Consider the following 144,179-nt stretch of genomic DNA (forward strand, 5'->3'; position numbering starts at 1 on the left):
TAGAATGTAGAGAGGGATAGAAAGGTTACCAGCCTATCTTATCCTTAAAACAAATAATCAAATAGTTTCCTATACTTGGATCGAAGCTTGGATATTGTTTTATGATACCCAATTCGCTAAGATCGATGACTCTGATACCAAGCCTGTCACACCCCCTTCTAGGGCCTAGAGCTGCGACCCATAAGTTGGTATAGTGTTTGTAAACAAATTAGAGTTACGTTAATTTGCGGAAGACTTATAAAACTATAAGGATCAAAAGTGTAACATTTTGATATATTCAAAAGACGGAATTATAAACATCCGTTTAAGTTAACAAAAGATTATTTGTTTTTGTTTACAAACCACCATGTTAAATTTATACAAAAAGAATCCGAGCCATCGGATATTAGTACTTCGTCATTTCCAAGCTCTAACTTTGTTCACTTGCAAAAGGTAGGAAAATACGTCAGCAACGAATGCTGGTGAACACGCTGACGCAAAAATATTTCTTTTACTTTATTACCCCTCGATACTACGCCTGCCTCGGCCCAAAGTAGCTTAGGAATAACAAAGTCAAATAACACATTATAAATATGAGCCTCTACGCTAGGTCACCTCAGCAAACACCGCAGTGTTTGACTTAGTTAAGTACCCGTAAATATACACATAAGGTCGTACTCCCTGCAGGAGAGCATCCTACGACCAAGGGTGGCGCGATCATGCCCATACATCGCATTGTACCACCTATGTAAGGATCAAGACATACGTATACCACAGCCTGAGGGCTAGGTTTATACCCTTTATTTATAACGGTTTTAGGAACACATAGTTCCTTGTAAACAATTTCAAATAACATGTTTGACTCATTTTAAAATAAGTAAAAGTTTGGGGGCGTATTCACCTTGTCTCTTTAGGATCGGCTTCACTCACCGTCCAAGGGTCTTTCCCTTGCTATCTCGCACCTATAGTACGAGTATAGCCTTCTCTTTTGGATCAGCTTCAATACACTGTCTGAGGGTCTTTCCCTCTTCTTTGTTATCTCGCACCTATAGTACGAGTATAACTTTTTGTTAGTCGGATACACGATCCGGCTTAAGACCTTTAGTCTTATATCTCAATCCTCGATGAACCTTTAGTTTATTTTCTTTTACTTGAAAACCTTTAGTTTAAAAGAAAGTTATAAACCTTTAGTTTGTAATAAAAACCCGACGTTTCTTTTTCTCCAAGAAACGTAATCTTTTTCTTTTATTATTTAAGAATACTCTTTATTCAATAAATAATATTTCATAACAAAGAATACTTACATATATACTTACACACATATATATGTTATCACAACATTAAATATTCATTCTTTTATTCATATCTTTGTTATGTTATCATTCTTTTCTTTTATCGAGGTATCGAGTATAACCTCGACTTAAGGCTTAAGCCTTTTAATATAATATTGAATTATATTGAATTCATCCTTACGCCTAACCTTAAGTGGCGTATAGAAACTTCTAAGGACACGAGAAGCCCTCCAACGCCGCTATAATCTTCTCGACACGCAAATCGAGGAACGCCAAATCTTTAATACTCGTTGACACGCTTTACGAGATTCATCGCCATTATAGCAAACACCTTTGCTTGAATGTGGGTGGCGGGTGGCACAAACTCCAAGGAAACGTTGGTACACAAATGAAGGTTCGGGACACGCTTAACGATGGATTATGACACGCTTATCGAGGTAAAGCTAGAGAGAGAGTAAAGAGAGGTGAGAGCTGAGTTTGGATGATGAAATGTGAACACCCCATGGCTACTGTTTATAGGCGATATTTTGGTCCCCATCGCGGTACGCGATGGGTCCCTGACTAGACCTATCGCGTACCGCGATATAGGTCTGCTGACGCAAAGGGTAGGTATGCCACGTGTCGACACGTGGCAGACGCCGCTCCACGTGGCAACACGTGGCGACACGTGGCGGCAGTGTTGCCACATGGTGACACGTGGCGGCAGACACTGCCACCGTGTGCCACGTGGCACACTTGTCACAATGTGTCAGGTACCCCATCGCGATACGCGATGGGGATCTCCTCTGACTCATCGCGTAGCGCGATGGGTCAGGAAATCAGAATTTTTAATTTAAACCCTCAACTTTAGAATTTGGCGATTTTAGTCCCAGACTTTGGAAAGTTGATATTTTGAACTCGAAATTTTCACGTTGTTACACAACCCTAGCCTTGGATCTAATGCGTCTAATTACAAGGTTATCGACTGCCCTAATAAGTTAGTGTTAAACTCCAATACCCATTTTAATCCTTGTAGCCAGTTTGATGGTCCTACATTCGGTTTTAAGTTTTACTCATTCAAGTCAGTTATTGATAAAGAGATCCCGTTGAAAGCTACTATAGGTATTATTTAAGTAGTTTATTTTTTTTATTTATCAACATTTTTTGTATTTCTAATTCTTTAATCCGATGTCTTCTAGATATAATTGGACATGTTATTCATGTTTTTAAAGATAACAATTCTAATCTAAGAGATGTAAAAAGAAATGCAAGATTAATTATGGAGGTTTCTGATATCAGGTACATATTTTTCATTAATTTATATGTCAGTTTGTATTGATATTTCTTAATTGTGGAACACTATAAATTTTTGTTCTAATATTTGTGATTTTTACAGCGGTGACAGTGTTTACGTTACTCTTTGGGGGGATTACGTATCACAGTTCTCTAAGTATGTTGTTGACCATTTTGATGAATCACATATGATTATTCTCATGCAATTTGGTAGAGTTAAATACCATAAAGGTTTGCTTTTTATTTTTAATATGTAATTAATTTTTTTAAGACTTTCTTATTTTAATATCATAACGACTATCTTGTGCTTAATTCCTATGGTTCTGATGTTACTCGTGTGTTCGTCAATGATAGTATTTCTGAGATTGAAGATTATAAGACACAGTAATATTATTAATATATCTCCTGATTTGTTTATTCAATAATTATTTCCTTTGCATTTCTAAATCCTTATAAATTTGTTTTGCAGTTTGTTTGAATTTTTAGACTTCAATATTGATGGTGTTGTTCGTAGGCCGATTCCTGTAAAATTGATGTCTACTCTTGATGAAGAGTTTCTGATGGCTACATCATTTTTCAACATTTGTGAAATTTGCACTATATTGCAGGTATTTTTTTATAATAATATCTAATTATAATTTATAACATTTAACATATGGTTATGTTTTCTTTTTTAATTGATTTATTTCAGCCAAAGAGTATTATAGTACTCGGGACCATAAAGGCGGTTTGTCCGGATTCAGAATGGTACTATTTCGGTTGCAATACTTGTAGTCGTAAGATGATCGTGACTGTGGTGGAAGGCGAAGATGTTTATGAATGCAAGAATCAAAGATGTAACACTTTGGGTGTTACACCTACTCATAGGTATATTGTATATTGTATATGTAAATATGTTTTAATAATAAATGTTGCTATGTTGTTGATTAAAAAAATTATTTCAGGTTTAAGATTAAGCTAAGAGTTCAAGATGGCAGTGGTGTTGTTTCGTTGACCCTTTTTGATCGGGATGCCAAACTTATTATCAACAAAACAACATCTGAATTGCTTGCTACTAAAGATGAGGTTATGTTTTTATGTATTCATATTCTACTGCTTATTTTTTTATTTATATAAAACACTGTTTATGTAACACATGTTTTTATTATAAATTTTTAGGATGATGTTGGGCATAGTGGATTTCCCAGTGAGTTGAACTGTTTGTTAGAAAAGAAGTTTGCTTTTAAAGTTGAGATTGCCGATTTCAATTTTAGGAATAATGTTGAGGTATACGGTATATCAAAGCTAACAGATGATCAACAAATAATTTCTGCTATTGAGAAAAGACTAATGCCTGAGTTTATAGTGGTAAATTCATCTGCCTTTAACTTGTAGCAACTACATTATTTCCTTATGTTTTAATTATTTGTATTATATTTGTAGCTTTCTGATTCTGGATCTCTAATTTTTGGAAATTCTTTAATTGATCTTCAATCTACAAGTTCTGCTTCTTTAAAGATTTTTTCCACTTCTATATACTTTACATTATTTTGTAATTTTGGTTTGTTTTTTATATTGTTTTCAACTTTTTTTTGGACAAATTTCTGAGGATGGGGATAACAAGACTCCAGTTTCTTATCGTTTGGTTGATGATGAAGTGAATGAGATCAAGTTGTCAAGTAGTGATTCAGATGACAAACTGAAGCGTAAGCTTGTGGATGTTTTTAAGGGTGATCAACCATCGGGATTTTCTTCTACTAAGTCGAAGATAAGCGATGTTCAAGATGATTCTGAGTTGGTTAGCGTTGTTGGATCAAGCAAGGATGGTGTTAAATTTCTTACTCCAAATGTCGAGAAGTGACTTGAAGACTTCATTGATGGGTTTTATTTTATTTACATTTTAATAATTAATAATAAATACACCTGAGTGTGTTCGATGTTATTTATATTTTAAGACTTTATTTTGGTGGTGATTTTGAAGACTTTATGGTTCGGTTTTGATTTTATTTACATACATTTCTTATTTATGATGGTGGTTTTTAATTTCTTTTAATTATCCTTTACCTTATTTTGGTTTTTTTGTTTATTGCAACTAATATATTTTAGTTTTAATTTTATTATTTTACGTTTTTAAAACTTTAATTATTTAAATTTGGGATTACATAATTCAATATGACTATAAAAAATGTATTCAATATTGACTTAAAAAAATTTAATTAACTTTTACAAATATTAAAGTTTAAGATAAGATCAATATAAATAGCATAGATATGCTATCTAGGTTATAATATTATATTTCAAGATTAAAATATAATGTTTATATTTTCAAGAAACCCGTTTACCATTTGATGACCCGGGTCAAACCGACTTTTGGTATCATTTATAACCAATTTTAAATTCTTTTTACTCTATTTTAACTATCTGATCAATATCAAAAAAAAATTCTCGATTTTCTTCCGTGTTTTGAAGGTAAGTTGGTTACTTCAACCCTAATTATTGTTTGATTTTATTCCCATACAATCTATATTAATAGATTTTTCTTGATTAGTATATATATTTGTTCATCATTTACTTGAATTTCATATATATGTTTTTATTACTGTATAGCTAATTACCAATAATATTGACTAATCAGATGAATTATCCTGCATTAGCCGTGTTTAATCAACCATTCGTTGAACATATGGTCAGTATCTACAAGTTAAAAGTTTTCGTTATTATAATGTACTTCAAATTTTTAGGTTAATCTATGCTAATTTAGTTTCTGTTGTATTTTATAGAAAATTCCCAAAGATTATTTTAAGCTTCTTTTCCCTCATGAGTCTGTCCATGAGACCGTTAAGATTACACATCTAAATCAAGAGTGGAGTGTTGATATTGATCTAAGCTTTGATAAGTATGTATTTGCCAATGGATGGTTCCCATTTGTAAAAGACAACGGTTTCGGATTTGGTGATGTTTTTCTTTTCTTTCCCACTCAGCCACACGAGTGGAGATTGTTATATGTTCCAGAATATCCGGATTGGAAACATAAGGTTTTTGATGTGTATGTCTCTTATCCATCAATGAATAAGTTGGTATGTTAAAGCATATTTTTATTCTTACTTATATATCAGTTTTAAATTTTTATATATTTATATGTTTATTTCTTAAAATTTTACAGTATTCTTAACAATGTTTAATAAATTTGTATGTCAGCAATTAAGAGACGATTAGCTTGTACTTTATCTTTCATATCTGAATCGTGGAAGATCATCTGCCAACTGGGATGTTTCTGCAGATGATGGAAGTAGATGGACTCTTGTGTTTAAAAGTGTCAAAAGCAGTATTCATGGATATGCATTTGTTGGTGAATGGCCCGGTTTAGCAAGGCATGTTAACTTACAAGCTAATGATTATCTTGTGTTTTTACCGGTTGATCCCAATACTCTCAGGTTATATGTGTTTGATAGTCGTGGTGTTGAACGGACACAGTTTGTTCAACGAATTAATATTGTTGGTGGTTCTGACAATGTTGATATAGTTACTGTTTCAGGTTAATTTCTCAATATTCACATAATTTGTGTATCAAAATATAATTATTTGTTAACTTTTTTTATATGTTTTTATTATTAGATGATGATAGCTTTGGTGTTGTTGATATACAAGGTGAGCGTGTTTGGATTCGAGATGAGGATGTCAGTGATAATTTTCTTGAAGTTGTTATCAGGGATCGTTTGGTAAGTTTTTTTCCATGTCATAAATTGGTTATGGTATACTTACTTTTTTTGTATTCAAGTATGTATTATTATAAACACTAAATACTTTTGTTCATATATTTTACAGCGTTTACCTGTTCAATTTGCACGTGACAATGGATTAGATAAAGAGACTAGGTTGGTGTTGATAAACCCAAATGGTGAAGATGTGGTGACTAGAATCCACATTGAATACAACCATGGTAATTACAAGTTTAGAGTTCATGACTAGCCAGAATTTGTTCGTCTTAATTCGCTCGATTTGGGGAAAAAATGTCTACTCGAGTACAACCGTCCAACTCATTATCTGATCATGTCACAAGTATTTGAATAGGTTTTAAACAAGCTTTTGTGGTATCCATGTTTGGGTTCTTGAATATTATGTTTTGGTTGTTTAAGTTATGATACAATTGATACTTTAACTTTTTTCTGTTTAATATCTTTTGTTAATTATTATGTTTTAGTATAAACTTAACAGATTTTATAAAATCTATGTTTATCATATGTTTAGATTCGTCATACATGTTGATGTGGTTGAATACGTATCATAAATGTTATAGTATCTCTTGTTAGTAGTATATATTAATTCTATATTAAATTTACCTATTTACTAGATTTTTTACATATTCATATTTTATGTTTACCATATTTGATTATAACTAACAAATAAATGTGTTTTAATTCTTAATTTGTTATGATTCTTCTAGAATGTAGTTTTCAAATTCAATAACCACCACTCTTATATTCCTTTAATGTTAATATGTTAATTGCATTCTAACAAAATTGCCGAGTGTTACCTAAGTTAGAATATTATTTTAAAAAGTGTTATAAATCCCTATTAATCTTTTAGGTTTAACATCTTCTTTGTCATTCTCCCTGCCGTCATTGAAGTATGTATCCGTCCCTTAATTTCTAATAATTTACTACTTATAATGTTTAATTTAATTTTAACTATTTTTATATAAGTTGTATTTCTTACATTAATACGTTAATATATTTTAAATTTATATTATTTTGTTTCATGTAGAAAGATTATTTTTGTAATAACAACTTCTTTTCTTATGCTTGTCGAAGATCCGAAATTTCCTATTCGGGTATTCTTAAAATTCTATGATAATATTTTTGTCTAAACTTTCAATATCTAATTTTGTAAATCTGAATTTTGTTATTAGGAAATTCCAAAAGAATTTATCTTGCAAAATTCTTTAATGTTTAACCTGTTGCCTAAAACATTTGAAATTGTTCATTACAAAGGATCATCCATAGTGGAGTTAAAAAAGCATGAAAAAACAGTTTGTTTGGGTGATGGAGTTACTGATCTAATGTGTTATTTGAAGATTCGTCCTTATGAGAGGGTTATTCTTATTTTAATTGAAGATGAAACTAAATGATTACTTAGAACTCCTTCCAAGAAAGCAATTTCTACATTGCATCGACAGGCATTTGTTTTATACGATCATAATAGAATGAATGCTAAATTGGTAAAATTCACTTTCTTTTTTTTTAATTAATAGTCAGTGTTAGAAACATGTATATTAAAAGGGTTTTAACATATAGTATGTTTTCCTATTTTGCTAACAGGTTGTGTCAAAGAACAATATTGAATCCCAGTTTCAAGACGCGCTTCAAATCGGAGTAATTAAGTTCATATTTGATGGGAGATAAATTTTAAATTTTATAAAAAACACTATTTATTTGGTGACGGTTGGAAACAGTTGGTTCAAGATTTGGCTTTAAGAGATGGTGACGTTCTTTGGTTAAAGTATGTCAACACGTTTACTGTTGATTTTATAGTGTATGACAAGAACGGTATTCCTTTATTGTTTCCACATTTACCACCAATTATTTTTCATCGATTATTAAATTTCAATACACATTGTGAACATACCGTGGAGTCTCCATATTGTCAATCAGTAGTTGGTTATTCTCACAATCCCGTTATACATCATGGTGATAATAATAAGGCTGAAAACTCTAATTGTTATTTAGAGTTTCATAAGAAGATTGAATATCGTATGGTAATAAATTTTATATGTTTGTAATATATTTTGTTCTAAGTTTCTTCATTTAAATTTAAATTAACCATATTAACTTTCTAATTTATTTTGTTTTTAATATTTTAGCGACTACCTGCTGAATTTGGTAGACTGACGAATCTAAAAAGAACCCGCTTAATTAAGTTCAAAAGTTTGTTAGGCAATGAAACCATCTTTAAAGTTAAAAACGGAGGAGAAAACGAGAAGGGTCGCTTTACGTTAATTGGATGGAAGGATTACGTGATCAACAATCAATTATGTTTTGGCAAAACTTTAGTTATTTGTTATTATAAGAATGATGTTGCTTTGGTTGTTCTTAAAGTTATTTAGTTGTGATCTTTTGTTTTCGTATTTAATTTTATTAATTTCTACTTTAATGTAAGAACCATTATCTTTATTTATTTTGTTTGATTTAGAAATAATGTGTTTATGTATTGTTTTTATTTCATTCATTCATGTTTATAACACATATTTGTCAACATAACCATAATTACGATAAAAAAAATCTTTGTATAACCATAACCTATGTAAATGTAAAATTTATGTTATTCATACTTTTTTTTAATCTGGTCAAAATATATTAATATTAAACGATTGACTTACATTAAGCTTAATACGATTTCCTAAATATATTCATTATTAAAATTTATATCATATTCCCTAATTTAAGATTCTTTCCATTTTGTTACACTAATGACATTTTAATTCAGTTTTAATTAATATTATACATTACTTAAATATTGTTTTCTAATTTTTTTTCGCCTATTAACCATTTTCTATGATTTGTCAAGATATCTTCCACCATTTTTTTCCATTATTGGTATAATCATGTCTTCATCTTCTAAAAAACGTAAAACTGTTCTCTCCACTTCAAAGAGCAAGAACAACGATCCAACTGGTATTTCAGTCTTTGTTCATATTTGTTTCAACTCAGTCGATTATTTCTTCAATCATACGTTATTCTTTATGTTTTATGTAGGTAATATTCCAAGAGACCCATTGTCTGATGTTTCCAACACAACCCAGTCAAATAATGTTCAATATGTTCATTTGAATCCACCTACCACGAGTTTTTTTAACGGATACTCATATCCAGTATATCATTCCAATCAATACGGTAAAATCTCGAGGCGTCAACCTTTTAATATTAATTTTAACAATCTTTAATTTGATTGTTTTGTATATTAATGTTTTCATTTACTTTGAATTAATCTATTTTCGTATCCTATGTTTGTTGAAATAAAGGTCAACTTCAAATCGGCCATTTAGGTAACGTTTTAAGCAATACACCAGTTAGTATATCTCAAAATTACACATCAAATAACTATTCATCAAAACACAGTTCAAGTAAGTTATATATATTATATTTACAATATATTTGTAAATTTATCTATACTACATTATTGGAGTTATTTAAAAATTATAAACGCAGATTCAAACGTTAGAACCCGTACACAGTATGAAGTTCAAAGGAGTTGTGTTACTACAATTCCCAAAGGGAAGGAAAACTTTTCTCCGTCAACTCTACCTAGCGTAAACAATAATTCCCCAAACTACCAACGTTCGTTTCTCTTTTTGTCATTCATAAGTATTCTAATTCTCTAGCTACTGTTATTTTCATTATTCATTTTTCATTATATTTATATTATAAATATATTTCCAGATGATACTTCTACGCAACTTGGTAGTTTTTATTCTTCAAATCGGAAACAAAGAAAGCAAATTGTAGATGCTAAACATGATAAATTAAATCACTCCTTAAACCAAGCTTCTCAAACAATGTCGTCTTCTTCAAATAAAACCTTTTTCCTTTTAGTCATACATTTGTAATATTATTCTATTTTTTGTTTTATTAGTTATAAAATATTGTTTTTAACAGGTTGTGTTATTTCCTCTAACATCATCCCTAATACAACATCAAATTTGAGCGGTTCTGTTTCTAACTACATAAACTCTGGAAGTACGTAATCAAAAAGGCGTGTTGGAAGACCAAGGAAAACAACCAATACTACTCCTATACCTATGCAGCAGTTAAACGATTTTGAGTTTGTTGTTGATGTTTTTAAAGGTATATCAACAAGTTATTATTTAATACATTATATAATTTTACATTAAATATTACAAATATTGGTCTTAAACTTATATGTCTCATTTATTGTATAGATTACGTTGATCATGGTGATCAAAGTTTCAAATGTGAGTCTTGCAACACGTGCTTGTGGGAAGTTGAATCTAGGAGAGGAAAAAAAACTGCCGATACAACGTTCTCTTTATGTTTTCGCAATGGAAATGTTAAACTTCCTGATTTAAAGCAACCTCATGAAAGTTATGTAAAGTTATTTCGTGGCGAAGATCCTATAAGCAAGTATTTTTTGAAAAATATTAGACGATTCAATTCTATCTTCTTCTTTACATCAATGGGTGGAAAAATTGACAATTCCATTAATAGAGGAAACGCTCCTTACACGTTTAGACTTGGCGGAGAAAACTACCATTCTATAGGAAGTCTTCTTCCATTAAATAACAAACCTCAGTTTGCTCAACTATACATTTATGATAATGTTTATTTGTTTGTCTTACAGTGAATCATCTTCAGATGCCAACAATTACAAAAATTATATTATTAACTATCTCAAGGAAATGTTAGAGTCACAAAATCCATTGGTTCAGGCATATCGTATGGTACGTGATACTTTTAAAGAAAATCATCATATTGATTTGAAGCTCCGCATTGTTGGAACAAGGAAATACGATGGTAGGACTTATAACTTACCAACTGCCTCTGAGGTTGCCGCTCTTATTGTTGGAGATTTTGGTGAGGCAATGTACAAAAGAGATATTATACTTAATCCAGGTCCGGTGGTCTTCGATGAATTAGTGAACTTCATCCTTCTTATACTCCTCTACAATTTCCTTTGCTTTATCCTTTTGGTGAGGATGGTTATAAAGTAGACATTCCTCACAGGAATGTCGATCCTTCGTCTACGGCTGCCCGTAAGAAGTGCACGATGCGAGAGTTCTTTGCATATAGGTTACAAGATAGGCCGAACCAATTCTCACTACCCTTAAATGGACGAAGGCTTTTTCAGCAGCTTTTGGTTAACAAATATACCATGGTTGAGAGTCAAAGGTTGCATTTTATACGTGGAAAACATAGTGAACTTAGGTCTGACACCTATGAAAGCCTTCGAAACCTTAAGACGGCAGGAAATTCAGATGTTTCAACATCTGGGCAGCGTGTAATTCTTCCATCATCTTTTACTGGTGGAAGTAGATATATGATGCAAAATTACTTGGATGCTATGTGTCTTTGTAGATGGTACGATTATCCAGATTTGTTCTTAACCATTACGTGCAATCCCGGTTGGCCCGAAGTAAAACGTTTTTTAAAGGATACCAATTTAAACTCTGAAGACAGGCCAGATATACTATGTCGGATTTTCAAAATGAAGCTTGATTAAATGATTAAGTTGTTGAAGGATAAGGCTTTGTTTGGAAAAATTAAAGCAGGTTCGGTTCCCTATTTAATAATTTTTTTATATATTTTGTTTACTGTTTGTTAAAGATATTTATTTTATTTAATTTTTGCTAATTTATTTGTTTGATTCCAAATGCAGCCGTTTACACAATTGAGTTTCAGAAACGTGGTCTGCCTCATGCCCATATTTGCCTATTCATTGCTCCAGAGAATAAAATTCACAATCCGTCCCATATAGATAATTTTATTTCAAGTGAAATTCCTGACAAGGTCACTGAACCAGACCTATACCAGCTTGTGTCAGGTCATATGCTTCATGGTCCTTGTAGTGAGGCTAATCCGAGCTGTAGCTGCATGATTGATAGAGAATGTTCAAAAAATTTCCCAAAACGATTTCAAAATGAGGCAATTATAGATTCCAACGGTTTTCCGCTTTATAAAAGAAGAGACAATGGGCGTTACGTCGTTTAGAAAGGTATAAATCTAGATAATAGAAGTGTTGTGCCTTACAACAAAATTCTTTTACAAAAGTATCAAGCCCATATAAATGTCGAGTGGTGCAATCAAGAAGGATCAATCAAGTATTTGTTTAAATATATAAATAAGGGTCCAGATCGAGCTACAATTTCCCTTGTCCAAAATAACACCGCCGACAATGAAGATCCTCAAGTAGATGAGATTAAAGCTTTTTACGATTGTAGATATCTTTCTGCATGTGAGGCTTCTTGAAGAATATTTGCTTTTGATGTTCATTACAGGGTCCCGGCTGTTACGAGACTTCCTTTTCATCTACCTGGTCAACAACAAGTAATTTATGGCCCTGAGGAAGATATTGACGATGTTCTTACCAAGACTTCCAATTTAGTTTCAATGTTTACTGGTTGGATGGAAGCAAATAGAAACTACGAGCATGCAAGGAGGCTATCATATGCTGAGTTTCCAACACAGTTTGTATGGAAATAAACATCACCACCAAAATGGGTAGAAAGGCAAAGTGGGTTTGCTATTAGTAGAATTCATGCCATTCCCGCATCATTTGACGAGGCATACTACTTAAGAATACTTTTAAACAAGGTTAAAGGACCGAAATGTTTTGAAGATATTCGAACAGTAGATGGTTTTGTTTGTGATTCATTTAGAGATGCATGTTATAGAAGAGGGCTTTTAGACGATGATAAGGAGTACATAGAAGCAATTGAGGAAGCAAGCCATACCGCAAACGGATATTATTTAAGAAATTTGTTTGCAACAATTCTTATAACATCGTCCTTATCAAGACCTGATTACGTTTGGGATAATACATGGCAATTTTTAGTCGACGAGATTCTTTATCATCAACAAAAGAAACACAAGAATCCAGGTTAGTTTTGTTATATGTGTGAACTTGTGTTTTTGTAGTTTAGTTTAAGGTAGATTTTTTTTTCAGGTTTGTCTCTTAGTGACGAGTAATTGAAGAACTTGGCATTACTTCAGATTGAGGATTTTTTGGTATCCAACAATTCATCTCTACGTAGGTTTTCACACATGCCTTTCCCAGATCAGGATTCTGTTTCTACGTCAACGAATCCTCTTATGATGGAAGAATTATCTTATGATAAGGATTCTTTGTCAAATGATTTTAAGCTTTTGTACACATCTCTAACTGATGAACAAAAAAGCGTTTACAACAAAATATTCAACTCCGTGAAACGTAAAAAAGGTGGTGTTTTTTTCATGTATGGTTACGGCGGTACCGGCAAAACATACTTATGGAAAACTTTATCTGCCTCAATTCGGTCAAAGGGAGAAATTGTTCTTAATGTTGCTTCAAGTGGAATAGTATCTTTGTTATTAGAAGGCGGTAGAACGGCTCATTCCAGATTCCTTATTCCAATTAATCTTACCGAGGACTCCCAATGTCAAGTAACTATTATAAATTTCATTAAGTCTAGATTATTTCACATTTAAATGTATGTTTTTAAATTATTTTAATGAATATAATGTTGACATTCAACATTTTCAGGTTAAGGGTAATACAGATGTTTCTGAGTTATTGAAGAAAACATCATTAATAATTTGGGATGAAGCTCCCATGATTCATAAACATGCATTCGAAGCATTGGACAGAACCCTAAAAGATGTTATGAACGTTGATTTGGGCAACACTTCTGGATAATTGTTTGGAGGTAAGGTAGTTGTTCTTGGTGGTGATTTCAGACAGATTTTACCTGTTGTATAGAATGGAACAAGAAACGATTGTGTGAACGCCACAATTAGTTCTTCTTACATATGGTCAAATTGTAAGGTTTTGAAACTAACTAAGAACATGAGGTTAACCGTTGGTTCTCAAATGTCAAATACTTTAGAGATTAAACAATTTGCTGATTGGTTGTTGGATATTGGTCAAGGTAATCTTGGTGGTCCTAATGATGGTGAAGCAACTATAACAATTCCAGAGGATCTTCTAATAAAAGATACCCTTGATCCTATGTCTGATTTGATAGACTTTGTTTATCCTTCTATGTTAGATAGGTTTAATGATCTTACCTACTTTCAAGAACAGGCTTTGCTTGCTCTCTTAAATGATGTGGTTCAAGAGATTAATGATCGTATATTAGCGTATTTTCCTGGTCAAGAAATGGAGTACTTAAGTTCAGATAGCATCGACGAGGATTTTGATCCCACGTTGTACTCTCCTGATTTTCTTAATGGTATAAAGATGTCCGGAATGCCAAACCATCATTTGTTACTTAAGGTTGGAGTTCCTATTATGTTACTACGGAATATTAATCAGAAAAAAGGGTTGTGCAATGGAACTCGACTACAAGTTGTTAGTTTGGGTAAACGCGTCATTGAAGCTAAAGTTGTTTATGGTACTAATATTGGATTTCGTACTTTACTTAGCAGAATAAGTCTTACACCGTTTGATAAGAAGCTTCCATCCAAGTTATAAAGGAGACAGTTTCCTATATCGATTTGTTTTTCAATGACTATTAATAAAAGTCAAGGACAATCTTTATCGCGTGTTGGATTGTATTTAAAAGACCCGATTTTTACCCATAGCAGCGAAGGTATTAAGATTGTTTTATTAGATAAGGAATCCAAATTGATTAGTGAAACCAAAAATGTTGTGTATAAGGAAATATTTGAAAACCTTGTATGAATTTTTTGACAATACTTTTTTGCTTACGTTTGTATCTTTTTAAATATTTGTAAGGTTTTTTAATAAAAGGATTGTATTATTTTAATGTTTTGTTTAACCATAGGTACATGTTTGTATGTTCAATTATGTTTAGTTGTTTATGGTTTTTGTAGTATATCTTTTATGATTTTGAAATTTAATTTTATAGACTTTTATTTATAGGCTAATATTATACTGATTTATATATATATATATCCGAAATATATGTTATATACATTTATATCTTATCAATTTACTACATTAAAAAAATAGGAGAATAGGTTAAATGTTCATCAATAGTTTCTTGAATATAGGGATAATCATGAGTTTTATGGAATCAATAAACCGTCATTGTTATTAATAATTAAAAAAGACTCTTTGGAAGCTAATCACAATAATCATAACTTATACAATAACCAGTTTGTTATAGATTTTCATCTCTTCCATCATCTTCAACAATGACAACAATTGTTTCTTGGAAATTTTCATCCGAAACCAATAATTATCAGTTTATTCTTAGCGATCTGTCTACAATCCATAAGCCCTCTATCGAATCGGTTCTGTCGTTTAGCATTCCGTTTAAGTACCAAATAATAGGATACGGAAACTGCAAACAAGTTATTAACGACGAAGAAAGAGAACTATTGAATGTTCTAAATGAAGAGATTTTACAACATGAACAACAACTGCTTCCTTTTGTCAATGTTAGGGAGTGGTTTTATTATCCTTTGCAAAATAATGTTGTTATCAAATATGTGAATGGGCAACAAAAGTCTGTTAATCCGAAGTCCATATTGCAATCCAATGACATTTTTCTTTTAAGAGATTTAGATTTCTTGAAGCTTTCTAACGTTTTTAAAGCAAGAGCACATTTGGATTTGGAGAATGAGGTGGCTGAGAAGGTTAAATGGTTGTTAGATTGTCAAAATTATGAATCCGATTTTGATGATATTCAAAGCTAATTTGGTTCTGATTCAGATGTTTAAGGTAAATCAGATCACATATGTAGTTAGATTTTTGATAAATATAATTTTTTGACTTTATTGTTGACTTTGCTTTTTTCCTTTATGTTAGTAGTTTACTTCATATACATAGGCTTCTAAAAAAGTACAATACACACCTATAACAGTTTGTTTTTGTTTTGTCAGGTTGTTATGACAGTTTGCGGTTTTTGGTGGGTTGTGATGTAAGTTCGTTTTTGGTAAACTTAAAATACACATGTTTATATATTCTTTTAGAGTATACCTTTTATGTTTATATTTAGTTTGTGTTAGCATGAGGATTGTATTAACGGTATTAGAATTTTAATTATTGGTATTAGTGATTACTTTTAATATGTCTGTCTCTCTAATATTATATTTTCAATATACTTTGATTTGTAATTAACAAATTGATTAATTTTTTTTTGTTTCTGGTTATAAACTTAGATTATAAAATTGTTTTATTTTCTTTTGACCTCAACATAGTAGCTACATATTGTAGATATCATCCATTCATTATAATATACATTAACTTTTTGGTTTAATACTTAATAACATTACATTGTTTGTTTATATTTTTCAGGTGGTTAAGGTGCATGGTTTTGTTTTGGACGGAAGTTTTCAAGGTCATCCTGTTCAAGTAATGTTAATATCTAATGGTTTAATGTGGTTGATAAGACAATCAATCGTTTGTTTCTATTATGTGATTATGTAGACAATGGTTTGGTGTACTTCTTTTTGTTGATGTTTTTGAATCTTTATATATCGTTATATGTTATTACATTTTGAATGTTTATATATCGTTATATATTATGATATTGTATGTTAGTTTATATACATTGTGTTATATATCTAATATCAACTCGTGTGTAACACGGGTACTAACCTAGTATCTATACTATTGTAAACATTAATAACATGATAACATATGCAACAAACCGTGAAGATGATTATGTGTACCCGGATACGATGAACAATTTGATGAATTTGTGTAGAGAGCAATTCGTGCTGATAACGTAAAATGAAACAGAGAATCCAGAGCGTGTTTGTGTAAAATTGAATAAGATTAATCCCAAATATTCAGTACATCATAATATATATATACAAGAATATAACCGTCACATATAGTTATGTAGGGTGTTGTATATGTGGTTTATAACAATAATAATACTAATAATAAATACCTAATTCTTGGAGAACAAGAAAATTCTCACCGTCCCCAAAAGTCTACATAGACTCCAACAATATTGGAGTTAAGGGGTTTTTGACTTTTTCCATCTGATCTCTCGTTACGCAACCAAGTCACCGGCCACTAATTAATAATTTGTTTGCCGCTGCCAAGCTTAACCTCAGCCGTCGTCGCTGCCGATAGTGTATCAACCACCGCCACAGGAAGCCCCGCACCACCGTCGTTGCCGTAGTGCACCGCCGCTGCCCTGGAAGTTCGTCAACTAGCATTTGTTTGTTGAACCTCGGTGTATCAACCGGTTAATTATTAACCGAGGTAAACTTAAATATATTATCGGTTCACAATTATATTTATTTTGTTTGGCTCGTACTCGTATTGTTTGTAACCAGATCCTGTACGGTTCCGTTAATGGTGATTACTCGTTTTGTATTCCGCTGCGTATTCATTATTAATATCATTAATAATTATGAAACCAATTTATTAAAACCGGGTTTAAAAGTTAAACCGTTGACTGATCACCACTGGAACCCGACAAGTTATGCTCTAATATTACTTTCTTGATTATATTTTTTGAAATATAAAGGATCCATTCAGATTGATGAAATAGGTTATGAGAGACGATGTCAATGCTACTAGCAACATTAACACACTTGGTGATGGTTTATACTATTACTCATGAGCCAATACAACAATCTGACGATAAAAACACATCTACTCGAAGGGTTAGTGTAAATGTTGTAACCACGACAGTTAATGATAATCTTGTATCTGGCAGACATCAGGGTGGTCCTTGAGATTTTGGAGGCCATAAGTGAAAGTAAAAATAGGCCCCTTACAATACAAACTTATGTGCATAAATACTTTTAGAACGATGATAATTGTTGTAACAACCAACCAAACAAAATTACTGTAGCAAATTGACTTGTCTTACGTAGTTAAAGAAATGTGAGGCTCTTGTAGCATTTTTGAAAGCAAAGTTGTTGATCAACTCTACATAGTCCGTACTCTCTAATATATCTTTCTCAAAAGTTATCATTATGAACCCATTAAGTATTTCTTGTCACATTGTGAATTGTAAGCAACATTTCAACAACTTGAGTTTTGGAAAAAAATTTTTGCAGATGATGCCACTGTTATTGGAATAATCAACAAGTTGTTTCAAATATTCTATTACATTAGTATGCTATATCAAGCAAATAAATGAATACTCAGGTAATCAAATCACTTGAAATTATGATGATTATATGATGAAAAGGTAAAATTAACATAATCCAATATTAATAATAACTCTAACCCTTATCGTTTAACAATCTTAGCAATGCTTATCGGTTCATTTATAGGAATCCTTATACGCGAATAATGTTTGTAGCTTTCGCGTAGGACGATCCTTTATCGAGCTTAGTAAATGTATTTGGAGTCATCTTTACAACCTGTGAGTATTCATAACCCCTTTTACACTTACAATTTTTGGGGTGTAAATATCTAAAGTAGATAATTAATTGGTTAAATAAATCAAAGTCACTAACCTTAATCTAATAACAAATTAATTAAATACAAAGAAAATCACATGCCTATATTACAAAGCACAGGCTCTCTATGCATGCAATTACATGGCTAAATACTTTATTTACCTTAGACATTCTTGGCATATAGTTTAGTACACAATGTTTTATGTTGTTGTTTGACCTGAACATGAAGCTCCAAGCAGAGACTTGACCGATCAAATGGTTGGGTTGGCATGACAGCTTAAAGAGAGTATTCTTATGATGAATCATTCCATAAAAAATGTAAAAACACTGAAAAGGTAAGTCTTAGAAGTCACATTTCACTCAAACAGTTTATGAACTTTTATTAACAAAGTGGACAGTGGTTAATATTGGGTCAAATTTTAGATTCAACTGAAACAGTTGATCGGAACTTAGCAAACACTGGGTGAGGCAATGACTATATATTCTGCGAGTCCCATGACTTCAATCCTTCATGCCTCACATGGCTTGTGATGCTTCTAATGACACACATGTTTGTTATGGTGGTTATCTTATCAAAGTCACCTAAAAGTATACTTTCTTTTTTAGACTTTGATTTCTTGAAAAGATTTGTAAGGTATAGACTGATTTTTGAAAGCGTGAGATAACATCCCTAGAGTCGAAGACTTGAAGTCTACATACACAATGTTTATATAAAAAGTTTTTCGTCAATAGGCTTTTTAGTGTTCAGTGTGTTCTTGTATAACTCAACTGAGTTCTTTGTTTTGTTGGGAAAAAAACGTTAAAACGTATGCACCAGCCGGGAATCGAACCCGGGTATGTACCGTGGCAGGGTACTATTCTACCACTAGACCACTGGTGCGTTTGCATTAATTCTATCGAATGAATGTATATTTTCAGGGTCGTTTAGGAGACCAAAAAGATTTTTCATTACCCAAGGTTCCTTCTAAGTTCCAAATGTTCTGGCACATACCAATTCATAAAATATTATTATATTGTTTCTATATACGAGAAGAATCTAACGCATCACCGTTACCAAATTCATAATCATTTTGATATTTATGGGTTGGACTCTGATTATGGGTGTGCGATGGATCGTTTACGTACTTCACTTCCATATTTTGATCTTAGCGGGTTCTCTAATAAGGACACCCCCCCCTAAAGCCCAACATGTTGTGGCGAGTGCCTTATTTAGTGGAATCGTCAAGAGTTTAGAAGTGAAGTTGATCTATCCCCTCGCCAAAAGGCGGTGTTTGAATGCCTTCAGGCTCCTCGGGCTCAGGATTTTCTAACGGCCATCCCCATTGAAGGATTAGGCTAACGTATGTCGGGTTTGGAGTATCGGGCTATCCTTAAGTACCGGTAACGATCCCTATGTTCCCGACGGATGAACCTTGCCCAATTTGTCGCAAGGTCTGTTTGGATTCTTTTGGTGACCATGCGGTGCATTGCAAAGAATTGCATGGCTTTAAATACAGACATGATCTGGTTAGGGATGTTCTGTGTGATGTTCTTAAACGGACAGGGATTTCTGCTAAAAAGGAGGCCCCTGTTAACTTTCTCACGGATCCTCTTGAAGGAAGGTCTACTTTACGACCAGCTGATATTCTTGTGTTCGGGTGGGCAGGGAGGAACACGCCTGTGTGGATCTTACAGGAGTGTCTCCTCTTGTTAGGCTTAGGGACCGTGGGTTTGTTGTGGGTCAGGCTGCGTTGAAGGCTGAATCTGGCAAAGTTGTTAAACACGAGAAAGCTTGTTTAGATAATCAACATGTCTTTCTACCATTTGCCTTTGATACATTTGGTTTTCTGGCTCCAGAGGCTGTGAAATTTTTTAGTAGGGTTCAGCGCGTCGTACACGGAACCTCTTCAGCTTCTAGGTCCCAAAGCTTCGTTTTTAGCAGGATTGGCTTTGCTATTCAAAAAGGGGTTGCGGCGCAGCTTGTTGCTCGTTTGCCTGCCACTTTATTATAATCGTTTTATAGTAAATTATATAAAACTTCGTTTTTAAAGCTAACACAATGAATTACTATTTACTAGCAAGGGTGTGTAAATATAAAGTTATCACGTAAAAGCATTCTTTATGAGTGGTTGTGAGTGTAAATTATAGGGTAAAAAGAGAAATGTGGTGATTTTTTTTTTTTTTGTAAATTTGAGAAAACATTGTTTGCCCTTATTTATTTTTTAATATTTGTTGGATTGGTTGTGAGTAGAAGAGAGTGAACACTGTAATGATAAAGGTATAAAAAATATTATTTAATTGAATAGGACAGAGACATTTAGTGTTTTTTAGTGTAATTATAGAGATAAGGATGAAGAACTAGTTGAGAATGTTCTAACTTCTTAAACAAGGACTGTTATATACATAGGAAACAAAAATACGAAATATAGAAGCTTAATTGAACCATTTTCATGTAGTGTCTTCTAAAAAAGTGCATTCGTAGAATCCGCCAATAACAACAATGCATGGATGGATGGAATTTTTTGTTGGAATAGGAAGGTTCAAGGTTATAAAAGTCGTTAGGCGTACCCTAGGCGGCTAACTGGGGGGTTGGGTGTACTCGGAGTATTCAGGAAGTACTCGGACATGATAAATATAAAGAAAATTAGTTTTTGGATATTATATATATGTCGAATATCATAAATTTACTAATATTTATAACAAAATATGTAAAGAGAAATACATTTTTAAATAAAAAATTATTCTAAAAATTGTTAGTCATTAAGTAAAAAAATGATTTATTCTTTAATATTAAAGAAATACGAGTTATGTTTATTTCTTTAAGCCAAAATCGGAGCAAGTTCACCGACTAGTTGCGATTTTGACTAAAGTTGACCACCTTTAGTCAATTCTTAATAACTAGGCGGAATTAAAGAAACTCGCCTCGACGACATACTTTGTAGCGAGTACTTGGCCTTGGAAACCTACTTTTACAACATTTGGTAGGTTTGTAAAAAAATGAAGTGGTTTTAGATAACTAATTTTATTTAAGTTATTTTAGGTAAGTTGTTATCTTAGAAAGAGGATTAAGGTGACACCTTACCGGTAGGACATGTGGGAATCCTCTATCTAAAGTAGAGGGTTATGAATAAGATGGAATAATTTGTAAAATAGTTATAAAAAGCCTACTAAATAATAATAATAGTAATATGATTAAAACTCATAAATTAGTGATAATATATGTAATAACTATAATAACTAAATTAGTAAGTTATAATAATAATAATAATAAGTAATAATAAGAAATTTAAACTTAATATCAATCCCAATCTGTTTATTTAAATATGTGTTATATATTTTATAAACCATTTAATAAGTTACGATTATAAATTATAGAACAATAAAACTATAATATAATACAAAATTATACAATACAATAAAATACATTACAACAAAATACGATATTAGCAAGCGACCAACATCTGTGCTTTAAACACCCCTTGAATTATTTTGAAAATCTTGACTTAAAGGTATAATATATCCCATGTCATGAAAGATTTAAGTAAAAAATTTCAAAATAATTCATGTGGTTTTTTAGGCTATATCTTGGTCACCCACTAATATTGTATTTTGTTGTATAGTTTTATATTGTAATATATTTTTTATTTTCTTGTATTTATAAACTTGAATCATAAATTATTAAATGATTTTAACTTATAACACATATTTACCTAAATAAACTAGGATTCTTATGAAGGTTACTTAGAATATTTATTATTATTATTATTATTATTATTATTATTATTATTAACTTAAGAGTTTTGTTATTATGGTTATTTCGAATATTATTATTATTATTATTATTATTATTATTATTAACTTAAGAGTTTTGTTATTATGGTTATTTCGAATATTATTATTATTATTATTATTATTATTATTATATACTAACATGATTATTTTACAAATTCTTCATGTTATTCATAATCCTTTATTTGAGATAGAGGATTCCACATGCCATGCCACTTCACGGCCGATGACATGGATGTCCATTTTGATTATATGGATGATTATATGGACCGTCACTTGGAAAGGTTGCTTAGGTGTTACCTTATTCCTCTATTTGAGATCACAACTTACCTATAATCACTTAAAATAAAGTCAACCACCTAAAACCACTTTTTATTTTTCTAAACCACCTATTCCATAAAAAAAATCTTAATGTATGTGATCCAATCGTGTATCGACCATGCTTTTATCTCAAAACACAACCTTTTCAAACATGTGATATCACGTTCGAGTTTCATTCTATACTTCATATTATCATCGTTTTGGCCTTACCATGGTCTAAGCATCTAAGAGCCTTATGGTTCTTATATACCATAGTTTGGTGGTCGTTTTTTTCCCATGAAGATGTAGTGTCACACACTCACACTCACACTCGTCCGGCTGGCACCTCAACCCTTCATGTTACCTAATTATTGCCCAACCTTTGAGGGTGAGGACCCATACAAGCTGTGGATCTATGCACATAATTATATCTTACATTTGTTAATATATGATGAAGTGACATTCAACCTTTTTAGACAAGGTGTTATATAATCTTATTTTGACGAACTCAACGTTAACGAATCATTAAAGATTAACCTCTATGCACATGCTATTTCTTCTTATTCTAATGTTAACACAATATATAGCATTTGAGTTATATAAGTTCATGGGATAGCAAACACAAAGGTTATAAAATATCCGTCCCTAATCCTTAGATGCAACAACGTTTAATAACATTCCTAAAAAATCCTGAAAAAAAAAAATTAAAACAGAAATACAAAATCAATTGTCTAAGCCCGGGTTCAAACCGGGGACCTCTAGTGTGTGAGACTAGCGTGATAACCGACTACACCACCCAGACTTGTTTGTCTATTTTTCACCAAAGTATAATTAGAAACTATGACAGAAAAATTCTAATTGCATATTATACTTATTGGAATGATTTCATCTATTTTAGGTATCAGGAATTTGGAACTGATGGAGGACCAGTTGTAAAGGTTCTTGAACCAAAGCTTAATGTGTTCACTAAATTGATTACCTTCAAAGTTGGCATAAAAGTTCCTGAAGTCGATGTAAGGATCTCTCCCATGCATTTATGTATAAACGGTTTTAAGTTTTTAATTTATTTTTGAGTTTTTTCTCTGGCAATCTTCATTTACTTTCATACTATAATAATATAATATGCACTTAATTTATGCAACGAAAATTGAGCCTTGTTTTGAACAGACCAAACATGTTGTTGCAACAATGATTGTTCTTCAAGGCTTAGGTGGCGTTGGTTTCATATTTGGTAGCTACCTCGGTGCCATTTTGCTGGTAAATAACCATAGTTTGTGTTACTAGAAGCTCTTTTTGACAGTTCTTTTCTCTCTTCAGTCTCTTGTAATTTTTTGATCTGCCTGCAGGCTCTGCACCAGCTTATTTTTACACCTATATTGTATGATTTCTATAACTATGATGCTAAAGACATAGAATTCAGCCTACTTTTTTCAAAGTTCACACAGGTTAACATCTTTTTGCTTCATTACTTTTAGTAAAATGCTTTTCTTTAATTATTGTCATTGTAGTTCCATTTTAAACCAAACAACAAAGATATAAGTAGCCTATTTTACAGCAATTTATATATGTTTTTAATATATTTTGTACTGGTTTTGTCCTTTGAATGCAGAATATGGCTTTGCTGGGAGCAGCGTTATTTTTCATAGGGATGAAACACTCGATATCGCTTCGGAAATCAAGGAAGATTCCCAAGGCCAAAACAAGCTAGTCTATCAAGTGTTTAGCTCAAACATTGTACTTAAAACTGTGGTTTATATTTGACTATCCAAACGGTGATTTGTATTAATTAATTACCCCATACAACATTAAAGGACTAGTGAGGGTGATTCATAGTTGTAACAAATGGAATGCTTGATGTTATCGTCGGTTTTGTACTATTTCCTTATTTTGGTAATCGTAGCTGCAATTGTCAAAAACCAAATGTTGCTACGCTGGCATGTAGGTTGTGCATGGAAAGTTGTAAAGCTGCGACTATCTATTATGGCGTCTAAGATATCATCATCAACAAAGATGGTAATTCGTCGGGTTTGTGATGGGTTTTGATATTTGCAGCCCCATATACCATTATAAAAGCTTAAGATATCCTCGTTTATGTCTTGGTGGCTAAACTAATCGTTGGGAATTCAATCATCGAAGCCTGCTCTCAAACTTGTCATATTCACTTTAAAATATCAAATTCTAGCAATTCCGAATTTTAATAGGTCTAAGTTTATAACAAATTTAAAGTACCATGTAAAAATATTTTTAATGCCATATAATATGGGATTTGATTATTAAAGTCGTCCCTAAGATGTCAAGGGCCAAAGAAAAACTCTCTCAACCCGTTATTGACTAAAAATTGAGTGTGGACTATGGACAAAAAGTATAATATACCACAAAACAATCTGTCTGAGCCCGGGTTCGAACTGGGGATCTCTAGTGTGTGAGACTAGCGTGATAACCGACTACACCACCCAGACTTGCTTGTTTAATTTTCACCGATGTCTAATTAGAACCATATGATACAGCAATCATCATGCCGGCTTAAATACATTGAAGTTATTTAGCTCACTTTTTTTAAAATTCTAATGTCATAAAACTTCTTTAGATACTCAAAGATTGTTAAAATACACTTTCAATTTTTTTTCCTTCTTAATTATTCCGCCTACAAAATTTGGTTGTAAATTTGTAATAAAGAAAATGCAAAGTCTAGTAATTCAGTTTTGGAAATATTTACTCGATATTAAAAATTAGTTGGAAATTAAATCTATCTCATTTCATTTACTGTGAAATATTTGAGTCAATACTCAATATATACATTGTCCAATAAGTTTTCATACGCGGATTGTGTTTGGTTAATGTTGATGGGTACATGTTTCTAAACCGGGTAAATAAAAACATGCCAAAGATGGATATGGGTCAGCATCATTTATTTAGTCACATTTTTTGAATGTTCGTTGAATTAGAACACGAGTTAGTTTATTAGTAATGGTTTTGTGGGTAGGTTATTTTCCTTGTCCGCAAGTATTTTGTTCTCTATTTATGTAAGTTTGACGAATTAATGAAAGTGCAAGTGATTGAGAGTTTTACACGAACAAAAAAAATTGTTCAACTATTAACAAACATGAATATGCCACTATTCATGTTTGTTATTGTGAACATGAGCAAATGTGTTTCCCTCTTGTGGAGAGGAGACAGGGACACCCTTTAGTTTTTGTAAACCATGCGATGTGGAATTAACATTTATAGGAAGAAAAGAAAGTTTTAAGTTTTACAAATTGGCAATGTGAATATCAGCAAATAAACAGCACCTCCTAGTTCCGAAACTAGGTCCTCTAGCATTTTAAAAACGTTTCTAGCAACTCTTCTAGGGAGGGTAAGTAGTGTTATACTACAAGCTAACGAGCAAGCTAATGAGCATAAGCCGGCCGAATCTGGGCTACTCAAGCTCGTCTTATTTACAAACCGAGCTATTTCCAACTAGCCTCGAGCCGATAGCAAATTAAACAACTCCTTAAGTATTTCTAGTAATTCATTATACATGAACATGCGGTAAACCCATATCAAATTCATGTTTATTAGTTTATATATGTGACTAATGAAACTGAATGAAAGACATTACTCTTACAACCTTATTTTTGAAATCAAATACTCAGTCAGAATATTTCAAATAGATTATGCTTTCTTTTCAAACCATAAACATATGCCTACATGATATATGAATATGTGCAATACATATGTGCATAGAAATGCATACACAGTTTCAAGATATTACCCTAGACGAAGCTCCAAATCCAGTTCATCGGCTCCTTGAATGCCTTCTTCTTCGTGTGAGCGATCAAACTGTAAGCTTAAACTTAAGCTCAATCTCACTTCATCTCGAGATATTGGACCTGTGAATATGGCTGATCCATAATTAGGGTTTTGGTATTTGCTTAAATTATTACTATCATACAACACTTGGCTCGATGTGAGCATGAACTCCCGAGTTATCCTCTCTTGTTTATGATCATGGCTGCAGCTTGTGATCAACCATGGCTCGGATAGTCTAGTGCTGCTCGTGTTGTTAGTCGAATCAAGCCTGTTCTTGGCTCGTTCTATGCGGTGAACGTTCATATGTCCACCCAATGCTTGAGCATTGGTGAACCCATGCTTGCAGTATGTGCACTCATAGGTCCGCTCGTCTTGCAACTCAGGTTGATCATCATGAACTGGTGTGATTGAATATGATGGCTGATCTTTGTGATTTAACATTATGTACTTAAGAAGAACAATCACAGAGCTCTAAGGGATTGTAGTGGGGAATTTGTGGATTTTGTTTTTCTATTGACATGACTTGTTCTTGATCAGCCGGCCATGTTTAAATATACCTTCAATGGTGACTGATATGTTGTCTTATGCTTCCAAATTTTGCAACGTATAAGCACCGCGCACCTAGATTTATAATATATATTTTGTCTTTCGTGTGTGGAATTTTGTGATAATCAGGTTGTCGTGTTTAGACGACCACGGCCATTAATCGTGTGGACAAATGTAAACGTAATTAGCGCGCTTTGAAAAATAGTTTTGAATCTTTGTCATTACTAGTGTAGTGTAAATATGAACAAAGGTCAATGAAGTCGTTCGCGGGTAGCACATATATGACAAAGGTGGAAACGTTGTAATGAATTAAACGCATCATTATACTTGTAATTGTGAAATTTGTTCACTACCATTAGAAGAACTTGGACGCGCCGATCTAGTTTACAAGCACTGTTGTAATACCAAAACATCAATATTTTTCAAAGATAAATTGTTCAGTTTTTAAACAAAGAATGTAATAATATTAATATAGTTAAGTTAAAGATATAAAAAATTTATTGAATGTATTTTAAATATTTTTTAAGAAAGCACAAAGTTGATTATTAAACTTAATTTTAAGTGTGGATCTGCATTATATACAAAATTAGAGAGATCTAGTGAGACAAACTCACCTAATCTAGTTATTTTATTTTTCTTTTTGGCGAAATTTAGTTGTTTTAGGCGTTTGGGAAGTATTGCTTGACTTGAAGCAGTTGAAAAGTGTTAGGAGACGAGACCAATAGATTTCCTAATAAGCTCCAATATTATTTCTTGTTCAAATTAAGTGATTGATCTTTCATCAAGATTTTAGATTTGGACTAATTCTTACTTGGAATTGGTCAACATTAATGGGAAGTGTCACCAATCTAGTAGTAACTAAGAAGAAGTCATCAGCAAAACTAGTTTATTATTATTTTTATTTGTAAAAGTTACAAAAAGAGTACTTACTACTTAGGCCATGTGTAGTGGAGGGACTATAATTAGGGGCGAATTGTGACACGTGGCGCCCAGTCAGTATGGAGTGAAAATTTGTTTTTGGGATGTAATGATGTAGAGGCTACAAGTTGGGCTCACAGTTTCTTTTTTTATTATTTTCTTTTTATAACTAAACTAAACAAATAAAAACCAATTTATTTAAATAATTAAATAAAAATGCATTAAAATTAAAAAGAAATACAAAAAAATTAAAAAACATAACTAATAATATTAAAAAACATAACTAAATAAAATACTAATATTCATAATATTCGCGCATTTTTTTCATTCGTTGTCGTTGCAATAATGCGGCATCTTCGTGTAACCCGGCCGCTTTGAGGGATTTGTATTCTTCACTTATTTCCCGCAATTCCAACATTTGGGCAATCTTTTCGTGTTGTTTGTCGGTTTCTCTCATGGCCTCGTTGAGTTCCTCGACACACTTTTTTTGTTTTTTGACGATTTCTCTCATGGTAGCGGCGAGTTCCACGAGTGTCGGTTGGCTCGGGTTGTTTGTAGGATTCATTTTGCTAATTTTTTTAAGAATTTGTGTATGAATTGTGTATAAAATGATATGAAATGGAGAAGAAGGTGTATGTTTATATATATATATATATATATATATATATATATATATATATAGTTTAAATTATTATTATTTTTTTTAGATTTGACCGTTGTCAAACGGTCATATTTATTATAATAATATTATTTTCTTCTCCAACGGGCGACAATTAAACCCCGCCCCCGCCCCATTTCGCCTAATTATGGCCGGGGGGCGGTGTTCTAGCCCTTCCTCGCCCCAATTCGCTCCCAACCTTCGCCCATTACACACAACCTTAGAGACACTGAAAATTCTTTTTAATATAAACCTAAACCTAAAAAACAATTCAAAAATTCTCCGACTTTAAACAAATATTACTCAAATTTTAATCTTAAAAATACCACTACCAGCAAATTATTACACTATAATTTAAAATTGCAAAAAAAAAAACTATAAAATATAACATGATAAATAATTTAATGTATTTAATTGTTGTGATAATGGAATTCTCTATATTGATTTTGAGAGATTACATTATATTATATACTGTTTTACAAAGCAATAAAATAGGAAAGTCAATAACAAAAACAACTACTCTTGAATACACGTGACTACATGAACTAATTTAGGAGAGGTTGTTGAAGTTGCCATATCATCTTTTATCCCCCTGCAAGCGAAACAGCGGCAGACAAACTCTAAGCAATTCCCGAAAATGTTCAAACTGAGGTCGTGGTAAGCTTTTAGTAAAGATGTCCGCAAGTTGCAGCTTGGTAGGAACAAACTGAGTATGTAATCTGTCTGACATAACCAATTCACGAACAAAATGATAATCCAAATCAATGTGTTTGGCTCATTTGTGAGACACCGGATTTTGGCTCGTGAATAGTGCACTGCGGTTGTCACACAAAAGAGTCGGACGTGAAGGAGGAAGAGCATGAAGTTCCTTCAAAAGATGAGTGATCCAGACGATCTCAGCTGCTGCATTTGCCATGGCCCGATACTCCGACTAACAACTAGACCGGGCCACAGTTGGTTGTTTCTTGGCGTTCCAAGACACTAAGTTACCTCCTAGAAAAATCGAATAACCATACGTGGACCTTCGAGTCTCAATACATCTCGCCCAGTCCGCATCCGAATACCCCAAAATAGATGAAGTCGTGGGACGACTAAACACGAGACCATAGGATATAGTACTTTTAACATACCTGAGAATCCGTTTAACCAATTGAAAATGCTTTTCTGTGGGAGCATGCAGGTGTTGGCACGCTTGGTTGACGGCATAGGCTAAGTCGGGTCGGGTGATTGTTAAATATTGAAGGGCACCTACAATGGAACGGTAAAAGGTTGGATCAGAATATGGTGTTCCATCCGTAGCGAAGGTGTCCGAGGTTGATAATGGAGTATGAGCAGGTTTAGCATGACACAACCCGGCACGTGTGACAACGTCGTTGGCATATTTGGATTGAGTGAGAAAAAGAGTTGAGTCGGATCGGACAACCTCAAGACCAAGGAAATAGTTTAGGGAACCAAGGTCTTTGATGGCAAACTCGTTATGAAGACGACTCGTGAACATAGACAGAAGGGATGTTTTGTTTCCCGTAAGAATGAGATCGTCTACATAAACAAGCAGATACATAAGAGAGTCTCCTTGATGAAAGACAAAAAGAGATGGATCGGCACGGCTGCAAGAGAAGCCGAAGGATAAGAGAAAGGAGCTTAGACGATGGAACCAAGCCCGAGGGGCTTGTTTGAGACCATAGAGAGCCTTATTAAGTTTGCAAACATGAGATGGAAGTTTCGGGTCAACGAAACCCGGTGATTGCTCCATGTAGACGGTTTCGTAGAGAGACCCGTTGAGGAAGGCGTTGTTCACATCGAGTTGGTGGAGAGACCAACCGTTAATGACGGCTAACGAAAGGACGATGCGAATGGTGGAGGCCTTTACAACGGGGCTAAAAGTATGTGTGAAATCAAGACCTGGGATTTGTGTAAATCCTTGAGCTACCAGTCGAGCCTTGTGACGATCCAACGTCCCATCGGAATGATATTTGGTTCGGTAGACCCATTTTGAGCCGACAACATTGGTGGATGGAGGACGTGGAACAAGAGACCACGTATTATTTCGACGAAGAGCTTGAAGCTCGGAGTGCATGGCATCCATCCAATGAGCATGTTTGGAAGCACTTTTAAAACCTTTAGGTTCAGTAGCAGTTAAGAGAGCGACATGAAGGTTTGAGTGCATAGCTTGAGCAAGGTAGGAGGTGTGCTTTGGATTTGGTTTAAAGATACCGACCTTAGAACGAGTCATTATTGGGTGTGAGGAGGCTGCTTCGGGTTGAGCAGCAGTAGGCGGAGGGGCGGGCAGTGTGTCAGCAGCAAGAGGGGCTGCAACAGGCGAGGGAGAGGCTGTGAATGGTGATGGTGGGTTATCGAGTGAAGGGGATGGTGTAGGCGGTGAAGGCGGGTCAACAGGGGGCGTTTCAACAGTGGGTAGCGGGTGGGCAGGAGGGTTATTTTTGCATAGGGAGCATGGTGGAACAGGTGTAGGGGTGTTTGTGAGTGTAGTAGTAGGAGGGGTGGGTGATGGGTTGGTAGAAGAAAATGGTGAAGGCTCATGAAAAGTTGACAGAAAGAGAGTAGCCAAATTAGTTGGAGAGGAGTCACTATTGTAGGGAAAAAATGACTCGTCAAAGCGAGCATGACGAGTGACGTACATACGAGAAGATGTAGGATCAAAACACTTGTAGCCTTTGTATTGCGGAGCATAGCCCATGAATATACAAGGGAGACTACGAGGTGCGAGTTTATGTGGGGCATAGTCACGTAGGTACGGGTAGACAAACATCCAAAAACTCGAAGATTGGTGTAGACGGGTTTAGTAGAAAAAAGCATCTCAAAGGGAGATTTATCGTTTAGAACCTTGGTAGGTAAGCGATTGATGATATATGTGGCTGTACTAAACGCATCGACCCAATGAGATGCGGGAATTCGAGCATGAAAGAGCATAGCTAAACCCGTTTCGACTATATGGCGATGTTTTCGTTCGGCTCGTCCATTTTGCGGCGCTGTGTACGGACAAGATAAGCGATGAAATGTGCCATTTTCGTCAAAGATCTTGCGTACATATTGGTTGACAAACTCCGAGCCGCCATCACTTTGAAAAACTTTTACTTTTCGTGAGAATTGTGTTTGTACGAGACGCAAAAAAGATTGCAATATGGTATAAAATTATGTTTTTGATTTAAGCGGATATAACCACGAAAAACGTGAATAATCATCCACAAACATAACATAATACTTGTAGCCATATGTACTAGTGATGGGTGACGGTCCCCATAGATCACAATGAACGAGATCAAGAGAATGAGACGCACGTTTGTGATTTAAATTAAATGGTAATTTACGGGCCTTAGCAAGTTGACAAGGTGAGCAAATATTTGGTTTTGGCAAAATAGAAGTAAAAGACAAACAACCATGTTTCTTTAAAACAGAAATAATGTCATAGGCAACATGCCCTAAACGATTGTGCCACAGCTCAAATGAGGCTTTATTCGAAGAAACAGAAGCAACAAAAGCAAAAGATTTATCCCAAAGCACGTAAAGACCGTTCTCACACCGACCTTGAGCGAGAGGCTGGCTTGTCTTCTGGTCCTGAATAATAAAAAATGTGTCTGAGAAAAGAACATCAATGAGATAATCCTTAGTCAACTTGCTAATTGAAAGTAAATTTTTGGTGATGGACGGGACCACAAGAACATCATTCAGGGACACATTTTTATTGAGTGAAACATGTCCTTTATGAGTTATGGGAAGGGAGTGTCCATTTCCAAATAAAACAGAAGACGAACCCGTGTAAGGAAAAAAAGAATGAAGTTTACCAGTGTCATCCGTCATGTGACGATCAGCCCCGGTATCCGCTGTCCAGTCGGGTCCTTCACTGGAGACATGACATTGAGCGTGAAAAGCACGAGCAAGACCCTCATCGCCAGAAGCAGCTGCCACAAAAGAAGAGAGTTTTGGGCACTTGTTGGCATAATGGCCGTTGGTTCGGCACAGTTGGCAGTGAGGTGGTCTGCGCGACCCGTTGGAGTACCCGGGGGAGTGGTTGTTGGAACGAGTAGAAGCACCGGAAGCAGGACGGGATCGGTTGGAGTTGGAACCACGAGAACGAGAGTCCTGTTGGTGGGCAACAAACGCGACAGGAGCAGGAGTGGTGGGGTGCGCAAAGTGTTGAGAAATTGCTCCTGACTTTCAGCTTTGGTAAGAAGATCCCGGAATGAGAGAGGATCCCGAGTGGTACGAATAGCCGTAGACCAACTCTCAAACGTAGGACCGAGACCACACAGGAACCAGTGTGTTTTGTCTGTGTCAGTTACCGGATGACCGATGGCAGAGAGCTGGTCACAAATAGCTTTAAATTTCCGACCAAACACAGCGACGGTAGAAGAGCCACGGGTTAATTGTCGGAGATTATCACGCAAAAGATGCATTCGCTCCAAAGAAGCGTTACTATAGGCTGCCTCAAGAGCAGTCCAGATCTGACGAGACGTGGAAAGGCCCAGAATCTCGGAGATGGCTTCTTCAATTAAAGAAGAATTGAGAATAAGGACAGCCTGTTGGTCACGAAGGATCCATTCGGCATACATTGGATTCGGCTGTTCATTGGAGTTTAGGGTAACGGTTTTCAGTGGTTGAGGGATAGAGCCATCAACATAACCGAGAAGCCGCTGATTTGCAAGGAGGGGAGTGATTTGATTGCGCCAAATAAGATAGTTGGTGGAGGAGAGTTTAATGGTGAGCATATGAAGGATGGTGGCCATGGGAAGGGAGGTTTCGGAAGAGGTGGATGAGGATGATGAAGCAGTCTGTCATTGAAAAAAGATGGAAGGGTGGATAGGATCAATTAGGTTGATACCATGTGATAATGGAATTCTCTATATTGATTTTGAGAGATTACATTATATTATATACTGATTTACAAAGCAATAAAATAGGAAAGTCAATAACAAAAATAACTACTCTTGAATACACGTGACTACATGAACTAATTTAGGAGAGGTTGTTGAAGTTGCCATATCATCTTTTAGTTAAGAAGATTGAACAATTCTCTTCATATTTATTTAATGGTATTTTAATTAAATATTTGAAGAGTAACAACCGCTCATTTGTAATTTTATCTACCATACATATAGAATTCACTTAAGATTCATCACTATTAAGACATCAAGAGCACTAGTCTGCAAACTGTAATGAGAAAATCGATCATGAATCGACACGCGATAACATGAAATCGAGACCCAAATGCTCAAGAACGAGTGGTGGCAGCTCAATGTTGGTTATATTGATCTGATCCATTGATTTGGAGAAGTCATCAACAGAGAATGGTATGCTGCACACCAAATATTTCATTAGATATTAACAAAAATATTGCCAAAAACTAATATTGATAATATGTTCAACCTTAAATCATCATCCAGCAAGAACGGCGTACGAACATCACCGTTTACATAATCGTCCTCCTTCAGGCCTTTCATTGTGGAAATTACCTGTCAACAGACCACAAATTACCACCATTAATATCTTGATATGAATAATGAGAAAAAAAAAACTAAAATGATATATACGTGTGGAGCAACACCGCGATTGCGATATTTGTCATCAAAAAACCAAGTGCAGATTTTGTAGAGCTGTTGTATGTTGAGAATCTGCAGGTAATTCAATATGGTTTTACCATCGGTTTAATATTGAATCAGTGTCTATTGTTGTTGTTAAAATATGGGAAATGAGACTTACTGGGCACAAATCATCACTTATTTCATTCAGTGTCTTCCTTGACTTGTCTTGAATAACCTAAAACCAATAAACGAAAACCGTTGAGTAAATCTCATAAATAATTGAATACAAGATCTAGTAAAAAGTAAAAAACAGTTAGAAAATAAGATGAAGTACCAGGAAGTCAGGAACCCAGTAACTTTATCTTGTGTGCTTGAGCTCATTCCAAGCTGATCCCACATACTAAAAATTGAAAAAGTTAAGCAATTAAATAAATAAGAGAACATATATTAACATGTAATGAGTATGTTTTGTGTTATATATCAATCTTACTTGTATAGCTTTATAAATCGTGTATATTTCACTTTCGGACTTAAATATTTCATGGTTCATGGGTCCACGAAATCAATAATCGGATAAAACAAAAAGTGTTCATGCAAAGAACAAATAATTTTTTTTTTTTGGGTGAAATTAAAGTAGAAATTTGTTGTATCAAAATTAAACCAAATGATTCATTTATATAGGGATGAGTCATCGAAAAGTTTTACAATTTACATTATCATGTTAGCAACTTGCTACTAATTTATAGTCACTTTTAATGATCAGTTTTCATACCACTTTTTAACCATCCATGTTGATCCAATGTGTTACCAATAACTCACTTTTAAGACAAAATCGAAATCATCAACCCCAGTCACGGGCGCTGCCCTTGGAACCCCGTTACAACCTCAAAAATTCCTTAGTACCGAAGTTATAATAATGTTGAATGAGCATGTAAATCCCGGTCATCCAAGATAGTTTGAAGACGCTACAATTGTCAGCATATATAATGATCAAAGTTTACCTCTTCAGTTGCTTTAGAGCACCATTGTTTCAATTGAGACTATCCCGCCTCAAGGTTTTCACCATTACTCAGAGAGCATAGCTCTCGGCGTAACAGAATGCTGCAAGTGTCATTCATATTTTATAAATTAAAATTAAGTATGTATGTACTAGAACTCTAGAAGCAATTAATTCTTGTCTCATAACCTGTTGAATAATTGAACATTGAGGCAAGAAAAAATCTGTGTGAAGATCTTGCGAACCAAAAACGGTGGCAACTACCATTATTACCAAGAGAAGATATGAGTACTAAACATGGTAAAAGAGAAGCAAACTAAACATGTGATAAATTAATATTGTGCTTACATGGTTGCAGTTGAGCAAATCCAAGAAGCATTCATTGCTGGCGACAAGCTTTTGCCAATGATCATCATCACTTCTGCCTTTTCTTGATGCCTAATCAAATAATTCACATATAATAAGATATTATATGTCTAGGGGATCATTGTTTACGCAAAAGACAGTGTTTTGCGATAACAGAAAGAAATGTTGAAATTAATGTTAAAATGTTAATGTTTATTTCATCTCTTCTAACATTAAGAAATTATATAAACAAAACTCGTTTATTTATAAAACCTACACATGTGTAAATCATGCTTATGTAGGTTTATTTCCTACACATGTATAGGTAAACGTTTAAAAATGAAAAGAGCAAAAAAAACATATGAATAGATTAGTTTAAAGATTTTTGTGTACATCTGTATCTAAGTTTTAAAAAATATGAACTACTGATAGAAAAAAATAAACTGTTTTGGTTTGCTCCTATATATATAAGGCTACAAATAGTGTGGTGAGTTAGTGTGTGCATACCCGATCGTATGAATCAATGAAAGATTTAATTTGTTTCAGTAAGTTGTCACTTAGGATCCGATATGTTTTTTTCAACACATGCTGTTAACTGCTGCTTGAAATTTTGCACAGCAGGATACAAAGGTTCAAGTTGCAACTGTAATACCAGTATCAGCAGCGTGCATGCGTTGGATAACCAATAGGCTAACACATTGTTGTCATCTTCATGTGTCTACAAACAAACCTTAAATGTGTTAATCAATAACAATAAAAATAACAACAATAATAATAAATTAATAATAATGTTGGTGGTCAATGAAAAGAAATATATACCTGAATCTGTTGATCTATGGCTTGAATTATCCGAACGAAAATGTCGGTTTTTTGGTCTTGGAATGACTGCCACTGAGCGAGACATTTGTAGATGATGCATGCGGCAATCGGTCTGCCATTAGAGAATCCTTGGGGTTTTGCAATGCATGCAATCACCAAATCTTCATCAGATTGCTGTGACCTCTATATATATATTAATATTATTATATATACATTATGTTTGAAAATAATTAAATGAAATTATATATGAATTAGTAATTAACTACTTGCCTGATGAACAGTATGATTAGGAGATGATGATTTTGTGTGTGGTGGTGTTTGTGAAAACAAGAAAGAGAGAACTGAGGGTATTTTATGATTGATTTCTAGCCTCTAGGACTAATATATGGAGAATCAGCTGATGAGAACCTTAACTATGTTGGAATATATAATATTCTTTGTTGGCAAGCTTCTCCTCAAGCCTAGAGATCATGAGATGTACGAGGTAAGAGTCACTTGATAATACATATATATAAAAGTGTCAAATATGAGAGAGTTATTGTGATGCAGTTAACAACAAGTGCTGACGTTATAAACTTCATCATTTTCACGATCTACTAACGCATGCACAGGGTGACTTTAATCCTTCATACTTATAGGTAACAAATCAATGGGCCTTCTAGGGTTTATAAGACTAGACAATTAAGATATATCATTTAGGATATGGTATTTAATATCTTAAACATTAAGGATGGTCCGAGGTGGCCTCGATAAGGCTTTGGCTCGGCTGGGAACACCACCCTGGCTTGCTCGAGCCCGAAAAAAAAATGACCTCGATCGAGAACACTACCCCCTATATCAATAGGAGAAATGGAGTGAGTGTGGGGTGGACTTTCGGGGTGGATGATGAAATTTGAGATGGGAGGAGCGGCCGGGAACTCTACCTTGCCTCCTTCAGGGTTAAAGCAAGATGATTGGGGTGGGATGGGTACTCCCACCATTTAAGGAAGGTTGCTCATCAACTCCCCTATTGATTTGGTGTTATAAGGTCGAATAAAGGTGTACAATTTGTCGGTATACGTCTGCGTAAGTTACACGCGTAATATGTTGAACACTCATACAAGGCATGCATGCTATGTTAAATACCCGTGTAGGGCATGTATGGTAATCCTAAGAAAGCTATAAGTGCCCTATATTGGTGAGATGGTGGTAGAGATAGAGAAACACTCCATCAAGATTTTTCGACTTTGTACTCAAAGACGACAACCATCACAAAGCCACCAGGTTTTCGTTTATTTGAAACTGTCGAGTTTTCTAATTACCAGGTGAAACCAGACATGAAAATTGCTGAAGCAACTAATTTATTTGCTTGTTTTGGCTTTTAGATTTTAGAGTTAATTAAACCATATTTTAGAAGTTATTAATCCTTGTAATATCTTCAATAACATACACAAAGAAAGTAACAGTTTGGAAGGCGAAATAATTAATATGTACTTTGTGTCCGTGTTTACAAGTCCACTAAACTTGTGTTACAAAATTATAAACCATGAAGAGCACATACTATTTTGTTCAAAATCACATGGTTAATAATATAGTGTTTTTCTTCTTGCATAACCAGGCGTTGTCGGACTAGGCTGATGACATTGTTTGTGATTTGCACTGTAACACTCATTATGAGTATACTCCTCTTTCTTGATTTTGCAGACCAAAACCACACTATGACCACATCAAGGATTAACGAAAGTCAAACTACAACTTCAACAAATCAAAATCTATAGCATTCTGGATCAAAAGAATGAGATTTAAATAACATTTGTGAAAACAGTACTAAAATCACTAAACATTCGATCAGCACGTGACAATAAGAAACTGAAACTGGAATTATCACGGATAATTAGTGGTAGGGGGCCAGATGGAATTCACTTAAGATTAATCACCAGTACGTCTAGATAACATGAGCACTTGTCTGTAAACACTGATATAAAAACAAGAAATCAAGACCCAAATGCTCAAGAACAGGTGGTGGAAGCTCAATGTCGTTTAAGTTGATCCGATCCATTGATTTGGAGAAGTCATCAACAGAGAATGGTATGTATAGAGGTAGGGTACCAAAAAGCCCTAAATACCCTTAAATAAGGCCCGCGGGTCAATCAGAAGTCCCTCATAAGGCACCCACGGGACATATAAACTATCCGCATAATCAATTGAGGAAGAAACACTCTCATAGCACATGCGGACCCTCATAAGTCATCCGCAAGAAGGAATAACCTTCCGCGTAAATGGCCACGAGGTAATGCTCCAGGACAGTTGTCACCTTCTAGAAGATTTACCAAGATGCTTTCTTGGGTAATACGTGATCTTTAGGCCAAATAGCCAATGACATCTGGCAAGGTCGTTATAACTGTGCACATGGCAAATATTCCCCCGATAACCAAATATAAAGAGACACGTGTCCAGGTTGTTATACATGCACATGCAACGTATAGGTTGAACCTATCACATAGGGACACGTGTCCAAACGGTTATGCATGCATATTCTTAAGGGACAGCTGGACAACTATGTTCATAAACGTAAATACATAAGTTAACTGGTAAATAAATATTAACTAGAACGAATGGTTTGACCAATCACCTTCCCACATCCTTCGGCTATAAATACCCTCTCGATCATCATAAGGTATCCATTCACAATCACTGTACTCTCTCAATTTACTTAAGTACTTTATCTTCTCATCAGGACTGTACTTATTCTCACGCCGGAGGGTGGTTACGGGAAGACCCCCCATCTCATCCTTCCCGTAACGAGCTCACGGTGTTCTGTTTTGCAGGATTCACGTCATTGGACTTTGGAAATTGTGTTCATATCGTATTGAAAGTTAACCGTATACTACTCTGTGGATTCATCGGATCTAGGACCCATCAATGGGGAGTAGATCCTTGTTTCTTCATTGGCGGAATCCGTGCTTGTGTTAGAACAGCAGAAATTTTTTCCGTTCTCTTTACGATATGGCTCAGTTACCTAAAGGGCCGACGGAGAATCAAACACAACCTTCACGTGATCTGAACCTTGAAACACGTGAAGGAGCAACATCTGTGTTTAATCGAATTACACCTCCTGCTACACGAACCGATGCCATGAACCCTGGAGGTTTTACCTTGGGTGGTTCAACGGCTCGGGGGTTGTTTGCTCAACAGGAGGACGTCACTCCGGCGGACACCGGAAACGTTGTTACACCAACTACTGACTTGGGGTATATCACAGCCCCAGGAGGTTCTAATATAAAGAACCTAGAACGTATTCCAAGAGAAGTCCATCGAACTCAGTTAGAGTTAGGTTTAGAAGAAGATTCCGGTGACTCTAATCTAAGAAGAGCTCACCGTCATAATCTCATAACCGAAGAAACTTTGTCTCCGGACGAGTGGCTTCGTGTTCAGCAAGAAAGTTTAAAATCAGAGTATGAACGTCGGGTCCGGAATGAGCGTTTCCATGGCCGTACCTTGACATACGATGAGCCTCCCAGGAGATCAATTTCTCCTCCCATAAGGGGAAGCCACATCCAGTACAGTTTGCCACCAGAGCGAAACATGAGCGAAACCCGAAGGTTGCGTCCTCGTCCCCACATAGATATGCGGGTGCCATCATATGAGGACGAACTGGACGGGTACGACTCATCTTTTCGGCCGGATGGTAGTTTTTATAGCGGGGATAGTCGTCTTCCTTCTTACGGAGGAACTAGCTACCCGCGACCAGTTGTCCGCCATGCGGAATATCACAGCAATGCTGAACATGATTTTTCGAAACCATACCGTCCGGAATCTTTTGCAGAGAAGTCGAAATTAATTCCAAGTATCGCACAGGCTTCATTTCCAGTAAACGCGAAGATTCCAACATCTGTTGGAACATATAATGGAATGACAGATCCTAGCGATCATTTGTTGAGATTTGTGGCAGTCAGGGGAGTCAGCGGTTGGACTCTTCCGTACTGGTGCCACATGTTCGCACTCACACTCACGAGAGCTGCGAGAGAGTGGCTTGAGAAACTGCCTACTAGACAAATCAAAAGCTGGAATGATTTCATAGCAAAATTCTCCCAACATTTTAGTCAACAAAAGAAACATACTCGTGACCCTTCGGAGATATTAGATGTTACAAGGCGAAATAACGAGTCTATTGAGGACTTCATTACTCTTTTTACTAACGAGAGCCTTAATATCGGAGGAGTAAGTGAAGACATGCTGCGTGGAGCATTTTGTAAAAACGTTCACAGCGATGCCTTGATCCGTACCTTAACAGGAAGGGACGGAATGCTTGAGTCATGGGATCAAATCATGAAGGCATCAAATTTGTTTGCAAGAACTGAAAAAACTCTAAGTTTCGGCAGTCAAAAGCAGTCTCCAAGGGTCGAATTCCAAACTCCGAGACCAAACAGACAAGCTAAGGGACCAATATGGTCAAGACTTCAGCCAAGTGCAGAAACGCCTAAACCTCTTGATGCAAGATCTTTGATCGGCAACAAGGGTAAACGTAATTTTTCAGCTCGTTCCACCAACAGTTGGACTCAGTTATCAAAAACTCCCTCAGAAATTCTAACAACCGAGAATTTGACTTTCCGGAAGCCTCAACCAATACCAAGGAAGTCATTCCTTGATACTAAAAAACATTGCTCATATCATAATGATGTTGGACATAACACGAATGAGTGTGTGGCCCTCCGAACAGAAATTGAAGCAACAGTTAAAAATGGTAAACTCGAACATTTGGTTAAGGGCGTACGAGCACGGACTGGCAAACCTCCAGCAAAGGATAACCAGGGCCCAGCTAAAAGGCAAATCAAGGATCTGAATATCCACATGATTCAAGGGGGACATTCAGGTAAAGGAAAGAGGAGGGATTATGAGGACGAAGAATGGAAGAGTGAACCGGTGATCTTTCCTCGGATTAAAGGCGGTCCGTGTAATAAAAACCCACTGATAATTACTGCCGAATTTGGTCACTACCGGTCACAATATGTATTCTTCGACACAGACAGCACATCCAACATTATGTACGAACAGTGTTTCGAACAGTTGGACGATGAAGACATAGAAAGACTACAGCCAATCCATGCTCTCGTCTCTGGTTTCGGAGGAGAGATAATGCACCCGCGCGGTGTTATCACTTTCCCGGTCACATTAAGCGACGGAGTACGTTCGAGAACTGAAGAAGTAGAATTTTTGGTCTTACCAGCAACTTCCAAGCATGACATTATTTTGGGACGAGAGGCGATTGGAGATTTCAATGCTCACCCGGTCCACAGCACATGGTGCAGTAGGAGTTCCGACTCGCACTGGTGTGGCGATAATTCACGTAAATCGGCATTGTTTTGCAACAGAAAGCTCAAGACCAAGCAAGGTCCCAAGACAGGCTCAGAGGACTGAGCCAGAGAAATGGATCCTCAATAAAAAGTTTCCGGACTAAACCGTAATAATTGGTCCGTCCATCTCTGAAATCGTCCGAACCTTTCTAAAGCAGCTATTGATCAAAAACTTCGACATTTTTGCATGGCAGCCTGCGGACATGACCGGTGTCCCGCGGAGCATTTCAGAACACAAGTTGAAGGTGAATCCATTAATCACCCCAATCGTACAAAAGAAGAGAAAAATGGGCCCGGAACAAACGAAGGCCATGAATGAACAAGTACAAGATCTTCTTCATGCTGGGATTATAAGAGAAATCAAATACCAAACATGGTAGCCAACCCAGTGATCGTTCCAAAAAGCAACGGAACGTGGAGAATGTGTATAGATTATAAAGATTTAAACAAAGCATGTCCGAAAGATTGTTACCTACTTCCGGAGATCGATTTGAAAGTAGATGTTGTAGCCCCATTTGCTTCCTCGATGCCTACAAGGGCTATTATCAAATCCATATGGCAGCTGGTGATGAGGACAAGACAGCATTCCGCACTGACCAGGGAACATTCTGTTACAGAATGATGCCTTTCGGGTTAAAAAATGCGGGAGCCACATATCAATGACTGATGGATCAGGCCTTCAAAGGACAAATAAGTCGGAATCTTGAAGTCTATATGGACGATCTGGTAATCAAAAGCACTGAAGAGGATCAAATGTTGAGGGATATCGAGGAAACTTTTGAAACAATGAGAAGTATCAACATGAAACTTAACCCAGCAAAGTGCTCCTTCGGGATGGAGGAAGGGAAGATTCTCGGAGTAATTGTTACGTGCACGGGCTTTAAAGCTAACCCAGACAAGGTTCAAGCAATAGCCCGCATGCCATCTTCCGAATCTCTCAAACAAGTTCAAACACTCAACGGCAGACTAGTAGCACTAAACAGGTTCCTGGCAAACCACGCTGCTAAATCTTACCCGTTCATTTCAACATTAAGGAATTGCCTCAAAAAGGCACAGTTCAGATGGACTCCGGAAGCCGAACAAGCATTCCAGGAAGTCAAGAAGTGTTTAATGGAATTACCCACGCTAACTGCTCCTCACGCGGGCGAACCATTAACACTATATTTGTCGGCATCTGACATTGCCGTAAGGGCGGTCTTACTGACGGATAGGAAAAATGTTCAAACACCAATTTACTACGTCAGTAGAACACTATCGGACCCGGAAACAAGATATTCAATGTTGGAAAAGCTGGTTTTGGCATTGGTATATGCCGCTAGACGGCTCCGCAGATATTTCCAGGGCCACCCCATCAATGTATTAACCGGGTACAAACTCAAGAATGTGTTGAGTAAACTCGAGCTGTCCGGACGACTGGCGAAATGGGCTATCGAATTGGGTGAACACTCGATTGAATATAAGCCGAGACCAGCGATCAAGGGACAAGTACTCGCGGACTTCGTTACGGAAGTCCCACAGTACAAAGAACAAGAATGCCTAATCGAACAACAACCCCAAGCACCTCCGGAACAAGGGCAAGTTTAGTCATTGTTCACGGACGGAGCTTCCAGCAGCGAAGGGTCAGGTGCAGGCTTAAGATTAATCAACCCGGAGGGGCATGAATTTACGTATGCCATCAAGTTGGACTTTAAAAGTACCAACAATGAAGCGGAATACGAAGCCTTCCTGGCGGGACTGCGGATAGCAAGAAAGCTTGGAGTGAAACATTTAGAGGCTCGGGTGGATTCTATGCTAATTGCGGGACAAATAAACGGAACATACGAAGCTAAAAAAGATGTCATGGCTTCTTATTTGTCACAAGCACGAGTCTTGATTCGCCAGTTTTCCTCCTTCAACATTGTTCACATTAAGAGGAGCGAGAACAAGTCGGCGGACGCTCTTAGTAAGCTAGCTTCAACGAATTTTGAGCATTTTGCCAAAGATATTCGTGTAGAAGTTCTAGACCATCCATCAGTTCCACAAAATCAAGTCCTGGTAATTCAAACTGGTGTCGAGTCTTGGATGTCACCCATTATAGCTTACTTATCTTCCGGAGCACTTCCAGCAGGAAAGGCTGAGGCTCGGAAGATCAAGCATAAAGCTTTGAATTACCAGTTGACTGATGGTATCTTGTACCGAAGATCATTTCTTGGCCCACTCTTGCGCTGTGTAGACACGGAAGACGCAAATTACTTAATCAGAGACATTCATGAAGGCATTTGCGGATTACACGCGGGACCAAGAATGACGGTTGCAAAAATCATGAACGCAGGGTATTATCGGCCCGGCATGCACTTAGACGCTGTGCAAGAAATCAGAAAGTGTGATGCGTGCCAGCGCCATGCCCTCAACACCCTGCGTCCAAAGAACGAACTGATTCCAGTAACTTCTCCCTGGCCGTTTCAGAAGTGGGCTATTGACATTATGGGACCTTTCCCAGAAGCCCCGAGAAGAGTCAAGTTCCTGATAGTGGCCATTGATTACTTCACCAAGTGGGTGGAAGCTAAACCACTCGCATCAATTACGGCTTCAAGCGTGAAAAAATTCCTTTGGGAATTTTTCATTTGCCGGTTTGGTCTCCCACAAGAATTGGTAAGTGACAATGGGACCCAATTTGCTGACAGTGGATTGCAAGCATGGTTGAAAGAACTCCAAGTCATTCAAGCTTTTACATCCGTTGCTCATCCACAAGCAAATGGTCAAATCGAGAGGACCAAGTGAACTATCAAAGAAGGGATTAAGGCAAGACTAGGGACAAAACGAACAGGGTAGGTGGATGAACTGCCTCATGTACTTTGGGCTTTTCGCACCCAAAAGAACTCCAGCAATTTGGAGACACCCTTCAGCCTGACATACGGAATCGAAGCCATGATCCCCGCAGAAATCGGGATTCCATCCGCGAGAGTTCTGCTGATCAATGACAACGATCAAGAACTCAAGATGAATCTGGATCTGTTAGAAGAAAGAAGAGAGCTAGCATTGATATGTGAACACAATTACAAACGACAACTTGAAAAATATTACAACTCACGAGTCCAAAGTTGCAAGTTTGATGCGGGAGACTTTGTCTTCCGCAACAATGAAGCTTCCGGCCAAGAGCCTCTGGGCAAACTAGCCCCAACTTGGGAAGGACCTTACAAAGTCAAACAAGTACTAACAAAAGGTGCCTATAAGTTGGAGAAGTTAGATGGGACTGAGGTCCCTCGAACTTGGAACGCAACACAATTGAAAAAATGCTATATATAACAGTTTTGTTCATCTTTTACTTTTTAGACCTGCGTGCCCACATAGATTAGCAAAATATGCAATTTCTTTTTGTAAGGCTTCTGCCCAACGAATACAGAATGTCCAGTTATTTCCATGACATTTTAAGGTGTAATCTTTTATTGACAAAACCGAAGTTCCGAATAAGCACTTATATTATAGTACATAAGACAAAGTGCACCGGAAGAAACATAAAGACTTCTTGTTTTAGATCAAAAGAGATTACAATAAAGGAAGCAATTTACAAAATAGAAGTACATATACATCTATGGAGCAGCCTTTTCGCCTTCCGCAGAGTCTTCGGTGTCCTCATCGTCTTCCTCTTCAAGGTCTAGCAACTCCTTTAATTGCTCGATGACATCCTCTTTATTTGCAAGTTTCGATATATGGTCAAAAAGAAAAAACTTCAAAGTATCAAACTCCTTGGTTTTCTCCTCAAGGATAGACACAGTATCCTTGCCGGCCAACACATATTCTTCGGGAGACAGGCCCTCGGAACCAAACTTATAACCCTCCTCAAAACCCATTTTTCGGCCCGCCTGCTCGAAGGCACAGAGGAGTATCGCAACACAATTCCCGAGATCATCACTGTTGCGAACGTCGGTAATAACCTGTTAAGTCACACAAGTATAAGTAAGCACGCATAAACCCGGATCACTTATATCGGTAATAAGACTCGATACCTTGGGAATCGCTGTCGATAAGAGCCATTTTTTATCCGCTTGAGCCCGGAGGAGATCCATTTTATGATCAGCACATTCCGGAGCTTGATCCCGACTCTTGGCATTCAGGCCAGACAAACATTGATCTTTTTCCGCTGATTCGGCTTGAAGGGTCTTGATAAGCTCAGCCTGTTCATCCAGTCGTTTCTGGAGAGCAGTCTTAGCCTCCTCAGCTGCAAGTTGCGCGGCTTTCGCCACTTCCATATCCCGGTGACTATCTTGGACGTCGGTCAACGCCTTAAGAGCCTCTTTCTTGGCCCCAAGCAAGTTCCGCTCAGTCTCCTCCAACTCGTCATTCATAGCTAGCCAATCCCGGCTAAGTTCCTGATTGGTAGACACAGCGTTCGCCACATGATAAGAGTTAGAGTCGAACAGTTCTTGGCGGATGCGACGACGTTGTCTTTCCTTCTCTGCAGGAGGAAGGCTCTCATCGAGATATTCCTGACAGACATCCGCATTGGTCAGTACTGAGTTCCACCGTAACGTCCATCGAGGATGATACGGAGCAATGTCCTCACCCACCTGAGAGGAGGAAGCTTGTCCCCCGCGTTTAAACACACCTACTCCACCCTGATCTCCAAAAATATGCTCATGATGAGATGGAGATGTGTGAAACTATCCAGCTTCACCAATTTCTTTATTCTTAATAGGAGAAGAGTCCGACAAATCAATCGGCTCTTGAACAGTGTTAATTGGTGAAGTGGGTGGAGTCGGGAGTTCAGTGGCAGCAGAATCCTTCAGACCTGAAATAAGAACCTTCAAGTTATCCGAAAGCAAGGGATTAAGAAATAATAATAAGAAGTCAAGTTTTACCTTTCGAAACGTCATGGGCAGCAAGCTCCCAAAGCCGAGCACCCAGAGCCGGGACCTCAACCTTGGTCTTTTTCTTTTTCTTCTTCTTGGGCTCAGCATCGGAAGCTCGTACCTTCCGTTTCCCAGCAGCCTTGGAGGCACCTACCTCCACAGCCTGAGGTTCACCCTCAACGGATTGAGGACCACCCTCCTCACCTGCGGACGGATCGGTGATGGTCTTCAAATCTTGCTTACGGGTCAAACCTATAGACGAAAGTGGAAGGTTAGCAGCACCAATCGGTAACTCCCCCTCACAGAGTGATGACTCCTCGCTGGATGAAAGAAGAACTATCACTCCGATTGAGGTAACGGCGGTTACAGGGCGGGTTTGAAAAATACCTTCGCATTTTTTGACAAATTCCTCACCTTGGGCGTACATAGCCTCGGAGACAATAGGCTCCGGCGTAAGGCCTGTGTAGAAAACAAAATTACTTTGTGTACGCTCCAGAAAGGGTACGTCACGCTGATTGATAGGACGGCGAACCATCATACCTCCTCTCGTGTCCACAAGCGTAGAGAAAATCATACCTTCACCTATAAAAGAAAAACGTCAAAGAAAGAATACTAGGAACCAGGAGTATGACAAGTAAACACTTACTCCCATCGGAATTCTCGTAATATGGTTCCAAGGTAGCAAACGGCCACAATCGACTCATCCGGGCATGAACCATCGCCCCTTCGTGAATAGGACGCATGGGCGTTGGCGTGCTGGTCAATGTGTCAAACCACTTGTGTCCCTCATATTCAATAACAGAAATTTCGGGCGCTGCATCTTCCGGTTTCCGTTTCGTCATGGCAAAAGGAATGACATCTTCCCGAATCCAAAAGAACTTGGATTTCCATCCATGAATACTCCGGATCCATTTGAAACCAATCGGACCCTTTCCGGTGGTAGCAAAACCGTACCACCCATCACGATATGTCATTTTGTAGAAAATGGCAAACATGTTAACGGACGGTTCGTAATTATGGGATTGGCAACAGAATTCGAAGTGACGAATCCTCAGCATCCCGAACGGGTGGTGGATTTGAGATAAATGGAACCCATACTTTCTTAATATGGAACGAACAAACTTCGTCACGAGCAACCGGAAATTACCCGTAGTGAAGTGTGTTGGTGCATGATGTCAGTAGTTCAGTGTCAAGTGTCTGTAATCGTGTTAGTTAGATTTGTGTTATGTTTGTAAGCGAAGTTCTCACAAGTTCGCTTGTTATAGGCGAACTTGTGGAACAAGCGAAGTTAGGAACAACTTCGCCTGAACATGCCAGGCGAAGTTGTCGCCTATATAATCAGCTAGGTTACGGCAGAAAGTTTATCATTCGTGTATTCAAGTATTCGTCTGTAACGAGTCAGAGAGTATTGTGTGATCAGAGTATCACGTGTTTCCGGTTGCAATATAACGTGTGTTTGTTTATTGTAACGTGTGATTAATCGTATCGTCTTCTACGCTCGTAACGTCTTACGTAGGGATTCCGCACCTACGTAGAACGAGATATTCCGTGTAGATCCGGCTGGGAACCTACAATTGGTATCAGAGCTTTTGCTCGTGATTGTGTGGTTCGGGATTATCACGCGGGTGTAGAAATCGTTCCGTTCGACCATTCGCGGGACGAGATAACCGAGTTTTTGTGTCCTACTCACCTCCCACCTTCAAAAACAACCCATAACACCTTCACATACCTCGAAAAACCCAGAAATCAAACCTGCAGAAACTTCGTGTTCATCAGGCGAAGTTGCCGTCACTGTTAGTAGGGTTAAGGCGAAGATATAACGTTAAGCGAAGTTATCCACAACTTCGCCTACTTCTTCAAGTTCGCTTATCTCAAGCGAAGTTACCCACAACTTCGCCTACCTCCCAAGTTCGCTCAACTTAAGCGAAGTTATTCTCAACTTCGCCAAATCAGGCGAATTTAAAAGGGGAGCGAAGTTACGAATTCACGCGAAGTTAAGTCTTAAGCGAAGTTATCCACAACTTCGCCTACAGTACTGTTTGAAAATAAAATTTTATTTTTCGGATTTCTTCGTGTTTTCGTTTGGTAAAAGATGTCTTCAATAAACATTACCGAACTGGTGAAGATGGAAATAGAAGCGGGTTCAGCTACTAAGGCACCGAAGATGCTGAAAGGAACCGATTTTGTGGCTTGGAAGGATCGGTTTGAACAATATGTCAAATACCAAGATGCTAAGATGTGGGTGTGCATTCAAGATGGTTACATTCCACCAACTGCTTTGTATGAGGGTCGTGAACAGATCAAGAAATACAACAAGATGGAAGAAGAAGAGAAGAAAATGTATGAGGCTGAAAGCAAAGCTCATGCAGCGATAACAATGGCTCTTCCACAAGAGATTCTTCACACCTTCAGGAAGTATAAAACTGCCAGAGAGCTTTGGGAAGCACTTGAAAACCGGTTTGAGGGGTAATGTGGGGATTCGTGCATCAAAGATTAAATTACTTAAAACCCAATTCTCGGTCTTCAAGTATCTGAAGCATGAATCACTTGATGATATCATAACGAGATATTATCATCTGATGACAGAACTCAACAATTATTCAATTGCTTACAAAGAATATGAAATCGTTGAAAAGCTTCTCGATGCTCTCCCACCGAAATAGGAGATGTACACTGTGTTGATGAGAGAAGACAAAGACTTTGCCGACTATGACTTGGAAACAGCAGTTAACAAGCTAAGAACGTTTGAACTGAACATGGTTCGAAAGGAGACACCAACCGATCAGGTTCAAGATCCGGGAATGTATGGTGCAAAAATTAACTTAAGTTCTAGTTCGACGTCTGAATCATCTGCTTATTACTCTAAGGGAGAGTCGGGCGCTAGCTCAACACATGAAGGACATGTATCTCTCAACATGAATGGTGATGTGTGCTTTGTAGCTGGAGGATCAAATGCTTCTAAACTTCAAGCAACCAAGAATAGTTTTTCCCCAAGTGTTTCGAACAACAACTACTCGAAGATGCCCATGAGTGTTAAATCTGCTGAACAGCAGTTTGCTCTCTATGCATCTTTCATTGCTTCATATGAAAATTACATTCAGGGTAAGATTGTTGATCCTGCAACTTTGGACGAAGACTACGATCAGATCGATGCTGATGATCTGGAAGAGATGGATCTGCAGTGGCAGATGGCGATGATTGTGAGAAGGGTTAAGAGGTTTATGAAGAAGACAGGTAGAAAGTTTGTTGGTGAGAGGCCAGGGTTCGATAAGTCGAAGGTTAGGTGTTACAACTGTCAGCAGAATGGCCACTTTGCAAAAGAGTGTACAAATGAACGTGTAGAACGCAGTCAGAACAGGTCTACACAACAGAGTGGTGTTGGTAATGATAATAGAGCCATGATATCCAGAGATAATGGGGAGTACAACTGGAATCTGCATGTTGAAGAAGTGTTTGAACAGGCCAATTTGGCGAACATCGAAACTGCAGAAAGTGAATGGAGAGAATGAAGCTTACATGGCAGAAGTGACAGACCAGCTCTCCGAGGTAAGTACCAAACTCCCTTGTACTAAGTGTGAAAATCTGTCTGAACAATTGACAACTATAACTGATCAGTTGTTAGTTTGGATGCGCAATTTAAAACATTAAAAGAAGATCATCATTTCACTAAAGCTAGAGAAAATAGTTACAAAGTAAAAATTAAAGCTAGTGAGAAAGATATTAGAAGTCTTAAAGCAAATCTAGCTGAGAAAATTCAAATGATTGATCTTAGCTATGAAGTGCTAGAAGAGAAAACCAAACTAATAGCTGAAAGGGATAAACAGATAGCTGATCACCAGGTGAAAGTGGTGGAACTTAATAGGAAACTTGAGCAATTCAGAAATTCCTCCGCTATACTTGATCACCTCGTTAGTGATCAAGGTTCCCCAAAAAGGGGAGGAATTGGATATCATGAAGTTCCACCACCTTACAATCATAACTATACTTATGATCCTAGTAATCAGAAATCTGTTGATGTTGATTTTGGTCAGACAGTTCCGGTTAAGGTTACTATTAAAGAACCAGAAGTTAGTAAAGGCGAAACCAGTAAGCCTGTTACGAGTGTTAAGATTTCTGCTCCGAGTCCTGTCTTATCAAACTCGGACAAGTCATCCGAGTTGAGTGAGACAAAACAAGAGGAAGTGTTACCAAAAAGTGGAGAGAAACATAAATCAAATGAAAAGAAGTCTCCACTAAACCCGTATGTCCCACCATATGTGAGACAAACGGGCAGTAATGCGGCCTCAACATCTAAAACAACTATTGAAAAGAAAGTTGAACACAGGAGTTGTTTCAGATGTAATCAATTAGGACACCTAATTGCTGATTGCCCTCTGAAGCAGAGATTCAGAGGTGTGAGGCCTTCAAAAACTGAGAACAGAACTAACAGTAAGTACAACAATGGTAAAAATGAAAATTCACCAAAGTTCAGACATTGGACTAATTCCGGTTTTCAAAGAAATCGATCTCAGTTTTTCACTGCTAACAACCAAACCATAAGTAATAATTCTTTTAATTCACGAAGGTTTGGATGGCCTCACAGACAATCTACAAGAAGGTATCCTGTTAGGACTCACAGAAATTATTATGATACTAACTTTGGACAGCCAAGGTACGGGATGTATCGACCCAAGACCAATCGGTCTTGGGTCCCCAGATTTTAATCATCTGCTTTAATCGTGCAGGAACAGTTGAACAGGGCTGCCAACAATCTATGGGTTGTGGATAGCGACTGTTCCCGGCACATGACGGGTAACAAGAATTTGTTACACGACTGGAAACATGTTCAAGGAGGAAGAGTGAGTTTCGCTGGAGAGAGCGGTGGAAGGATTACAGAAATTGGGACGGTGACGAATGGAAAGATGACTTTAGAGAAAGTAAATTTCGTTGAAGAGTTGAAACATAATCTGCTGAGTGTATCGCAGATCTGTGACAAAGAGTACACCGTACACTTTACCAAGAATGAGGCGATTGTGCTGTATCCTGGTTTCAAGATACCAGAGGATTGGATTGTTATGAAGGCTCCAAGAGAGAAGAATACGTATATTATGGACATGAGGTCGACTGAGATGGCCACAGAAGAATCGTGTCTTCTGTCGAAAGCAACTGAATCGGAGTCCGAGTTGTGGCATAGGAGAATGGGGCATATTCATCTTCGGAAAATGAACTACATTGTCAAGAATGGGCTTGTGCTGGGTGTTCCCTTGAAGAATTTCAACTTTGAAGACCAATGCTTATCATGCAAAAAGGGAAAGCAACACAAGAAATCCCATCACACCAAGAAGGTCAATTCAATAGTCAGTACCCTAGAACTACTTCACATGGATCTCTTTGGTCCCGTGAATGTAAAAAGCCTAGGAGGAACATCATTCTTCTTGGTGATCACTGATGATTACTCTCGATATTCTTGGGTATATTTCCTGAAGTCAAAGGATGAAACAGTGCAGATGGTAAAAAATTTGATTACCAAGGTTGAGAATATCATGGAAAAAGGGTTAAATTCATCAGTAGTGACAATGAAACTGAGTTCAAGAACTATGAGATGGAGATCTTCTGCTTACAGAAAGGGATAGAACACCAGTACAGCGCACCGTATACTCCGCAACAAAATGGGGTGGCTGAGAGGAAGAACAGAACGTTAATTAAAGGAGCCAGAACCATGCTGGCTGATTCGAAACTTCCTGTGGTGTTTTGGGCTAAAGCTGTTGCAACAGCCTGTTATATCCTTAATAGAGTGTTAACTGTTAAAAGACTGAATAAAACATGTTATGAACTTATGCATGGGAGAAAGCCCAACTTGAGTGGTCTTGAACCATTCGGGTCCCCGTGTTCGATATTAAAGACAAATTCTAAATTTGGTGAAGTAGCCGACGAAGGAATTTTAGTCGGATATGTACTTGGGACTCCCAACAGACGTGTCTTTAATACATCGACCAGCAAGGTTGAGGTGGTGTGTAACACTGATATCACAAGTTACAAATCACCAAAACCAAGCACGGGACCCGCCGGGGTTTTCGACTATGATAGACTTTTTAAATCTTTTAACATACCTTATTTGGACTGTGTAGAATTTGATGAGAGAATTGCTACGAAGATGATTTACGATGAGGAAGACAATGTTGTGCAAAGACCGCTGTATGACGAAGATGATTTACGATGAGGAAGACAATGTCTATGATAGACTTTTTAAATCTTTTAACATACCTTCCTCGTCAAATGCTGTCGATACCCCTGCTGCCTCTACAGAAGAGGAATTCTTCAATCCGTTTCACTCTCAAAAACAATCACCCATTGATGAGCTATCTTCGAACCTGGAAGACAATTTGCATGTCAGTTCGGTTCCGACTACGAGAATTCACAAAAATCACCCTTTGGAGAACGTGATAGGTGATCTGTCCGCCGGTGTACAAACAAGACAAAGCTTGAATGAGCACACCTGTGTTTACACAAGCATTAAGGATACGGGCATAATCAACGAATGCTTGTACACCTGCTTCATCAGCCAGATTGAACCAAAGAACTATCAAATGGCTCTCAAGGACAGCTCGTGGGTCGAAGCCATGCAAGAAGAGTTAGCTCAGTTCAAGAAAATGGAAGTATGGAATTTGGTTGAAAAACCGAATAATGTGCATGCGATAGGAACCAAATGGGTTTTCAAATGCAAGAGAGATGAGAAAGGGATTATTATCAGGAACAAGGCGAGGCTGGTTGTAAAAGGTTTTAATCAGCAAGAGGGGATCGATTACAATGAGGTGTTTGCTCCTGTGGCAAGATTGGAAGCCATTCGACTGTTTTTGGCATTTGCGGCACACAAGGAGATGAAGGTATTTCAGCTAGACGTGAAGAGTGCGTTCCTTAATGGTAAAGTCGATGAGGTTGTGTACGTTGAACAACCTCCGGGTTTTCCTGACCCAGACTTTCCTGACCACGTGTACAAGCTAAGTAAAGCGTTGTATGGACTACATCAGGCACCTCGTGCCTGGTACTCAACACTATCCGATTACTTGCTTGAGAATGAGTTTGAAAGGGGTAAGATTGATAGCACATTGTTCTTTAAAAGAAAAGGAAGCGACTTTCTGCTGGTGCAAGTCTACGTGGACGACATTATCTTTGCTGCATCAAAAGTCGCAATGTGTCAGGAGTTTGAGGCCGTCATGAAAAAGAGATTTGAAATGAGTGCTATGGGTGAACTAACTTTCTTTTTAGGACTGCAGGTTGATCAGAAGAAAGATGGGATGTTCATTCATCAGACGAAGTATGTCCATGATGTTCTCAAACTCTTCAAGATGGAGGACAGCACTCCATATGATACTCCAGTCTGCGTCAATCATAAATTGGGTGCTGATTCAGACAACGATGCAGACGTGGACCCAACCCAATATCGGGCAATAATAGGTTCTTTAATTTACTTAACTGCTTCTAGGCCTGATATTATGTTTGCTGTTTGTCTATGTGCTCGCTTTCAGGCAAACCCAAAAGAATCTCATTTGAAGGGTGTGAAGAGGATACTGCGGTATCTCAAAGGCAAGCCGAAGCTGGGGTTGTGGTACACGAGAGGAGGAGACTTGGAGCTAGTCGCCTACACAGATTCTGATTATGGAGGGTGCAATCAGAGTCGGAAGTCAACAACAGGTGGTTGTCAGTTTCTTGGTGGCAGATTAGTGTCATGGCAATGCAAGAAGCAGACCTCAGTCGCCATTTCAACCTGTGAAGCAGAATACATGGCAGCATTCAACTGCTGCTCCCAGGTTCTTTGGATTCAACAACAGTTGCGCGATTATGGTCTGAATTTCTCACTTACTCCTATTTGCATTGATAACACTGCTGCTATCTCAGTAACTAACAATCCCGTAAAGCACAGTAAAACTAAACATATTGACATACGTCATCATTTTATACGGGATTGTGCTGAGAAGAAACTGATTGCGCTCGAAAAGGTTGACACGTTAGATAATTTCGCTGACTTGTTCACTAAGGCGTTTGACAAAACTAGATTTCAAAACCTTGTTGAGCTGAATGGGATGATCAATCCCGAGTAACCGTGCTTGTTGTCTTTGTTAAAAAAAAAATCACTATCGCTTAGAATTATGTCGGTTGCCTCAGTTTGAAAGACATGTCTTCGGATATGTTTGGTCCTCATTTTTACTTGTAAGATATGAGGATAGCCATTAACCAGATGACTGAAAGTGACCGGGGCGGTTTATGATGTGTTTTAATTCTTTTGCTGAAAATTAGTCGTTCATACTTAGTTAGAAGGACACATACTTGTATGTGGTCGGTTCAGCTGATCCATTGGATCTTCAGGATAGCCGTTTACCTGAAGACTTCGTTTTGATCGAGGCGATTGAAGTTAAAATTTTTTACGGGGGATGAAATTATTTTTCAAGTCAACTACTTCGTAAGAAGTTTCTTTACTATGTTTAACAGAAAATTGATCCAACCTTGGAAAGTGATAGATATACTGATTTTGTGTGCTTAACTAGTGAAGTTATTAGGCCTAAAAGACTTTAGAACAGTCATTGTATGTCATGGTAGCTTTTTATGGTGCGTAAAAGTAGAAGTGATACTAACTAAATCTACTCGATTTTACGTGGAAACTCCTTAACAGTTGTGCATGTCTTCATATATATCTTTCCGAATGATAGGCAGAAAAGCGATTACCCAGTCATACACGAGCCCGTGAGTGTTCTGATTCCCATGAAGATAGCGGGTCAAGAAACTGCAGTGATCCAGATTCGGGACTTGCAGTTGTTTTCTACTTGAAGATTGTGTAAATACTTAAAAAAAAATGTGTTAGTGAAACATTCTAGAACTTATAATGATAAATTATTCTCAACCAAGATGTAAGAAAGAGAACGGGAAGCAGAGTCTAAAGATCGAAGAGTACTTACAACTTAATCAGACACTACGGGTCGAGGTCAATTCGGGGTGACTTGGGGAAAGCCAAATACGCTTTGAGAATAGATAGGAGGCATAATAACCTCTGAGTTGTTGCCCACTTAAGTTTTGAGCTTAATTGAACCTAACTCGTATCACAGAAACGATGAAAACCATTTTAAGTAAATTACCTGCTTACAACCTGTTTCTTTATGTCATAATACAGCTGAACACGGATCTGTGTGACAGTCACGTAATTAGTATGATTCATGTTCGGATTTTTTCTAAAACATGGTAGTCCCTATCGAGACTGAAATTTGATCCCGTGTACTTTATTTTTAAAAGTTTTTTTTTCTTATGTACTTGTATTATTTATACCTGGTTACTTGGTCTTGATCGTATCATTTAACTCTTTAAAGGATGTTTTTTAAAACTTAATTGCAAATTGTTCAAATTATAGAGGTTTGTTTTGTAAATACCGGCGAACTTATCCTTAACTTCGCCTGCAATAGGCGAAGTTATCCATAACTTCGCCTGGATAATTCTGACCCTATATAAAGAAGTTTTAAGGTCAGACGCTTCATTATTTTCTAAACCAGCGAACTTGTCTCCGTATAACCTAAGCGAACTTATCGATCGATTCACTGTGTTATTTTTCCTTCGATTCTAATCAAATTCAAGGTGTGTAGTGTAGATATATTCATATAATCATCGTCCTTGTTGTTTATCACAGGTCGATTAGACCCGTTTCGTAACCTCAGAATTTCGAAAACTAATTACCCGATTTTCAAACTTCTCATTACGTGGTCGTAATCTACTCGAACGTCTAGATCGTCTTAAAATCATGTTTTACGGATTCCGTAATCTCCAAATTCACCATCTACACGTCGATTCGAAAACCTAACTATTGCCGATTCATATTCAGGCGAACTTACAGGTTAGGCGAAGTTATTCTTAACTTCGCCTGAGGTTTAACTTTGCCTGATAATTAATTATGTAACAGATATGAGGCGATGTTGTGGTTAAGCGAAGTTGTCATTAACTTCGTCTGGCCCTTTTTACTTAACAGTTAACAGACGAAGTTCAAGTTGAAGCGAAGTTGTTTCCCAACTTCGCCCCACCTCTAACTTCGCCTATACAGAATAAATCACAACTTCGCTCATGGTAACAGGCGAACTTGTGATTTGCCTCGACGATTTTTAACTTAGCCTGTTTGTTGCAGATATGGCTGCTGTAGCTGGAGCAGGTGGTGCAGGTGGTGATGACGGAGGAGATAACCAGCGACAGTTCTTCCCGGGGCACAACATGTATATTACACTGGACCCGGATGCGAGCGGTGTGGATGATTTCCGCGAGATCATCACATTCCTTCTGCGCTCGCGTATATTCCACGCGATTACTACAACGCTGCCGATATATCCTTGCCGAACATTGAGGATTTCTGGCAGACCGTGGAATATGACTGTCGTGTCGAGCCCCCGGTGATGCGTGCAACAGTCAACAATCAGATTGTTCAGTTCTCGTCTGAACAGATCCGGGTGGCTTTGCAGTTCGGAGAAGAAACAAGAGACGATCCGACAGATTTTGTGGCTCCATTCCGAGATGGTGCATTTTTGAGGATGGGATATTCTGGTCCCTTAGGGGATACGCAGAGACGCAAGGGGTTCTTTCTAGATCAGTGGCGCTTTCTCATGCATGTCATGATTGTCTGCATGTCAGGGAGAAAGGCTGGTACTGATGGGATGGGCGCGACCATGCAGTCGGCGATGACTGCTCTGACTTACAATAAGCGTTACAGCTTTAGTCAGATGGTCTTTTACGAGATAGATCGACAGAGAAGGGCGATGGCGCGTGAGAGATTTCTCATGTATCCAAGATTTCTCCAAATGATCTTGACTCATGTTGCTCTAACGCTACCTCAGCGCCGTCCAATCAGATACGTTGAAAGTGTTACTAAAAGGATCTTCGCTCAATGCAGATCTTCCAGTGCGAGGAGCAAACCTGAGCTCCATCCTCGACATACTCCACTTTTTGGGTACTTGATCAACCCAGAGTATGTTCCTGCTCGTGGGGACGAGTTTCGGGATCCTCAACCACAACAGGCTGGAGCTTCTCAAGCTATACCTGCTGCTCCTGTTGTGTCACCGGAGGAGGATGTTGACCTTGATGCAGAGTTTGATGGTCAAGGATTCTTTGATATGGAGAAGGTTGATCCAGTGGAAAATGTGCAAGTCTCAGTTGACAGAGTTTCGAGTGTGAATGTTACTAAGACAGCTACGACGGTGGCTGGTTCAGATTCTTCTGATGATGAAGTGGATGAAGCCAGACGAATTTTGGTAACACAAGAGAGGCTTCATGGGAAAAGGAAGAGAACCGATGATGATAGCGAGTTAGATTTTGAGGAAGAAGTACAACAGTTGGTTCGTAGATCAAGAAGAGAACGGATAGGTGCAGGATCGGGAGCTGGTGAGAGCTCAAGGGTGATACGTTTCACTCCACCCGCACTGTCCGGTATGAGTATTGTTCCTTCATCATTACCAGTTACAAGGCCAAGCGCTACGAATGTTCCCGTGGTGGCTACCTCATCTGCATTTGGCCTCCCACCCATTTCATTCCAACTATCGGCTCCGGAGATTGTTTCTTTGCCGCCTCCAACACTTACTCCAACGGAGGTCGTGGCAAGATTTATTGAGTCGACGGTTGTGGCGACTGCAGGGTTGACAGTTACGTTGCCACCTGCAGTTACGTCTATGCCTACTTCTGAGGTCCCGGTTACATTAGAAATCCCTCCTCAGTACACTCAAGATATATCACATGTGAGGTTCGATTTCGATGCAACCTTATCAGACTCAGAACGAATAGCAGCACTTGAACGGGTCGTGGCTGAACAATCAAGGGTGAATCTTATCCAGACCCATGCTATTAAGCGCCTTGTTGCAGAGAACCAGATACAGTCGTCCCTGCTGATCGAACATGGCAAAATCATTGATGCTTTGAAGGAGTTCTTGGCATCTCAGGGGGAGACTAGCTGTAAAGGCGATGAGCTGAGGACTAAGAGACGAAATGATCGAGACGATGATCCCAATGCATCGAAAGGTGCAGGTGGAGAGTTGCCAAGAACTGAACAAGCTCTTGGGACTTCCACATCTCAGGGAGAGTCTACAAGTGCGGCTGGCGGTGATGATATGATGGTCGTGGATGTTGAGGAGATGGATGATGAGTTTGTAGGTGATGATGATGTTTTACCAGTTGAAGAGATAGAGAAGATTGGGGAAGAGATTGTTATTGATACAGAGATTGAAGAGGGAGAGATAGTAGAAGAGAATATTGAGCATGAAATTCCGGAAGTGGATAAGGCAGATATGAGTAAAGAGATTGGAAGCGATGAGACTGAATGGGAAGAGCAGCCAGATGGAAAGAAGGCTACGCTCAGTGGTTCGTCAAAACGAAGAAACCGGCGGGTCCCTACTATGTTTAAGAAGAGTTACAACATTAAAGGTTATGCTGAAGCGAAGAAAGGGATTATTTGCTGGATATATGATGAGCAGTTGAGGCTCTTCGTGATTAAGAGATATGATGGTGTTCAGTACTTCAAAAGGATGTTAAGATCGTTGAATACACTGCCAGAGTGTGAAGTGAAAGACTTAGCCAGATTGGGATTGATAAACCGAAGTGATGATAATATGGCTAGAGTTATTAGTAAGATTGTTTGGAAGGAAAGTATAAAAGAAAAGAAGTTCGAGCTGTTGAAACCACAAAAGGGACAACTGATTGAAGACAAAGATAGAGGTTTGAGAGCTGATGGCAAGCCTTGGATGATTATGAGGTATAAACCGATCCGGTGTTTGAAAGAAGTGCCGATGAAACTAATGCCCAAGGATGTGCTCAAAGATCTGAAGTGGTGGTATGTAGATTGTGAAACAGCTGAGGCAGTAATGGAAGACGAAGATGAACAAGAGCTGCTGAGAGTGTATGATCCGATGCATCTAGTGAACTTATCTCAAGCTGATCTGCAGGTGTTGAATGATAAGAAGATATTTTATATTCCTGCTTGGAAAGACGAAGCGAGGAAATATCAAAGAATAGTATCGGTTTGTGTTCGAGAAGGATTGCATGCTTAAAGATGAAGATACAAGATTGAAGATTACAAGACACGTGTTTGAAGATAAAGATATGAAGCTACTGCCAAGGGGGAGTCTGTTGGTGCATGATGTCAGTAGTTCAGTGTCAAGTGTCTGTAATCGTGTTAGTTAGATTTGTGTTATGTTTGTAAGCGAAGTTCTCACAAGTTCGCTTGTTATAGGCGAACTTGTGGAACAAGCGAAGTTGTCGCCTATATAATCAGCTAGGTTACGGCAGAAAGTTTATCATTCGTGTATTCAAGTATTCGTCTGTAACGAGTCAGAGAGTATTGTGTGATCAGATTATCACGTGTTTCCGGTTGCAATATAACGTGTGTTTGTTTATTGTAACGTGTGATTAATCGTATCGTCTTCTACGCTCGTAACGTCTTACGTAGGGATTCCGCACCTACGTAGAACGAGATATTCCGTGTAGATCCGGCTGGGAACCTACAAAGTGGTCTAGGTATACGGCCATCTTCTTCGGTGGCGGTGCCGTTGCAATGGCCCCAGGGGCAGGGCGTTCAGCCTCCCACTCCGGGGGAAAACCGTATACATTTTTAACATCCTCGAAGTCTTTTTCTTTAATATCACGTCCAACTTCACTAATGGTGGGAGAATTCCTTTTCTGAGCAGCCATGGGAATCAAGTATTGAAGACAGGTGTATGAGAGCATAATTCTCTGATTAAAGAGAAAAACTTGTAAGTAATAAGAATGGTTGAAGACATCAAGGCCTATTTATACTCATCGCAATTAATGCGACCGTCTAACTAACAGAGGAGAGAGAAAATAAGGACCATGGGATGATGGACACGTCAGGCAGGAGAATCGAAAAAGTGGTTACAGGCTGTCAAACAAACGTCCTGTCAGCCCCCGCCCAAAATTTTCTCTCTGCCAAGTCACCAGTATTATCCATTCAACTTGCACAAATCTAAAATTTGAAGAAAGATATTTTGCAAAGATTCCTTTCATTAATATCCAAAATGGTGATTACAAAAGCATGAAAAGAAAATCACAAGTGTGAGTTTTGACACATACATCTACCCTATGGATCCTAAGGCGTCGTGCCTTCCGGAGCATTCCGGTCCGCATCATCAGCCTTGTCATCACTCGATTGGTCATCATCAGACTCATCGTCAGACTCGTCATCAATGTATATCCGCAACTGCTTCACTCCATCTTCAGACAAGGCAAATTCCGGAAGCATATGTTGCAGCGGAAAGACCAAATTATCATATTCTTGAACCCGCATGTCAAGTTCTTGCTCCGCGTCAAGTCCGTAAAGAGGATGGCTCTCGACAGGTTGTCCGGATTGGGCAAAGGTCAACCCTTCGTTAAAACCTTTCACCCGGCCAACCCCTTCAGAAGCAGTCGTCAAGTTCACAAAGCAATCTGTGAGCTCCGTAGTTCTCTTAACATGATGGATGACCTATAGAAGCGATCCGCTAAATGTCATAAAAAGTAGACAAGGAAATTAAACAATATCCAAAAAAAACTTACCGAGTCAAGACCGCGGGTGAGGAAATATCGCCTCCCCTACTCAGCGCGCTCTGCCCGGCTACGAAGTTGTTGCAATTCGGCGGAGGCACGGTCACCAGCTTCAGTGTGAGACTGAAAGAGAGAGTCGTATGCGGACTGCATTTCGACAATAGTCTTGTCTTTCATCTCAGATTGTTCTCCTTGCAGTCTTAAAGCTTCCTTGAGCTCTTGAATCCGGGCGTTTTGTTGAGACACTTCATCCTGTGACTTCACCAATTCTTCCTTTTTTTCTTTGAGTTTCTGCTCGGGAAGCTTCAAGGGTGGCATTGGACCTCTCACAGGCCTCCTTCCACCGCTAAGCAGCATCAGCATTCCGCTTCTTTTCTTGTTCAAGTGCAGCCTCAGCATCAGATTGTTTCCACCTAGCTGCACTCGCCGCTTTGCGGTGCTCCTCAACCTCCTTTTTGGCAGCTTTCACTTCATCGGAAGCAGCACCAAGCTTACCACCCATTGTCCGCCACTCCCGTAAGATTTCCTGACTACAGGCTAGACTGTTAGTCAAGGAAACGGCTAAGTCAGAATGGAGTTCATCGTGGGAACGGGTCAGCTGGTATGCTTTCTCAGCCGGTGGCATGCAGTGTTCAACGAAACTCAAACAAGTCTTGGAAGAAGTAACCCGAGATCCGTTGACAATGTCCCAAGACGGGACAAACAAATCATAATCTCCCCCCAATTGAACGTTCTCCAAATACTGGTAACTAGATGTCCCGAGATGAACAGGAGTGGAGGAAGATTGTTGAAACCCACCTTGGGTGGAACCTCCCCCAGCTTCATGGACATACGGTCCAGAAAAGAAATCATCTCCCCCACCCGATGAAAAGGGTAAGGAGGTAGGATTAAATTGAGGAACAGACTGGGGAAAAGTTTCATCAACCCTAAAACCTCCCAAAGTATCTTCAGGATTCTCTTGTTGAGGACCAGTGGCTTCAACATCTTGGAACAAATGGTCCAAAGACCCGGAGGTTATTGATTGAACGTTAGATCCCTCCTCGACTGCCTCAACAAGAGGAGTAACTGGTTTTTCCGTCTCCTTCTCCGGGGGAGGTGATGGTTGTTTCTCAAAAGTCGGAGTTGGCTGGACAGCTTACCAATCACCGGATCAGCAATAGACGAGTCTGCATAAGAATACCATAGTCAGATTCCATTACAACGGTTGACAAAAGTTAGCAAGTAAAAACTTACCTTTTTACTGTCCCCAAACGCTCCGAAAGGTTGGGTGGTAATGGCTTCCTTGGTCGGTGCGTCCGGTGCTTCTTCATTTTTGGTTCCTTCCCGGCATCCGCAGCACTGGTGCCCGCGTCACTTGCCTGGGATGCACGAAGGGACCTCTTCCGGTACAGCTCTGCCAATAAATGAGAGACAGATGAAACTTCAGGAGCATCATCTGAGCTTTCCTCCTCAAGAATGGCAGAATCGTCACTTGGAATGACAATTATCCCATCGGAGGTCAGCATGTTAAGAGGAGGAGGGTTTAAAATGTACGCACCTGTTTCAAAGATAGCTTCCGAAACAACTGGTTCGGCACGTACTTTAACCGGAAAGAAGAAATATTGGGCAGTCTTCTCCAATATAGGCGTATGCTTCACATCGCGTATAGTTTTACTCACGCAGCCCTTGTCATCCTCAAGCACGTTCAACGTCGGACCAAAACCTGAAAGCAAATAACACACGTCACCAACAACGCCTCAAAAACACGAAAAAGTAGAAAAAATAAAAACAGTAAGACTTACGGCCGTTTAATTCAATGAAGACAGGCTCCATAAAAGGTGAAGACCACAACCGGCTCATTCCCACCCATACAAGGGCCTCCTCAGGAAGTGTCCGCATCGGAGTGGGTGATGCGGTCAACTTGTGGAACCAGTCACGCTTCTCGTGAGCAGCTGGAGCGATATCGATCAGGGCGTCGTTCGGAGAACGACGAACCATGACCTCCGGTATTACATCCTCGGAGATCCAGAAGAATCTTTTCTTCCATTCCTTGGAAATTTCTTCGGTCATATTGCCGATAATTCTATCCGGCACACTGTGGCAAGTATACCATCCGTTCTGATTCGCCATCTTATGAAATACAGCGAACCGATCCAACCGAGGAACTAAGTCGTGTGCTATACACACGAACTCGAAATGTCGAATTCGTATGACAGCACGCAGGTGAAGTTAGGACAAGTGAATCCCAAATGCCTTAATCACCCGTTGGAAGAACTTCGTAATAGGAAGACGGAAGTTCCCATGCTCAAAATAATCGGCATATAGCGTCATCTTTCCTGGAGGAGGAAAGATGGATGTAGAACCAGTAGAAGGGAACTCCGGTCCCCACTCCGGTGGAATACCATAAGTCGTAATAAGCTTTTGGTATTCCCCTTGGTCCCAACAGACTTCTATCTCATCGACCTCAGATTGCGCAGGAGCCATTGGAAACACTTGGTAAAAAATGTTTGGATTAGTTCAAAGGAATTAAACAGAAAGATCGAAAGATAAAAGAAAGAAAACAAATCCATAGTCAAGATTTGAAGGCGATAAAACTTCGAAAAGAAGTTAACTCTCTCTATTTATACTCACCGCAATTAATGCGATGGGATATGAACAGTAGAGAGAGGAAAAACCGGCCAGTAACATATCGCCACGTAGCACGGGAAATTCGAAAAAGAGAAAAAGTTGTACAGTCGGGTACAGTATCAGCCGTCAAAAACGTCCTGTCACCTGCACACGCGCCTGCGAGTGGTCAACTTGTCCTTTTTCATGATTATCCACAAACAACAAAAGATATTTCCCACCAACTTGCAAAGTCAAAAACCCCCAAATCCATATCAAGTCCAGAATTCCATCGGCATTAAATACTTCACACGGAAGAAACACTGGACTGGGGGGACTTATAGAGGTAGGGTACCAAAAAGACCTAAATACCCTTAAATAAGGCCCGCGGGTCAATCAGAAGTCCCTCATAAGGCACCCCACGGGACATATAAACTATCTGCATAATCAATTGAGGAAGAAACACTCTCATAGCACATGCGGACCCTCATAAGACATCCGCAAGAAGGAATAACCTTCCGCGTAAATGGCCACGAGGTAATGCTCCGGGACAGCTGTCACCTTCTAGAAGATTTACCAAGATGCTTTCTTGGGTAATACGTGATCTTTAGGCCAAATAGCCAATGACATCTGGCAAGGTCGTTATAACTGTGCACATGGCCAATATTCCCCCGATAACCAAATATAAAGAGACACGTGTCCAGGTTATTATACATGCACATGCAACGTATAGGTTGAACCTATCACATAGGGACACGTGTCCAGACGGTTATGCAGGCATATTCTTAAAGAACAGCTGGCCCAATCACCTTCCCACATCCTTCGGCTATAAATACCCTCTCGATCATCATAAGGTATCCATTCACAATCACTGTACTCTCTCAATTTACTTAAGTACTTTATCTTCTCATCAGGACTGTACTTATTCTCACACCGGAGGGTGGTTACGGGAAGACCCCCCACCTCATCCTTCCCGTAACGAGCTCACGGTGTTAGTTTTGCAGGATTCACGTCATTGGACTTTGGAAATTGTGTACATATCGTATTGAAAGTTAACCGTATACTACTCTGTGGATTCATCGGATCTAGGACCCATCAGTGGGGAGTAGATCCCTGTTTCTTCAGTATGCTGCACATCAAATGTTTCATTAAATACAGAAATATTAGTTAAGAGTTAAGACCGACCCACAAACAAATATCAAATTTATATATGCACGTGATATGTTAAACCTTAAATCTTCTGTCATCAGCAGCCTCAAGTTGTTACTTACCTGTCAATAGAATATATATTACAAATCACCACCTCTAATATCTTGATATGAGAAATGAGAAAAAAAGAACTACTAAAATGATAAATACGTCTCGAGAAAGATAATGTGTGCCATATTTGTGCGCCCAAAACATAGTGCCGATTCTGCATAGCTGTTCTAAGCGAAGAACCTGCAGGTGAAATAAGGGTTCTACTATCAGTTTTATATTGAATCAGTGTCTATTGCTTTTATTTTCATTAAAATATGGAACTGAGACTTACTGGGAACAGATCATGACTTAATTGATTCAATGTCTTCCCTCGCTCACAAGTAGCCTAAAACCAATAAATGAAAACCGTTAGCTCAACCGATAATTAAACACATATATATAGTAAAAACAATTAGAATATAAGATGAAATACCAGGAACCCAATAGCATATTTTATGTGCTTGAGCTCATACCAAGCTGATCCTACATACTGAAACTTGAAAAAAAAAAGAAATTAAATAAAAAAGAAAAAATATATTAATGTAATTAAGGAGTATAGTTGTAACTATAGTAATATAGCTTTAATTTATGAATCGTGTGTATAATTCACTTTCAGATTAAAATAATTCATGGGTACTGTTTTACTGTTATCATGCAGTAGGAACACCATATTGTGTCGGTAGTAACTTTGTCGTTGCCAATTTTCAGTAACTAGTTGCTACCGATGTTTAGTAACTTGTAGCTGCCAACCTTTATTAGTAAGGACCTTCAGTATCTCAGTTGCTACCAATAAGTAGCAACTTTCTACTGGTTTCTAGTCACTTTTGAAGATCATTTTTCATGCAAATTTTAACCATCAATGTCGATCTTTCATGTTTCCAATAAAACACTTTTATGGCAAGCTCAGAATGTGTGATCCCATTCAGGGGTCAAGGGTGTTGCCATTTGGAAACCCCCTTACATACAATCTTAGAGAATCCTGATGGTATTAAAGTTATAATGATGTTGAACAAGAGTGTAAATCCCGATCACCGAATATAGTTTGAAAACACTAAAATCACCAATATATATATATACATATATATATATATATAGAGAGAGAGAGAGAGAGAGAGATCAATGTTTACCTTCTCAGTTGCTTTATAGCACCATTGTTCCAATTGAGACAATCCGGTCTCAACGTATTCACCATTACCAATAGAGTAGAGCTCTAGTCTTAACATAAGGCTGCAAGCATAATTTATATTTTATAAATTACAAATATGTATGTATGTATGTATGTATGTATGCATGCATGCATGCATGCATGCATGTGTGTGTGTGTATGTATATATGTATGTATGTATGTATGTACTAGAAGTCTAGAAGCAATTAGTTCTTGTCTCATAACCTGTTGAATAATTTAACATTGAGGTAAGAAAAAATCTGTGTGAAGATCTTGCAAATCAAAAACGGTGGCACCTACAATTACCAAGACAAAAATATGAGTAATGAACATGGAAAAATAGAAGCAAACCAAACATGTGATAATTATCAATATTATACTTACATTGTTATTGTTGAGCAAATCCAGGAAGCGTCCATTGTTGTTGACAATCTTTTGCCAATGCTCATCACTTCTTCTCGTTCTTGATGCCTAATCAAACATCCGCTATTTAGTTGTTTATAACATTTTCTCTCTCAATGTAAGGCTACAATTAACAGTGAGTGAGTGCGTACCTGATCAATGCACGATTCAATGACCGGAGAAATTTGTTTGATTAAGTTGTCACGTAGCATCCGATATGTTTTTTCAACATATGTTGTTAACTGCTGCTTGAAATTCAGCGCAGCAGGATATTTAGGTTCAAGTCATAACGGTAATACCTGTACCAGCAGCGTGGATGCATTGGATAACCAATAGGCCAACACATTGTTGTCATCTTCACGTGTTTTCAAACAAAGCTTAAATGTGTTAATAATAATAATAATAATAATAATAATAATTGTATTGGTGGTAAATGAAATGAAATACCTGGATCTGTTGATCTATGGTTTGAATTATACGATAAAAAATGTCGGTTTTTTGGTCTTGGAACGACCGCCATTGAGAGACATTTGTAGATAATGCATGCAGCAATGGGTCTGCCATTAGAGAATCCTAGGGGCTGTGCAATGCACCCAATCACCAAATCTTCATAATATAGCTTAGCCTATTTGGATGTTGGTGAGATATAAGAATGGTTGGAAATCAGACGCAAGAACACGAAATTATGATCTCAACCATGATCGACTTTTTTTGTTTATTATAATTTTTGAGATGCCAATTACATACCCCTGACCATTTATCTATATTAAAATAGACCATACTAATCCTACTCAAACTAAGCATAAACTTAACATACTCAAAATCCTAACTTCTAGACTAGATACACATTAAAACAATTAAATAAAACTTTCAAACTAATCCAAACTTGCATCTTTAGCCCGCCAACTTTTTTTTAAACTCGTTTTATAATTAACTTTCAATAAGAATTTTGTACTTTCAACTATTTGTTTGGTTGTTTAGTTTTATTACAAATGATAAATAGAAATAATTATCAAATTTGAGAATATATTTGTTAAACATACTAGCTAGTCGTGGAGGCTTTTATTACTCGTATAGGGCTATATATACTACTTATATTGGGTTTATAAAAACATCTCTGGTACGTATGAAAAAGTGGATATATAGCTCGTATAGAAGAGCAAGAACCCTAATTATATTTGAAAATTGAAATTATTATATATATATATATAAACATTATACTTGCCTCAGGAGTTGTGTGTGGTTGTTGATCAAACAAGAAACAGAGAAATGCAATTATTTTATGACTGATCTCCAGGATTGAAATGGAGAATCTTATCATGAAAACCCTAACTGTGTTGAAATAAGAATAATATTCTTTGTTGGTAACTAGCCTAGAAATCATGAGATGTGAGTCACTTGATAATACATACAAAAGTATAAAATATGAGAATACTATAGGGAGGCAGCAGCTAACAAGTGCTGACGTTATAAACATGATCATTTTCACGATAGATGGTGAAGAAACACTAAGTGAACCCTGGACAGATTATAGATAATCTGGGGGTTAAGTAATGTTTCCCACGAGGATGAGGTCCAGCAGAGAAGGTTGTTCTTCTGGAGACCTGCAAAACAAACACCGTAAGCTCGTCACTGAGAAGGGGGGGTTCCTCCTTGTGACCACCCTCCGGCGTGAGAATCAGACTAGATTGCTCTGAATATAAGTGTATATTAAGAGATTGCTAGATAAGATTGAGATATCAGATGATGTCCTTACCATTCCAAGGTGTTGGAGTATTTATAGCCGAAGGTAGGTTTCCTAGAAGGTACAGCCGGCTGAATAGTATTCCTGTTCCACCAACAGTGGACTATGCACAGGCCATGCTGGTTGGTGGATAGGCTACGGCCAACAGTAAAGGTCGGCTGTATACTGTTCCTTTACTGCCGGCTATGCACTGTTCCACCAACTGTAGGCTGCGCATGTCCCATCGTAAGGGTTGGTAAGTAGGCAGCGGCTAATAGTGACAAACAGTACTAGAGGGTGCTCCTCCTCGTATTGTTGTCGGTGAGCTGTCACCCTGTGATTGGTTCATGGGCTGCTCTGGTCAAATTGTCTGTTCCGCCCGTACCTTAGTAGGTATAGTACGAAAGACCTTCCAGAAGCATACGGACTGGCTCATTTAGGCGGGAGTATTCCCACCTTGCTCATTCCTTCATGTGACTACTGAAGTGGCTAATGCCTTGTGCGTGTAGCCTTGCTGTTAGTGCGGGTAGCCTTCCCTGATGGCTTGTATCCGCAGCTGCGGGAACAGGCGGGGTACTTCACCATTGGGAGGCTTTCCCTGCGGGTACAGCTGGCGTACTGCGCGTAAGGTTCTTTGAGCATGGTGGGTCCTGCTGGAGCAGTTGGTCATTGCGCAGACGTCCCTGTTCAAGGTGAGTCTTGCGGGTCCAACTGGGCTCTGCTGGGACCTACCTCTTCAAGTCCCCCCAGTCCAATGTTCTCATGAATTATTAATAAGTGAGGTGAACTTTTGGACTTAGCAAGGGGTTTTGAAAAGGGTTTAGTTTTTAGGTTTTCCGTGGTGATTCTTCCCGCGGTTTTCCTGATGTCACGCAGAAATTCCCGACTTTTCTGCTTGATCTTTGGGTGTGAAGCGGGTAGGTTTGTAACCTCCTCGCACGTCAGGAGCGTTGAGTCCCACTTGTGTGGATTCTCCATGGGGTCTTGGTAGTTTTCAACATAGTGATCAATTATGCTAAAACCACCAATTCCATCTTGGAGTTTCAAACAATATAGTTCTCGACGTTCCCGTCATGCGGGGATGTTATTCCCGTTTCCGCAAGCATGGCCTAGAAGATCCTTCTTGGTTTGAATTCCCTGCAGAGTGCTAAGTATGTGAAGGGTTTTGCCTTGACACTGTACCCGCACTCGTCTTACGGTTACTTTACTTCCAAGGTATTCCTGGCGTCAATTCCCTGCGGGTGCTAAGTATGTGAAGGGTTTTGCCTTGACACTGTACCCGCATCCGCCTTACGGTTATTTGGTTGCCAAGTTATTCTTGGCTTCAATTCCCTGCGGGTGCTAGGTATGTGAAGGGTTTTGCCTTAACACTGTACCCGCATCCGTCTTACGGTTACTTGGTTGCCAAGGTAAGGGGTATTTTCCCGCTTACTTTTGAATCTTTTTGAATTTTGAATTTTGAAATTCGAAGAGTTGGTGAAAGGATAAGAACAGTCCAAACCTCTGAAACGTCGTGCGACGGTTTCTTCTGACTGTGTCAGGACGTGCAGGAAGTTAAGGTGACGTGACAGTATATGGTCATTCCAGACGCTTTTTCAGGCGCGTGGGCGCGATTTTTCGGGCGCGTGGCCACGAAATTAATGGTATGCGTCCTGTCAACAGCTGTTGCCAGCTTGCTTTTTGCCACGTGTCATAGTTTCATTGCACCTTCGTTTTCTCTCTCTTCCGCATTAATTTCATCGCATTAATTGCGATTAGTATATAAAGGGGGAGAGGGTTCTTTGTAATCCACACTTTCACTTCTCTTCATCTTCTTTGCGATTTCCGGCGAATACTAACCTTTTCAGGCAAGCATTCTCCCGAAATCGTTTTCTCCTTCTTTTACAAGATGTCTCGTGATCTCGAATCTACGGCTGATGACAAGAGTACTGCTGGCGAGTGCCAGTGTGCTCTGCCTGGCGACCTGTATCGGTACGTCGTCAGGAAGTTCATGCTCGAGTCTCTCGAGCCTGAGTTTCCTGAACCCCACCAGACGGTGTACGATGCCCCCAGAGGCAAGGTCGGGGTTTATGCTGCATTCTTTGTTTATGGGAATCTTAGGTTCCCATTGACAAAGTTTGTTTACCATGTCCTTGAGAGGCACGGTGTTCATTTGACCGAGTTGCACCCCATGGCGATCGCCAAGATTCTCCATTTCGAGTGGGTGTGCCGGATTTTGGGCATCGAGCCCTATGTTGACCGCCTGATAACCTTCTACACTTGGAGGTGCATCCAGGGGTGGTACACATTGATAACCCGGATAAAGGGTTTGAAGATTTGCGCAACCGAGCGCAGTCTTCGCGCGTGGAAGCGGGAGTTCTTCTACATCTCCGCTCGCGCCATCCCCCTTGCCATGAAATTCAAGAACGGGCAAGCCCTTCCTAGCCTTCACGCCTCCAACTACGAGGAGGCGGAATGGTTTTCGAAGATTTCCCGGGTCCAATCTCCGGTTTACCGGTTTGCGGAGTCCGGGATGGTGATGCTGGGGATGAGCCGGGTGTGGAAGGAGGCTGATGCGCGCAAGATTCCGATCGTCCTCGAATACGGTTCGAACTCTGTTCCTTACGGTATGCCTTTTTTCCTTTTGTTGATTTTGAATTTCTTCTAACTTCTTTCCTGTTTATTTCAGAGGGGAACGACTTGCAGTCGCTCCTGAACCCGCGGGAGGCTGACGGTCCCACACGGATGGGTACTCGCGCTCTAGATGAGAACGAGTTGCCCATCCTAGAACAAACGGCGGATCGGTTCGTGGAGGTTTATCCGCTAGGCCATGAGATCCTTAGCGCCCGTCGGCCAGGCAAGGCGCTATTCGACCCTCGACCCCTCAATGTTGAAACCTCTGCTGGAATTCCTTTAATCGTATGCTCTGATGAGGAATCCGCAGATGGTCCTCAGTTGGTGCGGAAGAAGAAGGCTGCCGGCGGGAAGGGGAAGGAGAAGGCCTCCACTGCCGATCCAGCGCCTCGGTCTGATTCGGAGACCGAGAGCGAAGAGGTGGCGGGGAATCCCGGTGGTGATAAGACCACCGCTCCGGAGGTTGTGACTGTTACCTCCGGAGAGCCAAAGAAGACGACGGTGACCGGCGCAAAGAGGCCGGCTCCATCGGGTTCGTCCCCGCCTCTCCGTACCTTTAGGCTCAAGAAAACCCGTAAGTACAAACTTCCTGTCTTTTTACTTCATAGCTTAATATCATATAACGCTTTTCTTCTTTACGCAGGCGTGGATGTTAACGCATCCAGGGTGGAGCGCAGAGGATTACCTCTCCGCCAATGACGGTAGGCTTGGTCAGCCTACCTGAGGCGTCGACCCAGGCGCCTGCGCCTGCTTCCGCTGGTTCAGTTGCTCACTCCTTTGAGCCGACTGTTCCAGCTGAGATGACGTCACCGCCGGCTGTGAGTGCTATTTTTACAGCATCCTTCACCGAGCCGGCGGTTACTATTGCTGCGGCGACCGCGGCGGAGACCGCGGCGGCTGCTACCATGCCCCCGCCATCGGCAACGACGGCCGACCCATCAGGTACGCGTGGGGCTTCTCGCCAATCTCTGCCACCTTCCCATCTGCCTGACCTCTTGGATGGATTTCCGTTGGGTTCAGGTGATGGGTTCGGCGGCTATCGGCCTGTTATTGACCCTACAGGTGCGTAGGGTTCTTTTGGCCTATTTTATATATATATTTTGTTTTTTTTTTTTTATCATCTTTTCCTAACTGCTTTGTGTTTTTTGCAGTGTCGGATTCCAATGAAGTGTATGTTCCACGATGGAACATTCGCCGAGGAACAACCCTTCGCACCCCTGTGGAGTGCGTGGAATGGGCTCGTCACGCTGCTCCCAGTGGTGCGTTGGGGGAAGCCATGGCTAGCTACCAGGAGGGTAGGCTAACCAATGAGCTTCGGGTTCTCCTGGCCCGGATGCAGCCGCGCGTCTAGCTGCTTTGTCGTGAAAACGACAAGTTAAAAGCAGCTCGCCTTAAGGAAGTAGCTCAGGCGCGGGCTGTCCGGGAGGAGAACCAAAAACTTGCCGCAGTGGCTGCGGAGAAGGAGAAGGCCTTCAAGGCCCTCGAGGTTGAAGTTCAGGCTCGACTCGAGGCCCGTTCCAAGGCTGCCCAAGCTGTTAATGAACAGCTTCGGCTGGCTAAGGAAACTGCGAGGAACGCAACCGAGAGGGCCACCAAGGCTGAAGCTGTTGCTGAGCCTCTACGCGTGGAGAATGAAGAACTTAAAGCCAAATTAGAGGCTCTCCAGCAGGCTCATGATGCCTTGGCGATGGAAGACGCCAAAAAGCTCCAAGAAATCTTGGACCAGAGGGGGGTGCTTGACCATGCTGAGCGTAAGCTAAAGGGTGTCGAAGAGGCTGCGGCTAAAGAAGTGTTGCTTGCCAACCTTAACAGGAGTGAAGCCGATCGCGCACGTAACGAAGCTCAAGCTGCCCTCCAGGAAGCTCTGGTTGCCAAGGAATGGCTTCTTCGAGAAGCGTTGTCTCAGGTAAGCTTTTCTTGTCTTTACGCTTTTCTTTGTAAATAGAAAAGGTTTTGACACTTGTATATTTTCTTTTGTAGGTTGTGCATCGGGTCTTCTCAGAGACATCTTACGACGATGCTATGAGCGCAGCCCTCAACGCTTCTCACGAGGATGGGGAACGGGCCGGCTTCCTGCTTGGTCTAGGGTTCGTTGAGAAAGGCGTCCCGCCTTCCAACTTCCCTTTGTATAATGTGGATACTGAAGCTATTTACGACCAAGCAGTGAACCAGTATGCTGCCTTCCCGCATCCGGTGGTGGAGAAGGTGAATGAAGTTGCTGCTGCTGATGATGGGCTAGCTATCCTTAAGGCTTTCCTTGAACTGCCACGCTCTACTGACGGCGCTGGTCCAAGTGGAAGTGGCCCTGAAGCCTGATCCTGAAGATCCCTTCCCGCTGCTAGGATAGATTTAGTTTGTATAGATTTACTTTCTTGTAGGCGGGTAGTTACCCGGCCATTCTTGTAACGAATATTTATGAAATATAAATCTTTGTGCGGCTAAGACCGGTTCTTTCATTGGATTCCTTGCTTTATAAACGTTATATGACTTGCATACTTTAGTTTAAATTAGCAATTTTCCAAGTGTTTTAGAATAAGTTAACCTTTGAACGTGGTAGATAATAGGTGTGAAGTTTTGCTTCCTCTTTCGTGATTGTGCGGGTAGGACCGTCACTTGCACAGTAGGATGGCTAAACTTTACCCATATCTGACCTGCGTGTAGGTTTTCCTCATCCTTTTTTAGGATAACCTTTGAACGTGGTAGATGATAGGTTGAAGTTTTGCTTCCTTGTTCGTGATTGTGCGGATAAGACCGTCACTTGCACTTACAAGGATGGCTAAACTTTACTTACATCTGACCTGCGTGTAGGTTTTCCTTATTTTTAGCGTTGTGTTTATGCGGGTTTTGCCGCCTTCCACACGTAACGACTTACTTCTTCCCCCATTTATGCGGTGAATACCGGCACCAGTGTGGGAAGTTCATAAGTATAAAGGTAAAGTTATCAACACATTATGAAAGGAGAATCATTTCCATTAGAAGTGGCTCTAGGCCTTTTCTTTACAAGTTTGGAATTGATCTACATATAACATTTGCGTAATTGAGCTCCATTCCATGTTCTTGGGATGGGAGTGCCATCGAGCCTTTCGAGCCGGTATGCGCCCTTTCCCAGGACTTCTTTGATAATGTATGGCCCTTCCCAGACCGGGGCCAGCTTTCCTGGGCGTTCTTGGTTCGAAGCCTCGTTGTTACGCAGTATGTAGTCTCCTACATTGAAGTTGCAGAGTTTTACCCGCGTGTTGTAGTACTTTTGCATTTGTCGCTTGTAGTTCTCTTCACGCACTGCGGCTAAGTCTCTGCGTTCCTCGGTCAGCATAAGATCCAACCGTCTTTCCGCATCATTGTCTTCTGGCTGAATCAAGATCCTTGGTGAGGGTAAACCAATTTCGACCGGGACCATGGCTTCCGTGCCATAAGTGAGGCTGAACGGGGTTTCTCCCGTACTGGCCTTCTTCAGCGTTCTGTTTGCCCAAAGGACGTGCGGAAGCTCGTCCACCCAGCCGGATCTGTGTTCCAAGAGTCTTTTCTTGATGCCTTCGACGATGCTCTTGTTTGCTCTTTCCACCTCACCATTACCTTGCGGGTGTGCCACTGAGGTAAAGGTGTGGGTGATTTGAAGTTCTTTCAGCCACTGTTGTAGCTTCTTGTCAGCAAAGTTGGTGCCGTTATCGCTCACCAAATTCTGTGGAAGTCCAAAACGACAAATAATAAATTCCCAAATAAATTTTTTGATATGTTTTGCGGTTGTTTGGGCTAAGGGTTTTGCTTCTATCCACTTGGTGAAGTAGTCGATGGCTACCACTAGGAACTGAACATTTACTGCTGCTGTAGGAAATGGGCCTGTCACATCGATGGCCCACTTCTGAAATGGCCATGAAGAAGTGACTGGAACAAGTTCATTCTTCGGGCGGTGCGTGTTGGGTGCGTAAAGCTGGCAAGACCTGCATTTTCTGATGTATGCCAGTGCATCCGTATGCATCCCCGGCCAAAAGTATCCCGCGTTGTTTAGCTTAGCTACAACAGCGCGGGGACCTGCGTGTACTCCACAGATGCCTTCGTGTACTTCCCTTAGGAGGTAGTCAGCATCTTGGTTGTCCACGCATCTTAAGAGTGGGCCAAGAAAGTTACGTCTGTAAAGGATGTCATCGATGAGTTGATAATTCAGTGCTTTACAGCGTAGTTTTCTTGCCTGTGTTTTGGATTCTGGTAGTGTACCTGCCGCAAGGTATTTTATTATTGGTGTCATCCACGTTTCCGTGCCGGTTTGGATGACACAAATTTCCTTGTGCGGGACCGAAGGTGTCTCGAGGAGTTCAATGCGGATATCCTTTCCTAAGTGGGTGAAGGCTAATGATGCAAGCTTGCTTAACGCATCCGCAGATTTGTTTTCACTTCGCTTGACGTGTATGACTTTGCAGTCATTGAAATCGCGCATAAGGGATTTTGCTTGTGCGAGGTACAGGGCCATTGTGTTGTTCACGGCCGTGTACGTCCCATTGATTTGATTGGCTACTAACATGGAATCCACGTGGGCTTCCAAGTTTTTCACTCCCATCTTACGCGCAATTCTCAGCCCAGCCAAGAATGCCTCATACTCGGCTTCGTTATTCGTACTTGGAAAATCCAGTCGAATAGCGTAAGTGTATTCTTGGCCTGCTGGGTTGGTTAGTTTCAGCCCTGCGCCTGAACCCTCGTTATTGGCTGCCCCATCAGTGTAGAGTCGCCAGACATCATTGATGTTTTGTGCTGGAGAGGGTTGAGCCTCATCCTGGCACTCTTTTTCCCGCGATGCAGGCACTTCTGCAATAAAGTCGGCCAGAACCTGGCCTTTTATGGCTGGTCTTGGCTTATACTTTATCGCGTATTCTCCCAACTCAATTGCCCATTTGGCTAGGCGTCCCGATAACTCGGGTTTGCCTAGAACGTTTGCAAGTTTGAAGTTGGAGAGAATGGTGATTGGGTGACCCTGGAAATATCGTCTTAACCTGCGTGAAGCGTGTATAAGTGCTAAGACTAATTTTTCGAGGGTAGAGTACCGGGTTTCTACGTCTGTTAGGATACGGCTGACATAATAGATTGGCATTTGGATGCCTTTTCGCTCTACTAGCAGGACTGCCCCGGTTGCTCTATCTGTTGCGGAAAGGTATAGGATTAATTCCTCTCCCGCTTCTGGTGCTGTGAGTGTTGGGAGTTCGATCAAGCGTGACCGAATCTCCTGAAAAGCTGCTTCCGCTTCTGGTGTCCAGCGGAAGTGCGTTTTCTTTAAACAGTTTCTCAACGTTGACACGAAGGGAAACGACTTATCCGCGTGGTTTGCCAAAAAGCGATTAAGTGCCACTAGTCGTCCATTCAGCGTCTGAGCCTGTTTGATGGTAGTAGGTGATTCTATTTTGATAATGGCTTCGACCTTTTGAGGGTTCGCTCTGAAGCCATCTTTAGTGACGATGACCCCCAAGAACTTCCCTTCTTCCATTCCAAAGGCACATTTGCTCGGGTTGAGCTTCATGTTTATCTTCCTGAGCGTGTTGAAAGTTTCTTCGATGTCTTTCAACATCGCTTCTGGGTCAGGGCTTTTGATGACCAAGTCATCCATGTAGACTTCCAAGTTCCTCCCAATTTGGGCATGAAACTGGTTGTCCATCAGGCGTTGGTATGTGGACCCGGCATTCTTAAGTCCGAATGGCATCATTTGGTAACAAAATGTGCCATCGGGCGTCCGAAAAGCGGTTTTGTCCTGATCATCAACGGCCATGTGTATTTGATGGTACCCCTTATACGCGTCCAGGAAGCATTTAAGGCGGAACGGTGCCAACGAGTCCACCTTAAGATCAATTTCGGGTAACGGATAACAATCTTTGGGGCATGCTTTGTTCAAGTCCTTGAAATCTATGCACATGCGCCATTGTTTGTTATTCTTCGGTACCATAACGGGATTTGCAACCCAAGTTTGATATCTACTAACGCGTACGATGCCTGCGTCAAGGAGTTCCTTGACTTGGGTTCTACACGCGTTAGTTTGTTCTGGCCCCATTACTCTGCGCTTTTGTACGATCCGCGTAACAGCCGGATCGCATTTGAGCTTATGCTCTGCCTTACTTCGGGGCACACCAGTCATGTCAGCTGGTGTCCACGCGAAGATGTCAGCGTTTTTTTGTAATAGGCGCTTGAGTAAGGTGCGTGTGGGATCAACAATTGTCGGGCCAATGGTGACGGCCTGTTCAGGGTACTTGCCATTGAAGGCCCATATTTCTGGTTCAGTGATGGTTGGTTTAGCCATCTTTGGTTTGGGTTTAGATGAGACAGATGCGATGCATACCTGGGGAATGCCGGTGATCATCGCTACACCCTCAGCTGTTGGCCATCCCATCATGCCGTGGACTGAGGATACCACGGCGTTGAATCTTGCCATCCCGTCTCTCCCGAAGAGGATGTCGTATGTGTGGTGTGGCTTTCTCATCACGACAAAGTCCACATCTTCTGTGCGGGAGTGTTTCCCATCCGTAAGAGTGACGGGGAAAGATAGGATACCCAGGGGGTGTTTGTGCTGCCATCAAACCCTTCCATCGAGGCGCAGATCGTTTCCAGGCGTTCCTTGTCTTTGTCATCTAGCTTGTCAAAGAACTGCCTGTACATCACCGTTGACGAGGCGCCGTTGTCAGCAAGAGTGCGGGAAGTGATGTAGTGCCCCAGCTGGCTTTTGATGACGATAGGGCCTTCTTTGCTGGGTCCTCCTGGCACTCTCGGGAAGCGCACCTCAGTTTCCTTCCACGCACATGGTTCTGGCGTTCGCCTTTTTCTTCCTCTGATCTTACCATGAACCATATTGATGCTGATGTCAACGGGCTTTCGTCCGTTGCCTCGGTACCGGTTGTCGTTCCGTCCTCCCTTCTTGATTGATGCCACCAGGTGTGCCAGTCTTCCATCCTTGACGAATGCTTCAACAATATCCTTCAAGGATGTACACTCTTCCGTACCATGACCTTTTGTCCCGTGGAAGTCACAGGATTTGCTCTGATCCGCATTAGGTCGCTGTCGGATCATTGGAGCTTTTGGCCACGGTAGCTTTTCAGTGGCAAATATCTCCGTGACGCTTTTGGTGAGTGGCGTCCACCGGTGCTTTTGGCTTGAAGGGTGTGTGTGATTTCTTCCGCCAACAAGAGGGTTAGAGCTGGATGAGGTGTCAAAGTTTACCCTTGACTGCCAGATACCTAGCTTCCTCTTTTTGTTCTGCCGGGCGATCCGAACATTGTTCTCTCTTGTCCTCTGCGTGTAGAGGTGTGTACTCTGGGGAAGATCCCTTCCCAGTTGCTTTTCCGTCTCGGCAAAGCGCTTGGCCGCCGTCATGATGGCATCCCATGTTGATGGCATGCCATCCTTACCCGTCAATGTGCGGATAAGCTCTGGGTATTCGGCGCCTTGGATGAAGGCGGCGCGAACCAGATCTTCACTTATGTTGCCGAGACTTTGCTTTTTGGAGTTGAAGCGGGTGATGAAGTCTAGTAAAGATTCATCCTCCTCTCTAACGCAGTTGAGGATCGTCCACTGTTCTTCAGTATATTTCCTCTGTTGGCTGAAGTGCTGGCTGAACTTGTTCTGAAAGTCCGCCCAGTCATATATGTGGTGGACCGGTAAACGATCGAACCATGCCCTGGCCGCTCCAACCAGAGTCATCTGGAACATATAACACCACGTGGGTTCCGTCCAGTTACTGACGGTTGCCCCCGCAATGAATCTGTTCAAGTGGTCGTCTGGGTCGGATAGACCATCATAAGTGCCAATGTTGGACATTTGTTTGGCACTTCTCGGGGCGATTGCTTCCGCAATGTCCCTTGCGAACTTTGACTTTCCTGCATTTGTAGCAGTTGGCCTAAAGGTTTTGGAGAAGTCACGCGGGTTTCTCTCCGCATTCGTTGGTTTAAAAGCTTCCCCAAAATTCCTTTTCGGCTGGAAGTCCGTTTCCTTACGCTTCCCTTTCGCCTTATGGCGAGGGTTTGCGTCGGTATCGGATTCTTCCCTCTCGTCGTCTGAGTACTCGCCCTCGCTGTTCATATTGAGATGTTGGCGAGTACTGCCGAATTCGTCAGCCTGTTGAACTGAACGCAAGCGTTCGTCCAATTCAGCTTGGAACTCTCTCTGACGTGCTTCGGCCCACGCCTTCACTTGATCTAGTGTTTGGCGAGGGACCCTCGTTCGTTTTTCCAACTGGGCATCTGTGAACCCCAGTGGAATATTTACTGCACTTGCCCCGGCTTGGGTAGTCGGGGTAGTGTTCGTAAGAATTGTATAACCGCCGGTGTTCCCCCCAGTTGCTGGGGTTGTGGTTACCGGGGTTTCTTGGTCGGTTACTGGCCTTAGGACCGGAGTAACGTTAACCATTTCTTCAGAAATTTTGAAAAAACTAAATTAGTTCTAGCTTTTATGCACGGATGGCGCCAATGAAGAAACACTAAGTGAACCCTGGACAGATTATAGATAATCTGGGGGTTAAGTAATGTTTCCCACGAGGATGAGGTCCAGCAGAGAAGGTTGTTCTTCTGGAGACCTGCAAAACAAACACCGTAAGCTCGTCACTGAGAAGGGGGGGTTCCTCCTTGTGACCACCCTCCGGCGTGAGAATCAGACTAGATTGCTTTGAATATAAGTGTATATTAAGAGATTGCTAGATAAGATTGAGATATCAGATGATGTCCTTACCATTCCAAGGTGTTGGAGTATTTATAGCCGAAGGTAGGTTTCCTAGAAGGTACAGCCGGCTGAATAGTATTCCTGTTCCACCAACAGTGGACTATGCACAGGCCATGCTGGTTGGTGGATAAGCTACGGCCAACAGTAAAGGTCGGCTGTATACTGTTCCTTTACTGCCGGCTATGCACTGTTCCACCAACTGTAGGCTGCGCATGTCCCATCGTAAGGGTTGGTGAGTAGGCAGCGGCTAATAGTGACAAACAGTACTAGAGGGTGCTCCTCCTCGTATTGTTGTCGGTGAGCTGTCACCCTGTGATTGGTTCATGGGCTGCTCTGGTCAAATTGTCTGTTCCGCCCGTACCTTAGTAGGTATAGTACGAAAGACCTTCCAGAAGCATACGGACTGGCTCATTTAGGCGGGAGTATTCCCGCCTTGCTCATTCCTTCATGTGACTACTGAAGTGGCTAATGCCTTGTGCGTGTAGTCTTGCTGTTAGTGCGGGTAGCCTTCCCTGATGGCTTGTATCCGCAGCTGCGGGAACAGGCGGGGTACTTCACCATTGGGAGGCTTTCCCTGCAGGTACAGCTGGCGTACTGCGCGTAAGGTTCTTTGAGCATGGTGGGTCCTGCTGGAGCAGTTGGTCATTGCGCAGACGTCCCTGTTCAAGGTGAGTCTTGCGGGTCCAACTGGGCTCTGCTGGGACCTACCTCTTCAGATGGATTCACCCACTGACCGCAGAGTGTCCTGATTATATTATATTAATATATATATATACTTAATAAAGGTTACCAATCAACGGGCTAGCTTTAATTGGCCCATGAGAGATTGACTTCTAGCTAGGGTTTATAAGACTAGGCAATCTAATTAATATCTTAACTATAGAGCTAGGTTACTCTTCAACACCCCTATCCATTTGATGTTATACGGTCGGCTAGAGGTGTACGTATAACGCACATGTGTTATGTTAAATGCCCGTATAGGGCGTTCTTATGCAAAATAATAATCTTAAGAAAACTATAACATTCCCTATACTAGTGAAACGATGGCACACATATGGAAACACCCTGTCAAGATTTTTGGACTTTGTACTCGAAGACAACAACCATCACAAAGCCACCAGCCACCAATCCGGCCGGAACAGATAAGTTTCTTTCGTTTATTTCATTCAACTTACCAAGTGAATCCAGACATGAAGCAAGTTTTTTATTTGCTTGCATGTTGTTCTGACTATTATATTTAGTTTGTTTTGACTATTATATTTAGTGTTACAAGCCAAACAAAAGAACTCAACCCAAAAGACTAGTCTGATAGGTGAGGGAACCCATTTGGCTTATAAACCCCACATCAGTTGCCCATACAGCCGATGTGGGACAAGTCCCATACCTTGCAATGGTTTCAGTCTGTAACATTTAAGGTTAGTTATAAGATATTTAAGAAGAAAGTTATTAATCCTGGAATCTTCAATAATATACACAAAGATATAAATGATTTGAAAGGCAAAATAATGAGCATTATGTGTTCGTGTTTACAAGTTCATTAAACTTGTGTTACAAGATTATAAACCATGAAGAGCACATACAATTTTGCTCAAAATCACATGGTTAATAATATAGTGTTTTTCTCCTTGCATAGTCAGGCGTTGTCGGACTAGGCTGATGACATTGTTTGTGATTGCACTCGTTATGAGTATACTCCTCTTTCTTGATTTGCAAACCAAAACCACTAGCTAGAACCACATCAAGGATTAACGAAAGTTGTGTTAAAACTACAACAAACCAAAATCTATAGCATATGGATCAAAAGAATGAGATTTAAATAGCATCTGTGAAACAAACGGACTAAAATCACTAAACATGCTGCTAAAATCAAACCTACCATCAAGAGTCAACTTCCAGAAAACGAACTATAATGGGAAACTGAAATCCGAATGATCATGATTCAGCACGTGACAATAAGAAACTGAAACCCGAATTATCACGGATAAGTGGCGGGGGCTCAACATCTGCTATATTGATCTGATCCATTGATTTGGAGAGGTCATCAACAGAGAATGGTATGCTGCACATCAGATATTTCATTAAATAGAGAAAATTAGTTAAGAGCAACAAACAAATATCAAAATTATTTAGTTGATTAGTTGAACCTTGAATCATCATCCAGCAGGAATGAGCTACTGACAGCATTGTTTGAATCTTCAGTCATCAGCACCCTCATGTTGGAAATTACCTGTTAACACAGGTGCAATTTTGACCAATGTAAGAAAGTGGACAAAAAGTGTTTCTGGTCAACCAGCCCGACCCGCCCGTTTTGCTATCTCTGATATCTTAATATGAGAAATGAGGGTAACACATCGGTGTGCATATATTTTTTAAAAAAAGTATTAAAATGATACATACATCTGGAGAAAGACTATGAGTGCCATATTTGTCATCCCAGTACATAGTACTGATTCTGTAGAGCTGTTGTATGCTAAGAACCTGCAATTGAAATAATAGTTTTACCATCAGTTCTATATTGAATCGACGTCTACTGTTCGTTTTAAAATACGGGAACTGAGACTTACTGGGCATAAATCATGACTTATTTCATCCAGTGTCTTCTTTGGCTTCTGATGAATAACCTGAAACCAATAGATAAAAACTGTTAAGCAAAATCACACAAATAACTTAATATGAGATATGGTAAAAGAAAAATAGAAAATAAGATGAATTACCAGGAACCCAATAGCTTGTCTTATGTGCTTGAGCTCGTCCCACGCTGTACCTGCATACTGAAATTTGATTTCTCAAAAGTTAGTGAAACTTATGGGGAATAAATAGTTACATGCCAAGCCCATATGTTAACTACCCTATAAACATAATATATAAAAATCATTATTACCTCTTCGGTTGCCTTGTAACACCACTGTTCTAGTTCAGACAATCCTGCCTTGACATACTCTCCATTACTGAAAGAGCAGCACTCTCGTCTCAACAGAAGACTGCAAGTGTAATTTTATAAAAAATTAAAGATAAATGAACAAGTTTCCACCCATGTAAGTATGTAAACATGTCTTAGAAGCTTCTTATCTCAGAACCTGTTGAATAATTGTACATTGATGAAGGAAAATATCTGCGTGAAGATTTTGCGAACCAAAAATGGCGGTACCTACAAAGACAGAATATGTGATGTGAGCAAAGTTTTCAGCATTATATGAAAATAGTGAAGCAAACATGTGAGAAACAGTGCACTGACATTGTTAGATTTCAACATGTTTAAGAAGCATCCAATGTTGTTAACAATCCCTTGCCAGTGAGCAATCAGGATATCCTGAGAAGCAGCACTTGCTAATGCAACAGCAGTCCCCTTCAGCAAGTTTGCTCGGGATATTCTTGGTGCCTAAATCATTCACATATACTAAGATGTTAAAGCTTCAAACAGATTTAAGAAAGAAAATTAATTTGCAAAGGGATTGATTGATACCTGAATGCACAATCCAAGCAATGGAGAAATCTCTTTCTTTAAATTGTCACGTATCATTCCATATATTTTTTCAACATATGCTGTTAATTGCTGTTTAAATAGCAAAGCAGGGTATTTGGCTTCAACTTGCTGTAACGAGTCAGATCCACCATTTGCCTCTCCATCTATTGCAGAGATGTTTACACCTTGTGGAGTTCCACGAAAACTCTACAAAATCATCAAATGCTAATAAACTTTACATATCAAATCATATTAGTTTGTTTCTTTTTCTTTGGTTTACCTGAGTCATCCTTCCAAATAAGGTATTTGATGTTGCTCTTCGGTGCGGTGTGGCCCCCCCAGCACCACTAACTTTCAGTGTGCGTTGCAACAGCAGCAGCAATGTTGATGCATTGGATAACCAATAGGCTAAGACTTCATTGTTATCTTGTGTCTTCATTAAAAGGAAAAGGAAACTTACATTAAGAATAATAACTATACCAAAAAGAATGATAATACAGTCCCTGAAATTTATACCTCAATTGCTTGGCCTATGGTTTGAATTATACGGTCAAAAATGCTGGTTTTTTCAACTTCAAATGATCGCCACTGTTTCAGACATTTGTAAATGATGCATGCAGCAACCGGTCGTCCTTTTGAGAATCCTAAGGGTTGTGCAATACATCGAATGAGCAAATCCTGATATTCTTGTTGTTTCTCATTAAGTGACTTTTGTGGTCTCTCCTCCACGTCAGCATCCTTCGTTTGTGCTGAAGGACTAGAAGGTTCCTGTTATATTTTTAAAAACATGCATATTTATGTAAATGTATACAAAGTTAGAAACCATAATCGGAATTTGAGAAACTTCAACTTACCGCAGACTCCCTTTTTATACTTTCGGTCCTCTGTCATTGTTTCAAGGGGAAAGGAAAGAAAGATGAGAGATGTAAATATTAAAATTTATCTTAAAGACAAAAATGAAGAATCCTATGGGTACCCTTATTGATTTTGATCTTGCTGCTTGTAGCTTGGAATGTTGTGCCATTGTTAATGCTTGCTGGCGAAGAACCTTGTTTTCTGACTCTATGTTGGCGAGCTTCTCCTCCATCCTGGAAAGAATAATAATTTATATCATAGCTGTTGAAAAATATCCTATCTTTGAATGTTATATATTAAAACTGATGGAAACTAATAATGAGTGTTTTACTTATAACCTGTAATTTATCTAATATTTTGTTGGATTATTTACTCAAGCTAAAACACACTTCTGTGTTCCCGAGTTCATTTAAGAAAAGAAAGGCAAGGAAAAGAAAATTTTCTCTTCTTATCTTTTCTTTTGGTATCTCCTCTTTCTCTTCAACTTATTTTCCTTCCTAATCTTTCCAATTTGGAAAGATATAAATTCTTTTATTTTACTCATCATTTTCTCCTCCCTCCCCTCCTTTTCTTTCTTTAAATGAAACTCGGGAACACCTCTTTTAAATTTTCATTCCTTTTCTTTTCTTAAATGAAACTCGGGAACACAACATATTTTTTCCATCTCTCCTTTTCCTTCCCTTTCCTCAGTTAAATGAAACTCGGGTTGATTCACTTTTTAAATGGTCAAAACAAAGTAAGCTAAACAGACGTTATTGGCTGTAACAGTTACCTAGTCAAAGATTCTTGAAGTTGATTCGCCCTGTTAACAGTTTCTTCCAACTTCTGCTGCTTACTTTCACTTGATCCAAGGGCTTCAGTGCACTTCTTTTCAGATTCATTAGCTCGGTTTCTCTCTGATTCTAAAGACCTCTGCATCACAACAATTATAAAAATATATTAACCCGGGTATGGTTTGATGATGGAGAATCCTTATTTATCTTCAAACGTTTGAATTTTATAAAAAGGACATGGGATGGAAACACCTGCTGATCAGATGGGATTCAAACTTTATCACTTATTTGTTCAAGTTATCTTTTGGTGTTTTTTTATCCTTATCTTTATTTTCTAGAACATGTTTAAAAGGCGTTAGCTTTTCTTTTGCAGGGATTTGATTTGTTTATAACTATTAAGTTATTAAGAAACCTTTGGGTTTGAAGTATGTTTGATAATCTTTTCCGTAATTCTTGAATCATTTGATTGATAACCAAAACTGCATCATGGTTGCATTCAAGACATAAAGAAGCAGTAAAAAACAAAACAGCCTTTTTGTCATTGTCTTTGGTAAATCAGGTCAATACTTATAATTTATGTGCAGCCAACATTACCTTCAACTCTTCCACCTCTGCACTTAATTTGTCTATCTTTTCTGTGTCTTCTACATGAATTGGGACAGTTTTTTCAACAATAGTTGATGCTTCCTCGATTGCTTTTTGGGCAGCTTCGCGTTCCTTAATAAGCAATTCATCTGTTTCTTCAAGTTTAGCCTGCACGGCTTGCAGGGAGCTCTGCAATTTCTGAATTTCATGTCCTTTTGCTTCTTCCAAGTCAGTCTGCACGTTTGCCATTAACATTTTGTCAACATACATACAAGCATATGTTTTTTTGTAGCTACACTTGAGAAGTGTATTGTGTCAAACTAGCATTACCCTCATGCGTTTTTCCAACTGTAGACGCCAGGTGAGGTCTTCTACTTGCTTTTGAAGCTTATCTTTTGCTTCCTGGAGTAAACCTGTGTCCTTCGCTGCCTGTGCATATTGAAAATGAGCAACTAGTTAAAAATTGAATGCATGGGATTTTTTATGTAACTGAATGGGGAAAATGAAGAGGAGCTAGGGTTTTTATATCATCGCATTGCAAACCAAACACTACCTAAGAAAATCACAACTAATACCCAAAAAGATTAAATCTAAAATATGAGCTACATACTTTTTTTAGAAACCGAAGCTCTCTTCTAGCAACTCTCCCTCTCCATCGGGTTTGTGTAACAATTGCTGACCTCATCAGTCTCTTATAGTATTTGAAGTCTCTATGGCGGTGCCAGTTGGCCTGCAAATATGACTCATTAGAGTAAAAAAAACAAAAATGGATTAATGTGTAACAATTGATAGCAAGTACTGACTTGTACAAGAAGTGCTGCTTTAGTTATCTTTCTGTGTCTAAATTCGTTATGAGCAGCCATTGCTCTCAATCCTGTCTGGAGAACAGTGACTGAGAACTTGAGTTTGCTGTACCACATCATTAATGAATGTCGCCTATAATGTTTCTGTATTTTAAGTGATGCAGCCTGCCTTTTCATGTGTTCAAATAATTTAACACCAAGCTTTCCTATTACAAACAACATGAAAGAGTGTGAGTGAAATTGTTAACAAGATAAATGGAGAAAACATGCATATGTAAGAGATTTGAAAACAGTAGCCAAAAAAAGGGGTATGCATGCATCTGAAAATTTGAAAATTTAAAGTTTTTAAGAGTTGAAAGTCAGTTACTAGAAAACAACTGTAAGATGATTACAAAAATGGAAAAAAACTAAGGTTCCTCATCTTATATAAGAACTTATGAAAGTTTGTACTGTTTTGGAAGTGATTAAATTTTATATTACCCTAAATAGAAATTTAATGGAAGTCTGCTATCTTTTTACGCAATATATAGCCAGAATCATGGGAGTTATGTAACAAAAAGCATTTCAGATGGTGAAGTTATCGAGAAAAACAAACCTCTACATAGAGATTGCATTGAAATAGAAGCTTTCCTCAAAGCAAGAAAACGGTTCCTAGTGATATGTGTTCTTATCTTTCTTTGAATTTTTTTGGCTGCAGTGTTGAGTATTAGAGCTCTCTGTGCATCTAGGTCCGCCATCTGTCCAGCCCTAAGGAAAACTTTTGTTTTTCCAATCTGGCATACCAATGACACACCTTCTTTAGTACGAGAATTGTGAAATACTGCTGAGCGAAAACTGTAAGTTGATAATAATAATAATAATAATAATAATAATGCTTGACGCTTTCGTGTTATTAGGCCTTTTGTAGTTTTTAAGATAAACATATTTCATGGTTAAGAATAAGGATTATATGTCTTATATTACCTGAGCCCCTTGAAGCTTCATCTTGTCAATAATCTTTTTACATGCATCCTTTGCATCAAGACTGTTAATATAAGAAACAAACTAAATGTTAGAGCATATGCATGCCTATATTCAGCATTGTTCTAACTAGATATCACAAAGAATTCTACTTACTTCCCTCCCAAAACCTCTGGAGCAAGAAGACTGAATCGATTAAGGAAATCAAAAAAACTCTTGCGAGTTGGGTATCCAGCCATGCTTATACGAATTGCTTCTAGAACACCCTTCACGAGGAGTGAAAAGCACTCTATATGAGATTGAAAAGGACTAAAATGAGTGAAAATATTATTAACTTAAACTCACTCACCCCACAACGTAATTGTTGCATGATGTTGGCATTCTCAAAGATGGAAGGTTTAAGAAGATTATTTGGCTTCACACATCTAATATAATGTGGTTCTGTGGAATTTAAAGTTTCCATTAATTGTTGAAGTTGTAGCTGCATTATTTAGAAACAATGTCAGAACCCAGATGTGTTCCCACATGACATATTTCTTTTCTTGTCTCCAAATCTTTTTGGAGGCAGAAAATAACGCATTTTAATAGACTAATCACCTTAAAGCGAGAACCTAATGACGAGAATTTAGCAGATTTGTTTGAAGATTTGTTTGTCTCTTCAGGGACTGGAGGGAAAAGTCCTGCTACAAAAGAGCACTTGGAAGCCAACAACAAATCTTGATGTTCTGGAACGACATAATCTTTGTTTTTGTCTAGAAAGAGTTCAGACATATAATGAACCTGAGCATACATATAAAGCAGATACTTCAATTTTTTTACAAAGGTTAGCAACTTTTATATAGTATAATGAAAAAGTTAAATTACCTCTCCAGCATAATGAGAAATGATGAAATCACTGCGAGCCAATTTGGGTTTGACAAACCTTTGGTGACTTTTGAATGTCTGATAAAGCTTCTGTGAAAATGTTTCATGAGTTGATTTGGGAAACATGCTGGAAACAGAAACAAAAAAAACGAGTCAGAAATACTGTTCTCCTAGACCAGCCTTGCAAGTAAATATGTAAGAAACTGGATCTAATGTGTCTGAGCTGCAAAATACTGCATACCAGGCTTCATCAAGTAGAGCAATAATTCCGCCAGGTTTCTGCAAATGTAGTACAACCATTAGAGCATGATTTGTAGATATAATTTGGATTGTAGATTATACAATATGTCAACATATATCCACATGTACCAGTGATCACATAGTAACTATTCCTTAATGAAAATTTCAGATTTTGAATTTCTATGTACCTTTTCAATAAGTTCTAGGACATCTTTATTATCAACAAATTCTATGTAGCTCCAGTCAATTTGCTCTTTGGTATATTCCTCTTGCTCCATCTTGAACACATGCTGTATTAGATAAAAAAAAAAGAACAATAAGCATCAATGATATCTTCAGAAATAAAAATAAAAAGGGCGTTGACCATTAATGTAAAAAATGTCAGAACCTGATTGAAATGTTGTTGCAGCTTCTCATTAGTAAAGTTGATGCAGAATTGTTCAAAACTGCACAAGACAACTATTGTTGATCATCGCTGAAAAAGCTTTGTATATAATTATTATTCCAGCACGTCAGATTTACCTATTTTGCTTGAAGCTCTCAAAACCATAAATGTCGAGAACACCAATCAGATATTTTGAATTAGGATCTTGACCAATTGACATATTGATTTTATCCACTAACCTGCAGATTTAATAATCATGCACATTCAGAACCACTTTAGTAATTCAAGTCAATTGTAATGAATGTACACAGAATAACATACTATGCAAAGGGAGATTGAAATACCAGTCAAATAAGCGGGAATATAATGTCTTAGCCAAACCATCCCTGCTAGTGGTTGCTGCATCAGGAGGAAGACTTCTTTTGATAACTTCTTCTGGGGTAACCATCACACGTTTTAACAGTGCATCCTCTAGTGCCGCGCGATCACACCTGCAAATCATACAACAACATGTCAGCAATACAGAAAGGAAAATACTTGCATACATGCATACACATGCACATACATATATTCTTGTAAACTTAACGTAAGAAATAAATATATAAACACACATGAGTAGGTCTGCTGTCATCTTCAGATGAAATTTCGATTTGTCATCTTTCAGCAGAGATGAATCAACCTCTTTTCCTTTGATAAACTGGACATTACCAAGATGGAGAATTGCAGCTATAAGTCGAAAAATTGCTTCCTGGAAGACAGACCATGTTATTGCAGTTTAATTAGAAATTTAGAATAACAAAAAGATAACTATAATAATTACTCAAGTATTCAGAAGTTTTCATTAAGGCTACCCTGATATTAAAGCAGCTTCAAAGGTAATCCAGTAATCAAATTGGTTTCTTTTATACGGACTCACGCATAATATATATCATGCGTGAAAGATATTGTAAAATGACAAGATGCCCCAAATTGAAGATTTAATCACATTTAGAGTTGAAAACTGACACAATTGTCCTTGATACTAGTTATGTTCTTAGTAGTAATTATAATGGACTAGAGGGTATCTATGTGTAGCTACTGACTCCATATATACAGGTCTATACAACCCTATCATTAAAACGATCAAGATACAACATTATTCCTAGTTTAACTTTGTCATAATACAACTTAGATGTTAGTATGTAGTTTAGGTGCATCTTTCCTGTTTACAATTTCCAGCAAGTATTTTGCTAGAACCAGCATAAGGAAAACCAAATTGATACCTGGGTGATCCCTAACGTTGTTTTAATCTTTGGTGGCCTTGATGAAAACTTTGAATACCTTGTTGGCCTATGTATACATTATTTCAAATGTAATATTGAAGATCGTATAACCTGATCTGTGTCAGTTATTCCGACAACATCCATCGCTCTTCTAGTGTCAAGATAATCTTGAGCTTCGTTTATACCAGCAAGTTTGTAGCAGTTTGATTGATTGAGATAGTGAAATGTTTTAGGATCTCCCAGTTTATATTTTTCAACTTCCTGAAAAAAACATATTTTATAATCAGATAGAATTTTAGTAATGAAATGTGTACTTTGTGTAAATCAACCTCAGGAGGTGCTGCACATAGAAGATAGAAACAGTGGTAATTGCGTTCAGGATCTGAAATCTGGCAAACGCGAGATTTCTCAAGCAGGTATGTTCTGATGGCTGCTCCAGATATTCTTCCATGTGTATCAAACTGAATCTCAACAAATTTTCCAAAGCGACTACAGCAGGAAAAAAAAAAGATCCATCAATGAGAACTAATTTCACAATTTATTTGCTGCAATTAAAAAAGTTCTGCTTAATTTGTAATATAATTTAGCACTGCACCTTGAATTATTATTTCTAACAGTTTTTGCATTTCCAAATGCTTCCAGAACTGGATTTGACTGCGTTTACGAACATTTAATCAAGTGAGACAGATAAGTTACTAGTTAGCATTAGAATGCGAATAAAATACCAGCAAGCATAAACTTTTTTGTACTGCTTTTGGCTTTTGGTGAAGCAAATCCTAGAAGGATCATCACCTACTACTCAAGCTTATTAGGTACATTCCTTACCCAATATTTTATTCTTTACATGTTCATTTTTTTTTTTTTTTGTATTCGGAAAGACTAGACAATTTCAAATTATGGTGCATAATTCAATATATCTGCCATCATTGAATCTAAAGCAGCCAGAAGCCTTCTGCACCAATTTTTATAGAACTTTATAGAGCCTATTTTACAATAGTTTAGAACACAGAAAGCATAAACAGCAAATGAGTATTTACCAAAAAAAATGCTTAAATCTGTTGCAATACGGGTAAATAATGCTAAAGTCCACGAATTAGTTACTTTAGAACATAAATATTCAATAAAATCAAGAAATACAGGAGAACTTTCCATCTTACTTCTAGAACTTGCTGCTCAACTGTCCGTCCTTCAGTGCCTTTACGACCACCCAAATAGGCTAAATAGCGCATAAGCATTTTAGTAGTCTCGGTTTTCCCAGCACCACTTTCCCCACTGACCAAGATCGAGTTGCTTTTTCCTTCATTAATCATTGCCCTGATTCATCTCAAGTAAAAATGTGTGTATAATCATTACAAAATTAGTTTTTACAATGCAAAAAGAAAGGAAAATTACCTAAAAGCAACATCTGCAATTGCAAAAACATGAGGACTTAGTTCCCCTAATGGTGCTCCTTTGTATTGTTCCATCATATGAGTTTGATATAAGTGAGTCAATCTTTGAAATGGATTAATGGCTATGAGGATATTTCCCGTATAAGTCTGTCACAGTATCAGAGCATGAATTTGCATTATCATACACCATAGTAACAATTCATCTTTTTTCTTGCCCAAATTAAACAGTAAGAAACAGACTAATGAATTGGATACAAAGACTCCTTACATAGATTTCATTGAGTTGAAATCTTGTGGCCAAATTTTGTAAAACTCCGGGTTCGTGCAAATAAGAAAGCTTAGTCATATCATCAACTCCACCAGCTGGAGCATCCAGATCTTTGGGATATATTTTTGATAAGTTTGCTGTTACCTGTGCACAGTTAAGGGTTAGTTTCCAAACTTAAGAAATTAGAAAATAGTACTTTACTTTGTCCTCTGACTTTCACTTTCGTAACGCATACCCTCAAACTCTTTTTGCAGTTCTTTTTAGTCTATAGATTAAAAATTGATAAAAACTTCTGCTGCTTAACTAATTCAGTGACAGGAACACTGAAAGCCATTCTTTTGCATGTATGCTTTGAAATTACTTAGAAGACTACATGTCCACTTACTTTATATTGAAAAGTCGAAGAAGTACTATCTTAAAGTTGTTAATCATTATTTCCAGGTTCGAGGTTTCTCAATTAAAATCAGTCAATTGAAAAAACAAAGAGTCTAGACTATATCCGTCTTACTTTCTTCCCATTGGTTGTTTCGATCTCAACTTCCTGTCCATTTATCTTTGTAACTTGTCCATCAATCCAACATACTTCTGGGTCTTCCACCCAAACATGGGTACCTAAAATGATAGTAACTGGAGCAGTCTGCAAGTTAATTCAACCCAACAAACGTCAAATGTTTAGGGAAGCATATACAAAGGCGTAACTCTCATAGAAAATATAGAGCATTTAATCACTTGTATGCAGATCTAATCTTTTATACCAAAGTTATCTTGAAAGAATGAAATATATGCTAAAAAATAAGCTAAAAACTCTGTTGCTATGCTCCAACAGAAGTAAAATTTCAGGTACAATGCTGGATGACCGGATGTGTCGTATCATCAAATTATGTTGTCAATTATGATTTTACCCGTGAATCCACAATGAGTAAAGGCCAAACTAAACAAACACTAAATTTTAGTAGGCTATTATGATCAACTTCAACCACTACATTGTTAAGTAACTCAAACCAGTAAATATTATTATAACGTTCCGTGGTGATTCAATAAACGGTCCATTTGATGAAAGATCACTCCCTCTTCATATCTATCTTAATTTGTACATTTTTTTTTTATTTATTTTTTTTGCTTGCAAAATATAACTACTGTATTTGATTTTATTTACAGACAGAACAACTGTGGTGATAAAGTAAAAGGTAACATTAAAATGTTGAATATTAGGTTTCTTATTATGAGCCCGCCCACGGGCGCATTAGATATCTAGGGTTTGCATTCCGTTATGCATACATTGTAATGCATTATTCAGTAACAATTATGAATTAGAAATGGCGATGAGTTAGTCTAAATGAGGGGAAAATATTGGTAAATGTAAGATGAATAATAACAACAACAACAACAACAATAATAATAATCATAAACAAAGCTGAATTGAAATAGGTCAATATCTAAACATCCTAAATCACAACAAACGTGGCAGAACATCTAAAGCTAAATTTCAGAGTCACAACAATCAATGATTATAACAATTAGATACTCGTTGATCTTAACATTCAAATAATAATAATGATAATAATAATAATAATAATAAGTAATGCAGATATATATACCATCTCAAGTGTTGAATCAGTCACTTCAATTTCATTCGTCTGTTACGTATCGTCAACGTCATGAATCAGAAATTGATCTCGCATTGCTGTCTTCGATAAACGGAAATTGACCGGAGAGGTTAAGACCTCCGGCGAAGTAGACGGTAAGAATGAGGAGTGAGAAATTGAAAGAAGCTTTGGATGTGAGTGAATTGTGAGACATGATTGTGTTTGTGTGTTGTAAGAAAACCCTAAGGAATCGGAGGCGTTTGAAATGTTGTAGAAATGCGCTGATTTTTGGGACCTGCTTGTGGTTCCTGAATTTTGGCGGGTCTTCTTCAATTCTAAACACTCACTCATCCTACAAACCTGGGAAGACGTACACCAATTGTTAATTTTTATTTTTTTTTTAAATAAAATATTTATATTTTTTTAAAGGATACTAAAAAATAATAAATAAATATTGTTTTTTTATATTACAATACAAATTTATTGGTTTAAAATAAATATTGTTCGCTACCGGAGATTTTGGCGAAATCAAATCGGCAGTTGAAAATGGATGAAACAAGGATGTTTTTATTGTAGTGTTAACCAATAACTATACGTATCACTTTATTACGTTCTTTTGTTGAAATTGAGGTTTAAACAAACTGAGTTGCTCATAGCATGTTTATGCTCACTAAGAGCTCAAATTGAGGCAACATAAAACCGGCTAGAGCCTAAGTTGAGGTGTGCGTGTAACTCAAACTTGAGTGTACACGCGAATTTAAATGAGTCTATAAATTATACAAATACAATAGTTTGCATGTAATATAATTATGTTAATATGATTGTAAACCCAATTGCTAAGATGCAAACCTATGATTGATTGAGGCAAACTGGTGATTAATAAGTAGACGTCACATAGCATCCACTAATTTTGTTTTATTTTTCAAACAGTGGGTTAATTTATATACAAATATAAAAAGAATACTTTAACAAGAAATGTATGTGATGTTGTGATAAGGTTGTTGCTCAACAACTTGTGAGACTTAGGTCAACCCTCACGGAAGCTGGTTTTCATAAAATTCTTTTATTAAAGACAGAATTACAAATTTTGTCCTTTAAAAAAAGCCAAATTACGGTTCGTGTCTTTTTTTTAGTTTCCTTGCAGGCGGTGTCCTTTAAACATTTTTTCCTACACGTTATGTCCTTTACGCTAACTGGGTTAGAAAAACTCAGTTAAATACCCTCACATGAGACGCATGTGAGGGCATATTGGTCTTTTCGTCTACACCTGCAAAAATTTTGTATAAGACCATCTTTCTTCCAGAAGCCATCCACCACCACCAAACCCACCATCAACACCCACCTTCACATCACCGTTCAACCTCCAGTAACCACCATCATTCCGGCCACCAAAGCCCAACTCTACAACCACTCTCGTCCCATCTACCGTCCTCAACCCCGCCGCAATCGTTCCATCTGCTGCTCATGCTGTCTCTGGATCACCTTCACCGTCATTATCCTACTACTCATCGCCGCCGCAACGTCCTCAACCACGTCTACCGTCCTCAACCACGTATTGTCACTCCACGAGTCACAATTTAGTTTATCTCCATCCAAAAAACTCAACACCAAATTCAATTTCACTATCACCGCTCGAAACCCTAACAAGAAGACCCGTTCTCCTACGATCCGGTCACCGTATCGTTCGATTCCAACGGCCTGGACGTCGCGACGGGACGGTTTTGGCGTTCAAGAGTAAGAAGGTCCCGATTAGGGTTACGTGTACCGGCATAAAGGCGGCGCCGCCGGAGTGTAATGTGGATCCCGGAGTGTAATTTCAACCTTCAATCCCGGGGAAGACGATGAGGACGGCGGATGGGGAGTGTAATGTGGATCCCGTTGAAACCCAGATCGGCCGTTACGATTCCTACGAGTTTGAACCAAATCTCGCCGGAGAATATAACGCCGACGAGTTCGATAGTTTGGCCGAGGTGTACGGCCAGGTTTTGGTTTGATTTGAATTTGGATTGAGGAATGGGGAGATGGTTGGGTTTTGGTTTGATTTGAATTTGGGATGATAATGGATTTGCAGGTTTTGGGGTTGGTGGTAGGTTTTGGGATTTTGTAAGTTATAAATTTGTAGTACAGACGAAAAGACCAATATGCCCTCACGTGCGCCTCATGTGAGGGTATTTAACTGAGTTTTTATAACCCAGTTAGCGTAAAGGACATAACGTGTAGGAAAAAAATGTTTAAAGGACATCGCCTGCAAGGAAACTAAAAAAAGGACACGAACCGTAATTTGGCTTTTTTTAAAGGACAAAGTTTGTAATTCTGTCTTTATTAAAAAACAAATTAAAATAGAAATTTTCATATAACGCCCATAAGCTTTAAACTAATTTACATTGTTATTCCTAAACTTTAATAAAAATAGTTTGCATTTTATAAACTTTAATAATGTTACTTGTTTTCTATTTTTTTTTTGTACTTTTTATTAAGTTTTTTCAGTTATTGTATTTTGTTGCATTTGTAGAATGTGCCACCGTGATTCTCTTATTATTATTATCTACATTAAAAAATCCGTGATAAAAATGCATAGTTCAAACATCTAAAGGCGCATGGGCCTTGACATCTACCAATGTATACCATGATACAGATACTTATGATAAAAATAACTATAAGGTATACAGCATTATAATTATAAATATATAAAAAACAGTTATATGTACTTAAATAAAATAAGTAAATAATTAAATAAAACACGGGATGAGCTTGAGTTTGAAATTTTCTCAATAGTCAAGCTTGGGTTTTAAGAGGTACTTGGCTAAGTTTTTAGAAATTGTTTATTTGTTTGTTGAAAAGCAAATAAACAATTTTCAAAAGCTTAGCCAAACACTCTCTTAGACATAAAGCTCGAACCAAGCTCCGTTAACTCGTTAAGTTATAAGGTTTACTCGCTCATTTACCCTATAACTTCGGATTTGACTTTCATTCAATTTTGTCTTTTAGCACCTAGAATCATGATCGGCATAACTTGCATTTACATGTCACATTGGTTACATGTGTTTTTGTTATGTGGCCAATCAAAGATAATGATATATGGAAAGGTTCGGTTGCACATGAAAAAGTAACCAATTATCAAACCAAAGTCGTAACGTGGAAGCAAGGTGAACCTGATCAGAAACGTGGAAGCATGAAAGCCGTCGAGGTAAGGCAACGCGTGGTCTAAAAACAAATGGTGTTTTATACGTGACGAATCATATACACCACACATTTGTCCAAAGAAACCTAGCTTGAATGTATGATGGTGAAGAAGACATGGAGGGCCTAACCGCGGAGCTGTCATGGGCTCAAGGCCTCAAGGATGTGTGATTAGAATAATAGATCAAAAAATAAATATAAATGAATTAATAATGAATGATATATAGAATCAAGCATCATGGGGCCAATGTGTTTTTTCCGGCCAATGTGTTTTTTCCTTTGTAAATTTTCATGCGGTCATGGAGTCAATGTTTCTTTGATCTAATTACACACACACGTGCTCTTTTGATCTATAGGTTTTCTTGGCTTCAAATGTTTTGAGGGCCTACCACATTTTTTTTTCTTTTCATTTTTTAAACTTATTTGTTTAATAATTTATAGCCATTGTTCACTCCTATGTCTAGAGGGGCTTAAAAGTTAAAAGTTAAAACCATTACGCATAAGATTAAATAAATCCTAAATACTATGTCTATATAACGGCGATATGACATGACATTTTGCATTTTGTAGTTTCATGACATTACATATGTCCTTATTGTCATGCAGTTCAGTTTAGTTATCGATAAAAACAATATTTTTTTTATAAAATGTACTGTAAAAGATAACTTAAATGTTCTTTTATTTTTTTAATAACTACAATATTTTAGAAAAGCTTTGCGATGCTATTTCAATTTGTTTTCTTTTGTTGTTATCATTTCGTTGCCTTTTTTGTTACTTTTTTTATTGTTTTCTTATCAACAAACGTTTTTAAATATTATCATATGTTTTTTTTTAACTTTTCTTAATTAATGATTGTTTCTTATATATTTTTTAACATATATATGATTTTATAGTTTTCAATATTATCAAACGTTACATTTTATTTATGTGTAAATGTAAATAATGTCTAAATTTCAAGATTTATGCCTTAAATAAAACCCGCATATTTCCGATAACCAATCCTACTATACTATTAAGACAAATTAGTTTGTCTCCACATGCCCCTTTTCTATTTGATGATTTCCTTTCTTTCCAAATATATCTTGCACTTTTCTATTTTTCTTACCAATTAAATAAAATCAATGTCATATCAATGTCACATCAATGACATGTCACCAATTCCTTTCAAACTAATGTCAACTCATATTCTAACCTATATTTAAACAATAACATTTCTTATTTTTTTTACCCTAATCATGTTTTTCTTTTTTTCTCTAATAGTGGGATCTTCTTTCATCCTCTCCTATATTCCGGCCAATTCAAATCTATATCTTTATTAATTATTCTCTGGTAAATTTCTGTTATATATTAAATTCCGATTGTTGATATATGTATTTCCGGCAATATTATATCTCTTCCGGTTATTGTTTCCTCTAATCTTTTTATGTTTCTTTTAATTTTTAACTGATTTTATTAAAATCAGTTAAGGTTTTTAATAAAGAAAGGAGATGTCTACAATTTTTGGACGTGTTTACGTTTTTCCGGTAAGTATTGACGGTAATTTTTTCCTGTTATGTGTTATACTTATAACAATGATGATTGTTTTATATTTATTAGTATTTTTTTTTATTTTTTTTGTGTTCTTTTGTTTGACATGCTGTTAATCTATGTTCTAGATCAAAATTATGTTCATTCATCGACGGTATCAAAATCAGAGATTCCATGGTTAAAAACCATATTTCTTATTTCGGATAAGACATTCAATTTTTCCGGTTACAAATTAAAAATCAAATATTCCATAATATCAACATTAATATTCTACTTTCTAATTTCAGGTCAATGCCAAAACTAATAGATGTTATTTTCTCTGGAAATTCTACAAAAAATCCGACATACCATGGTCATTATCACAATATCGTTTTTTCGGTTACATCTTTTAAATTTTCTGGTTATAAACTATAATTCAAAAAACCATAATATCAATATTAATTTTTGATTTTATTATTTCAGGTTATTTTCCGACTCATATAATATGATTTCACGATGGATCAAGACTTTATAAGATGTATTCTTATTATATTATCATGTATAGATTTTATTTTTTTAATATTCATATATTTCAATTTCATAAATTTTAGTTAAAGCTAAATATTAATCTATACCTTGATGTATATTTTGTTTTTCGACGCCTTAATAAATGACATAATTAACAATTCCATTAATTCGAATTATTTAGTTTGACTTTCCTAGTTTATGGTCATAACAGGATTCCTATTTGATATGCATTGATTTTCTCAATTAACTATTTCCTAATTTTGTTGCTTAATACAATTTATTTCATTAACATTTTATACACAATTTATTTCCTTAATTTTTAAAGAAAACCGATTTTATAAATTAACTTATTCTTTTTTTCTCATTTACTATTTGGTCATATCAATGATAATTATATAATTACATTTACACATACATAGAACTTTGTTACTACCTTTTATAATATAATTATTGTATTCTCTTTTATATAAAAATTTAAATCTTAACGAAATACAAATTAATTTGCAATCATTTCACTCAATTCAAAGTTAATATGAGTTTACCTTAATTGTATATACTTTTGGTATATCATAAAAACTTAATTTTAAATTAATTATCCATAATATACATAATAATAATTTATCTAACATTAAATGTCCATAATCTATAAATAATAATACATAATAACAGGTTTACTAATTTACATAAATAAGTAAATCAAGATATCGAATTTATTTATGGTATTTCTCTACATTTTTGGTATATTATTTAAATTTGAATTTGAATTTTTAATTAATGTCCATACTAATTATTTGACTAACATTTACACGAAATATTAACATGTTTCCTATTTAACAGGTTTCATTTAATTGTTTGACTAACATTTGAATTTCTAATTAATGTTTATTCGTTCATTCATTTTGTATATATAACCGAATTAACATCAATATTGTAATTTATATACTTTAATACTTTAATTATCCCATAATTTATATACTTTAATTATACATAATTTACATAATAATAAGTTCCCATAAATTTGAATTTCTAATTAATGTTCATAATAATGGTTTAACCAACATTTACATGGAATATATACCAACATTCAGATTATATTTAAGGTAACATATTAAAATTATACTTTACAAGTATGTTATTATTTTTATTTTTGTTAAAAAGATTACAAGTTACCATTCATACCATTACAAATTCAAAATTCGTTCTAAATGTTAAAACAACTCATAACTTCAATTCTTTATTTTTGTTTACCATAATTGTTTACAGTTTTGGTATATCATAAAAAATTAATTTGAAATTAATTATCCATAATTTACATAATAATAAGTTCTCTAAAATTAATGCTCCATAATCGGTAGATAATAATAAGTTTACTATTTTACATAAATAATTAAATGAAGGTCTTGATTTTCTCTATAGTATTTCTCTACATTTTTGGTATATGATTTAAATTTGAATTCCTATTTAATGTCCATAATAATTGTTTGTCAAACATAATGTTTCTATATATGTTTTCCATTATTATATTGATTATAACCGTATCTTAATAATTACCAAAAATTATAATTCAGATTATGTTAAATTATTAAAATTATACTTTACAAGTATGTTATTACTTTTACTATTTTTTGTTCTATATATTTCAAAAAGTACTGCCTTAGAAAGTTACCATTCAGACTATTATTTTTATTTTTGTTATAAAATTACAAGTTATCGTTCATACTATTACAAATTCAAATTTGTAATCAATGTTAAAACAACTCAGAACTTCAATTCTTTATTTTTGTTTACCCTAATTGTATATATTTTTTAATTTTTTTCCATTTTTATAAACTCATTCCTTAATATGGTTTGACCGAAATAATACCATAATTATCTCATTATTACAATTTATATGGTTTGACTTTCTTTATTTGTTAAAAAACTAGAATGAAGAAGTTATAAACTAAATAAATTTCCGACCGATTTAAGTATTTGACCATTCACATTAAATCATTTTTGAACATTCATATTAAATCGTATTGAAATTTTAAATAACATTTACATAGTAAATATAACTTTCTTGAAATATATCAACATGATTTAAGTACTTTTAAATTTAAGATTTGCACTCACAAATTATGTCCATATAAAAATTAACATACATTTATTTTGACTATTGTAACATTTTTAATTAAATATTCTCTTAAAATCCATTATTATGTTATTAAGAGTTACTATTAATTGTATTAAGTTTGCTTCAAGCAAAAGAAAAAACAGTTGACATATTTTGGATTTTAAAAAATACATATATATATATATATATATATATTATGTTGACATTTTGAAGTCAAAATATGACATTTTAAAATTAAAAGTTAGACCTTTTAATTCAAACATGGTGTGCTAATTTTTTTTTCAAAATAGTACGCTACTAACTATAATTTTTCAAGATGGTAATATTTAATTCAAACATGGTTGACAATAAATGTTTTAAATTGATGTGCAAATAAACACGGGTACTATCTTAGAGTAATAAATATTACAGCTATTGATGTGTAATAAATGTCCTAGATGAAGTTCATCTTTTAAATCAAAAAACTGAGATAAAAGTTTTGTTGAATCGACATTGTAGAATTATTTTATTGATTTGGAGATTAATATCATTTGTTTGCTTATTATTGTACTAATGATATAAGTTATAAAATAACTTTTCATTTATCTTTATTAGTCTTTGTATATTTTTGTATTTGATTCAAATAAGTTATGATGTCTTATAATTCATGTAAAAGTATCATTTATTTATAAGTAAAACATTTGCATTTCATTAAATTTATATGATGTTACATATATATCATGTTTTTAAATATGTTGCACCGTGTGTAACACGAGTACTATCCTAAATCAATATTGAAATCCAATGATCTGTTTCTTTTAAGATATTTGGATCACTTAAAGCTTGCTAATGTTAAAAAGAAATGACACATTTGAATTTCGAAAATGAAGTTAGTGATTAATGTTTTTCAAGATGGTAATATTTAATTCAAAACATGGTTTGTAATAAATGATTTAAATTGATGTGCAAATAAACACGAGTACCATCTTATAGTAATAAATATTACAGTTATTAATGCGTAATAAATGTCTTAGATAAAGTTCATCTTTTGAATCAACATTGAGATAAAAGTTTTGTTGAATCGACATTGTAGAATTGTTTTATTGTTTTGGAGACTAATTTTCTTTGTTTGCTTATTATTGTACTAATGATAAAAGTTATAAATATTTTAACTTTTTGTTTATCTTTGTTAGTCTTTGTATGTTTTGTATTTGACTCAAATAAGTTATGATGTTTTATAATTCATGTAAAAGTATCATTTTTTTATAATTACAACATTTGCATTTCATTAAATTTATATGATGTTACATATATATCATGTTTTTAAATATGTTCCACTGTGTGTATCACGTGTACTATCATAAATCAATATTGGAATCCAATGATCTGTTTCTTTTAAGAGATTTAGATCACTTAAAGCTTGCTAATGTTAAAAAGAAATGACACATTTGAATTTGGAAAATGAAGTTAGTGATAAATGTTTTTCAAGATGGTAATATTTAATTCAAACACATGGTTTGTAATAAATGATTTAAATCTCTGGCCTGAAGTCAACCGAAAAGGTAAGACATTAAAAATAATAATGGAATATGTATCAGTTTGTCTAAATATAAAATTTCATGAAATCTAAATGTGTAGACTAAAACATTTTTTTAAACTTCTTTATAGGATATGTGTACGCCTTCGTCAATCCAGCTCACTCTGATTTCAATTTCTGAAGATGTTATTCCTGACTGTCTTTCATCGCTTGACGAAAATGTTATTTCCTTACCTATCGTTGATGAAAAACTCAAGCGCAAGTTGGATGACACTTATGATGTTCATGTTGACACTTGTATGTCTGCAAATAAGACGAAGGTTGATGAATAACCAATTGTTGATGCTAATGTTGGTGAGGGAGATACCGTTGGAATGCAAAAGATATAAAATGGACGGATTTGGAATTTTCGTAATAAATGCAACGTTTTGCATGCATGTTTACTTTATTTTTTTTGGTTTGAGATTGGGTGTTTTTGTGTTTATTGTCCTTTATTTGACATTATCAATTTGGTTTTATTTGTCGTGTTTGAATTTCATATGGATAGTAATGAATTTGTGTTTTCCTAATGTTATGTGTTGTTTTATATTTGTATTATCTGTTTTCCTTGGTTTATAGTTCACACCAACTACTATGTTTATTCTTTTTAATGTTAGTTTAAAAATAACATATTTTTTATAAAACTTTAAATTAGGGAATCTTCATCATCGTGATCTTACTAACATTACTACTTACATTGGTACTACCAACATGCAATTTGAATAATGATAAATACGTTTTGGACATCTACATGTACAATATTCATCATGACATATCTTTTCAATATAACTTATGTTGTACTTTTTTCCTAAACTTAAATACCTAAACTTATTTTTTATTACACTTTCACTCTTAAACATACAACTGTAACTTTTTAAATTTAATGTATGTATTATAAGTTAACATGAATTATAATGTTATTAGCATAAATAATCGACTTTATTTAGCTTCATACCATTAAATACTACATTACACTTTATGGTGAAAGCCATTAGTAATTATCTAACAACCACACATAACAAAACACATAATTTTACAAAATTTGAAGAAAGCCATTAATAATATATAGATTTAATGTTACAAAAATTTTAAAAGGAAATGATGTATTTCTTATAAGTCTATGTATTATTTATTACAGTACGTATACGCAACACCAACGTTTATGTACGAGATACAACTATTTGTTTTTGTTTTCAAACTTATTAACATTAATATAACTATAAGTTTATTAATCCTTTAATATTATAAAAAATAAAGTTTTAACTTATCAATATTTAAACATCTTTGCTTTACTAAAACTATTTTTATTGTAAATATGTAACATTTAGATTTGTAAAACCAACAAAAACGCGTGTTTTTTCACCACTGACTTCCTGTTTTTTAAACCTAACATTATCAAACTACAAATTTACAAATGAGTTATAAATTTGAGATGTCTTTTAGAACCGTTTTTACTTTAAACGGTAAACAAGCATATAACAATACCGACAATTATAAATGTTTCATAAAAACAAACTACTTAATTTTAAAAACGTCATATCATAAAAAAAATATCTCATCGTATACGAAAATATACAATCTATATTTGTAATTCATATTAAAGAATTTCTTACAAATTAAAGTCTAGAAAGTTAACATAATAATATTATAATATTACTATAATAAATTTATAACCATACTATCTAATATCAACTCCTCAATTTTCAAAAGTCCTTTCATCTTCTTCGACAGCCGGTGTTTACACATGGTCAACTATATGTGGCTTTATCACGAGTGAAGAGTAGAGCCGGTGTTAAAATGCTTATATTAGATAAGGAGGGTAATGTTACAAATAAAACTACAAATGTGGTTTATAAGGAACTATTTAGTTATTTATGAAATTTTAATTTTCAAGTTTTTTTTATCTATCAAATAATTGTAAAACGAAAGTTACTTTGTTGTTTATGAAAAGTATTATGTTTATAGTAATTGTAGAACCAATGTTATTTTGGTTGTACTTATGTTGAAGCAACTTTTTGTTTATAATACGTTATAATAACAACTATATATCATGTTATTGTCTCCTCGAGTGTTGTTGTTAAACGTTTTATATATTTCCACCTGTGTCGTACACGGGTCAATAACCTAGTTCTAAGTATTCTAAATATATATGTTTGAATTCACATTACAAATTATTATCATTATTATTTTTGGTTTTGAATTAGTAAGTAACTAATGTAACCACAAAACATCTTTGCTTCTATTCGTTTGCTTTCTATGGTAATAATGAAGTTATTTGCCGTCCGGTAACTATTTTCCGTTTAATATTACAGTATGACCGGGTAATATTATCATTTATTTATAAATGCAACATTTGCATGGTAACTATTTGTTAGTCTTTGTATCGTTTTGTATTTTATTCAAATAAGTTATTATGTCTTATAATTCATGTAAAATTATAATTTATTTATAGATACAACATTTGCATTTCATTAAATTTATATGATGTTATGTATATATTTTATTTTTAAATATGTTCCACCCGTGTGTAACACATGTATTATCCTATTATTAAATATGTTATAATTTTAACTATATGTGTATATTTAATTAGGATGCTATTGTTTTTTTTTTCAGGTGGTAAAGAAAAATTAGTTTCTTTTGATAGAATGTTGAATAACTTGATGGTGGGTTAATATGAAAAAACAAGGTTAGTCTTTGTGAATGTTCTTTTTGTTCGGTGTACATTAAGTTATTTTAACTTTGAACTTTTAATATCTAGACAATCTAAATGTTTAACTTTTTGGTCAAAAACTTGTGTATCATATTTGTGTTGCTTGAATATGTTATGTATATTTATTAGGTTTGTTGATATGTTTTTACACCCGTGTATATTAAACATCGAAGAAGTTGATGATGGACTAATATGATGATAACATGTTCATGCCTTCATTTGAGTTTTTAATTTAGGTGTATATTAAGTTTGTGTAAATATTAAGTTTTTATATACACCATCTAAATGTTTAATATTTTGGTTACAAACTTATGTTAAATATTTGTGTTGGTTTAATATGTTAGTTATGAAATTTTATGGTTGTCTATATTTATATGGTTGTTTCTATGTTTCTAACCCATGTGTAACATGAGTTACTATTATAGAAATATATTTGTGGGTTAGATACTTTTACATAAATGAATTTCTGATCATCTATGTCGATTCAAGTTAGCAAATAGTCTTCATGTCCAGTTGAGTAAGTTGTGTTATTGTTGTTTCCTGTGTAATATTTCTAATTTTCATGTCTTTAATATCTCTGTAAACACTAAATATAAATAACCTACAATAACAACTTATGTTGTCATTTCAAATGACATGTATTTGTTCGAAAATTTAAATATTTCCACCCGTGTCGTACACGGGTTAATAACCTAGTTTTACAAATAAAGTAGATATAACTAATAGCCACCAACAGGCTACACGAGTTGTAACCTAGCGGCATTAAAGAGTGCAGTTATAATGGTTGAGAATATGAATGAGCTTGATACCGACACTAAAATTACCGATCCTGAAAATCAAGAAAATTAGGCACTAATACTTGTATCAAAAGTGCTTGATACAGTACAATACATATTGGTACATGCACAATTGTACATATGGTATTTTGTGTTAAAAACCCCAAATTGTTGGTACCATACAATAACTGAATAAAGTACCTACTGAAAGTATTGATGCACTTGGTACCGACCTCGAAATTAACCAAGAATATGTATTGGTATCGGAATTGAAAATGCTCGATACATTTGGTACCGATACTAAAAACGAAAATACAAAAAAACCAATAAAATAGCGGTACCACATCAACCCTCGAAACCAATGTTGTTAAAACCGGACCGGACCGGTTGGACCGGGAATCGGTCCACCAACCGGTCCGGTTCTATGCTGCTCGCTCGTTATCCAGAAAACCGGCCGATCCGAACCGGTTGACCGGTCCGACCGGAAAACCGGACCGGTTTCCTATTAAAAAAATAAAATTTTTTGAAAATTTGTTTTTCTATCATTTTTAAGCCGAATTCGTTCGACCGGTCTGGCCAGTTGAACCGGTTACCCGACCGGTTCGCTATTCAGTCCGGTTATGAAAACTTTGCTCGAAACCCCCTCCAAATAAACCCCCCATTTTTTCAACACGAGACTAGCTAAGAAGACATTTTCTAGAAGCCATATTAATATTACAAAAATAGCCATTTCATTTCTCGTTTTATTCTATCCAAATTTCAAAGTTGTTACACAGTTAAAAACGTGCAGACAATTTGGAATTTATGACGTACGTACATAACCTCCAATCTATTACTTAAATTATTGTTATTATTATTATTATTATTACATCCTTTCCTACACCCAATCCGAAGCCACCAAGAAGAACCTTAATCGGCAATTACACTCCACCACCTTCCGATTACCCAGCCGACACCCATAATAATAATAATAATAATATTATTATTATTATCACCACCACCACCACCACCACCTTCAACTGGATCATCTAACAATGAACAACTTAACTCTAATCCCAGGTCTACCAGACGATCTATCCTCTCTAATCCTCTCATTTCTACCGTACTCTCACCACTCTCGTCTCAGATCCACCTGCAAACTATGGAACCACTTCTTCTCTTCCAAAACCCTAATCTCATTCCGCCGTAACCACCTTCTAATCATCTTCCCAGACGACCCCACCATCTGCTCTCCCTACATACTCGACCCACAAACCCTAGCCTGGGCTAACTTACCACCTATGCCCTGTAACCCCCACGTGTACGGCCTATGCAATTTCACCTCAGTCTCACACGATTCGTGTGTTTACGTGATTGGTGGTTCGTCATTTGATACCCGATCGTTCCCGCTTGACCGCCCCTCGAGTTCTGCTTCCGGGTTTCGATTCGATTTCGTTTCGGAGCAGTGGGAGCCCATTTCGCCTATGGTTACGTCACGTGGCAGCTTTGCGGCTGCGGTAACCAATTCGAGTAACTCGAATAAGATAATTGTGGCGGGTGGTGGGTCCAGGCATAATATGTTTGCGGCTGCGGGTAGTAGGTTGAGTTCGGTTGAGGTTTATGATATTGGTAGTGATCAATGGGTGGGTTTGGATGGGTTGCCCAGGTTTCGAGCCGGGTGTGTCGGGTTTGTGGCTGGGAATGATGATAAAAATAATAATGATAAGGAGTTTTGGGTTATGGGTGGGTATGGTGAGTCGAGAACTGTGTTGGGTGTGTTTCCGGTTGACGAGTATTATAGCGATGCGGTTGTGATGGAGATCAAGAATGGTGTGATGGGTAAATGGAGGGAGGTTGATAATATGTGGGAAGAAGGAGAAAGACGGAAGCTTGGGAGAATTGCGGTTGTTGACGATGTTAATGGCGGGTTTCCGGGTGTTTTCATGCTTGATAAGAGTGACATTTTTAGGTAAGGTTTAATCTTTTGTTCATGTTACTATGTTAATATGTTGCATATTTGTTCTAAACAAGATTTTGCTAGTATAAAGTTGGGTGTTTGATCTTATGAAAATTGAATACTATGCGGTCAATATCGGTGGTATCTCGTTTTCCGCGTTAATTTGAAAATAACTGTTACTAGATTATTCTAGTTGTGTGAAATGGATCAAAACCAAGTGTGAACCAGTCATTTTGATATAATTTATAGTGGGACTCTAGAATAATGAACTGGGATTTTTGTCATCTGGCAAATTTGAACCAGTCATTTTGCTAGTGTGTACATTGTCTATTTGTTTCATTGGTGACATGTATAAAAAGCTAATCAAATAATGACATTTGTCAACTTGTGTCAATAATGACGTGGTGTATAGTGTATATTTAGTTAAATTCTGTATGCTCCTAAGAAGAATCCTTTTGGATTCTATAATGCAAACTTTAAAAACATTATTGTGTTACATTGCAATGTTTGGGAACAACTTCTTACAACATTATTGCTTTTTAGGTATGAACGAGCTTCTAACCGATGGAAGAAGGAAACGAGCATCCCAAAGAAACTAACAGATGAATCATCAGTCGGGTTTGTTTCACTAAACGGTGAGCTGCATGTTATGGGCTATGTGAGCGGTGGTGATACAACTGAAAATCACAAGTCGAGACAACTTAACAGGTCAGGATCTTTGTTATTACAGATATATCATCCCCAAAGTATGATTTGGAGGATCCTGATTACGAAACCGCCATTCGTGCAACCTTTGGATTTCAAAACTGCAGTTATGTGCACCATTCGACTTTAGCGCTTTCAACTGGATTGATCTTTGATGTGTGTTGTATCGTGTCGGGTTATTGGTTTTCCACGATTACTTAAAATGATTACAAATTTGTCTGATTGTGAAAAAAAAGTCATTGCATCAAAAACTGTTTCCCTTGTTTTTAAAATTGTTTACATATGAAATAAGTTTATATCTTGATTGTAATATAATATAATATAATATAGTCATCTATATGTTTCCATGGTATCAAAATTTTGAATTCAGTAGTGGTGATGTGTGCCATCCTTATTTGACTAAAGTTTACATGTTGGATGAACCTATGTAAGAATCCGGATAATTTCCTAACATACGGATAAAACTTATGCCCCGGACTCGTAACAATAGTGCAGCAACCGTATATAGTTTTGATGGCGCTCTAGTTTTTTTTAGACAAAATGGCAAAACACGTTTTTTATGTTTGCACGGTTTTTCAATGGACGTTCTTTGGCAAACTTATGCCCCGGACTCGTAACAATAGTGCAGCAACCGTATATAGATTTGATGGCGCTCTAGTTTTTTTTAGACAAAATGGCAAAACACGTTCTTTATGTTTGCACGGTTTTTCAATGGACGTTCTTTGGCAAACTTATGCCCCGGACTCGTAACAATAGTGCAGCAACCGTATATAGTTTTGATGGCAATGTTACCGTATATAGTTTTAAGTAAACGTGTGTATCTGACTCGTGACAAAGTTACCTCTTAACCACTCAAGTTTTGTTCAGGTGTATCTCTACAGTCAACAATGCATTCAGCTAAATTGAAATGCCGATTTTGGAAATGAACAATTATATTCGTTTTTGTCAAAACTGACACATGCACACCCCTAGCTAGTTTCAACCCGTTTGTTTATAAATGGCTAATTTCAGATTACGTTTTATCTCAATTTGGTCAAACTAGAGGTGCACAAATCGGGTTCACCTTGAAAACCCGAACCGGTTCGGAACCGGTTTTTTTCACACCGGGTAGAAAATGAAACCGGTTCCAGTCAGGAACCGGTTCGGTTCCCGACCCGAACCGATGCCCAGAAATGCAAACTTTTAGGAACCGGGTAGGTTGGAACCGGAACCGGTTTTTACGTAAAAACCGGTTCCACCGGTTTTTTTTGAAATTTAAACATTATAGCCGTTAGGAACCGGTTCCAACGGCTATATAGCCGTTTTTGACCGTTGGAACCGGTTTTTTAACTATAAATAGGTTATCTTCTTTCTATAAATAGCAAGGTTTGTTTGTGTACTTGTTAAACCACTCCCAAAACTATAAAACACACTCCAAACCACAATTAACCTTAAACCGACAACAAATGGCAACCAATGATGACGTTGTTATGGTGATCGAAACAACAAGATGCCCCGATGTTTGGGTTCATTACGATTTGTGTCTCATGACCGACTCACATGAGTTGGCACGTTGCAAATATTGCTCGAAGTTTCTTAAAGCAGCGTCCAACTCGACATTACGAAAACATACGAATAAGTATTGTCGAGAGAAAAGAAGAATGGAAGCTAAAAAAACGGAAGTGGGAGAGTCGTCCGGCTCTACAACCCAAAAATAAGTATTCCCGGATTAAAACGACGGACTTTGTTTTTTATGTTTTAGTTGTTATGTTTAGTATCGTTTATGTTTTAATAATGTTTGTAATAGTTATTTTTTAGATGAATAAAATGTTCGTCGTTATTAAAAAAGTAACAAACAATTAATCATGAGTAACAAAAGTAATTATAATAAAACAAATCAAAACTAAATATTAGTTGAACAAGTTACAAATAATTTTACCAAAACAAATAATTACAACTCTTCTTCGTCTTCATTCTCGTCTTCACCCTCGTCTTCGTTATCGGAAGAAACCCCGTCCTCCGCCTCCTCATCATGAATATGACGCTCTATTGGTATTTCGTCTTCAAAGTTCGCCTTGTGTTGTACACGATCCACCGCATCCAAATGGTCCTTTAGGCAAATGCAAACCTCTAGAGACTCGGGAGTTAGTTTTGTTCTTCGCATAGATAACACCCTCCCACTAAGAGAAAAAACCGATTCGGAAGCAACCGTTGAGGCTTGTACGGCAAGCAAATCACGAGCCATGGCGGATAGAATGGGAAATTCGTTTTGTTTACCTTTCCACCAAGCCAACAAATCAATATTGCGAATTTCGTCGACCGTTGTGCCCTCAACATAGTTTGCTCCACTGTATCGACCAAGTTCGCTACTTGGTGTGTTTCCTCTTTGCCTCTTAGATGCCGATTCACGAATCCCATTCATCAAGTTTATAAGTGGGTCATTGCACGGCCTACCAGTTGTTGTTTTTTTCACAAAAGACGATCTCGTGCTTGGACCATACATTTGAAAATAATGGTCATAAAGGTCTTGAAGGTTTTTGTTGAACTTGTCCTTCGCTTCCGTCGACAACTTCGGGTCAATCTCGTGCATACCTAAGTTGTTGAATATTTCCTCAATCGTTGTTTCAACCCCATTAACATTCCAATAGGGTTTTAATGCGGCGGCACAAGTAAAGACCGGCGATATGATTTCAAAATATTTTATGAACTTTTCTTTCATCACCGCAACAATATTTTCGAAGAGTTTGTTCTTCTCCGCAAAGCTTTTAAAAACACAAGACATATAGTACAATTCTTGCAAAACCCAACAACTAGTAGGGTAATAGACTCCCGATAATTTTGTTGTTGACTTTTTGAACACATCAAGATACTCCAACAAATAACCGACTTGGACCCAAACACTTTCCGGAAACATATCGGCCTCGCGTTCTTCAACAAGATTGTTATGAAAAGCTTGTAAAGTTTGGCGTTGGGCAAAAGCACACTTTAACATATGACAAGTTGAGTTCCAACGGGTTGGAACGTCCCAATTCGGCCCCAAATACTTTCTTTCAACCGACTTGCAATAGTTCTTATATTCAAGATGTCTTCTTTTACCACTTTTGAAGACATCTTGTAACATAAGTCTAAAGTATTTTAAATCATCACAAATGTGTTCATTGTCAAGACCTATTTGGACAACCAAGTTGATGATATGTGCAACACATCGGACATGAAAAAAATCCCCGAAACAAGGTGGTGAATATTTAATGATAAATTTTTCAGCCGCCTTAGTATTGTTTGAAGCGTTGTCAAACGAAATCGAAAATATTTTATTTCTCAAGTTGTAAGTCGTTATAACTTCATCAAGTAATTCAAACAATTTTTCGGCGGTATGTGGGAACGGGAAGTTTTCAAAAGCGATGGTGCGTTTCATCAATTGCCATGTCACCGGATCAACCCAATGAGCGGTGACACATATGTATGATTCGGGCAACCCGTGTGGTGCCGACCAAACATCGGTAGTTAAACTATCCATGGCTTCTAAAGAATGAAAAGACTCGATTAACTCTTTTTTAGCACACTCCCACAACCTGATACAATGACGTCTTAAGGTAGTACGACTTACATGTGTGTATCTCGGTTGTAGAGTTTCGCGAATCAACGACGTCAACTCCGGGTCATCAAAGTGGTTAAACGGCAAACCTCGTTGAATAACGAACTTTGCCATTCTATCTTGAACTTGAGTCGTGTTGTAACGAAATAGTGTACCATCTTTACCCAAGTCAATTTGATCGGTCGCGCCAATCACTTTCAACGCCTTGCAATATGGCTTCTCGATGTGCTTTCTCAAAGTAGAGTTGGAATCGTGCTTTAATATTGAACCACATAGTTTGCAACGAGCCTTTTGATAACCTTCGTCATCCACAATCAAATCCCAATTCTTCCATACGTCTTGGTTGCGGTTATGGTTGACTACCGTAACAACCCTTGGGTCCTCCGTAACAGGAACGGGGGCAACAAAAACACTCTTCTTAGCCTTGTTGTTAGTTTTTTTGATGGGTGCCATAATAATATTTAGTTGGATGGTCGGGTAAAGGAACGGGTTTGCTAAAGGAGTAGTATTGTAGTTTGTTTTTGAGTTTGGTGGTGAAACAAGTAATGGAAACAACTTATATATAGGTTTGGCCCAAAAACCGGTTCCAACGGCTATATTACCGTTGGAACCGGTTCCAACGGATCTATTGTCTTAAAAACCGGTTCCAACGGCTATATTACCGTTGGAACCGGTTCCAATGGCTAATTGGTGTCTAAAAAAACCGGTTCCAACGGCTATATTACCGTTGGAACCGGTTCCAACGGCTAGTTTGACTTTTGTTTGACCCTTCAAAAAAACCCGTCGGAACCGGTTATTCCGGGTACGAACCAAACCGGTTCCAATTAAGAACCGGGTAGGAACCGGTTTGGAACCGGTACTGACATATAAATATGAGAACCGGGTACGATTTTCGGGTACAAAAATACCCAAACCGGGTATTGTTCCAACCGGGTTGGAACTGGAACCAGTTCCGGTTCGGTTCCACCAGTTAGGTTCCGGAACCGGTTTTTTTGTGCACGTCTAGGTCAAACTAAAATGAAAATTTAACCACATTAAGTATGACTAATTGTATCTTTTTTTAGCCCGAGGAGTTGGAGTACTAGCATCAAATCCTTCACTTGAACCATAGGAACAAGTTTCAAGTCTACCGGTCTGTTAGGATGCCTCAGTTGCATACATTATTGAAATCAGATTAAAAATTACATTCCATATTCTTGCGAGGTCACATAATAATACAAAATCTATCTACTCAAATAAAAGACTAAATCCGGTGTCAAATTTTTTGTTCCTCTTTCTCCAAATAAATGACTCGAACTGATGACTATTTTTTCATATCTAATTTATTGATATTTCTTTTTACCTATATGTTTCAATCTGTTATGAAAAAGTTGATAGAACCATTTATATAAAATATTTGAAATACGTGTATGTATATATATATATATTAGTTTTATAATCATTAACTATATCTATTTAACTTTTATACAAAACAACATTTATTAAAAACAAATTAAAATATTGATTCAAATTATCATTAATATGTCAAATTGATAATGAAAAATGTGTGGATTAGCATATTACTAAAGAAAAAGAATATTTACAAATTTTTGTTAAGGCAAATGGGTGTGTTTGTTTCAAATATTCGGTTCGAGTATCACTTAATACTATACTTGTCCTGTACCTGTTTAAACTTTTAAAAGTAATACATATCCCAAAAGTTTTTGTTTTAGGCTTGCCCGATGGGTTCGGTTGCTATTAAGTGAGTGAAGTGAAAGAGAAAAGAATGATGTGTTTTATTTCAAGTAAAAAAGCTTTGGTTTTCAATAACTAAACAAAATTACAAAATGTTTAAACTTAACTAAAGGTTTACAAAACAAGTAAAATATTCTCAGAAGTCAGAATCATATCATACATCAATATAAATCATAACATTTATATCAGTTCATAAACCACGAGATATCAACGTCATAATCTAATCAAAAGTCGAAACATGTCAATACATATACACATAGACCCAAATGCTACACGATCTAACTTATTAATTAATTAGCGATGCTCGTTACCTAGCTAAACATCAAATTGTGAACGGATGGGGCAAAGCATTCCAACCATGCATTACATATTTAATAAATAAAAATTCATTTATTATATCCTATACGACTGTGATCTAAACTCTCAATTAATACGATAATTGATGTCACATAAAGTAGGGACGGGCTCAACCATGAACCATCAACGATATTTTTTATTTTAAATATAAAATTTACCTATTTCATGAAAAACAAGTCATTTTTAACCATCTCACCTTTTTATTATTTTTTTCATATTTGTTTTACAACATGCATACATACATAAGTAAGAAAACAAGTATTACTCATACGTACAAAAGACTTCATAATCTTACACGAAATGTAAAGATCAATTTCAAAAGGTAGGCAAACAATCTCATAGAAAGAGACAAAGAGTAGCCAAAAAAAAGAGAAAAGAAAGAAAAACAAATATTGTTGAATAAAAAAACAAAAAGTGCGAGTAAACATATAACCAAAGTAACCGTGTTTAAATAATTATTCTAGTTATACATGATATTTACATAGTGTTTAGTAATTATTTTACAAGTAGAGTAAATAAGTTGAGATAATTACAGTAATACCATCACATTTTCTTTTGTTTCATTTAATTCATACGCTTATTTGATTTATACGATAGTCAACCCCCTTTCCCAACCAACCCCCAAAAAAATAAAAAAAAAATATCATGTGTGTGTGATGTTTTAAGTTTATATCAGTATGTATGATACACGACATTCTTTAAAGGTATATATAAAATTCTTATTTTTATTTTATATGACACTTTTAATATAAACAAATTATTAAAATTTTTCAAGTTAAAAGTTAACGGAAGTCACATTATTTTTCTATGTATAATTCAAAACAGAGGGAGCTTGAATAAAATTTTAGAGTAATTTGTGTGTTTGCTCAGTACTTCACCAAGAGAAGGAGCTCACCTTTATGCCTCCAACAGTCTCGAGTCCGGTGTTTTTTTATCGTTGAAAATCATGTCATTCCTAACCAACATGCGATGTCATATATATTTACTTGTATAGTTTGCCTTTTCACCTTAGGAACTCGTAAAGAAGTCGGATATTTCAAGATAATTCTTGAACCGAGTTGACATTTCATACCAACGGAATCTTTATCCACATAAATAACAAGTCATATCAATTTCGCATATGAACAATAAAGCAACAAGTGGCCACTAGTTTACTGGTTTTGATTGCATGTTGATATTGGGCTAACTATGCTCTCTGCATTTTTTTTAACAAGTACTACCCGTATAGTATAAATACCTTTTGAGGCCGAAATTGATTTCGTAGTTTTTCTTTCCATAATTGCCCTCCAAAGGAAGCAATTGTCTTTGCTTTGAATCCAAAATTAGCCAATTAACACATCATCTTTGTCCTTCACTCTCTTTCACCTATTGATTCTTGAACGGACTTCAATCATTTAAAGATCACAAATTCTTCTCATTATTCTCATTTTTATGACCATTAGACAGGGGTGGCTCGTGGGACAGCGAAAACAAGTTAGGGCTTTAGGCCCACGCTTAATTAAGGCCCCCCAAGTCTAAAAAAACATTATATATAGATATATTATAATGGATAAAGTAAACTCAAAGTAATGTATTTGTGTGGTGGTAAGTTTAGTTGCTACTAAAGTATAAGTTATTAGTTCAAAACTTGTAATAAGCAAAATTTATTTTATTAACAGTTATCATGAAAAGGCCCCAAAATCATGTATCGATTAAGGCCTCCACATTCGTTAAGCCGGCCCTGCCATTAGAATAACTCAACTCTATAATATAATAATGATCCATTAGCGTAACACCTTATCGTGAGTTATCATACGATAATCTTTATGATCTTAAATAACTTAAATAATAATTATTTTTATATTAACTTTAAGTTTAAGTCTACTTGTTCGTTTTCATCTAATTTCTTCTCTAGATCCCAATCGCCGAAAACACCAGTTCGGCCAATAACAATAAAATCGACAGCAACTAAAAACATAGCATCAACCTGACCTTAATCCTATATATTTCATAATATATTAATTACCTTAACAATTCTTTAATCACATTGATCTATAAATTCATATTAATATTAATGTTCATCAAATCCTACATTAGAATGTGGTGAATAACATTAACCTCCTCCTCCTTCTTCTTCAAATCAACCGAAAACTCGGGTCTAAAATCATACCCGTTAATCGGGTCTTTATTCTCCATACTTCCAAACCGCCACCCATTCATCCACTGGACAGCTGAAGTCGTCAACAACAGCCCGACTAAAACCGTCATCATCCACCTCCCTATCGGAGGCGTACGTACGTGTCATCACCGCGAACCCATCTGTAGTCCGACACGTGCTAAAAACAAACTTCCAACGATACCCGAAAGGCACACGTGCGAGAAACACATTATATGATTTATTAGGTGATGGCATTATTAACATCGATGGTGACGGGTGGAAGTTTCAAAGACAAGTCTCAATCCATGAGGTCAACACGAAGTCTCTGTGGAAATTCGTCGAAAATGTCGTGGACACCGAGCTTAAACGATCGTTTATTACCAATACTCGCTATTTCCGCCACTACAACCACTTGTGTTCTTGATCTCCAAGACATCCTGCAAAGATTCGCGTTCGATAACATATGTAAAATTGCATTTGGATATGATCCTGCATGTTTAACGCCAACCATGCCGGTAATATTATAGTTTAGTATTATATTGTTAGTAATATTTGATTTTTTTTTACTATAACTAGTATACTCCTATATACTGTTGATTAATAATATATTGTATTTTTTTATTATAACTATTGTACTCTCTTATATACAGTTGATTAATAATATATTTTTATTATTATAGAGGACACTATATTTGCCACTGCGTTAGACGAAGCTGTTATGATCACAACCAGAAGAATACGCGGGAATCTTCCGTTGATATGGAAACTTAAACACTACTTCAACATTGGTTTGGAGAAACGGCTACGTATCGCCGTCAACATCGTTCGAGAGTTTGCTGAGAAGGTAATTAGTGGAGAAAATGATAGAACTGGAGAAGAAGTCAAATCTCAGAACCGTTGACCTTCTTTCGCGGTTTCTAAGCTCCGGTCACTCTGATCAAAAGTTTGTTGCTGATATTGTTATCAGCTTCATATTAGCTGGTAGAGATACCACGTCAGCAGCATTAACCTGGTTCTTTTACTTGCTTCACAAGTACCCTAGAGTCGAAACAATAATTTTGAAAGAGATCAATTCAAACTCGAAATCAGAAAATTCGAATTACGACAAAGTGAAGGATATGGCTTACACTCAATGCTTCACTTTGTGAAAGCATGAGACTTTACCCGCCGTTTGCTATGGACGCAAAGAAGCGGCTGACGACGATGTTTTTCCTGATGGTACCTTTTTATTATTGTTTTCCAAGTGTGAGCGTTCAATTCTCTACCAAGGGGAGTATTGAAACCTATAGTATTTAGTATTTTAGATGTTTTTCCCAGGGGTACTTTTTTATTATTGTTTTCCAAGTCTGAGCGTCCAATTCTTTACCGGTCTGAGAGAGTATTGGAATCTTCCTATAGAATTTAGCATTTTAGATGTTTTTCCCAATGGTACTTTTTTATTATTGTTAAGTCTGAGCGTCCAGTTCTCTACCAGTCCGGAGAGAGTATTGGAACCTATATTATTTAGCATTTTAGTATCGAGCCACACAAGCCAATTTATCTGTGTATACATGTAAATCTTTATTGAATGGTTATAGAATATAATCTGTAAACCTTTATTGAATGGTTATAGAATATAATCAGTCTTTTACCATCTTACAGGTACTTTCGAGAAGAATGGTTATCCAGTTTCGTATCATATGTACGCAATGGGGAGGTCGGAGGAGCTGTGGGGGGCGGACCGGGCGAAGTTCAAGCCAGAGAGGTGGTTGGAGAAGGATTTCTCAGGACGGTGGGTGTTTAAACAGAGGGGTGCTTATGAGTACCCGTGTTTCAAGCGGGGCCGTGTGTTTGTTTAGGGAAAGAGATCAGTGGCGTACCCACCCTATGAGTAGGGGGTCGGCCGACCCCTGTGAAATTTTTTTTACAAGTATATATGTGTTAAAATCCCGACTGACCCCTGTATAATTTTGACTCTGACCCCTGTGTGATTTCGAGAACGGCACAACGACCCTGTTGGAATTTCGAGAACAACCTTATGAAATTGAGACCGGCCGTAATAATTTTTATTACATATTTACAACTTTAATAATTATATAAATGTATATAAATAATATACCAGCTAAATATGAGTTTAATATGAAACAATTTAAATACAAGTTTAAGCTCAAATGCTCAATTAATCTATGCTCAATTTTTAAACACAAGTTTCAAACTCCCAACTTAATCTACATATAAGCTAATTAAAAAAAAGGAGTATGATGGCGGAAGTAATAGGTCTGTAAATTTAATGGATTGAGTGTTTTAATCTAAAAAAATGTTTCGGTATACCTTATTGTGCTCACTTACTTCATTTGCACAGGTGTATTGTTTATTCGTTAATTGAAGTTAGCTCTCGTATCATTACTACACATTGCAATCGTATGCGTTGAAATTTGTTTCTCGAAGATGGAGTACATGAAGTTCGATTTGCGTAATAATATGGGTGATGAGAGTTTAAACGATGGTTTTATTTATTTCATTGAGAAAAAACCTGTTTATAAATGTCAAACCAGATGATGTTTTGTTTAGATTTCAGAAAATGAAAGCCCGTATAGAATAAAGCTAGATATATTGTTCAATAATTATGCATTTATAATGAAGTTTCTTGTACTTTTTTTATGTTATATAATGCTTTATTTTGATTATCATTTTTTTCTCTATATATGAGTCATATGACCGACGCAATTCGACCCGACCTGATGGTCAAACCGGACTAAATTTTTTTTACATAGCGATGGTTAAATGTGTACGGATACAAAAAATTTCCGACCCCTGTGAGAAAATTTTCTGGATCCGTCACTGAAAGAGATGGCGTTTTTGCAAATGAAAAGGGTGGTTGCGGGTGTTTTACAACGGTTTAAGGTGGTCCCTAAGCTGGATGACGGGATTGAATCGGTTTACATGGCTTATTTCATGTCGATGATGGTCGGTGGGTTTCCGGTACGGATTAAAAAACGGGGTGAGATCGAGTGAGAGTGAGGGTGGACGCATATTGCATGGTGTGTGACTGTGTGGTATGATCCAATATATTAGTATCTTGGACGTTTATGTACTTATAAATAAGTGATCATGTACTCATTAGCAGCGGCGGACCTAGCTAGGAACCTTCGGGTGCACGGACACCCAATGATTTTTGAAAATTTCGTAGAGACGATATAGAGAAAATTGTAGTGAGCCTATAAAAGTTTTAGAGGTTAACTTGTATTAACAAGTTTAAAGTTGTTGTAGTGGTGAAACCTTGTACCTTAAACTTCATCATCTGTCTTCATTGCTAAGAACCCGGGTTTGAAACCCCTATCTTTTAATTTGATGTGTGAAAAACGTATATAATATTAAAAACCAAGTTTTACCGAATTCACCTAAAAAACACACAATCGGCAAATGTATCGGTCGCAATGTAGTTAGCAAGTAAGAACGGATATCGAACCTAGGACACTATGGGTAAACTCTAATTTTTAAACCTAAAAGATTACTAACCTAGACTTTCTTTTGATTTTTTAGAATTTTTTTTATATAAATAAACTAATAAAACTTAACTAATTAAAATTTAAACTAAAAATAAAACTTTATAAAAATTGGGTTTTACTAATATGCGAGAAACGACTACCTAGGTAATGGAATCCTACTAGTTAAACTTAATAGCTAACGAACTTGACTTGGTTGAAAAACAATATTTTAAAAAAATATGACACTAAAGACCACTAAAATACGCTAGATCGCCTCCCGGCCTCACCATCGACATCCTAGAACTCTAATGACATGTGAAGCTCAATTGTTAAAGGGTTGGATCACCTCCCGGTCTCTTTGGATACAATATATATTAATATAAAGAGGGTATTTGTAATTAATTTGAACAAAACTTGTATCACAATAATCTAAGGGACCTAGGATAACCCACTCCCGTGCAATTATTACCCAAACCCGCAAAAAACAAAGATGACACAACACTAAATTGACTCCCGGCCTCTCTAGTGAAAGAACAATAAAATCTAAACCACTTTCAATACTTATTCCTACGATTTATTCGACCATAAACCGCAAACAAGTTGAAAACACAAAGTAGACAACCTAATCAAGCACCTAGCAATCTTCAAAAAACTATTAAACACAAGTGGAATAAATTTTAAAGCAATAAACTAGATTATGTTACGCAACAATATTATGACCAAACCAATTAAAAACTTTTACCATAGCATCAAATCAACCAATTTCAATAATAGTTCGTTAAACAATTAATCTAAACTAGTACTCAACCAAAACCTAGGTAGTGTAAAGTATTTAGTTACTCATAAAAATGTATGAACAAAAATAAATGAGTTCATAACAATAATTATAAATAAAAATTTAATAGAACAGACCACTTGTATTCTTCTTCTTGCGAATTATAGCCCACCACCAATAATTATGATATTTTTTCCTCTGCTTCGGCTGTCAATCACCAAGCCTCATATCCCAAAATTATAATATGATCTTAATCTTTCTTTTTAATGTCACGTGAGCCACCACAAAAAAAAAAAAAAAAAAACACTTTGCGACAAAATCAAAACAGTAGCCTTTCGTAATAATAATAATAATAATAATGCCTTCTTTTCTTTTTGATTTTAAACTCACCTCCTCGACCAAAAAATAATGATCTACTTTCTTGATTGACTTAACGTTATTATTTTTTTGTTCCATCTCCTTGTCGGCTCCCTCTCTATTAATATACATATATATCCCTTATAATATTGTGGTAGGGTTTGTAATAACTCTCAAACTTGAGCCTCACTCCAAACTCCACTAACAAATTTAATTTCATAGGCCCAATTCTCTTTCTCTTTTTGTTTACTTGCTTAGCATTGGAGTTCATTTTCTCTAAAATCACAAACCGTCTCATAATGTTTCTTTTGTGATGGGCTTATGAAAATGATTTTTTTCTATCATTAGTGTATGACCCACCAAACTAGATATATCACCGGAATCATCTTGATTTTCCTGTCAACATTAAATAAACGGTGAATATTAAGATTTTGATTAAACATCATACTTTTAAATAGTAAAATTTTAATAACAATAACAATAATACTACTAAATACTAATATATGATGTCTAGTATTATGTAAAATGAGTTGGACTCTTCGCTCAATGGTCTCAAGTTTAATAAGAATACTATAATTTTGCTCGTTTAACAATTTAATCTTTAAAATCCAATTATGAGCCAAATAAAAATATATTCAATAAAAAACTGGCTCAAAATACTTGAAACTGTAGGAAATATTTATATAATAGCATGTATCTTTTAAACCATATCATAATTCTATTACGTTTTTTTTCTTTTTTTTCCTTTCAAGTTTTTTACTAGGGTTTTAGACTTAATCCCCTTTTACCCATTCACCAGATACTTACATTCATCATAGAACTTATCTTCTGGCTTTCACCAAAACCAAGCCATCGTCCCCTTCTTCCATCCTCCGCCACGTCACCAGATCTTCGGCGACCACCGCTTGTCGTGTGCCAATCGTTCATCTCCGACCAATCCTTCACAAGTCTTAATTCTATCTCATTCCTTCAACAAATTCTAAAAGGTAAACCTAAAAGGCTAAAACCTTTTGTTTATTTTGTATGTTTTATACTTGAATAACTTATTCTTAGATTAGAATCTTGTCTTCTATGAATATTAATCTTGAAACTGTGATTTAGTATTGCTAAAACTTGATAATTTGATGGTGTGTTTTCTTGTTATCTTTTGTTATGATATCGTGTTATATTATTATGTACCTCATCCTGATACGACCTAACGGGACCATAATTTTTAACGGTCGGTTTTGAGAAATTTGAAAACCGAAAAAAGTTGAGTCCATTGGAAAAAATTCCTGGGTTCGCCACTACTCATTAGTCATTTATGACTATAAATAACTGATTAGTATATGTTAGTTAAAAGTCTGATGCTAAACAACACTTCAAAAGAGGTATTTATTGGTTATTATTAGTGATTGTATATCCCTTCGATGTCATTTGTGTTTGTTTCATCTGTATACATGGTTATTAGATCATGTGTAGTTATAATGCCCCACCCCTGAACATTATGCGTCATGTGACGTCATGTCAAAGTTATGGTTTTTTGCAAAAATAGGGTGTAACCCTAGGCCTTACGCGCCACGCGGCGCCCAGTCACTTATACCTTTTTTAGTTTTTTTTAAATAATAATTCATTAAATATATAAATATAAAACTAAATAAAACTACATTAAAATAAAAAAAATACATCAACCTCATAAATAAAAACTACATTAAAATAAAAAAAATACATAAATTAGAAAAAAAAATACAATATTAATAAGACTAAATGTTGTATTTTTCAAAAAGTTTATTTTGCCGAATTGCTTTTAGAAATTTAACTCTCGGGTGGTCTTCGGATAGCTTGTTTGTTAAAATCTTGATGTCGTGGTCCAGTTCATTCCTTTTAAGTACTTCGACAGCTTTCAAATTTACTTGAAGACGTTGAGCTCCAAGTTCTTGTAAAGCTTTTAGTTGAATGTTCATTTCTTTGAAATGACTTTCCATTTCGGCATTCCAACCAGTTGACGACGACGAAGCGGCCCCTTTCCGTATTCCCTTGCTGCTTCTATTCCCCGGTCGAAGGATCTCGACAACATCCGCATAGGGATTCCCGTCTTCATTATCGCTTAAGTTAAGTTTCGAGCATCAGAATTTGGCGTTTCTGGATCAACCGCAGACAATGTTTTTGACCTTTTGTTAGGCCTAGCACTTTCGGTATCGGCCTCCATAATCGGGGCTAGGGATGAGCAAATTCGGTACTGGTACCGGTACCGAAATCGGTACCAAAGTTTTGAGTTTCGGGATCGGTACGGTACCGGTTATTTCCCGGCTTTTTACCTTCGGTACCGGTATTATCCCGGTACCGTACCGGTACTGAACCGAATATTTCAGTACCGGTACCGGCACCGGCACCAAGAATTTGCAAATTTCGGATCGGTATTTTTGGTACCGGTACCGGTCGGTACCAGTCCGGTACCGAGCTCATCCCTAATCGGGGCCCATTTAGGGTGAAACCTCAGGTGATTTTTCCAACAGCCAAAGTAATTGAAGTTCCCCGGCTTCTGTTGATACTCTACCAACGCCCTTTCCATGATTTCTGCGTCAGAGACACCGCTATGCCACATTCGAGTCATCCGAGAGTGAACCGAATGGTAAGCCGTGCATTTGGTGTTTATATCGGTCCATTTTGACATTATCGAGTCTTTTTACCGACGCGAGTCCCCGCCAAGTTTGTGGATCAATTCTAAAATTTTATTCCAAAATACCCCCGATGCTTGAAAGTTCGCTAAAAAAAATAAAAATATTACAAGTTCAATGTTTGTTCTAAGAAATTTAAAAAAATATATATATTTTAAAAAACTTACCATACTAGGGATCTTCCGATATCACACACCAAGCACGAGTAACTAGTTCACACTCGTCTGGATTCCATGGTATAGTGGTCGCCCGAGGTTCTCCGGTTGGTTTCTTTACGTGTTTTCTCCCACGTCCACTTGGCTCGAACCACCGCGAGTCTCCGGGACGGGTTGTGGCTCTGACACCTTCTCTTCGTTAGGTTGGGAACCCGAAGCGGCCATCATGTTGTGGTTGGGTTTTGGAAACCAGGCACCGTATTTGGGTTAAGGGCTCCAGAACTTAGATATTGTATATACGAGACCATTTGCGGGTCAAACGGATACAGGGTTTGATGGATAGGGATTGTTGGCATCGGGATGGTAGATGGGTTCGATTGTGGATTATTTGGGTCGGGATTGTTTGCGTTGCCTTGTCGGGCATATTGAGAGAAACCGAACATTTGGTTGTTAAACGGAAACATTTTGGTTGGTGTTCTTGAATATATATGTGAGTGTTTTATAGATAATTAGTAGAAGTGTGTATAAAAATTGAGGTACGGGTTTGTTTTTATAGGAGATTTGTGTTAAATTTTAAAAAATGGATTTTTTAAATCAAATGGTAATATAACTGATAGTTTTTTTTTAATTTGTGCCACATAGCGTTATATAAAACGCCGGGACAATTTAAACCACCCAAAACGCGGGGTGGGGGGTGCCTATGACGTTATCGGGTATAACGCTACAACACCGCCACCACAACGGGTGGCCTTAGGGGTGCCAATCTTGACCCCACCCTTTCAAATGGGTCAATTTGAGTTGTTTGAACTCACAACCACCAGCGAAGTGGCTCCGTTTCTAATAGAATAAATCGGACCATAAGCTTCTACCCATCTGGTAAACGTCATGTAGGGTTTCTTTTCCTTCATTTGTAAACATGAATATTATGTTAAAACTACAACTGAAACATGCATTTCACAGTGGAGAGAGAAGCCGCGGCTGATGAGAAGGATCTAGATGACATTATAGTCAGCTTTGTCGAGTTTCTCTTTAGGATGTATATTAGTGTGGGGATTAGGGTTCTTGAGAAACCGAATGTAAGGCCCCGTTACCGGTGCTTTCCTTTGGACGTTGGATTTACTTATAAACACATTTCTTACAAATCAGAGTTAATTAAAACTTTTCGCGGAAACGTTAACTTCAACTCTACGTTACAAAACATTCAATTTTTTTCTTTTTAAACCATAACATAAAACATCATTTATTCCATCTTCATATGCCAGTCGTTCAATCCATGACATGTGCCCTCCTCATGCTAGCTCATTAAACATATTCACCTGCGTGCATACTAAAAGTCAGCTACGCTGAGTGAGTTCTAGTTAATCAAGAGACATCCAATACATACGCATAACATACATACATACATACATATATACATACATACATACATACATACATATCTTAACCTTGTATAAATATCCATAAAAGGAACATCACGTAATATCTATTAAAAGAACCATTACTATTACTCATACTATATATATTCTCCATAGAAGGAACACTCTATATGCTTTCCATAGAAGAAACCCTATATATATATATTATCCATAGAAGAAACACTATACTATCCAAGAAGGATCACTACACTATCCATAGAAGGAACACTATGCTATCCATAGAAGGAACATTATACAATATCCATGGAAGGAACTCTCTATATATATTATCCATAGGAAAAACAATGTATATAAGTTATTATTTAATGTCCAGTTAAGGAGCTAATCACTTCCCTCGGCAATACGTGCAATATCCGAAGATCGTTCACGTATCGACAAGCCTTCATCTTTACATTACATACATTATTCATATCTATATTTATAACCTGATAGTACGCGCAATATCCGAAGATCGTTCATGTACCGACAAGCCTTTATCTTTACATTACATACAATATTCATATCTATATTTATAACATGACCGTACGTGCAATATCCGAAGATCGTTCACGTATTGACAAGCAATCATTCGTATCTATCACATATATCATACATGGCATACACTTACTATTTAAGGTAAATCTATTAACTGTCACATCGAGTATACACACAGCCCCGAAAATATAACAAGGAATGGGGCTAGAAACTCACCTGAACTCGGTTACGTTCACAGTTAATGGTAATTCCATTCTTGAGTTGTGCACGGCTAACTGTATAACAATTACGCGTATCGATTATCTATCACTACCCATATCACGTTTCTAGTCTAATTATAACCCACAACAAACGAAGGTCCGGGGGCAGCGCCCCTGGCAGCGGGGTTCTAGGGGCGGCAGCCCCTAACAGGGTCCAAGGGGCAGAGCTCCTGGCTGGGGTCGAGCTTAGCTAATTGACGAGTAACGTAGCCTGCTTCGTAGTCTAATTAGGATTTTAAATTATTATTTTATTCTCCCACTCATTCGTTATAGCGAATTAAGACTGATTCGTTATCTGAACGTAGCCTTCTTCGTGGTCTAATTCGTTATAAGAACTTAGCGAATTGGTGAGTAACGAATCACCTGATTCGTTATCTGATTCGTCATCTTACATGATCTGATTTGTTAGATTAGTTCGTTATCTAATTCGTTATCTTGACGTGACCTGATTCATTATCTTAACATAACAAACTGGGTGAGTAACGAATCACTTAATTCGTTATCTGATCATAACGAACTGGGAAACTGAGTCGTTATCTTACCATGACGAATTGGTTAACTAATTCATTACCTTATTATAACGAATTGCATCAATCTTATCAAGACTTTGACTTAGAGGTCAATGTCAAAATTGATATGAACAATACACAGTCAACAGTCATAGGATTTCCAATTAATCCTCATTTCTTGATGAAATATCACAAATCTGGTATCAATGGATTCGCCATACCAGCGCCAACAAACCCTAACCATCTAATCCTTCATATATCGCGTTTCCACAGTCCGATTTGTTTATTTATAAACCCGATTGTTCATTTAACAAATTAACCCATCAATTGTTAATGGATTTTAGTAGGATTTGTTGTGTTGGATTCTTTTTTAACATACTCAATCAGATCTATGATTACCTAAACGAATCCGAACCTAAATGAACGATTTCTAATTATAATCATACCTTAAACGAGTCGGTTTACGGACACGGTCTAGTCTTGATATCGTTTTGGTTCGTCACGACGATCTGGCACCAACAAACTCAGGTTTTCACCTTCGGATCTCGGCTCGGGTTATAGGATAATGTTGTGTGTGGTTTTCAAGGTGTAGGCTATGGTGTAGAGATGGATATTAATGGAAAGGATTAGGGTTTAAGGGATATTTATATTCCATTAAGCCCATGGACCTAAGACCCATCTTTCCTTTTTGGTCTATACTAATTACCATTCAATTGGCCTACTTAACCTTCCATCTCTATTATTTTATTAAGTCTCTACTAAATCAAGTAAACTTTTCCATCATAGTTAAATAATATATAAAATATTATTCTTGGAAATTTCGGGATGTTACACCGAATAATATAGAGGGAGAGAGGGTGACGAAAATATAATGTCAGGTTTTACGTTATGTTGTATGATGTTAAATAGCCTCTCCATATATTTATATACACCCAAACTGAAACCCTTGATTAGCAAGAAAGGGTAATTTTGTTCATCAACAATTACCTAGCTAGTATAATAATAAGGTATAGTTAATTTAACTTGATCTATTTTTTATAAATGATCATAATGACCATATATAAATATACATATCCATATATTTATTCTTACATAGTCCCACTTGGCCGAATAATCATTTATTATGAGCATTAGATTAGTCTGCAGATCTTAACACTCATTTTAGCTTTAAACTAAAACTTGAGCAGAAATATACTGTTATTAAATTAAACATCAGCTAAAGACCCCCATTAATCATATTGCAGTCCTTTTTTAAAACCTAAGTAATTATGATTAAAATTTTATAAGTAAGCTCTTCAAATATTTGATTTGTATAATAATTTGGCTATATGTCATTACGCATGCATAACATATTAAGAAACATACAAAATCAAAACTGAGGAAATTTTATTAAATAAATGTAAATAAGAACAATATGCAATTAAATAAGGTCTTCGGTAAATCCCATATTAGCAACATGTTCTTCAAAAACTTTAGGTGGGAGACCTTTGGTCATCGGATCCGCTAGCATATTATGTGTACTAATATACTCAATACAAAGTTTATTTTCCTCAACTCGTTCAAGCATGAACAAATACTTTGTATCAAGATATAAACTAGCTCCAGTCGAACTGTTACTATTCGAGAAATTAACTACAGCTGAATTATCACAATAAAGCTTCAATGGTATAGAAATGGAATTGTCTAATTTGAGTCCAGAGATCAGATTTTTAAGCAACATTCCACAACAGATCGCATTATAAAGCGCTATATATATTCTGCCATCATAATGGAAGTTGTCGTTAACGTTTGTTTATTACTCCTCCATGAGATGGGCCCGCCTGCTAACATAAAGATATACCCCGAAGTGGACTTCTTGTCATCTTTGCATTTAGCAAAGTCATAATCAGAATAACATACCACTTCTAAATTATCACTTCTTCTATAAATCAGTTTGTATTCTTTCGTCCTTTGAAGATATCGAAGCACCTTCTTAGCTACTTTCCAGTGTTCAAGGCCAGGATTAGTCTAATAATGGCCTAAGATTCCAGAAATATAAGCAATATCTGGGCGAAAACAAAATTGTGCATACATAAGGCTCCCGACTACTGATGCATAAGGTATCAATCTCATTTGCTTCTTTTCAACCTCTGTTTTCGGACATTGGAATGCCCCGTAAACGTCTCCTTTAACTACTGGATCTGCAGTTGGGTTACAATGTTGCATTTTGTAACGAGTAAGGACACGGTAAATGTAGGCCCTTTGAGATAATCCTAAGATCCCTCTGTGTTTGTTTCAGTGAATTTCGATGCCAATAACATAAGAAGCATATCCGATATCCTCTATGTCGAAGTTACGCGAGAGTAATCACTTCGACTCATGCAACATGTCTTAACTATTACTCGCCAATAAATATCATCTACGTAAAGGACAAGTATAGTAAACTTACTCCCACTCATTTGAGGTAGGTGCATTGACCCACTTGATTCTTTGCAAAACCTTGTTTCTTCATGACTTAATCAAACTTTAGGTACCATTGACGTGATTATTGTTTCAACCCATATATTGACTTCTTGAGCTTACAAACTAGATGTTCTTGACCTTTAGGTTTAAAACCTCCAGGTTTCTTCATGTACGCCTCTTCGTCTAAATTACCGTTAAGGAAAGCGGTTTTCACTTCCATCTGATGCATCTCTAAATCAAAATGAGCTACTAGGGCCATAACGATCCTTAATGAATCTTTTCGAGAGACAGGTGAAAAATTCACTTGATAGTCAATTCCCTCTTTCTAAATGTAGCCCTTTGCAACCAATCTCGCTTTATAGCGTTCAACGTTCCCATTTGGATCAAGTTTTCTTTTGAACACCCATTTACATCCTACGGGTTTGACACCGTTGGACAATTCTACCAAATCCTAAATGTCATTTTTCCTCAGGGAGTCAAGCTCATCAATCATCACTTTATTCCATGCAGAAGACTGATCACTGCTCATGGCTTCACTATAAGAGATAGGACCATAAGCTTTCCGGCTTCAGCTTCAGTCAGGTAGGTGACATCATCATCAAATTTAGTAGTAGGGTTGTAAACGAGCCGAGTCGAGTCGAGCAAGAGTGTGCTCGAGCTCTAACTTAATCGAGCTGGCTCGTGCTCGGCTCGTTTTCTTTATCGAGCTGAAAAATCGAGCTCGAGCCGGGCTCCTTTAATTTATTTATTTTTTATTTGACAAATTTTGATATATAAAAGACAAAAATTATAATTTTAACATACATATTATATAAAATTTATAAACTAGAGAATTTATATATTTATATGTTTTATTTTAGTTATTCTTTTATAAGGTTTTAGGTATCGAGTGTCATAATATATGTATAATTTTATTTATTTATTTCTTGGTATGCTGTTAAAATATAGAGATATTAAAATTTAGGATTTAATCTAAACGAGCCAACGAGACGAGGTAACGAGTCGAGCCAAGACCGAACCACAAGCCGAGTTGACCCTGGCTCGAGCTCGGCTCGTTTAGAAATCGAGCCGAGCTCATTTAGAATCGAGCTTTTTCGAGCCTAGCTATTTTCGAGCGAGCCGCGAGCCACGGGCATTTTGAACAGCCCTAGTTAGTAGGTCTTCTAGACCTGGATGACCTCTTGAGTTAATTAGAGGGTTCAACATTGTCTTGGTTTTGAGTGTTTGATGTGCCTTCATTTTCTGTTATAACAGGTTTCGAGTGTGGAGACGGTGGTGTAGAAGGTTCAATTTCATGGGGTACAAGAGGAATAACCGGAGTTATAATAATCGGCGAGTCTCCCCCCTCATATTGTATTTCTTGCAATTTTTCATAAGGGTTGGTACTGCTCCCATTGATCTTGTAATCCTCCAGGAACACGGCACACTTGGTTTCTACAATACGAGTGACATGGGAAGGACAATAGAAACGATAACCCTTTGAATTTTCAGGACACCCTATAAAGAAGCAGGTAACAGTTTTAGGGTCAAGTTTCTTTAGGAAAGGGTTATAAAGTTTTGCTTCAGCAATACAACCCCATACTTTCATATAATTAAGACTCGGTTTCCTTCTTGTCCAAAGTTCATAAGGAGTTTTAGGGACAGACTTAGAAGGAACTCTATTGAGTATGTGAACGACTGCTTTTAAGGCTTCAATCCATAGAAATAGAGGTAAGTTAGTGTTGGCTAAAATACTTCATACCATATCCATAAGGGTTCGATTTCTTTGTTCAGCAACATTATTTTGCTGAGGGGTACCTGGCATGGTATATTGGTTCACGATTCCATGGCCCTTACAAAACTCGTAAAATGGACTAGGGGCAACTTTTATTCACCTCCTCAGTATGTCTTCCGTAATATTCACCTCCTCTATCTGATCTGACAACTTTTATTTGACGATCTAATTGTTTTTCAACTTCAATTTTATAATCTTTAAATGTTCTAACAGATTCAGGTTTTTATTTAATGAGATTCAGGTACATATATCGGGAATAATCATCTATGAAAGTGATAAATAAAGTATGTCCAGCTATATCAGAAATGGGGTAAGGACCACTATTATCAGTATGAATGAGTTCTAATAAATTAGAGCCCCTAATGGCGCCTTTCTTATTTGCTTATTGTAACAACTCGGATTTTTCAAAATTTATATTCTTTATTAAAACCCGACCATTTCAATGTTCGGGAACTTTTATCGCGTCCATCGGATAAATTAACTATTATTATTTAATTAGTTATAATATATATATATATATATATATATATAAGTATATAATAACTTAAATATTAATATTTGGATAAATATAAAAATCAAGTTAACTATTTATATTTATAAAACTAATAATAATATTTACAAAGGAATGTTTTAATTTAACTAATTGTTTTATATAATAAATCTTGTTATATAATACTAAATTATTATAATATTGTTTAACTAGTCGCCGTAATAAATATTGACTTAATCGTACCCGTTACTCTCGTTCTTCTAGGCTTTAACGTTTGCGTGTGACTTTTCCTGTCTTCTCATTATCTTAATCATCTTTTGTTCGTCTTTGAGGTGAGTACCACATTTCCCCTTTTTACTCGTTTTTCACGTTTTGGGGACATATGCGTAAATAATATTTCTTATATATACTTATACTCAAAACTGCAACTTTGTCTTATGTGTTAACAACTTATACCTTACTTGTTTATGTGCTTATTTGCTTTGTATGCTTCCGCATTCGGAGAGGTCCAACATAATCTCAGTCTAGTATGATCATACGCCAGTCTTTATAGCTTTGTGCTTCTCGACATCTCAGTTATACTTGCTCATTTGGTTATTTTGTTATTCTCATATGATTTGTTGCAAATACATATTTTATTTATACTTTGAACTGGTGTGTTGCTCACTCAACCTTGTGTTGACAAAACTATATTATTTTCAACGCATATGCAGGTTATCGTTTGATGTGAAGTACAAGGTCACTTAAGGATTTATGCTAAAAGAAAACTTAATGTGACTTATTGTTGTTGATTGATATATGTACCTTCGTTTATTTGGATTTTTGTAAAGATGATTATTATTTGAAATTATTAAATAGATATTGAAACTTATATTGTGCATGATAGTAACCTTGAGAGCTGTGACAATCAATTCGCGCTCAGGCATTTCCGCCGTAGGTTGGGGTGTGACACTTATGTCATTTTGCCTTTAAGTAATTTGACACATGTTCCTAAATCGGTGAAAATTGAGATGTGGCAAGACTTCATTCTTCATGAGGCGGGCTAACCGGTCTCGTGAGATGTGGCCTAAACGTTGATGCCACAACATATAAGAAGTCTATAAGTCTCGTTTCTCTTTAATCTTTGTGAGTGATTCATTAATATTATATGACAACAAAGATTTAGAAAAATTATCATCTAGTTCTAATCAATAAAGACCACCATCCAAAAAACCAAAACCAAACACTTGAGAATTTAAAGAAATAGTAAGTTTGCCATGACCATGAGAAATGTCAAAACCGTCCATGTCTAACTTTGGTCCTAATACAAGATTCCGAGTAATCTCAGGAATATATAAGGTATCATACAGTTTAACACATAAACCAGTTTTCATTATTAATTCTAAAGTTCCCACAGCCTTGACTTCAAGTTCTTTATCATTCCCCAGTCTTAGTGGTCTTTGGTTTCTTTCTAGCTCCCGGATTGAAAGGAATCCCTGAGTAGAATTGGTCACATGAAACATAGAACCAGAATCAAACCACCATGTATTAGCATGAACAATTAAATTATAGGACTCAAGTATCATAAAGAGATCATTACCTTTCTTAGCCAACCGTTCCTTAAAGTCTGAGCAATCCTTCTGCTTATGAATGTACTTCTTACAGAACTTGTAGAAAGGCTTTTCAGTGGTGTTCTAAGAGCTGAATGAAGCACCTGTATTAGTCTTCTGAACTTTAGCAAACTCCTTTATTGGATTAGTGTTCTTCCTCTTCTTGGAACTGGTGGCAAGGTAAGCAACTCCGTTTGTTCTTCTGGGTGTTGTAATTGATCTTGAAAACTTCATAGGCAGTTGGAAGAGAGGTCATGATGAAGTGCACCAGAAAACCATCACTATCCTCCATGTCTAATCCCTTCAGCTTATGGGCCATGTCGTTCATCATCATAATGTGCCCACGAATGCCACTCCTTCCATCATACTTAGTAGTCACCAGCTTGAGAATAAGAGTACTAGCATGCGCCTTAAACGTTCCTTCTAATTGTTCCTCCACATAAGCCAGATAGATTTTAGCATTTTTAAAGTCTGGAATGGATCCTCTTATGGGCATGCTAATGGAGTTTTTCATAAGCATTAGAAACATGCGGCTGTATCTCTTCCATTTTTCGAACAATAAGTGCTGAGCAGGAGTGCTTTCAGCGGTTAGTGCTGGAGGTTCATCCTCGTTTAGAGCAAAGTCAAAATCCAAGAAGGCGAGATTAAGCATAAGAGAGTTCTTACATGAAGCAAAGTTATCTCCAGTTAATGATGTGATTCCACCATTCAGAGTTGTTATTGGAATTTATATGAGAATGTTAAGATACTATACTAGAAGAAACTTAGAGTGAACTAGGGGCAAATCAAACTAATTCAGGCATAGAAAAGAACCATTTAAATTATGAAGCTGTGATAGTAAATGTTTATTATTAACATCAAAAATAATATACTACTATAATTAAAAAGTTCTACTTAAATAAAAAGTAAATCACCTTTAGGCAGAATTAAATTTTATTTAAGTATATGTGCAAAACAATTGTAACACATCACCTTTCGGCAGAAGTGAGACAACCATTTTAATTATGCACGAGTTAGTATTGTTTGATATAGATGTATCACATCACCTTTGGGCATAAGTGATACATTTAAATCATGTTTAAGCTAAACTAACACAGGTTGTATTTAGACTTGAATGATATTTTAGATGTATCACATCACCTTTGGGCAGAAGTGTACATCATCATTCATTCAAGTTAAGTTTTTTATATGTTTTGTAAAGTTAATTAATATGTATGTTTATATTTTAAGTATTTACAAAACATTGGTTTGGTTAATAACAAGCCAACTATTAGTGCAGATCGAACTCAGTGTTCACGATAAAACTTTAATCTCGGGAATTTGAGTTTTCTGGTTTGATGTGTTTTCGGGTTTTTGTGTTTTCGGAAACTTAGTGTTTTCCGAAAGCTATTTTAACCGTAAACACATACACCCATAAGTTGATGAACAGTTACTTGATAATGTTTGATATGAATTTTTAGGGATTGTTTATTTATCCAAGATTTGATTATTTTCAAAAGAATTCCTTTATTAAGTTTCCAGAATTCAAATATATTGGTCTAAATTTTAATCAAAATTTAGTAAAACTTCATAACAATCCAGATCTTGAGCCAAATTATATTATATTTTCGAAAAACTGTGATGAACACGAAGATTATTAATTTATCAGATTTCGAAATCTGTCAGTTTATATCAGATACGAGTTTTAAAACCGAAAAATTGTTAGGGCTTCTTATATTCAGATTTTAATAACAAAAAGAATAAAAAATAAAACGAATTAATAAAAAACCGAAATTTGTTAGGGTTTATCAGGTTTTAGTCCATGTCGTCTGGTTTAGATCCTGAGTTAATGGAAGACATGAAGAGCTGATTAATCAACATCGCTCTGATACTACATGTTGATCAATTCTTCATGTATGTAATATAAAACATGAATATTATGATAAATACAACTAAAACATACCTGTCATAGCAGAGAAAGAAGCCACGACTGATGTGAAAGATCCAGACGACATGATAGTCAGCTTTATCGAGTTCTGTAAGGCCCCGTTACCGGTACCCTACATTTGGTGTTGGATTTACTCATAAACGCAGTTCTAAATATCAGAGTTAATTAAAACTTTACGCGGAATATAAAACTTCAACCATAAAACATTACATAACTTTCAAATCTTGTCTTATCAAACATTCATAGTCATTTAAAAACAAAACATAGTCTTTAAAACATCATAACATTCCTTTGAGACGCCAATGTCTTCAATTCGATGCCATGTGTCCTCATCAAGCGAACTGCCTCAATCTACTCACCTACGTGCATACTAAAAGTCAGCTACGCTGAGTGAGTTCTAATTAATCACACATTATACAATACATACACTTACCTTCAATTATGCATCCGAAGGTACATAATAATTATTTTACTAATTTTCCTTTATTACATAAGTCATATATACGTTCGTACTTTAATACTTTTATACTATATAAATTACTGTCCTTTTCTATCTCAGATATTATTAGGGTCTGGTCCCTCTTTCCTTTGTCTGTCTCAGATATTATTAGGGTATGATCCGTTTCTTGTCTATCTCAGATATTATTAGGGTCTGGTCCTTTTTTACTTCTCTATCTCAGATATTATAAGGGTCTCGTCCTTCTATCTCAGATATTATTAGGGTCTGGTCCCTCTTTCTTCATCTTCGTACATACCGTCTTTACATACCCATAAGATACATACTTTCTTTATTCATTCATACATACTCATATATTGTACATATATCTATCATACACATTCATCTATCATAAACATACCTCCCTTGTTAGCATGTGCAATATCCGAAGATCGTTCACATACCGACAAGCTTTCATTCACATTTAAGATATACATACATAACATATAAACCATATAAGGCATACACTTACCAGTTAAGGTAAGTGTATTAACTATCACATCGAGTATGCACACAACCCTGAAAACATAACAAGGAAATGGGGCTAGAAACTCACATGAATGCGGTTACGTTCACCGTTTATGGTAATTCCTTTATTGAGCTGTGCACGACTAACTGTATAACAATTACACGTATCAATTAACTATTACTACTCGTATCGTATTTCTATCTTTATATAACCCACAACGAACGGGGGTCCGGGGGCAGCGCGCCTGGCAGCGGGGTTCTAGGGGCGGCAGCTCCTAGCGGGGTTCAAGGGGCAGAGCCCCTGGCTGGGGTTAAGCTACTTCGCTATCTGATTGGAAAATTTTTATTTTCATTAACTGTCTTAACACATTTTCTATTAGGATTTTAATTTACTTTCTAATTTGTTAACTCATTCTTCATAACGTATTAAGTCTGATTCGCTATCTGATTCGTTACTGAACTTAACTTAAGCGAACTTAGTTATTGGCAAGTTAACATCAGCGAACTGCTACTGGCGAAGTTAACATCAGCGAACTTAGCTACTGGCGAAGTTAACATCAACGAACTTTGCTAGTAGCGAACTTAACCAGTGGCAAACTTAACATCTGGCGAACTTGCTTGCAAGCGAACATGCTGGGCGAACTTGCTGAGGCGAAGTTAACAGCGGCGAACCTAGCTGCGGCGAAGTTGCCCAGCTGCAGCTACGGCTCATCCCAAAACCCCTATAATCATTCCGTTTTAATGTGTAATATATTGATAAGAGGTTAATAATTCTCGCAAACGTTCCCGTGGCTATTTTTGGATAAAACACGACCCGAAAGTGCATAAAGTTTGGACCTTTAAGATTAAAACGTTCAAAACTAGATCTTAGGGGTTCATTTATTTGAGCCGCATAGGTTTATGAGTTCATCAGCTTCGTTTTAGCAACAAGTTTACAACTTTACGTTTCTTCTATACCCGATCAATCCTTGTTCTAATTTCCAAGGCTAAACGCTTATAAAAACGTAAACTTTAAAGGGTCAAGAACATACCTTTAGTGCTCGTTTGGATCTCGTTTAGCTCGTTTATGAACTCTAGATCTTGTATATAGCTCGTGTAATAAAGATCTAATACAAGCTAACATCCGTTTGGTCTCAAATCTCTCTCGTCTCCCTCTCGGTCATATATGGTGTAGTGATATGTGTGTGTTTTTGAGTGTGTAGAGATTAGGATGGAAAGAAATGAAGATTTAGGGTTTTAGGGTGGTTTAAGAGGATATTTATATCCCCTAAAGCCCATGGACCTTAGGCCCATTCCCTTTAATCCATCTTAATTAGTCCAAGTCCATGATCTTTTCCTTATTAGATGCTAGTTAATATTATTTAACACACTACAATTTAACGCAACTTTCTTTATTTATTATTAGAATATTCTGGATGTTACAAGTTCTCCTTTAGGATGTATGTTAGTGATGGGATTTAGGGTTCTTAAGAAACCGAATAATATAGAGGGAGAGAGGGTGACGAAAATATAATGTCAGGTTTTTGATTATGTTTTATGATGCTAAATAGCCTCTCCATATATTTATATACACTCAAGGGGAAACCCTTGATTAGCAAGAAAGGGTAATTTGGTTCATCAACAATTACCTAGCTAATATAATAATAAGGTATAATTAATTAAATTTGATATATTATTATATAAATGATCATGATGGCCATACATAAATATACATATCCATATATTTATTCTTACATAGTAAATTCCCCAGCAATGGCACTCCATGAACTTCTGCAAATGTTAGTCATATATACTAATTATTATGACGTTAAAATCAATTGATTGGCTAGTTGGTATATGTATGTGTGTAGAAGAGTACCAGGAACCGGAGGGAGATGATTTGATTGACCGCTGCGATAGGAGGCATGGCTTCTGAGATACCATAATGAAATAGCGGTGATGATGAGTGCAACGACCGTACCGCCGATGGCTATTGTTATTCCAGAAACGGTCAGCATATCGATTTGTTTGTATGGAGAAGCGGTGGTACTGTGCTGGTTGGTAGCTAGAGTATTCTAAATTTATAAAGTGGTGACTATTAGTTGTATAAATATGGTACACGCTTTTTTAGTGTACGTACCTGATGGGTTTGATGCTATTCTATGTGATGTGACTAGCACCTACCAATTACTAGGTAATGAATGTATTATATTAGTGGCTACCACTATCTATCAATTACTAGGTAGGTAAGGAATACATTAGTGGTAGGTAGAGGTAATAATTACATTGTGAGACTACATCTATAGCTGGTTGTACGTAATTTAGGACTTTGGGGGTTATCTGATGGTATTTCCTTAGGGAGTCGGGGACCCTCGGATCTTAAAGTACCTAGTTACCTAGACCATGCGTAGCTGGTACGTTTGCTAGCACTATCAATTACTAGGTAGGTAAGGAATATATTAGTGGTAGGTAGAGGTAATAATTACATTGTGGGACTACAGATATCGTTGGTTGTACGTAATTTAGGACTTTGTGGGTTGTCTGATGGTATTTCCTTGGGAAGTCGGGGACCCTCGGATCTTGAAGTACCTATTTACCTAGACCATGCGTAGCTGGGACGTTGTGGGAGGTGTTTTTAACTCAAAACGTCGGGGAACACCCCCCCCCCCAGCGTATTCAGCTGCGTGTTGGTGATAAACATTGTGTACACAGCGTTGGAAAATGACTCGCTTTTCAAAAAAAGAAACAAAACTTAAAAAAAACATATTATTTATATAACTCAACCCATTTTATTTTTAAAAACACAAACACCAAAACTTTCTTATTCTCTACAACTCCTTCACACAAAATTAGAATTTAGTGGATGTTTGGGATTCCTTATTTTCATCAACTTAAAACTTATAAACTCTTTGAAAAGTTAATAAGGTGTTTGGCAAACCATAAGGTCTTATGGATTTTAACTTATGGAGAAGGCAAAATAAAGGGGTTTGGAAAAGTTGGGAGTATGTAACTTATTAACTTAAAGGTTTGATTTACCTATTAAACCCCTCTAACCCTCCAAACCTATTACACTCCTTTAAAGAAAGAGTATCATTTTTAGTCATTTGGGTTTTCCTCAACACATAAGCTAATCCAAACATTTTTTAAAAAATTTATAAGTTAACAAGTCATTTTTCACTCAAGTTGTAACATCCCGTTTTTCTAGTTTCGGTTAATAAATGAAAATGCGAGTTATTATGAGTCGGGCTAGTGTTGGGTTAAATGGATATGGGTTATGGACTTGGGTTATGAAAGAAAGAGGAAAGGACCATGGGCTTAAGCCCATGATCCATAAATATATAAACCATTAATCACCCATTAATCATTCATTTCACAAATATTCCAAACACCACCAAAACACACACTTAAGCTCTCTCTCTAGTTTCTCTCTCTAGCCGAAATCACCAAGGAAAACTGATCTCAATCCAAGGTAATGATAGTATTATGTTGTATGAGCTTAAACCCGTTAGATATGGTTACGAAACGACGAGCCGACATCGTTAAACCGTTTAAGTCATGAGATCCGGGTGGAATCGGGTATAAACCGAACCTAAGATGAGCTTAGGGGTCACCCTAGCTCAGATCTGGATCAAACGGGATGAAAAACGGTGAAAAACGAGTCAAAACTCTTTTTTCGCGCGAATCTGCGGTTTTCCGGCGGCGGCGCAGGAAAAGTTAATACGAGGTTAAGGATGTCAGAGAATGTTCTGACATTCTCTGACCTAACCCTAATTCGTTAGTGGGGAGTTAACGAATTAGAGGTTGTTCGCTAACGGGAATTTAACGAACTAGAGGTGATTCGCTTGTAATTCGTTAAAGAAAGCATAACGAACTAGCTTTAGTTCACGTTCAATTCGTTAAGGGAAAAGATAACGAATTACTCTTGATTCGTTATAGTCATTCGTTAAAGGAGATAACGAATTGGAAGGTCCAATTCGTTACATGGACTGATTCGCTACAGGAACTGATTCGTTTAAATAACCAGTTCGTTAAAGGGTCCAATTCGTTACAAGGACCAGTTCGTTATGATAGCCCAATTCGTTAAAGAATCAACTAACGAAATAGATCATGAAGGATAACGAATTAGTTAAAGAATCATGCTTAATTCGTTATAAGAAATGAGATAGCGAATTAGAAAAGAATTTAAAATCCTAATGGAAAATGTGTTAAGACAGCTCGACCCCAGCCAGGGGCTCTGCCCCTTGGACCCTGCTAGGGGCTTACGCCCCTAGACCCCGCTGCCAGGGGCGTTGCCCCTGGATCCCCGTTCGTTGAGGGTTATAATTGGACTAGAAATACGATATGGATAGTGATAGTAATTAATATGCGTAATTGTTATACAGTTAGTCGTGCACAGCTAAAGAGGGGAATAACCGTAAACGGTGAACGCAACCGCATTGAGGTGAGTTTCTAGCCCCACTTCCTTGTTATGTTTTCGGGGCTGTGTGCATACTCGATCTGATAGTTAATACACTTACCTTAGGTGATAAGTGTATGCCTTGTATGATTTATGTATGATGATTGCTTGACGGTGTGTGAACGATCTTCGGATATTGCACGTGCCGTCAAGTAGTAGTTAAAGGTATGATTGATATGTGTGATGTATGAATGATGTATGTATGAATATATATGAGGTATGAACAATGTATGTATGATATGTTGATGGTACGTGAACGCTCTTCGGAGATTGCACATATTGTCAAGGAAAGTACGTAAAGGACAGGTATGTTATAGTAGTACGAATGAAGGGAACCGACCCTAATAGTATCGGCAAATGTAGGGAACCGACCCTAATAGTATCGGTGAATGTAGGGAACCGACCCTAATAATATCGGCGAAGGTTATAGGGCGGAATGCTTTTTAAAACGTATATGTATGAATGAAAGTATGTATGTAAGTACGAAAGAAAGAATGAATGTACGTATGTAAGTAAGTATGTAAGTAAATGTGAAGGTATGTACTTTCGGGTGCATATGTTAGTATGTGGATGTATTGTATGTCGCATGATTAACTAGAACTACGCTGACTTTTAGTATGCACGCAGGTGAGTAGAATGAGGCAACTTGCATAAGACATGGCATGGACTTGAAGAAGCTGGCATCTCAAGGAAGTGTTATGTTATTTTAAAGACAATTTTTATGTTAAATGATTTGTAATGATCGTTAAGACAAGAAGTATGGTTATGTAATGAAATGGTTCGAATGTTTTTAATATTCCGCGAATGTTTTTGTTAACTCTGATATTTAAAACTGTGTTTATGAGTAAATCCAACGTTAAAGTGAGGCACCGGTAACGGGGCCTTACACAAGTAAGTAATCCCAAACACACAAGTTGCACATTACGGTTTCTGTATTTTAGAATCCTTCACACACAATTAGTTGGTGAAAATAAGCAATCCCAAACACCCCCTTAAAAATTAAATGGGTTGGTTTGGGTAAAATGTTTTAACTAAATGGGTCAAAATAAGTCATTTGAAATTCCATCCTTTTATTTTCGGGTCTAAATGGGTCGACAAGTTCAAAAAATGGGTCGATGTGGGTTAGTGTCCTAAGGAAATGTGACAGGTTTCGGATCGAAAAGATTTTTCGTACAAGAAAGGTTTCGACACAAAACGGGTTTCAGATTGTAACAGCTTCGGTTCAGATTTCAAGCCAACACGAGTTTTCACACGGGACGGGTTGGGTTTTGGTTTCTTTTGTTTTTTTGGTCAATTCTGGACTCGTTTTTGTCCGTTTTTCAGTTTCGTTTTTGTTTAGTGTGAATTCTTCTAGTTTCGTTTTGATTGATTTTTCGTTTTCGATTGATGTGGTTCGGTTTTGGCTTTTTGTTTCATTTTCTTCTATTTTTTAGGTTTCCGTTCGAGTCTCGGTGGTTTTTTATGGAACGAGGACAATGTAGGAAACGTTTTAGTGTTTTTACTTTTTCTGTTTATGATTTATATTTGAGTTATAATTTTTTATTTTTTTTGAATATTTTTTAAAGGGTTTTTGATCTTAATAGAAAATGCTTCAAAAAAATAATATAAGAATCATAACTTTGAATATAAATAAAAAAATATCTAAAAAACTAAAATGTTTCCACCTTTATTCTCGTACAAAAAAACATAAATAAAAATAAATAAATAAAAACCTCAAAACCTGGTCCGGCCCAAACCAAAACAACCCTTATTTGAATTGACCCGCTCATGAGCCAAACTCGTTTTGACCCATGACTCATTCGACCTAACCCAACCCATTTTCCACCTCTAATGCTTATAGTTGGCGATTCCTTGCACACCATCGTTTAAGTCCATTGTTAATACTTGTACACGTTCGTATATGCCTTATTGATTCCTTTAACACGACTGTATAGCATCGTTTAGGTCCATTGTTATGCCTTATATATTTTCGTATATGCCTTAATGATTCCTTTGTTATGACTGTATAGCCTAGGGTTTTTTGTATACGGGTGCATAGTCATGATGGTTCCCTTTATACGGTCGTATAACCCCAAAAATTAACCAAACCAACGTTCGTATAACTTACCATTTCAAGACCCGTACAACCCGTTAACATTTCTAATTAACTTTGTCATTTGCATAGTTTGCAGATTATTAACAAGTTCCAACTACAACTTAGGCATAAATGTTATTCCTTGATTTCTCTCAATCTAATTAAAAATCATAATGGGCCAAAACTTATTATTTAATTTGTCATGCTATTTTTGTATGATACCTTTGTTCTCCATATTTGCAAGTATCCAAGTTTACGACGTGTCTTATCCACATTAATTAAAAACACTTCTTGTTTTATATCTTTATTTTAGTAGTATTCTACTTCAATATTTATATTGGATAACATACACACGCCTTTTATTCATCTAAGGACTTACAACATGATCAACAATATGTAAATGAAACTTTGTCAAAAAAAGGCTTAGTAATTCTGCACAAGAGCCAAATTATTTTATACCACATCAAGTTCTCTCTATATATAATGGTTAGAGTATGGAATCACTCACCTTCGCCCGTAGGATTGGGTACGACCCTTTAACTTCTTGAAGTCAACTCATAGATGATTTGCATAGATGATTTTCAAGTTAGTATACTACTACCCTTAGAATACATAAATTGATACCATTTTAATACCATTTATGATATGAGTCTACAATACACTTAATTATGTTCATTACCATTCATTCATAGATATACATCACTCAACACAAGTTTGCATTCTGATTTCATTCATTATTTACAAACTTCTTGATTAAGGCATTTCATCAAACACATATAGTGTACGTGTATAATAAACCTTAAAGCACATAGTTTACAAAACCATTGTTACAAATTATATTAGTCCTTCATGGGCCAAACTTAGTAGCCCATATAAGGAGCCCATTAAGAAATCATGTTTGTTGTTCGTGAATATAATGCACAAGAGTTTGGGAGAATATGGCATGAATGAATATTGTTAGAATGTTTGGCTTCTTCTTCCGATCTCCAACTCTGTTATATGCTATTTCCTATCCCCTTTCTTAATAATTCTTATTGTATCCTTGAATTCCCAGTTGTGAACATATATTGAAATAATTTAAATCATTCCTATTATTTGATTATACCCTATTGTGTTAAAATCATCTCTCTTAAACCATAAGGGTAAAAATGGGAATAATTTTTGAAAAAAAATGGGCAATAATGACTAAAAATGACAGTTTTAGTTTGGGAACAAATTGGAACATGAACCGTTGAGAAAAACAGAAATAATACTGCATGCATGTTTAAAAAAACATTATTCTACACATCAATCATCTAAAATGACTAGGATTTTCAAAATGCAACAAGACAGTGTTGATCAGTTCTTCATGTAAGTAATAGAAAACATGAATAAAAATAAACCTATGAACCTGTTACAGCATGGAGAGTAGTAACCGCAACAGAGTATGATGTAGTCGACATGTTTGTCATCTTGATCGAGTTCCCCTTTAGGGTGTATAGTTAATGATGGTGTTAGGGTTTTTGAGAGGAACCCGGTTTAGGAGAGAGGAGTCACACAAAATTGTTATGTGTGTGTGATTAGGTTATGATATTAATATTTATTTCTCTTTATATACACCCAAGGGGAAACACTTTATTAGTTAATTATAGGTAATATGGCCCATCAACAATTACCAAACTAATATATAATAAGGTATAGTTAATATTTTGATCTATTATAATATAAATGATTATAATGGCCATATATAAATATATATTATCATATATTATTCTTACATTCTCCCACTTGGCATAGTAATCATTTATTATGAGTATTAGATAAGCCTGATTAGGAGTTAACACTCATTTTAGCTTTACACTTAAACTGGAGCAGAAAAATACAGTCATTGAATTGAACATCAGCTCAAGACCGCCATTAATCATATTACAGTCCTTATTTAAAACCTTAGTAGTTATGATCAAAAGTTTCAAGTAAGCCCTTCAGAACGTTTGATTTGTATATTCATTTGTCTATATGTCATTATGCATGCAGAACATATTAAGAGACGTACAAAATCAAAACTGAGGAAAAAATTATAATTAGTCATTCATAGTACGATATGCAATTATACATGGTCATTAGTAATCTCGTCTTAATTATTAAGCGCTTTCATAAGACTTATGGGTGACAACCCATTAGTTATTGGATCCTTAAGCATATTATGAAGGTATTCAATACGAAAATTTAGATTCCTCAATTCGTTTATAAACGAATAATTAATTTCATATCCAAATTTAATGCAACACCTCTCAAACTATTATTGTATGAGAAAATATGGTAGCTGACTTTATCACAATAAGTCTTCAATATATAATTTATATGGGGTTTAATAAAACTTATGAGTCCACTAATAAATGTTGAACAACATTTATTGACAACAACGTTGTAACTAATCAACACATTATGTCGTTATGACTTAGGTCGTTGTTATCAGTTCATTATGACTCCTCCATGAGCTAGATTTATCTGCTGACATAAGAATATATCCCGAAAATTACATTTTCTTATCTCTGAATATGACAAAGTTTATAGTAATCTACCAGTTTGAATTCTCACTTCTTCTTTTAAATTATAGTCTTTTGTTTCTTTTAAAGATATTAATACTATTTTAAACGCTTCATATTAATCTAGACATATCTAGTGTGTTGCAGTTTGAGTAATATCTAAACGAGTATAGACTTGAACTTATATAAGGATTCTACTTGATGAAGCACAAAGAAATAATCTATGTGATCCTATTATCCTCTAAAGTAGAGAAATATTGTTTGTTACATG

The 144,179-nt window shown here is 37.0% G+C and overlaps 7 protein-coding genes, 3 non-coding genes and 1 pseudogene across 11 annotated transcripts; 4 read left to right on the plus strand and 7 right to left on the minus strand.

Moving 5' to 3' along the window:
* The first annotated feature begins 13,297 nt into the window (after positions 1 to 13,297).
* LOC143574076 (uncharacterized) lies at positions 13,298 to 13,928 on the plus strand. The gene is made up of 2 exons (XM_077058795.1): positions 13,298 to 13,675; positions 13,776 to 13,928. The coding sequence occupies exons 1-2, from the start codon at positions 13,298 to 13,300 to the stop codon at positions 13,926 to 13,928; spliced, it is 531 nt and encodes a 176-aa protein (XP_076914910.1).
* A 150-nt stretch (positions 13,929 to 14,078) lies between these two features.
* Positions 14,079 to 14,705, plus strand: LOC143574077 (uncharacterized). Its single transcript, XM_077058796.1, has one exon. The coding sequence runs from the start codon at positions 14,079 to 14,081 to the stop codon at positions 14,703 to 14,705; it is 627 nt and encodes a 208-aa protein (XP_076914911.1).
* Positions 14,706 to 19,380: 4,675 nt separating this feature from the next.
* Positions 19,381 to 19,451, minus strand: TRNAG-GCC (transfer RNA glycine (anticodon GCC)). The gene has a single exon. It is a non-coding gene; the product is annotated as a tRNA-Gly (tRNA).
* Positions 19,452 to 23,367: 3,916 nt separating this feature from the next.
* TRNAV-CAC (transfer RNA valine (anticodon CAC)) lies at positions 23,368 to 23,441 on the minus strand. The gene has a single exon. It is a non-coding gene; the product is annotated as a tRNA-Val (tRNA).
* Positions 23,442 to 25,024: 1,583 nt separating this feature from the next.
* TRNAV-CAC (transfer RNA valine (anticodon CAC)) lies at positions 25,025 to 25,098 on the minus strand. Its single transcript has one exon. It is a non-coding gene; the product is annotated as a tRNA-Val (tRNA).
* Positions 25,099 to 26,389: 1,291 nt separating this feature from the next.
* LOC143574078 (uncharacterized) lies at positions 26,390 to 26,872 on the minus strand. Its single transcript, XM_077058797.1, has one exon. The coding sequence runs from the start codon at positions 26,870 to 26,872 to the stop codon at positions 26,390 to 26,392; it is 483 nt and encodes a 160-aa protein (XP_076914912.1).
* Positions 26,873 to 33,670: 6,798 nt separating this feature from the next.
* Positions 33,671 to 66,851, minus strand: LOC143574080 (myosin-9-like). Its single transcript, XM_077058798.1, has 10 exons — positions 66,779 to 66,851; positions 66,631 to 66,686; positions 66,314 to 66,400; positions 66,155 to 66,225; positions 65,892 to 65,991; positions 65,198 to 65,254; positions 34,272 to 34,328; positions 34,103 to 34,183; positions 33,939 to 34,024; positions 33,671 to 33,867 (listed from the first exon to the last, which is right to left on the minus strand). Exons 1-10 carry the CDS (start codon positions 66,849 to 66,851, stop codon positions 33,741 to 33,743), a joined length of 795 nt encoding a protein of 264 aa, XP_076914913.1. The 3' UTR covers positions 33,671 to 33,740.
* A 14,411-nt stretch (positions 66,852 to 81,262) lies between these two features.
* Positions 81,263 to 93,102, minus strand: LOC143574073 (myosin-9-like). Its single transcript, XM_077058792.1, has 39 exons — positions 92,908 to 93,102; positions 92,797 to 92,873; positions 91,707 to 91,835; positions 91,199 to 91,342; positions 90,932 to 91,077; positions 90,697 to 90,853; positions 90,135 to 90,193; positions 89,869 to 90,028; positions 89,651 to 89,800; positions 88,889 to 89,025; positions 88,622 to 88,768; positions 88,415 to 88,516; positions 88,281 to 88,338; positions 88,081 to 88,182; positions 87,894 to 87,931; positions 87,653 to 87,779; positions 87,386 to 87,568; positions 87,138 to 87,269; positions 86,945 to 87,054; positions 86,792 to 86,852; positions 86,424 to 86,601; positions 85,829 to 86,034; positions 85,636 to 85,755; positions 85,356 to 85,454; positions 85,035 to 85,259; positions 84,440 to 84,579; positions 83,789 to 83,900; positions 83,667 to 83,696; positions 83,329 to 83,580; positions 83,093 to 83,245; positions 82,813 to 83,019; positions 82,585 to 82,728; positions 82,427 to 82,497; positions 82,231 to 82,330; positions 82,064 to 82,120; positions 81,914 to 81,970; positions 81,747 to 81,827; positions 81,494 to 81,576; positions 81,263 to 81,408 (listed from the first exon to the last, which is right to left on the minus strand). Exons 2-39 carry the CDS (start codon positions 92,797 to 92,799, stop codon positions 81,282 to 81,284), a joined length of 4,587 nt encoding a protein of 1,528 aa, XP_076914907.1. The 5' UTR covers positions 92,800 to 92,873; positions 92,908 to 93,102; the 3' UTR covers positions 81,263 to 81,281.
* A 12,907-nt stretch (positions 93,103 to 106,009) lies between these two features.
* LOC143574084 (F-box/kelch-repeat protein OR23-like) lies at positions 106,010 to 108,018 on the plus strand. The gene is made up of 2 exons (XM_077058802.1): positions 106,010 to 107,103; positions 107,635 to 108,018. The coding sequence occupies exons 1-2, from the start codon at positions 106,190 to 106,192 to the stop codon at positions 107,924 to 107,926; spliced, it is 1,206 nt and encodes a 401-aa protein (XP_076914917.1). The 5' UTR covers positions 106,010 to 106,189; the 3' UTR covers positions 107,927 to 108,018.
* Positions 108,019 to 115,568: 7,550 nt separating this feature from the next.
* Positions 115,569 to 118,592, plus strand: LOC143574081 (cytochrome P450 94A2-like; annotated as a pseudogene). The gene is made up of 4 exons (XR_013142527.1): positions 115,569 to 116,113; positions 116,281 to 116,816; positions 117,240 to 117,448; positions 118,426 to 118,592. The product of XR_013142527.1 is annotated as a cytochrome P450 94A2-like (transcript).
* Positions 118,593 to 132,128: 13,536 nt separating this feature from the next.
* On the minus strand, positions 132,129 to 132,635 carry LOC143574082 (uncharacterized). The gene has a single exon (XM_077058800.1). It carries the CDS (start codon positions 132,633 to 132,635, stop codon positions 132,129 to 132,131), a length of 507 nt encoding a protein of 168 aa, XP_076914915.1.
* Positions 132,636 to 144,179: the final 11,544 nt, after the last annotated feature.

The sequence above is a fragment of the Bidens hawaiensis genome, unplaced genomic scaffold (genome assembly GCF_021521415.1).
Source record: "Bidens hawaiensis isolate Kalapana, Puna unplaced genomic scaffold, B.hawaiensis_p1.1 tig00026837_1, whole genome shotgun sequence".
Lineage (NCBI taxonomy): Eukaryota > Viridiplantae > Streptophyta > Magnoliopsida > Asterales > Asteraceae > Bidens > Bidens hawaiensis.

Excerpts from the sequence above, each read along its gene's own strand:
- LOC143574076 (XM_077058795.1), top strand. The coding sequence starts at position 13,298 with ATGCCTTTCCCAGATCAGGATTCTGTTTCTACGTCAACGAATCCTCTT. Across the intron at positions 13,676-13,775 it reads CCGAGGACTCCCAATGTCAA|GTTAAGGGTAATACAGATGT; the intron begins GTAACTATTATA and ends CAACATTTTCAG.
- LOC143574077 (XM_077058796.1), top strand. The coding sequence starts at position 14,079 with ATGAGGTTAACCGTTGGTTCTCAAATGTCAAATACTTTAGAGATTAAA.
- LOC143574078 (XM_077058797.1), bottom strand. The coding sequence starts at position 26,872 with ATGTTAAATCACAAAGATCAGCCATCATATTCAATCACACCAGTTCAT.
- LOC143574080 (XM_077058798.1), bottom strand. The coding sequence starts at position 66,851 with ATGGCGGTCGTTCCAAGACCAAAAAACCGACATTTTTTATCGTATAAT. Across the intron at positions 65,992-66,154 it reads AATGTTAAATTATTCAACAG|CCTTATGTTAAGACTAGAGC; the intron begins GTTATGAGACAA and ends TTATGCTTGCAG. Across the intron at positions 65,255-65,891 it reads GCTATAAAGCAACTGAGAAG|TATGTAGGATCAGCTTGGTA; the intron begins GTAAACATTGAT and ends TTCAAGTTTCAG.
- LOC143574073 (XM_077058792.1), bottom strand. Across the intron at positions 90,194-90,696 it reads TTGAGCAGCAAGTTCTAGAA|TCAAATCCAGTTCTGGAAGC; the intron begins GTAAGATGGAAA and ends TCGTAAACGCAG. Across the intron at positions 85,260-85,355 it reads AGTTGGAAAAACGCATGAGG|ACTGACTTGGAAGAAGCAAA; the intron begins GTAATGCTAGTT and ends GCAAACGTGCAG.
- LOC143574084 (XM_077058802.1), top strand. The coding sequence starts at position 106,190 with ATGAACAACTTAACTCTAATCCCAGGTCTACCAGACGATCTATCCTCT. Across the intron at positions 107,104-107,634 it reads GATAAGAGTGACATTTTTAG|GTATGAACGAGCTTCTAACC; the intron begins GTAAGGTTTAAT and ends ATTGCTTTTTAG.
- LOC143574082 (XM_077058800.1), bottom strand. The coding sequence starts at position 132,635 with ATGCTTAATCTCGCCTTCTTGGATTTTGACTTTGCTCTAAACGAGGAT.